Source organism: Abramis brama (genome assembly GCF_963993115.1).
Source record: "Abramis brama genome assembly, chromosome: 1".
Taxonomy (NCBI): Eukaryota; Metazoa; Chordata; class Actinopteri; order Cypriniformes; family Leuciscidae; genus Abramis; species Abramis brama.
In genome coordinates this window covers 40,076,269-40,205,407 of record NC_139963.1, presented here as the reverse complement: position 1 = coordinate 40,205,407, position 129,139 = coordinate 40,076,269, and the positions used below count along the sequence as shown (strand labels likewise).

The window sequence follows — 129,139 nt, the reverse complement described above, 5'->3', positions numbered from 1 at the left end:
CGGAGGGGTCTTGAATCAGCCTGAAGGGGTTGTTATTCGCTATAACAACCGCCTCGCTATACATTATCCCGCTTATTACATGGCTACCTACAAAATAAATAAATAATTTGACACAAAATATTGATTTAAAAAGGAGTTTATTGATTTAAAAGCGATTGTATTGCTTCCGCTAAAGAAAATAGCCCGTTCCGCGTCCATAGCAACGCTCTGTTTTTCATGGCAACGGTGTGTTATGCTTCGCAGCGGTCTGTTATCAAGAAATAACAGACCGCATTCTGCATTGGAATTCAACCAAGCCATGTAATAACGTTTTTTAATAACAAAAAATGGAATAAAATAAAAATATTTTTGGCAAATGTAAAGGCCCTTTGACACTAAAAGTAAAGTGAATAAGCCTCAGGCTGAAGGAAATGCAAATTCACGCCTGTACAGTAGAGGGCACAGCTCAAACCTTTCAGCTGTGCTGCCATTCTGGATCACAGAAGAATAGGACGCAGGAGAAGAAAGTTTAAAACTTTTACTTCAACAATAAAAACACAAAATGAAGCACATAAATGTGATGTAAATCTAAAGTCATTTTTGCTTATTCGTATGGTTGAATCAGATCACCGAAGGACAACAGCAAAGACAGTGGCTCGTAAAAGTGAGATTAAATGCATAAAGTATATTTGTGTTATATAACGTAATTATTGCAGGTTTGCGTAATATTACGAGTTTGCATTTCACTTTTTGTATTTATTATGAGGGATACTGAATCTGTTTTTGTGCCAGTGAGATGAGTAAATGCTCACATTTAGTCTAGAACTGCAATAAGCATCATGTTTGTCATGGTTTTCAGCTACCACCTCCTCACTACATTTCCCATCATCCTCCCTGGCCCTCACCTGCATGCACTTCCCAATCACCATCACCTGTCACCAATCTTCACTGATCATCATCCAGCACTATTTAACTCTTCCCTCTTCAGTTCAACATTGTCTGGTTTCGTTGTTCCCTCAGAGAACTCTCCCTGACTCCTTTCCTTTGAGATACCGTTTACCGCCAGTCATCGGCTTCCTTCATCCATATTCAGTCATCTGCTTTGTTCATCAGTCTTCAACCTTCAGCCTTCAGCCTCGATCTCCATTTCAGAACCTACATCAGATAAGACTCTTTAACTTCCAGATTCATCCAGTACTCTACATTCTTCAGTTACCTGCTTCCATCGCTGTGATATAATACTTCTGCTAATAAAACCTGTTATCCACTTTACCTGTGTGAATCCTTCTGTTACATGACAGAAGACTAGACCCTTAACTGAGTTTCGACCTTGCAGGACAGATCGCGGCGGTGGCTCAAAATAGCTGTGATCTGTTCGAATACACAGAAGGGTTCTGTCATCTCGCAGTCACCTGCCCCTTGATTGATGAAATCATCAAAGCAGTGTACCGGACAAACTTTGTACATCCCAGAGAGCTCCCAGATATCTCAGGACTGGACTGGAGAGAGGCCATCTGCAGATGTCTAGAGAGATTCGTTCCCGTCGAGACCGTCTACGGCCAAGATGGCCACCGCCACGCCTGAGCCCTCCAGTGCTTCTCATTTCTTATTTGTGCATCCTCGTTTCCTTTCCTCGCGTCTCAGCTCCACCCCTGTAGAATGCGAGGGAAGGCTGCAAGGAAAGAAAAGGAGGACGGAGGAATCGAATTAAAGCTTTTTTTTATACATTGGAATACTTGATCACTTGAGCGTCACTTCACTGCATCATCAGCAGCGCTCAAAGGATCTGCCCTTATTAGTCCAGTCATTTTAAGCCAAAATGGGGGTCAACCTTGAACAAATTGCAACAGAAGCAAACTCAACTGATTTTGTATTCTCAATATGTCCTGAGTAAGGAAAAAAAAGCCCTGAAGAATCCCATTAGGGGAAAGTTTCGGAAAAGACCCAAATATAGTCTATTCATGTGCCTATTCATTCTTTTTCTCACGTAAATAGGGTAACACATTTAACCTTTAGATATCACCATGAAAATTACTGAGTTGATTACTTGCATCAAGACAAACAAAAAATGTATTACAAGTTTTTTGAAATTGTTTGTTAACATGGACAAACGGTGCATAATGTAATTACATGTGCTAATTTGCATAAATGCCACAACAGATCTAAACATTGGGTCTAGCCAGGTGAAAATGTATTGTTGACATATAACAGTAAAATTCTTAATGTTAAGGTCTGAATGGAACCCATTTAGGCTACCCATGAGCATTAATACATAGAGGCAGGAAGAAGTACTTTAGAAACCAGCCTTTATTAATTTTTATTGCAGAGATGGGGTTTGGGGCTGGGTCCGTGGGACTGTTTCTCGGCCACCGTATAGTAGTCATTCATTTAAGCAATTAGTCGACTAATCGCACGTTTATATTAATTTCTGCTTATTCCACGCTCAAGCGCATGCATAAATCTTGCCGCAAAGCACCGGCAAAAGTAGGCTAATAATAATAAATGTGTCTGAACAAATAACGAGCCATTTTAATTGTTTATTAATAAACTAATGTTTTCTAAATCAGTGTCGGCTGCAAACATATCTCCATCTCTGCTGTAAAGCGGATGCACATTTAGAGAGAAATGCACCTTATACGGATTACATAATCAGACGGTATGACATTTGCTTTCGATTCGAATTTTAGTTTAAAAGTGGACATTTCAAGCTTTATTGAGGTATATTTCTCATGTCTGTGAGGCTAATAGGCCTACGCTGTTGAGTAGCTGATGTATTGCTTTGTTCCTTTTTTGTAAGTCGTTTTGGATAAAAGCGTCTTCTAAATATGTAGCCTAAATTGTTTTGTTTTTTTTTCATTTTGAAAAATAAAGTTTAAACACAATGCAATACACGTGGGCAAAAAATTGCAAAAACTGAAGGCTGACCGAGGGAAAAGTTTAAAAATTCGTGAGTGCGGTTTATAAACTGAGGGGACAGATTGCAAAACCGTCACTACGGATTGTGTTGTTTTTTTTCCCCACAGGTGACTTCCTGGGCTCCGTAGTAATGCGTTACCCCCAACACTGCGTTTTTAATTGCACTGTAACGACGGCACATTAAAACAAAGCGTGACCAATTATTTTACCTACCATCTCGTTTCTTGCCTAGAGTGAAAAGTGTCACAGTTTACCCCACTCTACCTTGCCTTTTTTTTTGCATCTTGATTGTGTAACGCCTTTAAGCAGAGCCGATCCTCCCTGGGGCCGTAAGCAAAATTCTGTTAAGGGGCCCTCATAACTGACCCATGAGCCATGTAATCACACCTGACACCCCTCCCACTACAATCCTCCCTTCTTTAACTAGTAAAAATGTAATTCCTGATATCAGAAATAGACAAGTGTTACAAAAAGCTTAGGCTATTCGTAATACCAAGTATTCACATTTTAAATAGTACAAATTGAATTCTTGAAATCAAAAATGCATAACCTGTGAATGAATAAAAGCTAAACTGGCTTGCCATAGCATGTCACTGTGTTTTAAATGATAACAGCATACTTGATGGTTAATATTTACTGAGGGATGTGCATCCATATTGACCAGTACGTCCAGCCATTCAACATCTTAAATTCAATAGCCTATAAAGCAATAGTCAATGTCAATACATTGTTTTCCATCTTGCATTATTGCAGAGTTGTAACTTAACCTTGACTTAGAGACTAGATAGCCTAATCATTGTCTTGTTTTAAAAGTATGTGCGCCTATAATGAGGAGTGCCATCACGCCCATATATAGTACTGGTCCCCACAGATGTTTCTGCTGGAAAGTGCCCGTTTCATTTCGTGCACGCGCATAGGAACGCATGTTAACGCATGTTAACTTTTTCCGAGCTACAGTTTATAAACAAACACTGTTGCCCTTTGTCGTTTATCAAACGTAATAAATTGTTGTACATCACTCTCACTTTTTTTGTCAGGCACAAAGTTACAAAACACAGACCTGGAAGTGGCTGGCATTAGCAAGACAGACAGACTAGGGATAGATGCACATCAACTTAACTATACTGTTCTTTGGTGACATCAAACTTGGAGAAGAGTCTAGAAGTCTACCTGATAGCTGTTCCCTCAATTCACTCTCATAGAATTTTTTTCTCTCTTTTCGTGACCAGAAGTATAGTTCCGCTTAATTTTCTCATCGATGTTGTAAACATATTGATATTGTCTTTGAACTTCCGGTTTAGCGGTCGCTCTGTATATTTCTATGGCATCGTTGTCGAAGAGTAATTAGCTGGTGAAATGGATTTAATGAAAGTTATCACGAGCATAGTAATGTTTAAAGCAGATGTCTTAACAAATGAAGATTTTAAAATGGGCAGTTCATTGATAAATACGTAAGATCACTGTGGAAATACAAACCGGAAGACAAAAGACAACAAGCACAGTGCTGAAAAGTGGCGCGGTTACATAAGGTATAGATGGGGCTCTGCCCTTAAGTGTGGCATTACTCCCCGAGTCTGCAGAACAGCTGAAAGTGAGAGCGGAGGAATTCCTCCATCAGAGAGCAGCAGGGGAAGTGCATCATAATGACTGTTTAATTACTCTCCCTTCATCTCTGGGGTGTAAAAGAGGGAAATTCGGCTTCTTTCCGGGCTGACGCTGTGTGTTTCGGGGGCAGGTTTGCGGATTGTGCCGACGGGTTTGAAGAGATTGTTCCGTAGCAGGGCTGTAATTAAACCATCAGTGACAGTTTGGAGTATTTAACTTCATAATGAGCCCAAGTGCGTGGAGTTCAGTGCTCTGCGGCTAAGCTCCTGTAATCGCTACTATCTGCTTAATTATGTAAAACTATTCTTTTATCCCCCAGCCCCTTTCTCTCTGTCTGCTCATACACACAGACTCGGTGGGAACAGCCATTGGAAAGCATACCCGATTCCGAGTAACCTCTGAGGACTCGGCTTCACTTCCGGGCAAAGCTGAATGAAAAAAATGAAAAAACAAGGACATTTAGTCTCTCTTTGTTTACCCCGTCTGCCTGAATCAGTTCTTGCGACCCCTTGGCTTACAAATGCCGTTGCCATGCCAACCCTAATAACCCTTTATGGAATCAGTTGTCATATTTGCATGAACAATTCCCTTAAAGAAGAAAGAAAAGCATGTAATTTCACAGCAGAATGGCCTTTATGACCATACGTCTTCAGATGGCTATTACTGCTACCCTGCGTTTGAGAAACGAGGGGCGCAATCACCGCCATTGTAACTTTGACATGGGGGGGCCGACTGTCAAAAGACCTCCAGTCTGATTTTGGCATCAGCGTGCATTAAAACGACATTCTCCGGGTTGTTGAAAACACAGGAAGCCCATTTTGAAATTAAAATTCATGGAAGAAGAAAAACATGAAATGTTTTCTGTTTCAATGGAGCAGAAAAAAACGACAGAGAGAATTGCCGACAGCAAATAACTGCAGGTTTCGGTTGGCAGCGAAAACAGGGAGTTATATGCATTTCCTCGTATACAATTCTTCTTCTTTCTGCACCCAATTAGACACAAATACAGGCTATCGAACAAACCCCAACAAGACTAAATATAAGCCTGTGGTGTCTAGATGGAAGCTCTGTGATTTTACTGATGGATGTGATTAAAACAATCTTGTGGAGTCCTTTCTTCAAACAATCAATCAGCGAGCAGCAGTGAACCCACAACAAGCCTTATCTAAGTGCAGATACGTGTTGTTTACTCATAGTTCATGGACATATACAAACAACTCATCGGTGCGTTGCATCTCAATACTTCTGAACTTTGTTCGCCCTTGCCCCAGTTGCCTTGGTTACGAGCCGGTACTAAATGTGCAACCGCCCATGGGAGGGTGTGAAACTGGTTTGATTCTGTCTGTCTTGGCCGACGAGCAATCTGCCTCTCACACCTTCTCCTGCTACTGGGACTGTAATGGACATTGCTATGGCAACAAACCACTCCTTATACACTTCTTGCCCCATAGGAGGGCAGTGGCTGAACACGTGACCTGCTTTTTATGGCCCAAAAAAAGTATCGCTGTGGCTTGCAGATGGGACTGAGCAATGACCAGTCGTCTCAATATCAGTGACGTTGAGAGGGAAATAACTGTGAGCTGTTCTGGACTGATGCGGTGTTCCGCTCAGAGTCGGATGTTTGATAATCCTGCTGGATATCTCCGGCTTCTGACCTCACAGCCTTCTGTTTTCTGATGCTGGGAAGATGATGAATAATAAAAGAAATGGTATGATTTCTTTTGTAAGTGTACCGCTCTCAACAGAGACGCCATGTTTTACAACACTTTTTTTAAGCAAATGTTTGCCAAAAAAGTTTTATTATAATATTTTGTTGGAATATTTAATCATTAATGATTTTTTTATTAACACTTTTTATTATTCAAATAAAGTAATTACATTTTACTATATTTTATAAAGTTATAAATTAATATTATTTTAATTTTTTGTTCATATTAATATATAATAGTTAATGTCTTGTCTTTTCTTTTTTTTTTCTATAAAATTCTCATCAAGTTTCCGTGACATAAAACTAAATAAATATATACGTTAAATAAGACTAAACTTAAATCCCAAACTATTAAAAACACATTTGTTAAATAAAATAAAATATTTTGGGGAAAAAAATTATGAAAAGCTTAAACTTATTTTTTTAATGTTGCATTTGCAACTTAAAAGGTTTAAGTTGAAGCAATTAAAATTACTAACTGGAAATAAATGAAACTAAAACTGGACTAAAATTAAAACTTGAAATGGAATAAAAATACAAAAAAATGACAAAACCACAATAATACTAAAATAACCCTGGCTCTACATCACAAATTATTCACAAATGTTCTCAAAAGTCTTTTAATTGTACGAATGAAAATGGCTCTGGTTCTATTCTAATACTTTTAATGTCATAATTTCGAGTTTTTATGTAACAGATAGACTTTTATCTCATAATTATGACTTAGCATCTCATCATTTATTATTTATTTAATAATTATGATTTACAAAAGCAAGATTCTTTCTTTCTCATGTGGCAGAAGTGGCCTTCTATAAATGTGCTATGTCCATAGTATGCTGAAATATTGCTGGGCTTCACTGACAGTGCTTGACATTTGCTTGAGAAAGTGGAAGTGACCAGAAGAATGCTGATGGTTCTGAGACTCGCACACAAGGGGTACACAGCAGCTCAGACATCTTTCAGACTCCAATGCATCTTTCCCAACAGATCAGGATGGGCCCAAAATCAATGCACAGTCTTTGAAATGAACAGGTATCGATCTGTTTCTGTTTCCACTGTTCAGTCCTCCTTAAAACCACTACATATCCCTCTGAAGGCAGCCTGATGTTGGATAACTAGTTCTCACCATTTTCCACTTCATGTACACCATTTGTGACCCTGGATTCACAGTCACATGTCGCACGGGTATATCTGTGGCAATAGCCAACATTGTATGGGTCAAAATTATCGATTTTTCTTTTATGCCAAAAATCATTAGGATATTAAGTAAAGATCATGTTCCATGAAGATATTTAGTAAATTTCCTACCGTAAATATATAAAACATTTCTTTTTGTGAGTGAATGCAGCACAATCACAAACATAAATGAACAACTTTAAAGGCGATTTTTTGCACCCTCAGATTCCATATTTTCAAATAGTTGTATCTCGACCAATTATTGTCCTATCCTAACAAACCATAACATCAATGGAAAGCTTATTTATTCAGCATTCAGGTGATGCAAACATCTTCATTTAAAAAAAATTGACCCATGTGGCTGGTTTTGGGCTCCAGGGTCACATTTAGAAAATAATTAAGCTTTTGCCTTTCAATGGTTAATTTGCTGTTAGCTTATACAGACATGAAGCTTCCTACTGAATATGTGCAAAGACACACACACACACACACACACACAAAACTCTAGACACTGTGCCCTAAAGCCTTTAATATACAAAGAGACTATCTGCCACCGTGAAGGAGACAGAGATAGATAGTGGGGGAAATATAGACACTTTAACTTCATGTCCTCTTCATAGTGTGCAGCCAAGTGTGCAAAAACAGAGAGAGAGAGAGAGAGGGGAAAAGAATGAACTCTTGATTTGGCTCTATGCCTCAGAAAACAGAACTTTTTCTGACTTTTTCTGCCCACTTCTTTTGTGTGTGTGTGTGTGTAAAATAAAATTGCTTTTGTCATGCATATTTAAGAATGCAGATGGATATAGCAAACTCATTTGTGTTATCTGATATGCATCAATGAAAAGTGGCACTGAAAAACAAGAAAAAAAGAGCAACATTTTCTGCAGCTTCTTAAATATGCGCTAATATTACTACAATAAAGATAAATAAAGAGACTCCAATCTTTTACAGTGCAGTTTTGCCATACTGGCATTTCCTGTTACAACAGTAAATAAATGTACATAGATCCACCGTAATTGCCTGCGACCTTCACATGAGCAATCAACAAGTAGTCCCATGGCCATTAAGTTTATCATATTTCTTCATAATTCCTAAATAATGCACTAGGAGTGGCAGGCATTTGCACTTGAGTTTTATTCAGGAGTGTGAGCTCAGGCATCTTTGTTTATTAATGCATGTTCATATTGCTTGCAGGCAAAAAAAACATAATCCACCCCGTTAAAACCCAGGACAATCAGAGCCCTACCACAAACTCCACCAACAACCAGAGGTTCTGCTTTCCCTCCTGCTTGCCGTCTGTCTCTCAACATTTTTCATTGTCATTTATTTATTTTCCACAAAAGGGATGCATGAAACTGTAACAACACTGCAGTTTGTAACATTGGTGCAACTGAAGTGAAGGTATACAATAAGCTGCTGCAACAAATTCTGCACCACCAAACATAATTTTTACCAAAAAAAAAAAATCGTTATATTTGGCATATTTCAGGCACATATGTAAGAGAAAAAAAATGGTAACAGTTTACAGTACGGGTGCACTAATATGCATTAATTCATGCTTAACTAATGCATGAGTTGTATGATACATTACTTAATCTATTAATCAGATAGACTCTTCATTGCTGATGTGGTAATAATGAATGAATGGTTTGTTTCTTCATGTGTCATACATTAACTCATTGTTAACTGTACATTAATTTGGCATGAATTAATACATATTAGTGAACCCATATTGTAAAGTATTACCGGGGGAAAACATCACAATTTTGACTTTTTATCTCATAATTATGACTATTTACTAATTATGATTTACAAAAGCATGATTTTTGTCTTCTCAAGTGGCAGAAGTGGCCTTCCATAAATGTGCTATGTCCTTAGTATAATTTGAACAAAAATCACTATATTTGGTACGATTTTTAAACGTTTTTGAAAGAAGTTTCTTGTGCTCACCAATACTTGTATTCTATAGTCTTCAGTGTCACATGATCCTTCAAAAAATAATGTGCTGATGCTGATGCTTAAGAAACATTTCTTGGTATTAACAATGTTGACAACAGTTGTGCTGCTTCATATTTTTGTGGAAACTAGTGTTGTTGTCAAGACCAAGTCCAGTGTGTGTTGAGACCAAGACCAACACTCCTTAAATTATTCTAAAAGATTCTCATTTACTGCCTGAGAAATGTCTTATATTTAATCAGTGAATACAATTAGAATAAGGCACTATATAAATTGGATTAAAAATAAAAGCCAACTATTTCTGAAATATGCCACTGCCTGTTGGCAACACTGTACTTTATAACTGAACGCTCATCCAGAAAACCTAAGCTACATTTCCTAAATATTTTATCAGTGTCTCCATGGCCTCTACAACAAAACAAAACAATATTCACCTCAAATAAAAATTTGATGTCAATTTATTTATTTAGTTGTTAAGTAGCCTTGTAATAACTGGGATAATGTGCAGTAAGCTGGTCATTATCACAAAATGAACTCCTTCAGGGTGATGCGAGACTCTATGCGGGTTTATTTTGCAATAATGACCGTCTGACTACGTGCATTATCCCTTACTTAGAGACGCAACTCTCTTTCACATGCAAAGAGCCACTAATACGCTGCTCAAAGTCTAATCCAATCATCAAAACGCCCGTATCATAATGTCACACCTCTCCTGGGGACATGCATGTCATTTATCCCCATCTCAAAAATCCATTGTTTGTGCAACAGACTGAGCTGTCAAGGCAAAGCGTCCTCTTTCACCCTCCTCTCCCTCTCTCTTTCTCTCTCTCACTCACACACACACACACACACACACACACTGAGCTTCATCTTGAGCAGGGCATTTCTTTTGAATCTGTTCCCAGAGCATCAAAGTGTGCTGCTCCTAGTGTCGGAGCATCGCAAGCACATTAGTCACCTTCCAACCTCTGCAACTGGAGCTCGGTCAGTCGATCCCACTTCAAAAAAGCCTGCCGAGAGGGGAACTGCTATTATACTTAATTTCCCGAGCCCGTTTACAACTCTGACCTCTTGGTGGCGGTCACAAGCGAAAGACAGGGTACTAATCATAAAACACAAGGCGGCTCGTTGTGCCGTGCACAGTGGGGGTAATCTGCCTCCGTGAGCGGAATAAACCCCAGCGCGTGCCTCCTGTGATGTGGATGGATCGTCGCGCGCGCTCGACAGAACGCTGACAGAATCCTGCGCGGACCGCGAGGAAAGCAGGCGAGCTCTGAAAAACGAAAGTGTCCAAGTGCTGGTGGTGGTCGGAACGCTGTCATTTCGAGAGGAATGCATCTCTTCAGTGCCATGTTCCTGCTGCTAATGTTATCCACTATACCCTGCGAGGTAAGATGCCTTCGTAGCATGCGAAACACTGCTCGTATTCGTCATCACAGCCTGTGTTGTGTGTAAATACGCATTGTTGCGAGATGCACAGTGGCTTCTTTTGATTGTCAGTTTTTAGACAAGCTCTAATTAGCTCATTGGAGGTTAATGGTTGAATCACTGTTGAATTGTTTGGATTAATCTCAAGTGAGCGTCTCGGCACGCAGGGAACATTTTCTAAGAATCTGGGAACTCGATTAAGAGGAGGACAGCTCGAGGACTGAAAAGTTGCGCAATGAATCACAAGCAGACTTGTGTTTGTTGAAGCGCAGTTCGTATTGTTACAGGAGCACTTGTAAGAGCTGTTTGTCGTTTGTTCTCCTCGAGTGTAAGATTTCCTCGAGCTGGATGACGAGAACTGATGTGACAGATGTGAACTGAAGTGAAGGACAGCACATTATCTGACCCGGAAATATTCTTGCCAAATCAGACATGTGAAAAATTTTCATAGACTCGCCAAAACTACTCTTCTTTTAGTCGCTGTCATTTACATGTCAGCTATCAACTATCAATCGCCCATTTTTAAAAAATACTTATTATTGTGTAAAAGACGCGATTTCACGCGATTGGAAACTATGGCCCGATTGGTCAGGACCATGGACAGCGATCAGCCAATCACCCGATTGCGTTTGTGATTGGCTGAAGTAGCCTTTCTACTGCACTTTTACAGTTTTTCGGTGAATTATTACTCGTGCCACAACATGAGGCAACTTTATAAAAGCTACCAGTGGAATTTGTCAATATTTTAATATTAGGTTTTATTCTGCAATAAAGCGCAATAATTGGGGAGTGCTGGAAACATGATTAGTTAACACCATTCATTTAACTGGAAATGAGATCAATAAAATACATGACCACCACTCTTTAGTGCATGGTGGCCAGAGATGCTGTAGGCTACAATTTTAGTTTTGATGTGAGAAAGTACGATTTTGTGTTATAATTTGCTTTGAAATCATGCAAATGACAGAACTGGTGTCGTCTGACTGAACAGAAAGGGCAGTTGTACAGTAAACATTTCCAGTTTACTTCTGCTGCATTTGATACAATTGTAAGAGTGACTAAAACGCACGCACGCACACACACACAAAGTCTGTTATGTTGCTAGCCTATCTTTTTATTTGGTTTTATTTGCTACTTTGTATATGGCCTTACATGTTTCCTGTATGTTTGCCATTGTGAATTAAGTTGTTTCAAATGAAATGAAGGTGGTGAAATGGATTGGTTAGGTAATAATTGTTCGGAACAAGTAAATCTTGATTACCACAATACATTCATGCACCAAATTTAAAATGTCCATGTTTTCTGTTGATACAACCCGCCCAGTTACTGAGCTAGGATGTAATATCGGCACTCTTTATACTTGACACCAATTTACACATATTATTATGGATTTGATTTTAGAAGATAAGCTGTAGAAGAAGGAATATGAAAATAATTCCAAAATAAGGCAAAAAAAAAAAAATGCCTCTGTCATGTTTTTATTTTATTTTATTTTATATTTAATTTAATTTTATCTTTATTTTGTTGTATTTTATTTTATTTTATTAAAAAATATATTAAAATAATTTAAGAACTATTTTCATTATTGCACGCTATTTTAATAACATGTTATTAAAAATTAAGTAAAAAATTATTTGAATAAAACCCGAGAGCATGTGACATCCTGCTATGTGGCATGATTAGAGACTGGAGATGATGCATTAGATTAGATGTAACCTGTGCGCTCTATAAAACAGTATGTTAAGCAGTCTGCGAATGATTTTAATATTAGAGGAAAGGAAATGATACGGTACAAGATGTGTGCACGGTTTGCAAATTTGCCAGTAGTTCTGTTCCAGACATACATTAGGATATGTAAATGAGAACGCATCAGCAAAAGATATGAGAGTCCTGTAGGCTTGCGTAGGAATGTATATTTCCGTTTCTTCACCATAAACTCCTCATAATTGGCCCTAGGGGACAATTTGTTGTAAGTGTTTGCATTAAATATTAAATGGATAAGAGAAAAAATGGCAACACCCATCTCCCTGATGTAGCAATGTAGACATAAAAAATTGATGAATTCTTTTGGTGTGTCTCTATCCTGCTAGGAATACTTCACACGGGATGCAAAGAAACATCCTCATACATGGACTCACAAAAAAATTTAACCATACACACATTAAAACCACCAAACACACATATGAACACTCTCATGAAATATGCAACATGTTTTAATGAGACAGATGCACTTGTTCGCTCACGAAGTGTGTTTGTTGAGTACCCATAATGCCCTGGGGTCATGACAACCAGTGATACATATGGACGCCTACTTGACCTTGGCAATTTCCTTTTTATGATGGGGTTGCATCGCTTGCATTCACTTAGCACACTTCACACGCTTTCACACTGTGTGTATGTCTATGCATCTGTGTGAGTGTCTATGTGTCTGTGCATTGAGTTCTTAAATAAGCACAGAGGATGAAATTCTATTAAGGCCATAAAACTGGATGAAACCGGGTTTAATTAGGCTCAGGGAAAATGTAGTTTAAAGCAGAATGCAAATTAGCAACAATAACAGTTTAACGAATTAAAAGCTCGTTTTGTGCACAGCTCTCTGCGATGATTCACTCAATAATCATTTTCTCGAATCTGTGCACACACCTTTGTTACACTGGATGCACATGTAAATGACATTTTTGCTTTTTTTCCCCAAGCACGTACCGCATTGTATAATTTATGGTCTCTGTGTGTTAAACCATTTCAGTCTGTATCAACTGATGTACGTTTATTGGGGTCTCATCTTCTTAATTAGTTTGGAGTGACTGCTCACAGTTGGAATTGGATCTATTGACTGCTATCATTAGCGCAGTTCAAAGCTAGGCGGCGGCGCTAACACACAGAAGAAATCGTGCATCTTAAAGAAACTTTAATTAGTTTATTTTAAAACGTTATTAAATCTATGCGTTTAAGTGTAAAGCACATACTTTATACGATACCGCAGCCACGCAATGACAGACAAATGATTAGCCACAAATCTGCTCGCAATCAACATCTTCATCAAATGTAATTAGCCAGTGCTTTAGAGGCAAACACGCTAGCTCAGATATACAGCTCAAGGGGCCCAATGGATGTGTCTGATCATTCCTTGCTTTAATGGCATCACAGAGCTGTCAGGAGAGCATCGGATATCTCCTTTCAGCTGGAAGGCAGTGCTTCCATTTGAAGCCATCCATGAATGAAATTATCATTTTTGTTTTTTCAAAAAACTATATGGGAGGTATGGGTGTGAATCACTGGTCTCACAATTCAATTCGATTCTGATTATCATGTCAACTTTTGGATTCGATTCGATATCACGATGCATTGCATCCTTACTTTTTAATATTACTGATGGTGATCAGTTGACTTAACTTAAAAATTTGAGGAAACCAGTTGCCTTAAAATTATTAAGTAAATAAATTCACATAACTTACATTTTTCAATTAAGCATTAAGTTTATTTACTTAATAATTTTAAGGCAACGGGTTTCCTAATTTTTAAAAAAAAGTTAAGTCAACTGATCACTTTTTGTATTCACTGACGAATAGGCATGTGCAGTAATATTAAAAAGTGAGGATGCAATGCATCGTGATATCATCGTGAACTGAACACTTTAGCTAAACCTTGACCTCCATTGGCTGGCCCCAACTTCCTACCATTGGTTGATCCAGAAGTTGACCGCTATGCTTGATTTATTTTTTGAACACACCACAAAGCCAATGCCATCACACTCAACAACAATTGGGTTTGCTGTATTTATGCTAAACAGCCGAACTCACTAGAGTGCACATTTGGGAATCTGTGTTGCAGATTTGGCACATTTGTCATAAGGAAATCTTTAGAGTCTAGAAACTCATTGCAGCTAAATACACAAGTCTCACTATGTATTTCAAATCTGAGAAGGATGAATTTTTTTTAGATGAGACATTATTTTTGAACTGAAACATAGTTTGTTTCTGCTAACAGGTGCTGCAAGGGCAGCATTTCCAAACACAACTTTTGCCTACAACACAAATAACAATGAGTAATTTTCAAATAAAATGATTTAATTTGTTAAATATTTGAGTACTACTTCAGTAATTTATTTTTGTTGAATCCTCTATTGACCTATTATGATTACATGCACAATACAATGAACTGTATTTGAGTTCAGATATACTGTATGAACTCCCTTTTAATTTGATCTGCTCCAAGAAAGCACTTCCTGAATGTAGCAAACATCAAACACAACTTAAGTCTGAGCACAGCAGGCGACAGGAGCATTTAGAACAAACAATAGTAAATACTAAAAGCACATGAAAGCGTCACGTGTACTTAAGTTACAAACGCTCACATACACTCGCACACTCGCACTCGATTTGCGCATGAACAAAACACAATGATTACCAGCACTCTAGTTGTCTGTATTGGTTATAACCATCACTCTTCTTCTTGACCAGTCTGTCTGACTGCTTGTTGTCTGCTTCGTTTCTTTTATTAATATTCTTAATGTTTTCATGTCTCTCCCTTTTGTCTGTCTCTTCCTCTTGTTGATCATCCATAAACAGAGCCGTAGGCAGGGTTTAGCCCCAACCGCCTTTTTCAATACACGTAACAGCTTAAAAAAAAAATCACCAGTGGGGTAATACTGGTGTATTTTATGTTGTAGAATAAAACGTAAAAGTGTCTTGAGCTTGTGTTCACCACAGACCTTATTTCAGCCATTTTACCAAAAACCCCATTAAAAAAACGTTGTGGAACCGGAAGTGCTAAAATGCTAATTCACTTCCGTGATTTGGCCTACAAAGTGATGTCATACCTGCACCACTCTATTGGAATTAACGCTCAGCAGCTTCTGTGAACACAAAGCCCTCCTACTTTGATTTGATTGGTCATCTCAATAAGTCGGTGACAGACCGCTGAGGCTCAGGTGAGAAGAGCACTAAAGTAAAGTTACTAGTTAATACTATATTATGCAATTATTTGACAACTTTATATATACACCTCGGAAAAGATCGTGACCTCATAACTGGCCACGGCCATATCTATAATGTGCGTGTATTTACATAATTATGATGCACATTTTATTGATTTCAGACAGTTATTTTATTTCGCCAAAACTACACACATTGTATACTGTGTAAATAATTATTACGCTTAGTTAGTAGCTAGAACTTCTCAGTTTCGCAGAACAGTTGTATTACTATTACCCCAACAGCTCTTCTAATAATGAATGACGTCAGTTCAGTGGCGTTTTTTTTTTAAGCTTGCCGTCTGACAACAGTCCCACCTGCCGGTCGAAACAGGTACTATTTAACAGCTGACTATTTAAATACCAGACACATACCCGGTAATTCACCACAGCTAGCAGCGCAGACAGCTTTTTATCACGGACAGACGGATTTAAAGTACTTGGATAACAAAATAAATGTTATACAACCTATTTTATTTGTGAAGTGAAACATACTAGGCTATATTCCAAAAGATCAGGGGCTTTTGACAATACATCGAGGGCTTAAGCCCCCAAAGCCCTCCCACTCGCAACGCCACACACACTCGCACGCACATGCTCGCACTCGCGCACACTCGAGCTCACACGCTGTCAATTTTTAAATAGTGGGTGCATTTTTTATTACTCGCTTTTGTGTTTCGCCTCCCTCCGGCATTTTACGGTAGCGCGAGAAGTGTGAATGTGACGAATGACGTCAGAGAAATGTCAGTAGGCTATAATCGATTATGGTCTATTACTGCATCGCTATAGAATCGTCCGCATCGCGATGCAACGATTATTTTCAACACCCCTAATGGGACGCTTGGTGCTCAGACTTTTTTAGCCCCCAGAGACGCTACGATGCGGAGCCGTCACTTTTAGCATGTAGAATGAGGGTGTTGTCTGTTTACTCACTATTTAGCCCTATTATATCAAACCCTCTGCTGGGGAGAGGTGCTAATTGGTTGCGACTGTGAGACAAAACCCTTATAAGTTGATTAAAATCTTTTTGCAGCCCATTTTTTTTTCACCCTTCGTTTCGTAAATACACCAGAGATGCGCATCAGAAGCAAATGGCTGCAATTGTTTAATAAGAATGTTTGAATGCGCAGGCCTTTGAGAAATAGAGAAGCGCCCACTGTGGAAAGCCGCCCAGCTGGAGTGAAGTGAAATGATCTGCTTTGGACCTGCTGTTCGCTAGAAACTCGTTTGAATGCAGTCATTTAATAATAAGCTCAGTAGAAACTGACTGCCGCAGTCCTGAGATTTTATTAAGAGGGAAATATGAGATAAAATGAGTAATGTGAGTTAAGCTGCTGCCAGATGGAATTTCTGCACTTCTTGTAAGAGTTATTAGTCACTCGGGGGTCAAGCGAAGCTTTCCATGAACCGTATGCATAGGTGTCTTTTAATTCACAGCTGGTCAAAACATGATTTTTTTCATCTTTGCCTATATTGTGGGCTTGTGAAATAGTGTCCAAGCAGGATCTATTCTAATAAGCAACTGGTGGCACCATGATCCAGCCAGATTTGGTCAGGATGGAGAGCTTGCGTGGCACTGGACCAATGCGACCAGGATACGGGCAGCTGCCTGGAGACTATCACTACTTTCGGTGCACATCCAGGCTAAAGAAAGCTTTGCAGTGAAAGCCCATTCTTTGAATTATGAATGGATGGTGCAGTCCAAGTCAGTTCGTCTTGCCCACCAGCTAAAAGGCCTATTATACACCCATTTGATCAGATGTGAGATAATGTGCGTGAACCTATTAGGCCTCCTTTCTAAAGTTAGCTTGGCAATGAAAATGGCCTCATAGTGGATTTTGGCTGTTGAGGGCCTAATAAATATCAGGAGCGGTGACGGTGCTCTTGGACGGCGGTCAAAAGGGGGCAGTGACGTGTTACAAAGCTTCAGTCGCCTTTGAGATCAAGGACACGCAGGAAGGTCGGACAGGATGTGCTCTGCCAGCCATCGGTCCGACTTCCAATTGGGGAATTAGATAAATGAAAAGGCCCAGGACCAGCGGCATAAATCTCTCCACCAGAACTCATAGCACGAACAAGAGCTGCCAGCAGACCAACAGCTGCTCTCTATTTCACTAACACCACAGGCTGTCACCCTCCAGCTCCTGCATGGTTTCCCACTGAAGCTAAGAACGGTTGAGTCTGAGGTCTTCTTGGATGGGAGAGCTCTTGGGGAAAGCTAAGATTGCTGGTGGAAGAGGTGCTATTGAGGGTATGCGCGTGACGTCACCGCCGGCCGGAGTGACTGGGGTTACGCCCACTGAGTGGCAAAAAGACTGAGCGGCAGCATTGGTTTTCAGCGTGAATGCCACGAAAAACACACAAAACACATCTAAAATGGGAAAGAGATTTGCGATTGACTGTATAATTAGATTTGACAAGAAATCTGAGGTATATTTTTTTTTTACAGACTGCCGAAAGCTACAGAACAGAGAAGCAAATGGATCGCTGCAATTCATAGAAACAACTGGACTCCAAGCAGCGTCAAATCATACCCTATATATTGTATTGATATATATTGTATTAACTCATCAATTAAATATTTTCCATCGTATATTCTGCATAATTGGATTTTTAAATAAACACTGATGAAAAACCATAAAAGTTTTAGGGCTGGATGAAATTATGATATTCTGTATATAACATTGAAGTGATCACACGGATTTAGACTTACCTGCTTACGATTTTCCTGGCATCGAAATCAGGCACATATAAATGTCAGGAAACACGATTCCTAGCTGCATGTCAATGCCAATCCATGGATCACTGGATCTTTGGTTAGTTGTAAGGAACACTATATAGAGATTCCCCTATTAAATCCAGTCATGCAGCAGCTCTTTTGCCACTCAGTCTGACTGAGGAGTGTGTGTTCTGGTGGGAAAGTGACGTCAATGCATACCCTCTATTGAGGCCAGCAGAGGGTGTTGACTTGGTGGTCTGTGTTAGTCCTAAAGTATACTTCCCTTATCTGTGTTCCACTCCAGCTTGCGGATTGTCTGCGTGACGTAATTCCTAATGTCTGCGCACACTATTCACATGCAGCCAGACACGCGCAGACGACATCGCATTTGCGAGTGATTTAAGCACTTGAAAAGAAAGGGCCAACGAGATAGCATGCGCACGGCGAACGTGCCTATCCTGGCTCACGGTCAAAGGAGAATACTTTGAAAGGCTTGCACGCTCAATTGTGCGAGATGAAGCAGAACGTGGAAAATGAAGTATACTGTACCTGAGCCTTAATGCCCCAAAATAATGATGGGGACATTATATTATAAAAGGCACTGTTCTTTATGAGATGTTAACCTGTCATGACTCTCTGTGGTCATTGTTTCTCAGAAAGGTTAAGGATGTAATCCTGGCTAAATTTTCCCATTATCTTCTATCATAGGTTGACCAGATGTTCCCTTTTTCTGGGTACAGTTCCCTTTTTTTTTTTGGTAAGCGGTCCCTGGAAATGTCTCTGTTTTTTTACCGCGAGTGCAAAACGGCCCACAGACTGAAACAACACCGAATATGCTAGATGTTGCACAAGCTTGTTTTTTAAACACATACAGTGTGTAATTTTTCAGTTTTAGAAAAAAAGAATGAAAAACAGAAGACATTTAAAAACTATTAATGAGGCCTGTCAAGATGCTATACTAACAGGGGCACAGCGAGGACATAAGATAATATATCAATTGTTAAAAATACCTCATAATTATTACTTACCAGTGTTAGCTTCTCTGTAGTTAACTGTGTAATAAATCATTTGAAGATTAATTAATTAATTTGTTATTCTAATTATTTAGAATGTAGGCCTATAGGATAGTTGGCCATTAACTCTTATATACATCTACGTTGATGAATTTCATTTAGAGAAGTATAGCAAAATATGATATACCATAGCTAATTCATTTACCATGGTCAAAATACACACAACTAAAATGACCCCCTTGTAATTCATAATCAGATGTTAGTAATGTCAAGGGTTTTTATTTCTGAAAATGGTCACCTTATGCAACTTAACTATATAAATATAAAAAACTACTAACTAATGCAACATGACCTTTCCTTTGTCTCATGAGTGTGTGCGTTTTTGCATATGTATGTGGTTCACACCTGAGCCACGCAACAATCACAATGGCAGGTGGACCGAGAAATTAATGTTAATATTTTCATATGCGAAACATGCGGGGGCGTCTGGTTATAATGATACTATAGTTGACATCATAATAATGTCACAGGCAGCGTATGAGCGGCACTAACAAGCAATGAGAAATGAATAAGCCTCCTCCCTTCGCCCACCTTCAAGTGTTCCCATTAACATTCAATTGTAGTGCATTACAATCAGGGAGCGCGTGCGGATGCAGGGCTAGAGGAGGCGATTGAATAGCCCAGCCTACACTGTGAGAGGTTGCTGATTAGGACCCACTGATGAGACTGTATTGTGTGTGGCACAGCGGAGGGGTCGAATGTGGCCAGAATGCATGCATGCATGGCATGCGCACTAGTCCATAAATTTGTCCGGTGTGAGCAGAGATGCTACTGCTGTGTGACCGTTGTGGTGTTTGTGTGTTGTCTGCTGGAAAGAGGAACAAGAGAAGTGTGAGATTAGATTCTTGCTTTTGCCCCTCGCATGACAGTCGTGCGAATACCTGCTGCTATCAATATTTATTTATTTATCCACATAAGAGGATGCTCACAATATGTGTTGACACTGCTGTGGGTCCTCACAAACACACTGACTATCGACACAGAGCTGTTTAGTTTGTTGCTCTAAAACTACATTATGTTAGCGTTTTTTTAGCATAGTGCTTTTGGATTTATGAATAAAAAAAAGGTCTTTTATTCATAGTATCTACTTTAAAGTATTGTTTTTCGACATAAATTACACCAGTCATACATCAAATGTGAATTTTGAAACCATTGCGCGCTTTAAAAATTTAAGTTATATGTAAGTTGCTACTTAATTACAGACCACAAGCATTTTTATTAATTTATTCATAAATAAAAAACACTATTTTAAAAGCCCATTAAAAAAAAATGGCAGACCATTGGAAATTAGGTGTTTAGGTTGGCCTACAAATTCACTTTTCAGCTTATTCCAAGTATGTATATGGATGCTTCTCAAACTGAAGGCTGTATCCTCGTGAGGCTTTGTCCTTCCTAGTCCAGTCCTTCGGAGGCTTGTAGGCTAGAGTCCTCCTGAGCATTAAACGCTAGAATAAGACGGTCTAGTAAGTGCGCATGGCTATGTCACACATTTTTCTGTCCCCACAGTCATAGGACGAAAATACTATTAAAGGTTAAGTTCACCCAAAAATTAAAATTCTGCCACTAATTACTCACCCTCATGTCGTTACAAACCCGCAAGACTTTCGTTCATCTTCAGATCAAAAATGAAGATCTTTTTAATGAAATCTGAGAGCTTTCTGTCCCTCCATTGACAGTCTATGCAACTACCACTTTGATGCTTAAAAAGTTCATAAAGAGATTGTAAAACTAATCCATATGAATCAAGCAATTTAGTCAAAATTTTCTGAAGAGACTCGATCACTTTATATGATGAACGGATTGAATTTAGGCTTTTATTCACATTTAAAAATTGATCAGCGAAAAATAAACAGAAGCTCAACTGAACCTGCTTGGTGCATGAGAACAAACCTCATTGGTTCTTGCAGAAGCTCAAATGTGCTGCGTAACACGAGAATGAACCTCATTGGTTCTTACAGAAGCTCAAATGTGCTGCGTAACACGAGAATGAACCTCATTGGTTCTTACAGAAGCTCAAATGTGCTGCGTAACACGAGAATGAACCTTTTTTTCAAACATTATAGTGTGACTTTGTGCCATTGAGATGACTAGGGAAAAAAACCTGAATTCAACCTATAGCGTGCTCTGTATAAACAATTAATCAATCTGTTTGTATTTTCAGTTGTATATATTTGATCTATTATTGTTGCATCCCTACTTGCTACAAAGTACCTCCCAATATATACCTTACAAGATCTGGCAAATTTAGAGTTTCGTTTTTCATTGGAACTGACTACATAGTTTTGCTTGCTGGTGGACAAATAAAAACATTCGGGGAAAAAAACTACAACAAAAAAACAAAGCCAGCTAATCAGATTGAAACTTCTCATTCTGTGTACAATATTGTCAGATGCGACCATTTAACTAATGGATTCAGTATTTTTCCTTTACTAATTATTGTTAATTACAGAGTTTTTTCCCTGTGATGTTTATGTTTCCATTTGTGGGGTAAGAAGCGGCAAACCTAAAAAGTAGGAGGCACTCAGAAGCTGTTAGTGATGTTTATGAACATTCGAACATCTGCTTGATGTATCCTTTACAGGTGTAGCGGCATTGCAGCAGTGTGTTTGGCTAAATTTGCAAAAAGTAACCCTTTGGCCGCTGGATCAGACCAGACCAAAAGAAATAAACAGTAAAAATGTTCCTAATGTTTCTACCTGAAAGCATGCTTGTCCTGGTGTGACACCACACTTCAGCGTGGCTCGGGGGAACAGTGGCCTAAGCTGACCACACCAGGTGCCTTGGCTGAGCTTTTATAGGCCTCTAGGTGCGTGAAGTTGTGAATTTCAAAAAGTGCAGATGTGCGTATTGGACTGTCTTGCGGCCTAATGGATCACCAGACCCCACGTCCTTAGATGACAGTTTAGAGAAGGGTCTGTTTGCATGTCGTTCCCCAGGCGAGATCCCGAGGCTCGTCTTTGCAGAAGAAGGCTGTAACATCGAAGCGTCACAACTCAATCCGCTCCCAAATATCTGTCACTTCCCTTTAACGGGCAAAATAAAAAAAGCCACGGGACCGTGCGAAATTTCACCCCGGCGTGCTCAGGTTGACATTATTAAATTACGTTTAGTACAGCTGGTACATGAAATTCTTCTTTTAGTTCTGCTGAATCTGTTCCGTCACCCAAGCGGCAGATTAACAGAGCATCCTGTTCAAGCAGCGTGTCATGCTTTTCTGCCTCTCTTTGTGTCGGGCTACTACGGCTCTTTCTGCTTGGTGGCGTGAATATCAGGCATGCGGTATCAGGTCTGCCGGGCTCCCTCGGCTCTGCGTCCTTGACTCTAAGCGAATGTGACATTTTTCTGACAGCCGCGAGAGCAGCCCGTAAGAGGGCCCGTCTTGCTCTGCCCTACTAATACTGTACGCAGCCGCACACACTACCTCGTGACCTAATAAAACGTGTACACAAACACACCCCAACGAGACAACACTTATCGGCCGGGGGTCGGGTCAGCTACGGCCAGTCAAAAAGTATCCGGGCAAGAGGTTATCGTAATAATGGGACGGTAGGGCTGCTTGCCGGTGTGATCGCACGGTCGCTTTGCCTTTGTCTGATGTTGCCGTGTTGTCGTAACTACCTTCTGACCGGTTTCCTGTGCGACCTTGCTTTCCACCACCGAATGAATCTTTTATGAGCTCTGCGATGTGGGTTTTCAGTGTAGAAGATTGGAATATAAATATGGCTGTTGCACACAGACCCTCAAGCCTCTGCGTGTGATATTAAACTCTTTATGCTGGGAATGGGCTCGGTGTGCGTCACCTGACTACATGGTTCACATTTATGTGTGGTGCGATGCATATGCATAATCATTTTTTTTTATGTAAAAGGGTGGAAAGAATTCACAATCTCACGATCAATCGCAGTGGTATCTATGCAACAGTTTCGTCTTAAAATAAAGCAGTCATCTTATCAATTTGGTAACAGAACAATGCACACTATAATTTGCTCTCAAAACTCTTAGCAACAAGGCATGACAGTACTAAATAGATTGACACAGTGTTTTAAATCTGCAGTCTCTTTGGTGTCAGTCTGCATTATGTTCCTTTCTACAAATAAATGTGGCCATCTGTTCACAATAAATTAAAATGTTATATTTAGAGCACATCGACTGCAAAAGTGACACTATTCAAGAGAGAACTCTGAATGCAGAAGTTAAACATTTACACTGTCAACCAGTTTTGTTTTATTTGTGTAAAGAGCAAAAACACATACGAGATCTGATTATTTTCACATAGGATTTGGGCTACTTTGGGATACTTTAGATCTTGTCTAAAAATAACTTTTTTCAGTTAAGGTTAGGGAATGGATGGTACTGTAATTCCTGTGTGTAAAACAAAATGTTTTGGGTTGGTAAGATTTTGAATTGTTTTTGAATGAAGTCTCTTGTGCCACATTTATTTGATCAATAATACAGTAAAAACTGTAATATTGTGAAATTTTATTAAAATTAAAAAAATTACTCTTAAATAAACAGTAACACTTTACTTAAAGCTTTTATATATAATGCATTACAAAAGTATTTGTAACATTAATTTTGCCTGGTAATGCACCTTATAAAATGGATTGTATAGTCTCATGAATAATTGTGCCCTGTTATACATTATAATACTTATCTATTCACTGTTACACACCTTGTCACGGTTAGTTCAGATGAAGATGAAGAAAAAGGTTTAAACAGGTTTCTACAAACAAAAGGTTCTTTAATAAATCAAACTCAGATAATCCAAAGGCGAGAAAGCAACGCAACAGTGTGTCTACACAAAAACAATACCAGACAACAACTGAATAAAAAGGAGGAACTTAAATACATGGTGGTGATGAGACAATGACAAACAGCTGTGATGATTAATGAGTGTCCATGACAACTAACCATTGGCCGGAAACTAGGAACAATGGTGACTGATGAATGCAAACTAAAAGTCCATGAAAACAAAACTAAACACACAGATCGTGACTCACCTTTAGAAAGTATAATGCATTAAATCACAAATTCCAGACGTAACAAGGAATCTCCAAATATTATAATGCATTTTAACTTTGGTTACAATTATTTATGAAAAGATATAACGCATTACAACATACATTATGAATATCTTTATAATGCATCATACATAAAAGCTCTAAGTAAAGAGTTACGACTTTAAAATGTAATTTATTCTTGTGATGCAGAGCTGAATTTTCAGCCACCATTACTCTTCAGTGTCACACAATCCTTCAGAAATCATTCTAATGTGCTGCTCAAGAAACATTTGCAGCAGGATTATTTGATAAATAGAAAGTTCAAAATAACCACATTCATTTGAAAAAGAAACCTTTTGTAGCATTATAAATCCTGTCACTTTTGATCAATTTAATGTGTCCGTGTGATGATTATTAATATTGGGAAGTGAAAGTGACATCTGAAGGCCAAGTATATGGTAACCAAACAAAAAGACGCTTTCAGGATAGATTGGCAGAACACAAATATGCCATCCGTATGAGTAATATTAACTATCCTATGGCCAAGCATTTCCTGCAGCATAACAGTAACCCATCAACTTTACAAGCCTATGGAATTGATCATATCCCCATTTCGATAAGAAAGGGTGATAGACAGCGCCAACTCAATCAAAGGGAGGCTTTCTGGATTTTTAAATTACAGGCCACCAAATATCCGGGTTTGAATGATGAGCTAGATTTCACGGTTTTTCTGTAAAGTCTTTTGTAGATTTGACATTAATTACTTCCACCAATGTTCATGTGAATTTTTTTTCTTTTTTTTTTTTTTTCTAAATGCTATTATGGTGATATGTTGTATCAGACACCCATGTTTGTAGTTTTTTGTAGTTTTGTTTCTAGTGGGAGGAGTTGATCATTGGGGTTTTTCCACTATAAAGACACCTGTAATCCTTCACAGCTGTTTGATTCCCTGACGAAGGCCAGTGTGCTGAAACGCGTTGGAGTTATTTTAAAAGTCTTTTTTGACTATGCCATAAAATAAAGGCATTTTTAACATTCCAGGAGAGTGCCTTGGAGTTTTTCTTTGGTTTAAAATCTACTCTACCCTTTCCAAAGAGCACCTCTACTAGGATAAGTGAATCCGGGAAGCGCTCCTGCTCTACATGTTTTAAGTAACCCATACTCGGAATTTGTCCTCAGCATTTAACCCAGCCAAGTTGGTGCACACACATTAGGAGCAGTGAGTCGTGAACACACACACACACCCGGAGAAGTTGGCAGCCATTCGCTGCGGCGCCCAGGGAGCGATTGGGGGCCTTGCTCAAGGGCACTTCAGTCATTTCCTGCCAGTATTGAGAATTTAACCTGAAACCTTGGGGTTACCAGTCTGACTCGCTAACCAACAGGTCACGACTGCCCGTATAGTATTATTTTCTCAAAACGTAAACAGAAAATTATACTGACCCCAAACTTTTCTGATCCATCAATTCATTTTAGGCAGTGCTTTGCATTGCTGGAGGAAGGAAGGGTATTAATGTAAACACAGTTGGTATATTTCAATTTATGCATTTGGCATACGCTTTTATCCAGCATACATTGCATTGAGGGTATACACTTGATCAGTTTATTCATTCCCTGAGAATCAAACCCATGACTTTTGCATTGTAAACGCTATTCTCTACTCTTTGAGCTACTATTATATGTTAAGTGAATTTAAACAGACAGGACAAAATACTGGATAGGCTGTATCAATATATCAGATATGTGCATTAGTTCTTGCAGTGAAAATGCAGCCTAAATTTGTCCTCAAAAGAAAATGTTATTGCTCATAAGTTCGCAGTCTGGAGTTCTACGTTATATTTCATGCAATATCAACCATGTATTGGATGTTTCTTCTAGAATTCCATTGGAGAAATGAAAATAGAAACAGAGGCAGTTATTGACGTATATTAAGAGTATAAAGCTATAAAATGAATGCAGATAATAAGGATTCTGAAGACAGTCTGAAGTTGTATGGAGCACTTTTATGGTAATTTTGTGACCCGTCGCCATTCATCATAATTGCAAGGGGAAAAAAACAGTACATTACTCAAAATGTCTTCTTTTGTGGAAGAATTGCTTTATAGTGGATGTCATATTTTAGATCATTTGATGTGGGAAGAATTTCATAAGAAATGCCAGCTCCATACCAGAGCACAGTTCGAAGACATTTTTGAGATCTTCTGAAACTTTAGAGGAGACAGTGCCTTTATTGTAGGAAAAAAGATCTCCATTTAATCTCAATGGGATTATTCATGAAACACAAGCAGAATAATTTGTATGTAAATCATACGCGAAACCATTCATACGTAAAAGTGTCAGTTCAGTGGGAACATTTACGTGAGAAAGGATTTATAAACGATTTACACAGAAATTCATTCCGCTTGTGCTTCATGAAAAAGGGCCTTTGGTCTGTGAGAGAAACAATTGAGATATTAAACAGATTTTATTTTCTTTATACTAGCAACCCATTCCATGTCTTTTCTTTCTCTTTTTAGTCTCCCCCTGTCCCTGTTTGTTATTTTTTTCAGGGCATATTTTCCCTCTCGTCACCCTCAGGTGTGACAATGCAGCATCTCCTGCAGAAAGATAACCTGTCAAAGAGAGAAAGAGAGAGATTTGAAAGCAGTAAATGCAAATGCCAGAGAGGCAGAGGTAGAGAGAGGAGACTCTTTTTTTTATCTACATGCTTGTTCTTCTGTAAGACAGACAGCCAAAGAGATACGCTGGCCACTCCGGGTGCCGGAGCTCTGGCAAACTCTTCGACGGGGGATTGATGAGGAAATGTTCCTCCCTTTCCACGTCTCTCTGTGGCGGTACTTGAAAGCGGACACAGAAGTGGAATAAGCTACACAACAGTGACTACCTGGGCCAGGCCCTGTACTGGGGGAATGGTTTTTCTAGAACCAATAAAGAGAAGCACTGTCAGTCCTCATTTGATATTCTCAAAGATAACAAGCCTCTCCTGTTTCCACACAGCAGCACAACCTGCTCGCTCTGATACTTTCCCTCGGGACTGACGTAGAGCACATGACATGCACAGACGTTATACTGTATGTTTGAGAATCAAGTCTGCTGATGCCAGCACAAGTGAGCAGAAGCAGGAAAAAAGCTTGACATGTCTACACTGTAAATAAAATTCTACCCAATTCAGCTTAAAAACGTAAGTTGCTGCCTTAATTTTTTAAGTATGATCAAACCGACTGTACAAGTCATTTCAACTAATTTTTTAAACATTGTCTATTTACACAAAGTGCAAAAAGCCTGCCTTGTTGGCAGAGGCTATTTACACTAGCTCCACCCATGATAATCTGATTGAGCCAGACTAAAGTATAGAAGAAATTCAGCTGATAACAGGATTGGTGTTGTGGAGTGCTTTTTACGGGACCGACCAAAGCTCAAGTACGCCTTTTTCTGAATTCATCCATTTTCCCATCGCATATCAGCTTGGAGAAGCGTTTATTTCAAATAAAAATGAACATTTTCTGTTAATTTTCTGTCGTTTATGACACAACGCTTCCCCGCTATTGACGGAAATTTCTGGCAAACCATGATCTGGCAATGTTGGCAATCCACTGTTATATGGTAGGGGGCGCTATTACGCATCTTCTGAAAGAGTACTGAATCTCCTGATCAAAACACGGGAAAACGAAGCAGGAACAAATGATAAAAGCATTGCTCATGCACGTGTAAAATAACGTGATCATCTAACAAACAGAATATAAATCAAAACTGCCTAACGTTACCGTATGTAATGTCGACCCAGGACAAGCTTTAGGACTGTGAGTCTTTGGGGGTTTTGATGGACTCGATCGACTCGTCTATGTTTTGATCATCGTTTTGAATCTCTTAACTAACCTGCAAAGAAGCAGCAAGTAACACATTGAATTAAGTTTTGAAATAAAAAGACTGAAATAGTATGTTCTCGCAAAATTTTTTGAAATGATTCAAAATAGTGATGAGTCAAAATAGATTAATTTTGATTCATTTGTCTTTTGATTTAATAAAGTTAAAATATCTGATGGTGGCATGAGAGGAACAGAGCTTTTAGTCTTTTTTCTGCTCTGTCTTTTGATTTATTATGATATTTTTATTGATTTGTTTATTGTCTTTAAGATATTGTGATTTGGGTAGCACTTTATTTTACAGTCCTTTCCCCCATATCTACTTATTATAGTTATTACTTACAATAACTGGGTAATAACTATGTGCCAACCCTGAATCTTCCCCTAAATCTAACCTTAACCCATGTAGTTATCTTATATTAACCATCACTTTCTCCGGTAAGCACACTGTAAGTACATGTAAGTGCATATACTGTAAAATAAAGTGCAACCGTGATTTGGTTAAAATAAAAATATTCTCGATAGCCCCATGTTCTGTTCTGTCTTTCTAATAGTGTCAAGAAATGTTAGTCCTTGAGTCTGGAAGGAATATTTATCTAAGAGATTATTCTTCCCTTAAATTAACTGAACGTTCACTAAAATTTATAGAAAGTTGAGGTTGCAGAATTTCTTTTCAGTTGCATATCCTTTTCTTTATGCTATCTCTTTACGAGAATAAATGAAGGAAAAACACCCATCCATCCACCTCCGAATATTTCAGCACCTCCGACCCTAAACATCTTCCTGCATTGCTGTCAGATATAAATTTTAAATAGAATTACACTATCATAAGTAACTTTAAATCAAAATGAAATCATATGAAATCAAAATTGGAGAGGCCATCTAAATGCTAATGTGCTGCTTATTGAACCATCCAATACATTAATTATTAAAGCAAAATGGAAAAATATATTACATTTTTCATCAAAACTTTTTAAACATTTTATTATTTGTGTTTATTTATTTGAATATTATTACATTTGTCCATTATAGTGGACACCTTGAATTTAGGGTGGTAATATAAGTTTGGACAATAACACATTAATGAATAAGCATGATCCCTAGATTTTAATCTACTGGAAAATACATATATTTTTCATCTGTTTGGATCTTCTCGAATAAAGATTGATATGGAGGTATTTGGTGGTTCACCATTTTTGTCAGCCATACAAAACTTATGTTGTCCTACATAATAAACACAATGACATATAGAGAGGAAATACATCAACAGAGGAAAGAAAACTGCGGTTCCATCTGTTCCATCTTTAGTACCTGTGATTACTTGGTGAGCTTTTAGTGAACTGTTGCCACAGGGTCATCGCTGTATTAAATGGGTGAAGTCAGTTTTATAAGTCACTCTGGGAAATATGTGTTACTTTAGTTATGTCCTTAGCAGACACTTTTCATGCAAAAGCACTTTACAAAGCACCATATGTAGAAACATTTAGATGAGAGTAAACAACCCAAGGAAAACACACAAAAATAGCACATTAAACTCAATAATAATAATTTCAAATGCATACTTTCCAGATCAAGTCAATGCTAAACTTAGAGATAGCAGCTAATAGATAACGGCCCAAAGTATTTAGACCAGAACATCCAGATTTAAGAACAGTGTCTTCCTGCAAGCAGTCAGACTTCTGACCAGCCGTGTCTAATGGCAATATAATTCATCGATATAGAAATCTGTAACAGAAATCATATTAGTTACTTTTATTATAGTATCACAGTGAGTGAATATTTGGGTGAATTTTAATGTGCCCCTATATTGCTTTTCGGATGTTACCTTTCATGCAGTGTGTAATATAGCTGTTTGAGAATGTAAAAGGTCTGCAAAGTTTTAAAGGTACCATTCTTCGTGATCCCATGTTTCAAACTTTAGTTAGTGTGTAATGTTGTTGTTAGAGTATAAATAATATCTGTAAAATTATAAAGCTCAAAGTTCAATGCCAAGCGAGATATTTTATTTAACAGAAGTCGCCTACATCGAACGGCCCGTTTGGACTACATCCCTCTACTTCCTTCTTTAATGACGTCACTAGAACAGTTTTTTGACTAACCTCCGCTCACAGGAATGCTCCCTCAACTCTACCGAAATTCGTTTATGTACTTGCGCACTTCTTATAACTTACTGTGTTTACTCAGCTCTTACGGTGATTTTCTGAAGTAAAACTGACGCTTCATCTTTTGTGTGATGTACAATAAACTTTATTAAACTCATCAGTATATGTTTGATCATCATTCGGACCTGATCCGAAACAGCAGACTTGTAGGCTATTAATAAATAATGGATACATACAAGCAGTTATAATAACCGTAATTAAACTACTAAACTATACCTGTTTCATCTCTATACAGCACTTGGACTCTGTAGGCATTATTGTCCGACTCGAAATGAACACATTACTGAGAGTTTCTGATATTATCATCATTCCGTGAGATGAAATTGTCCTGAGAGACTGACCGCGAGCTCATGAAGCTCCGCCCCCTGGGTCGTCCAGCAGCAGCTTATTTGCATTTAAAGGGCACACACTAAAACAGTGCGTTTTTCTTAGCCCCAAAAAATGACAATTTAAACATGCTGTAAAAAATGATCTGTTGGGTATTTTGAGCTGAAACTTCACATACACACTCTGGGGACATCAGAGACTTATTTTACATCTTGTGAAAAGGGGCATAATACGGGACCTTTAAAGATCAAAGTGCATGATAAATAAAGTTATGAAACGAGAAACAGGTCGTCAGCAATTACAGTCTCACCTCCAGTTACAAACCTATGTAACAAATTTGCATAATGCTGCCTGTGGTCCTCATTGGCTGCCTGCGAACAGCGTCTACTTTGACCCACCCTCAACACTGTAGTTGTAGCTGAGGCCTGGAAGAGTTTGGTTCATGTTGACGACATGTCGAGAAGACGCTGTTTTCAGTGCCACTAATCCACTTTGCATTAAATTCCAAAGGATGAGGACTTGCGCTAGAATTGATACGGAAAAACCAATGCCATCGTTACTGTTCATATCAATGTGTATCAAGTCCTGAGGGAGCTTCCGGAGCTGAAATTTAGATATGGTAATGTGCGTTTCGTCTCCTACGTGCGCTGTAAGCGGTCGACCAATCACAACAGGCTGGGCCATCTGACCAATCAGAGCAGAGGAAGCTCTCGGAAAGGAGGGGTTTAAAGAGACTGAATCTAACTCTATAACTGTTTTCAGACTCTTTGAGAAATTAGGTGATGTGCAGTGTATATTATGAGACAATTAAAGTATTTTTTTTTTTACCTTGGATGCATGTAAACCTATTGTAGGAAACCTCCAAAACAAAATACATTTAAAATAGCATAATTCACCACTTTGGTTTGAACTGATGCTATTTTGAGCTGCTGCAATTAACATCTAAACTTCTAAATTTGTATAACAGACAATTTAGTAATAGGTTTTTCCAATATCACTTTTTATGCTGTTCGTCTATTGAATATCCCTTTAAATATCAAGACAGGTCCTTTACGATATCTTAGTCTTACGAAGACAATCTTAGTAAGGGTAACACTTTACAATAAGGTTTCATTTGTAAACGTTTGTTAATGTATTAACTAACATAAACTTACCATGAGCAATACATTTGTTACTGTATTTGTTAATCTTTGTTAACATTAGTTAATAGAAATGCAGCTTTTCATTGTTTGTTCATGTTATTACACAGTGCATTAACTATGTTAACAATTACAACTTTTGATTTTAATAATGTATTAGTAAATGTTCAAATTAACAATGATTTATAAATGCTGTAGAAGTGCAGTTCATTATTAGTTTATGTGAACTTATGTATAACTAATGTTAACTAATGAAACCTTATTGTAAAGTGTTCCCTCAGTATTAACAATGGATTTGGTGAATTCTGTGGTATTGAGTTTGTCCCACTTCCATGATGAAATTATAGAAATCAGCATGATAATATCAAAATTTAATTAACAAATTTTAATTTGACACCTTTACTAACCAAGTCTCAATCACACACTGAGCAATGTCTAACTTTAGCTCTTGATATCCCATAGACTTTCCTGCCATAGTGTAAATAATCCAATTAAAAGAATAAAGTTCAAGTGCCTGAACTTGACATATTTTAGAAGTGTGTTAAACCAATTTATAGCAAAACCTCCTTAAATTACAACACAAGCTCTCATTTCTGCTGCTGCTTCTCTTCGGCACATACAGTATTATTTTGTTCTGTTTCACACACAATGTTGGAATGCAAGACAAATCAGTTCATTTCAGTGCTGAGCAGTGGAAGAGTGTGTAGACGTGCTGAATCCATAATCCCGCTGAAGGAATAATAAATAAATAAAAATGTGAGTGAAAAGAAAGAGAGAAAGAGGAAAAAATAATGGAGGAAGTTGTAAAGAAAGTGCCTCTGGGGTTATTATCTTAAACATCCTTATAAAGAACAGAGCAATAATTAGACCCCTATCACTCTGTCACTTTGATTTTCTCCTGCTGAACACGACTGGTACTCCTTACAGATTGAGTTTAATTAGAATTATATCATTAAATCAATATATGCACCACATTGGCTGAACAATAGCAAGAGAATGTGTCTACTTACTGTAGGAAACACTGTACTAGAGGAAACCAAAGACAGTGGTGTGTGTGATGGAATTATTTCCAGGTATATGCATATGTTTACTTTACACAATGTGTAGTTAGTTTCAAACAGTATCTTTTTCAGTAACAAAATTATCTGTATTTGGTGGGGTTTGAACCAGATGTATATCCATTAATAGATTCCATATAGAACATTGGCCTTGTATAATTCATATTTTAATTGCTTTTCATATGCAACCTTTATCCTAAATGAAAGCTCTTTTTTAAGTTTTGAATACGTTCACCAAAAAGATTCATTCAGAGTAGGTGGCAACTAGTTATTTATGGCGTGAGAGAGTCATTTGAATCATTCACTCAACTGATTAGTAACAGTTGTTTTAGACCAAAACTTTTTTATATCATTTATTAAAGTGTGCATGTGCACAAATCTATAAAGACACTCCAGAAAGTGTGTTTAAACATCCTGCAAATGACAACAAAGCAGATTTTAAGTCATAATTTCTACACTTTAAGGATTGTTCTAAAACACTGATTCGTTCACAAGTGAAACATATACTGCATTGCAGTCTGGCTCTGCTTGAGACACAGAAACTTTATTGTATATCTCACTCGGAAGGTTTAAAATATAAACATAGACATATCAAAAAGTTAAGTAAAAAGTATGATATAGCATCTAAGTTTAATGTGATTCTTGACAGATTTCTGAGACATGCACAGCATGGTTGCCAAGTTTCCTGTTTTCCCTTTGGGCTATTGGGCTATTTTTAAACTGTTGCCGCAGGTAGGGCTGCACGATTAATCGTATTTTAATCGCGGTAACGATATCTGCCTCTCTCGATTAATAACAAAAAAACGTAGCAATATTTTCCCACTCGTTTTTTTATCCTGAAAACGCTTTTTTATTAGACATTTGCATTATCTTGCATTGTAAACAAGTCCCCACTAGCATCAATGTTTGTGGTTGCCAGATTTGAATAGCTTAAATCTCCCAAATTACCCAAACAGAGCTTTTCTCTTACATTTTATTCCCCGCCTTTTACTTAGTCGGTGCAATCTGGCAACCCTGCGCACGCGCTCTACACTGGAAAAAGCACTGATCTCCACAGCGATATTCTGTTTGCATGAAATTGTTATACAGCCAGTCTGTTTCTTCACAAGCCACTTGTGCTGTTTGTGTGACTAAATCTGTTTCTAAATGAGTTTCACTGTTCTATTTTTTGAAGTTTAAGTTTTTACCAGTTTTCATGATGTGTCGTGAATCAGTTGAAAACGACAGCCACTGCCCGTTTTCAGTGTGTATCAACAAATAGACTATTTTTCTTTGCAGTACGAATTTGCTGAGTGATCTGGATCTTTACTTCGTCTCATTTTCAACCGAAATGTGTCGCTTAGAAGATCTAATGTGAAGACGCATCACAAAGCGCTCATCTAACGTTAAATCATGCCATTTGTATTGGCTTGCTGTCTGAGGAAGTTGTAGTTGGTTAAATGAAGTCTGATGGTTTGAAATTAACACCCGCCAACCCGCCAAATGCGGCCAAAAATGAACTTTGGTGGGTATCGCTGTCAAATCACTGGCCAATTTGGCATGTTATTATGTTTACTCACTTTGCTGGGGAAATTCGTGTGAACCAAATCTGCTCTGATTTTGCGCAAATACTCGTGCAAAACCGTTAACTGTCTCTTCTCTTTCTTTGTAGTTTCTCAAATGAGAATAATCGTGATTAATTATCGCGATTATAATTTTGAGCAAAATAATCGTGATTATCATTTTAGCCATTATCGTGCAGCCCTAGCCGCAGGTAACAAAAGATTTGGCATATTGCATAAACTGTCTTTGATGGAAATGCCTGTATTGAAATATTGTACATTACCAGTGATAAAACTGTGCTTGATGAGTTTTGTAAGGAAAGGGCCTTTGAGCTCCTTTATGAACACAGCATGTTAATGATTATTACTAGTGATTTTCAAGTTGAAATTGTGTATAATGTATAACAGTGTCTGAAAAATATGTATTTTAGGTATGTGTTAAGTTTTGATATTTTAATTGGGTCATTGGACTTGTTTTGGGCATTTTTTGATTGGCCTTTAGGCTGGTTTTGCTACGAAGATCTGGCAACCCTGGCGCACAATTAAAGGAGAATCAGATTTGAATTGCAGATCACATGTGGAAATTTTCATTCGTGAAGTTTAGTCAAATTGGTTACACAGACCATTACTATGTAATTTAGATTCAAATATTGTTTTTTTCTTTGTGCTTACCTAAACAAATCAGTCTAACAAATATTTTTCCTATTCAGTAGATTCCATTATTTGTTTTTTTAAGTCACTATTCATGCTTTTCCGAATAAGATATTCAGGCACATCTCTATTTTAAACTAGCAACAATTAACCAATTCTAAAATATAGGATAGTTTTAATTAAAAATAAATAAATAAATTTTTGTCTTGGTATATTAATAAACAACCTATTTAAATTCTAAATTATGGTACAATAACAACAATATTTCAGGTATCTTTTTTTAACTTACCGTTGATTAGCTTTTAATGAACCTTAATTTCAGTTAATTAGTCAACAAATCCTCTATAAACATGCAGGTTTCATAAAGGTCGCACGCAGCTTTAATTTAAGCAAGCTAAGTGCCACAAACGCCCACCTCACAAATCAAGACATTTCAAGTTCATTCCTGTTTAAAGAAAAGTGAAATAGGGTGAGTTGTTTACTTTGTAACTAATCTATACATTTCCACCAGTTGTATCTATTCAAGTTCATTTCTGGGCCAGCTGTTAACATTATAAGAGGGGTTATCCTATATTTACGAGGTGAACAGCCAATCATTGTGATGTGGAGGTTCCCTTTCACCCATATTGGTGTCAATGTTGGCCTGTATTGCTTTTCAATAATCTAGATTGGCAATGTTTTTAGATGAATTCGGTCTGTTGTTTTTCCCAATTTTTTGGAGGAGACATCCTTCACTTCCCAAAGAAAACTCCCATGGGGGAGGGATAGAGAGCGAAATCGAGTATGATAAGGATCCTCTGATTTGATGAATGAGGCGACTATGATGCATGTGACATTTCTCTGAGATCGAGCTTCGGAACTTTGTCTCCAGCTGATTGCCACATTCTTTGAGCGATATGGCTTCACGACCATCCAGAGGTGCAAGAAGAGCAGTGGAGGAGAGACAATGCTGACACAGAGAGACAAAAGGAGAGATTGGATTTAAAGAATGACAGCATCCAAGCCATTACACTGTGTGATGGACGAGAAAAACACAGATGAATTCTTGCAAAAATTGCACAAGATACTGGAAACCGCTAGCAGCATTCTTGATCTGGGATACTGCCCTCTGCCTCACATGCTGCCATCTTAATTCTGAGCTTGTAGCAAGCAAGGACAGATATGTCAGCACTCTGCCAGACTGGGGGGTGGGGGGTGGGGGGTGGGTTGTGGGGGGGGAGGCGAATATGTCTGCCGCAGGAGGAGCCCCCCCGGCCACTCAGACACCCTCAGAATTCTCCTCTCGCTCTCCACACACCTCGCTCCTGCAATCTGCCTCGTGCAGCCGTGGGAGAGGAGAAAGGAGAAGCAGAGTTTGACAGGAAAAGAGACGAGAGGTCCTCACAGCCTGACATACATATTTTCTTGTTAGGATCGCCAGGGAATTAATGGTTACAGTTGGGCTGATACCTTTGCCGGTGCTCGAGCTCTCTAGAAAGCGTTAATAAAAATGATTGGCAGAACGGATCCTCTGCCTGTCTTCATTTCTTTAGGTTGTCTTACATCCACGGCGTTAGGAGGACGTACAAGTTTAAATTGTCGTTTTCCTCTTGAAATGCTAAGTTCACGTGCAGGGACTATAAATGTCTGGTTTTTAGTTAAAGCTAAAGCAGTGGTTCTCAAACTTTTTTGTTCGCACCCCCCTTAAACCTTTATAAAAAATATGCGTTATGTTGGTATTAACTGAAAATCTTCCCCTCCTCAAGCCCCGTTCACACCACCAGCGACACGCAGTGACAAAGAAACATGATCCAATCCATTTTCAATGCAGGGCTGGCGACTTCCAGTGACACGAGCGACAGAAAACGTTGGCGACACAATGTAGGCGTCAAGTGACATTACTGTCGGATCCAATATAGTCGGCACTGCATCTTTTATTTTCAGTCTCTCTGAAAAGCCTGCGTCGAACTGTGACTTGTTTAAAAATGAATCCGCAGTAAAACGAAGCGAACAAACGAACAGTGTCTTACTGACGCGATCTGACTGGAATCTCGTTAAAAATAAATCATCCATGCTTTTCACAACTTCAAAACGTCTTGTAATCCTCAGAGGCATCTCTATGGTTTTGTTGCTGGAGTAATCGTGTGTTTGCGTCTGTCTTGTATTTACTATCACATGACATGATGTGGGCGGGGCTAAAGAGGCAATGATGTAGAAGTAGGAGTTGATCTTCTGCAGAGGCAGTCTTTGGTCACACTATGACATAATCTGACAAAATCTTGTTTTTGGACTAACGAGGAAGTTCTACACTAAATTTTAGTTTACTCCTGCAATATGTGTTCTTTCAAGCTGCTATAAAGAAAACATTGAAAATATACATTAAGATGTTTATTCCAATGCGACACGCAGAGCTCCGTCTGTTTACTGAAGTCTGTCATGACTGGTATCGCTGTAAAGCTCTGAGTCTCCTGCACAACGCTATGTAACCCAAATATGGGCATTTCCTTTCTATCAGTAACCAATCGTGAATGTCCAATGGGGGATTTAAAGCTAAGGATGAAATCTAATTTAGAGCTATTTAAATCTTTAACTGACGTTTTCTCAAAATGAGTTTTTTTGTCATTCTCCAGTACAAACATCTCAGCCTATGTAGCACCTATGTACACCAAACTTTCCAGTTATATACTTAGCAGTATTCTGAAGATATTTTCAGAGGGATTTGTTAATAAATCATTCCTGGCCTGATTTATGTGACATTTTAATCAAAGAAATATGGCGAAAATCGATTTTTTAAGGCTATGGACAGCATATTTTGATTTCCTAGGTAATAAAAGCATATATCCTGAAATCCCTCTTGAGTTTTTTTTTTTCATCTTGTGTGTAAACAAAATGAAAAAAGAAATTTGCACCTGGCTTTATCATATGTTCAGATCTATCTACTGAAAATATATGCAAAATTGTGCATATTTAATGAGATAATGCCTAATTTGCATAATTAAACATACACATTTCTAAAACTTGTAATACATTTTTTTATATATACTTGAGTAAGTAATCAACTGAGGAAGTTTCATTGTGATATCTATTATTTTAAAATTTTACCCTATTCACCTGTAGTGTCTCGCCTTAATGAAAAGAATAACAAATTTAAACACATGAGGGGAGTAAATAATAACTAGTAAAAAAAATAATTGTAGTTCTCTTTAATTGTGCATTACAGAAACAGTTTGTTTTCCGGTAATTCCTAAAGGCTTTTTGAGAAATATATTCAGTAAATCCACATAATTTTCAGCTTTATTTCACATGAAGCAGAATAAACAGAACAGATACGGCATTTAGTAATCCTCTCACCGATTTACAGAAGCGAACCCCATGCAGGTTTCACTGAGGTTGGTCATTAGACTAACATAGTTAACGAATGTACCATGCCAGTGTTTCCAGTTTACTTGACGCTTCAAATTACCATATGACTCTGAGAGGGTTTGCAAATAGGCATTTTTTAATGAGGAAAAATGGAATGAAGTGTAACATATTAATAATGAGAAATTTGTCTTTGGAGAGGACTCATTTCACATTCCCAACGTTATTCTGAATGGATTAGCAATGTGATAGCATGCTATGGAAGCAAAGCCAGGATCTCATTGTTATGGGCAATGGCTCTTCACCTAAGTGCACTGCTAATACACTGAATAGAATGAAAAGCTACAGGAGTATTTGCCTGGCATTTGAGAAATCTGAAATTGCTGCTTACAAAAGTCCAGTGCGGAAAAGTCCAGTTAAACTAGCATGAGTTCCGATGCCAGATCGGACTGGTTTATGCTACAGCACACAGTTATAAAACTTTACTGTTTAATGTTTTTTCTGGGGGACTTTTTGCAGGCTAAGTTAGTTAAGAAACTTGGTGGGGATCCTAACATTCAATACGCAATATAAGCTGGTGACCAACTATGCTAGTAGTCTTTTCAGCCATAGCTTTAGAATAAACATGAATTCTGTATAAAAATTCATTTTGATTTTTTTTTTTTTTTTTCAGTGAATGTCTTCAGATAAATATCAGATAAATTTACTTTTTATAACAAGGTTAATTCAGGTTGGTTCAGGTGATGTAATGGTGTGATTCCTCAATCACTTAACAGACAAATTAATAATTTATCATTTTATTTTAAATATATTTTTTTACCTTAAATATATCTAAAAACTTTATTATTTTTAATAATGATTATAATGTGCACAGATGGCACAGCATCACATATAATTTAAACAGTTTTTCCTTTTTAGTACACATCAAGGAGGAAAAAAGTAAATAAAAGAATAAAAAAAATTAAAAAAACACAACCACTAACAACAACCGTTACATGCATTTGTCACATGAGTCAGCAACAATGTGAAGTAGAAATTGTGCAGTATTATTTGCCCTTTGTCCTACTGTAACCAAAGGGAGAGAGTAATTTGTTCCATAGAACATATCTGACTGACAATGCATGAAAAAATATCCACATCAGGAGGGTTTCTCTTGAGCCAACATTTAGTGAAAGCTTTTTTGCAGGCGACCAGAAAAATCTTAAAGAGGTAAATATCACTTTTACCCAAACCCTCCGAAGTAACCCCGAGGAACGTAGTGGGAGATGACACATCTATGTCAAAGCCTAATATTCTGGACATTAATTGCCCCACCCTTACCCAAAAAGGCTGAATATGTGGACACAACATAGCATTTTTAATGTTTTTGATTTTTTCTTAAAAATGTTATAAATGTTTTTCAGACATCTAACATAAACACAAAGAGTACATGTCTAACTACATGTATTTTAAAAGAAAAACATGATCATGAACAAAGTCACAGAGCAAGAAACGGCAAACAAAGTCCCTGCATGTCACGTTTTGATGACGAACTGTGCGAACTATCCTCTTCATTACATTAAAAATCTGCCCTCTTGTTTGCCTGCTTATTTTTTCCTGTACTTTCCCCAAATTCCTTTTGTTTGCGCAATCATGAAACGGATCAATGGGCTGTACGCACAATTACTGAATGCCACCGGTGGGACACGGACCAAAAGAGTCCTACAGTAGCCATGAGATTAGTAGGACAAATGAAGTGAATGGAGACAGTTTAGTAACCTCCCTGTGTGCCTGTAGAAAATCATCTTATCAAAATTATCACTTTATCACCTTTTTTTTTTACGCCCACAACTGAAAAACTGGCATGCTAATGTATTTCACTCATGTTCTCATTAGTCACCATAATTTTCTGTCCGGCAGAACATGCTAGTCTAAAGGTAGACGGAATTATTTCTCAGAAAGGAAGCCTTATGTAGCAGTAAACACTTCTGTAAATGCCAAACTAAATACACAAATATGTGTAGAAACTGAAGCCTCTTGACACATTATTCATTTTGAAAGGATAGAAGTTTACTCTACACTGCATTAAATGTGCTATCCTTTTTTTTTTTTTTTTTCAAGAACATTTCCCATTAAGGCGCTGGTCTTGGGATGTGTTGTGATTTATACGTCCGTTGCTGTTCGAGTAATTACAGCAGCCTCCTCATTAAATTACAGTCTACATTCACATTCATAACCTGCAGAGAAACAATCTCTGGAAGAAAGTTCGCTCATGTGTTGCACACCAGAGACATCTCTAAATCTGCATTGACCCTCACTTCCAAACACCTTTCGGTCTCTTAATGCCCATTTGCACTCTCACAGTAGCATAATATAAACAACGACGGTTTAATTAGTGGGATTCATCTATTTATTTTGCCTTGCTTTAATGAGCACTCAAAGAATTTGCTTTTGTCTGCTAAGGTTCAGTACTGTCTTTCTGTGCCAGCTGCTCGCCTCCTTTTAGCTTTAAAACAGTACTCATCTAATTAGTAATTAGTGTAATACAAGCACTTTTATTATCTTTTACCACAGAAAACGGTGGCAGTTTATGGCTAATTCCTGAAATGTCACTAGTCTTTCACACTTGGGGCACTTGAGAGTGAATACATGTACTGTAGCCCCTGCACGGTCTGAGGGAAAAACTGTCCCCAGGAGACAGGGATTGGCACACAATCTTTATGGCCCATTGATGTCCTCATGTTTGATGTCCTGGAGTGAATATTTTTTCCATCTATAGAATGCTAGAGGCCACTGACCCATTTTTCTAAATCACACACACTTATCCAGACATGGTTTACAAAACCAGAATAAATAGATGCATGTTTTCCCCCCACTGTTATAAAGGCTTAAAAACTGTTTACCTCTAACCAAAATGTGTCAGTCCTAGCAGATATATTATCATTATGGTATATTTGGGTGTTTATTGTTAAAATGTGTCTGTCTGTTTTGCATTTAATTACGTTTTCTAGGTATAATTTACATTGCTTCAAAACAGTGGTATTATGAGAATACGTCATGATGTTATACTTCATAGTGTTCAAGTCCACTGGGCTAGACGGTATTCCAGCGAGACTTTTAAGAGATGCTGTAGATATTATAGCTCCAATTATTACATTTATTGTGAATCTTTCTTTAGAAAAGGGTATAGTTCCATCTGATATGAAAATAGCCAAAATCATTCCATTGTACAAGAAAGGTAATAGATATGATCCTGAAAAATTACCTGTCCGTTCTTCATTCTTAGTGTGGCTTCAAAAATTTTACAAACAGATGTATCAATTTGTATGCAAGAATGGTTTAATTTATGAATTTCAATCAGGTTTTAGAAGATCTTAGTTGACTGATACTTCTTTACTTTATTTAACAGATTTTATTAGAAAGCAGATTGATGGAGGTAAAATGTGTGGAATGGTACTCATGGATCTTCAAAAAGCTTTTGACACAGTGAATCATTCAATATTGCTGGACAAATTAAGTGTCATGGGTTTTTCGAGTATGGTCATAGCCTGGTTGAACTCTTATTTAACTGGGAGAATTCAAAGGGTAGAAATTGATGGGATACTCTCTGAGGCTCTGAGGAGACAATCATTAATAATGGAGTTCCTCAGGGAAGTGTCCTAGGCCCCCTTTTATTTCTCTTATACATAAATGACATGCAAGCTGTTTGTGACTGTAATTTGTTTGTATATGCTGATGACTCTGCTCTGCTGGTTTCAGACAAGGATGTTTTCAAAATACAAGTGATATTAGGTAAGGATGCACTTTTATTGCATCTAGGTAAAACTGAATCCATATTATTTGGGACAAGAAGTAAACTGAACAAAGCTCCTAACTTGTCTATCAAGGGTAGGGGATTGTGTAATATCAAATAGAACCACTGTTAATTATCTTGGATGTGTTTTGGACAATGATTTAAAGGGTAACTCTCGCCAAAATGCAATCTAGGTTATTTTTGTTAATCTACCCGAGGCAAACTTTCGTTTAAAAGCATAATTAGAATGGAAACGCCACTTTTAAGTTTGACCATATTTTCGTTTTCGGTCAAATTGCCTTTTGAATGGGAGTGCTTGGGGCATTACTATGATAGCATCAAAAATCGCTATTTTTAAAACACTAAGAAGGCTCGACACAACATGAAACTTTGCTTGAAGTATCACCAGGGGCTCTACACATGAACTCGAGCATTGCATTGATAACATTGTTTGTGTACACAGAGTTTACTTAAAAGAAAGTTTTTGAACAACTCACTGTAGCTGTGTCTGTCGGCATTTTGACAGTCAAAAATTGTCGATCTCCGAATGTGAATGAACTGACTATGAATTTTAGTATTGCTTCTTATTGTCAGGGTTTCATCAGGCCTGCACACTCCGCCCACTCGTTCACTCTTCCCTGATTACTGATTCACCTCACCTGCACCTCATCATCATCAGTATCCTATATAACACCACTTCACCTTCAGTTCACTGTCTGGTCTCGTCTATACCAAGACATGCAAGACTCACTCCCAAGACTTACCTGTTCTACTCATCTTTGATACTCATATATATTGGGGAGATAATATTGGGGAGATAATATTGGGGATATAATATTGGGGATATTTTGGGGATATTTAATTTTATTTTATCAATCAATAAATTCCACTAGAAACAAACCTTGTTGTATTATTTTATTTTAATTTAATACTGTGAAGCTGCTTTGATACAATCTGTATTGTGAAAAGCGCTATACAAATATACTTGATTTGATTTGATTTGACTCATCTTCGATACTCATCTTCGATACTCGTCTTCAGTCTGTGTTCCTGTTTACCATCTGCCATCACTGCTGATCTCCTTCATCCTCCGTTCACCAGCCTATTCTACCTCCATCTAAGACATTCTGTTATTTCTCCAGCTAAGTTCATTTATCAACTCATTACAACATCTGATGGTTCCGTGCTTCTGTTCCAAATAAAACTACTGTTTATTTTACTTACCTGTCTGACTCATCTCTAAACCTGACACTTATATGAAGATCCTTTTTCAAATACAAGGTCAATATTGATTTTCACTAACAGCAAAACAACAAATTATCCGTGAATTTATACGGAACTAAGCTTTAGGAGCTTTCCATCTTTACTCTCCTCCTTGTTAGGTTGCATTCGGAGATCGACTATTTTTGACTGTCAAAATGCTTATACTTCTTTTCGCTTTTAAACGAAAGTTTGCCTCGGGTAGATTGACAAAAAGACCCTAGACTGCATTTTGGCGAGAGATAGCCTTTAAGTGGTACAAGTATGACAATGAAAATTCTAGGGAAGGTTAATGCTAGGACAACATTTCTTGCCAGATGTGTTAGTTTTTTGGATAAGCAAAATTTAAAAATACTTGCATCATGTTTAGTGCTATGTAATCTGGAGAACGCATGCATTTCTTGGATGTCCGATTTGTCTCGTTTATGGCTGGTTAAGTTACAGAGATCTCAAAATAAATTGATAAGGTTGGTTTTAGGTTTTAATAGCTTTACACATGTTGATGCTTCCCATTTTAGACATCTTAAGTGGTTACCTATAGAAAGCAGAGTTGTGCACTTTAAATTAAAGATGGTACAAAAGATAATTAATAAAAGAGCTCCTTCATATTTTAACATGTATTTTTCTAGGGTAAGTGAGAAACACTGTTATAATACTAGGCAGAGTCTAATGGATATTACATTATGTCGTTTCAAAACAATGTATGGTCGAAGGTCTTTTGAATACTCAGGGGCCCATGAATGGAATAAGTTGCCTCTAGATGTGAAGAGTAGGCTGTCAAATATGGTTGGTTTTAGTACACAAGTTAAAAGCTGGCTATTATATACAGTGAGGAAAATAAGTATTTGAACACCCTGCTATTTTGCTAGTTCTCCCACTTGGAAATCATGGAGGGGTCTGAAATTGTCATCGTAGGTGCATGTCCACTGTGAGAGACATAATCTAAAAAAAAAAAATCCAGAAATCACAATATATGATTTTTTAACTATTTATTTGCATGATACAGCTGCAAATAAGTATTTGAACACCTGTCTATCAGCTAGAATTCTGACCCTCAAAGACCTGTTAGTCTGCCTTTAAAATGTCCACCTCCACTCCATTTATTATCCTAAATTAGATGCACCTGTTTGAGGTCGTTAGCTGCATAAAGACACCTGTCCACCCCATACAATCAGTAAGAATCCAACTACTAACATGGCCAAGACCAAAGAGCTGTCCAAAGACACTAGAGACAAAATTGTACACCTCCACAAGGCTGGAAAGGGCTACGGGGAAATTGCCAAGCAGCTTGGTGAAAAAAGGTCCACTGTTGGAGCAATCATTAGAAAATGGAAGAAGCTAAACATGATTGTCAATCTCCCTCGGACTGGGGCTCCATGCAAGATCTCACCTCGTGGGGTCTCAATGATCCTAAGAAAGGTGAGAAATCAGCCCAGAACTACACGGGAGGAGCTGGTCAATGACCTGAAAAGAGCTGGGACCACCGTTTCTAAGGTTACTGTTGGTAATACACTAAGAGGTCATGGTTTGAAATCATGCATGGCACGGAAGGTTCCCCTGCTTAAACCAGCACATGTCAAGGCCCGTCTTAAGTTTGCCAATGACCATTTGGATGATCCAGAGGAGTCATGGGAGAAAGTCATGTGGTCAGATGAGACCAAAATATAACTTTTTGGTCATAATTCCACTAAACGTGTTTGGAGGAAGAAGAATGATGAGTACCATCCCAAGAACACCATCCCTACTGTGAAGCATGGGGGTGGTAGCATCATGCTTTGGGGGTGTTTTTCTGCACATGGGACAGGGCGACTGCACTGTATTAAGGAGAGGATGACCGGGGCCATGTATTGCGAGATTTTGGGGAACAACCTCCTTCCCTCAGTTAGAGCATTGAAGATGGGTCGAGGCTGGATCTTCCAACATGACAATGACCCGAAGCACACAGCCAGGATAACCAAGGAGTGGCTCTGTAAGAAGCATATCAAGGTTCTGGCGTGGCCTAGCTAGTCTCCAGACCTAAACCCAATAGAGAATCTTTGGAGGGAGCTCAAACTCCGTGTTTCTCAGCGACAGCCCAGAAACCTGACTGATCTAGAGAAGATCTGTGTGGAGGAGTGGGCCAAAATCCCTCCTGCAGTGTGTGCAAACCTGGTGAAAAACTACAGGAAACGTTTGACCTCTGTAATTGCAAACAAAGGCTACTGTACCAAATATTAACATTGATTTTCTCAGGTGTTCAAATACTTATTTGCAGCTGTATCATACAAATAAATAGTTAAAAAAAATCATACATTGTGATTTCTGGATTTTTTTTTTTAGATTATGTCTCCCACAGTGGACATGCACCTACGATGACAATTTCAGACCCCTCCATGATTTCTAAGTGGGAGAACTTGCAAAATAGCAGGGTGTTCAAATACTTATTTTCCTCACTGTAAGTTGTTTTAGTGATTCATTTGTATTAATGTTTTTGGGTGGATGTTTAAGTGTGATGTATATTTTGGTAATGTGTGTTCTTATTGTAGTGTTGAAATTAAACCAGAAGTGTAGCCTACATATTAGTACCTAAATTGTACATATTAGAATCTTTATATATTTAGAATCTTTATGGGTATTGTCCCAGTGACAGCTTTTGTACCATTTTTCTGAGAGTGTATTAGCAAAGGCTATATATACCAAGATGATGCAGTCGTATTGCTATGAATGGGATACATTGAAACGTGCAATATGGTGGCTCCAGGGCAGCTCTATAGTAATGCAAGTCCCACCTTCTAAATAAAAGAGACAATCGTTAATTGGAAAAGTCATCGCGCCAGTTAGAAGCTCCAGTTCCCATAGAACCCAGAGATTTGCTTTTAAGACTGTACATGAGCATTGGCGGGACCAACCTGAAATATATGCATTTAGACATTTCATGTCAGATTTATTTCTGATTTGAAATATGTGAGTATGGCCAGTATAGTTTTTGAGATTTCAGTGCTTCCCCATTCAGATGGATAGGAGTTGGAGTTGGAAATGCCTGCAGGCTTTGCAAAAACATGTATAGCTGGCGAGTGGAATGACTTTCCTTGACAGGGACTTACAGGGTTTTATTGTTATTATTATTTTTTGATGCAGACAGCACTGTACAGGGGACTAACTCTTCACAGCACTGTAACCAATAATGCTGTAGGTATTTGTGTCTGCCTCTCGCTTATATGTGAGGTGGCTTTGGAAGTTGCACACCAGGGATTCTGGTGTATTTCCAGGCTATAGTATTGTTTGGATGCAGTTCTTGGCAGAAATGGATAGGATGAAAAACAAAGGGAAACAAACTATGGCAAGTTGTGAGGACGATCTTTGTTTATTTAATTGAGTGATTGACAGAATATAAGCCTTTACCTCTTCTAGAACCTATTTAGAAAGGTATAGAGCTAGGTAGTCAGTAGGATTGTGAGGCCTGTTCTTGTTTGAGAGTGATACAGGAGGTTTTCTACAGCAGTCTGGCCCTTTGGTCCAGTGAGGACTGGCACAGCAAGTGTAAGTAAGTTGAGCAGTTCAGCACAAGGATTTCTGCTGCGTACACCATCTGATCCTGGGGCTTTGTGGATTCCAGCTGCTTTGTGGATAACACATCTGAAGTTTTGAACAGAGCATACAAGCTTTGTGTAATTTCAGTTACCTGTCACGCTAATTGCTATTAACTGTACTGGTTCGTTTAACTGAATGCCGCTTCGGTAAGAAAGCATCTGCTAAAACATAAATGCAAACGTAAATTGGGGGGTGGTTGCCAGTTTAATGTGATTTAACCAGGTAGGACGTGTCAACATGTTTAGGATCAACATTCCTATTAAAAACCAATCATTTCATGGTTAGGCTTAGAACTGCAGTTAGGAGCTTGAATATTCATTATTCATTAGTCTGAATGTTTCCGTTTCAGAACATGGGTCATGGCCAACATAGCAAGCAAAGAATTGAGTTCACCGGTCAGAAAGATATCCTCTTCAGTCTCTTGAGTGTTACATGCCATCTTTTTCTTCACTGCAAAAATCACAACAGCCATTTTAATATTTGAGTCTCTGTTTTTATCTCATTTTTGGTCTTGTGTGAACAATAACCCAGGCTTTAGTTTTGGGGCAACATAATCAAATATCACTCACAGAAATATCACAAAGATGTGTTTCAGGTAAAAAAAACTAAAAACCTTTACTCTCCTTGGTGTGTAAATTATGATCTGCTGAATTCACAACATGCTTTTGTTACATAAGTTTAACCCCATGTTTTTAGTTGTCTTGTCAAAAAGTGTGCTTATTTCAGTAGATCCACTGCATGATGAAGCTATGTTTTAATAAATGTGCACATTTTTACAGAATATAATCACATATTGGTGACAGTTCTGTAATATCTAGCTGATTTTACATTGGCACCTAGTAATGCTTTACAGTAAGTACTATATACAAATACAATTAGTAAATGCATTAGTTTACATGAACTTACTATGAGCGAAATATATTTTTACAGCATTTATTAACCTTTGCTAATATTAGTTAATACAAATACAGTTCATTTTTGTTCATGTTAGTTCACAGAGCATTAAATAAATAGTTCAGTCATGAAACTCAGGATAGCGCTGATTGGTGGGTTCTTAATGAAATCTGCAAACAATGACATCATCTATCATGGCTTGAGCTGATACTCTTCTGATTCTGCAGCCAATGAGCTTGCTGCTTTACTTTTAAATAGTTAGGCTCTGTGTTTGCGGTAAGCAGTCTTGCACCAAGGTATAAGAAACCCTCCATGTTAACTAATGTATCACATCGATTGATGTTTACGAATTATATACTATTTAAATGAACATCAAGTTATCTGATTTATGTGTGTTATGTCGAATACATGCATTCTCTCGACATGGATGTGTAAGCTGTCGCCATAACTGTGATTCAACATTATGGATGAAACAATGGTAGGACAACCACTGGTAAACTTTGCACGTCATGATGTGGATGTTGGCTTTAAGCAGTGTTGCCAGATGTATGATAATTATCGTATTTGTACGATAATTTTGACCTCTGTACGATGTACGATCAATAATGAAAAAAATCCTATAATGTACGATAATTTCAGAACTGTGTGACACTTCAAATGATGGTCGTTGTAATCATAGGGCTTCTGTGGTTACATTCTGTGGATGTGGTTACTGAGAGTTTTATTTTTTATTCAGACTGGGCTAATAATCTGATTATAAGGGTCCATGTAAACGCAGCTCCTGAAAATAACCTTTTAAGCCCAATTAGCAAAAAATCCCTGGCTAATGCTGCACAAGTGCTTAGTTTGACCGATTAACTGAAAAAAGTACAGGTGTCACAGGTTGCATATTGGTAAAAGCTTGCCAGTGCTTTGTCCTTGTTATTGGTCCAATGGTTCATAGTAACACGGTTTGAATACAGAGGAATTACGACATATGGTTTCTGACAAGCATTCGGTAAGATCTCAGTTCCCTTATCACAAAGGCGTACAGTATGTCAGTGCAAAAATTGTTAATTATGTGACATGAATGTGTACAAGTTTGTTAGCTCCCTAACAAATGTCATCCCTAAAAATATAAATCCTATAAATGTATGAATCCTATAAATATAAAATCTTCCAGGTCTACATACATTTGTTATGACATCCGCTTCCAACATTACAATGCTTGTGATAAAGTAAATTCACTTCACCAACTAATTACTCTAATTACTGCCATAGAAATAAGCGCTTGTTTCTCTGGTGCATTAGATCTATATAAGGGGATCCACTTAATATGTGGCAGATCTGGCTTATTCAGGCACAAATGAACCCCAAAGAACAGTTAGAAAAGCTTGCAGGCAGGTGGGAATATTACACCAATTGCTAATTTTAAAGACACTAACCCTCAGTGGTTTTCCCCCTGGTTTTGGGTTGGACTACCAAAAGTACCAATATGCTGACAGTATACAATCCCACCATGTTTCAGTGAGCTATACCTAGCAAGCCTCAACATACAGTGAAATCAACTCTCAACCATTTACGGGTTAAGGGTATACCTCCATTTTAAAACATAGCTCAATTTATTTAAAGAGAATAAGACCAGCTCAAATGGGGAGTAGCTTTCATTTAGCTTCAAATTGAAAAGCCAATTATTCTCAAAGACAGCGTCAAGGCCAAAGCCAGAAGCGTGGCAGACAGGCATTTAGACGACACACATAACCGTGTGGGGTAACCTCAATTAACAGGCCTTAAGACACCCAATTTTCTGTCAGTAATAAGTCAAATTACAAGAGCGGAGGGGATTTTTTTCATTTCCCACCACAGAACGAATGTTTGATTAGTTCAGAGCAGCGGGAAGGGTCAGCGTGTCGAGTCAGTATTCACGGGGAATGTTATTCACAGAATTAATCTCCGTGGCTGTGGGTGTAATTGGGTCATCGAGGCGCAGAAAATGCGAACGGTGATCATTGTAATCGGTTGTGAGATGAATGTGTATGGCATCATTAACTCAATAGGGAGGCAAAGCAGTCTTATTCTCATCTAGAGATAAAGTTAAGCATTCGGCTACCATGCCTTTGCTCCGATGTACAGAACTCTTTCTCTTTGTGTCCATTGTCTCATCGTTGCATAAAGAGGGAACGGTCATAAATAGAACAGGCTAGGATACTATTGCTATGGCTTTGTGTCCCTTCACAACTGCAGTGTTGAGCCGTATTGGCAAAGGATGTGAGGAGAGACTGCTAGACTCTATTTACAGTCGTGTTCTGCCCAAACCGCTGTGTGCATGTGTGAGCTGGTGCCTGCATGTATTGTATGTGACGTTGGAAAAAACATCTTAGACGAATAATAGTGCTGTTTTTATACTCCTTAAATGTTAAATCATTTATCTGCCTCTCGTGGCACCAAGGGAAATTGAAAAAATAACGACTGGCTATATTCGGAACAGCATGCTACCATATTATTTTGCCGTATATACAGTATGTATAATGTGCAAATTATGCAAATGTTTTGTATGCATAGTATACTTAGATGACCTACTGCATTTGCAGTCTCCCACAGAGCACACTGCGGGGAATGTTGTGTCCCACAATGCTGTGCACTCAACTTGACCATGCGTTTCCAGTAGACAAATGAACCAGAATTAAAGCAGCACCAGGTAACTTTTCAACCTTCATAATATATTTCCAAGACTCTTGTGATGGTACATCGACTTACAATAGGTTGAATGACACGTCTGCCATAGCCTGACGGGGTCTGTATCGTTTTTAATCGTACTTTTAAACTTCGGGGTTCGGGTAGTAACCCGAGCACAAAAATAACTACAAAATTCGACTGCTTTACGGCATAGGCTACCTCACTTCCCCCAACACGTCCTCACATGCTGTTGGACTTGCAAGTATATTGCTTATATTGTATATCACTCGGACAAGCTTTCACTCGTTGGTGTGAGCTAAAAAGCACCTGGCGTTCTTGTTGATGGATTAGTAACTTAGACATCTTCGGAGGCTAGCTGTGCTTGTTCGATGTCCGACGATTGTAACGCGTTGTGTTTATTCCCCAATCGAACTCGTGTAACTGTCTGTCACACGTTCTACCGTCCACAGCATTACTTGATAGACAAAAATAGGACAAGAATGAGCATCAAACAGAAACAACCCGCTTACGGGGTGTTCGAGGCGCACATACAATACAGACTGCCGACAGTTAAACAGGGCGCACGCAGCTCTTAAAGGGGACACACCTTATTTCCACTCGTTACAGCTTCCATCCGACTGAACAGGGACCGGTATACAGGGGGTAGGGGATCAGGCCGTGAGTGAAGAGACTGCTCTGCGTGAGTGGTATTTACGACAGTAACGTTAAATACAAGTAGTCCACAGCGACTCTAGAGGTCGTTGTTTGACCAAAACGGAATTCCTACCTAGTGGGGCTTTAAAGGAGTAGTTCACTTTAAAATGAAAATTACCCCATGATTGACTCACCCTCAAGCCATCCTAGGTGTATATGACTTTCTTCTTTCAGACGAATACAATCGGAGTTATATTAAGTAGAGGTCGACCGATTCATCGGTTCTGTAATTAATTTGTTGACTAAATGCTGCATTAGCAGAGAAAGAACAGCAGTATGTTTGTATGCAGCAGTATGTCCCTGAGAGGACTCTAACATTAGTAGTGGCTACCTCAAAAACACACGCAAACCTCACCCAAATGTTTTATGTCACAATTGTTACCATCTATTTGCATTAGTTTATATCCAGCTGGTCACTTGTATGCATTCATTAGCCGGCGAAGTTGCATATTTAAAGCTAGTGACGTGATTTCTCAACATTGTAGACGACAGAAACATAAATCAGAAACGCATTCAATTTCAGTTCTTTTTTTATCACTACAATACATATTGTTATTTTGACTAGATAGTCATCAAGTTTTCTAAAATAGAAGCAAATAAAGTGAGAGACTACACATGTAATATAGGTCTACATTTATGTCATTTTAATGCGCTGGCCTTTGCAGCTATTTAAATATGGCTATCTTTAAGCATGACTCTTTGGATTTATATGAAATGGTACCACTTTACAATAAGATTCCATTTTTAGCATTAAGTTAACTAAGGTTAATAAATGTTGTAGAAGTATTATTCATTGTTAGTTCATTAATTTCAAAATTTAGTAACATTTTAAATTGAGTTTTGATTTTTATTGTATCTGTTATTACCTTAGTTAATTTACTATGAACTACTGTAACGTAAATGATCAAGGTACAATTGTATTGCTCAAATATTAATACATGCATTAAAAACATATATTGTATATTGCATAATGCATATAGTTCATGAAAGCTAGCTAATACATCCTTGTTAACAAATGGGACTTGCAAAGTGTTACCTATGAAATTTACATATGTTTCTAGGTTATAGCAAAAGAAACACATATTTGACCTGTAATATTTTAATGTTTAAATTATTTTCTGTAGTTCGTTCTGTAGAACTTCTAATTTTAATATATTCATATTTATATATTTATTTCATTTAGCACATTTCAGTTCAGCACTGTTTTACTTGGAGTGTTATGTTTGTTTTTAATCCAGTATCCATTTTAAAAAATATCAGTTGAATAATTGGTTATCGGTATGTACGGTCAAACCTAAATATAGGTATCGGTAAAATCCACTATCGGTCGACCTCTAATATTAATAAACACCCTCACGCTTCCGAGTTTTATAATGGCAATGGATTGGATTGCAAGCATCAGTTTGAAGCTCAAAAAAGTGCATCCATCCATCCATCATAAAAGTGCTTCACACGGCTCTGCGGGGTTATTAAAGGCCTTCTGAAGCAAAGCGATTTTGTGTAAGAAAAATATTAATATTTAACACATTAAATTCTAAGTAAATTCAAGTAAAATTCTACCTTCCGGCCAAACGGCCATACGCAGTCTACTTGTGACTAAAGTGTAATACATTTGTAATACAAGATACAAAAATTGATGTGCCTCTTTGGAATTGGAATTGATGGAAATATCATCACAACATTTATTACCATCAAGAGGTGCATAAAACTTCGGTCAAGATCATGTATTGTCAGTGCAGAGTCCAGCACTCTGTAAAGTCTCCTCCAGAACATCCCAAAGACTTTAAGTGAATTTAAGGTCTGAACACAGATGTGCCAATTCATGTGTGAAAATGATTCTTCATGCTCCTCCCAACCATTCTTTCACAATTTGAGCCTGATGAACCATTGTCATCCTGGAATATGGCCATGATGCGTCTTCCTACATGGTTGTTTAAGAAATGAAAAGCTACTCACTCTATCAATTAGGGTTAGTAGAACTGATGCCAAACATATAACATGATAGAAACATAATAATCACTGCAATAATGATCCAATCATAGACTCTCAAGCATTTGCCTATTTAAATCCAAACAGTAACTTTTTTTTTGGCCGATGTATAACAAATACAGTTAAAGTATTAAAAAAAAAACAAGCTGAAACTGAAATACTTATAATTGACACTGTACATTAACCTGCAATAGGAGATATTATATTAACTTCAACATTAAGCTTATACTCTCGCCCATCACTCATGAAAGGAAATTACACACTTGCATTCCTACAGCATGAACTCTCAAAACCTCTTCTGTAACCAAAGTGCTCCATCTCACAGAACATCCTGTTCCCTGCTGAGCACCAGCTCAATAATACTACCATTTTAGACATTTATCAAGGGAAAGGTAACGTTGGCATAACATAGGGAGACAAGTTTAACCAGCCAGTGGCCTCAGTCATCCCTCATTCAGCACTGTCACTGTCTGTTTGTAGCACATGGATAAATGTGTAACAGGCCTACATCACAGCACTAATATTTCTCAGAACACGTAATGGGAGTTGATGTGTTCAGGGTGCTGTGACGCTGCAGGATCCAGTGCTGGCGGTTGGCGGGCTGCATTATTTAGCGGGATTTGGGCAGGAGTTAAGTGCTGGCAGAAGGGAAAGTGAGATGGACGCTGCATGTCGAGCGTCCACAGTGTAGGGGGATCTGCCGTAAAATCCCACATGAACCAAAGCTGTATGGAACAGCTGCGGTACAAACCTGAGCTGCATATAGATGCATTACAATTGTGTGAAGTGAAATCCACTGTGATTAGGGTTCAATTCACCAAAAAATAAAAATTCTGTCACCCTAATGTAGTTCCAAACCTGTATGACGTCCTTTCTTCCACGAAACAGATAGGATCCATTTTTAAAGAGTAATTTTGTACATAATGGAAGTGAATGTGGACTATGTCAAGCAAGCACCATAAAACAACTTCTTCTGAAAACATCAAATAACCTAGAAGAAAGAATGTTATACAGGTATTAATGATATGAGTGCGAGTAAATGATGACATAATATGAATTTTTAGGTGAACTATTCCTTTAAAACGAGTTCAGGGCTGGCTTGTTGATGTAGAAAACAATGCCTTGTGTAGTTTGTTGCCTGCAAACTGAGAGTAGTGAATATTTGATGTGTTGTGGGTTGAATTCTGTGTGCATGTGCAGGTGTAGGAAAACGCTTAAAAGACAACGACACGGACACGCCGAGCAGACACATTTATTATGGCACAGGTTCTTGAATAGTAAATCCGTGTCCTTGGAGAGCTTCTGAGGCCGTTTGGGAAACTCTAGATCTTTACTGCCACCTGCAGGCCGCCAGAAGCGCTGCACTCTGCAGCTGAAGTTCATTTAAATTGTGTGAACTGATTAAAAATGCCCTTTAAACCAGAAGCCCTGAAGGCAAGCACCACGGTCAGATTTTAAATGGATGTTTAGCATTGAGTGCTCGATAAACACGCCTTCCTGCGTTTGAACGGATTTGTGTGTATATGTGTGCTGTGTGTGACTGCTTGTGTTGTTATGCAAATGCATTCTGAAGACGCGTGTGTGTGTGTGTGTGTGTGTGTGTGTGTGTGTGTGTGTGTGTGTGTGTGTGAATATGAGTAAGATCATTAATGAGGATGTGAGCGCCGTGGACAGAAATAGCAGACTGAGAGGCCTGCGGGGCAAGAAGGGAAGAAACTCAACAGCAGCTCATGACTGCAGCACAAAATACACAACCGTGCGGATCACAGTCAGATTTTGGGATTGACAACTGTATTGTTAAATTAACCCTCAAATTGTTCTGTGCATACAACCGCAAACAGGAGCGGATTGAAGAATATTTGTATATAAATCAATTGGTCGGTGTTTGACTGGTTAGCATAGCCCTGCTAGTACATTTCCTAACTAAAACACCTAACCTCAGTTTCACAGGCAAGGCTTAAACTAGCAGACTAGGTCTTGTCCACACTAATGTTTTTCGTTTGAAAATGCATATTTTTCTCTCCGTTTTGCCCTTCCGTCCACACTGAGATGGCATTTTTATGAATGAAAACAAAGTTTTTCGAAAACTCTCTCCAAAGTGGATAAATTTGAAAACCCTGTTTTCGCATTGTAGTGTGGACTGTGAAAACAGATATAGGTAGTTGAAAACGATGATGCATGTTTAGTCATGTGACGCATATTGTACCAATAGATATTTATGTTTATGGTTTATTGGTATTGTACCTGTTATGTACTATTCACTTTCACACAGTTGATAAAATATGTTACTTTGCACACTCTTCATATCACAGTCATGCAAAGATGACAGAAAATTCACTCACATTTGCTGTCCTGCGGCAAAACATGAGAGCAGCTGCGTTAAGGCCATAGCCTACATATAATGGTGAGTGAGTGCGACCTGGACGCATCAGTAAATGGTGAGATATTTTGCTAAATAAAATTTTCTAGCCAGAAGAATTGCACGATAACTTTATTATATATTTTCCTGTCTGTATCATCTCAGTGAGCTTTTGTGAGGGTTTACGCATGCGCATCAAGGTGAATTTAGCGTTTTCTGACGTTTTAGTGTGAATGAGAAACTTTTGGAAAACGCATGAAAATGCTAGTGTGGACGGAGAGCGTTTTTAAACGAAAACGCCATTTTCCAATGTATCCGGATTTATGTAGACGTAGCCTAAAATGCATGTTTGAGCTGATTTAACTGAAAGCAACTTGCACTGACATATCTTAAAATTTGTCCATGTCATTTTTTTGTTTTGTCTCAAGATGAACACCAGTAATGTTTTTTTTCTAAGGCACATTTATAAAAGCTACTTTAATGTATATATAGCTAGAATTTCATTACAATATAGTAGATGTATTGACTGATTCTGTTTTAGAAGAATTATTAAGACTTTGTATTGTCTTTAAGGTTTTATTACTTATTTTAAATTACAGGCCATTTCGGGACACTCGATGCTTTTGTCCTCACAAATCTGTCAAAAACATTCTGATTAAATTTTTGGACAGTTCAGGGCTTTTTTATTATTGCTGTTGTTTGTTTTATTCCCTCTTCCACCACATAAACATTTACCAGTTATGACTAGTTGTCATCAGCACATATCTAACTCTATCTAGCACTCCAAAAAGAACTGAAAACCATTTCGTGACCGTAGCCCTTGTTGAGTCTCCCTTTGATCTCATTTAGGCAAAGCCATGATCCTGATTGCTCTGAACAAAAGCATTTGTCTCCTTGCCATGGGGCATCTCTACCAGAGATGGGGCCTTACCTGTTGAAGTGGCAATCTGTTGAACAACAGCATCCTCTAGTGGACCTCAGCAGAGAAACAAACTACTTTATAAATGTAAAGCCTCATTATCACAAATGGTCTCATAAAATGTATTTGTTACTGAGAAGGACCATTTTGTGTTTACTTTAATGATTAGAGGAATCAGAAGATCATTTGTCCTCTTTCCAAAAATCAATTCTCACTCTGATACATTTTTATGAGGCCCAGAGTAATATACTGTGGTAATGGAGAATACAGCAAGTGCTAAGTACATCTGACAGTATTTGGATAGCTACTCAATTTATTTCCATATCTAAATAGCCTCAGATGAACTGTCAGCATCTCGGTGTTTTCACTCGTACAGAAGGCTAATGTAGCTGTGGTGAAAACCTTCAGTTTGTGAGGTTAGCGTATTCAAGTGGGTGAAAATGATCCGTCCTACTTAAAAAACCTACACAGAGAAACATTGTTTTTGGGGTCATTTAAATGAAACAGTGTTGCTTGCTCTCTCTTTGCGTGATTGAAAAGCTTTTGAAAGCTGTGGGTGAGGTGTTAGATTTATGTCATAACAGTTGCAGATCAATTTTACAGATTTTTACATTGATGCATTTGGCAGATGCTTTTATGCAAAGAAACATGCTGTTCTTTCTGGCTGTATATTTTATCAGTCTGGTTTTCCTGTGACAATCATACCCATTGACCTTGGGCATTGCTAACATGCTCTTCCAGCTCCCACTTTATATACTAGGTCCTACTTTATGTTAAGTGTCTTTGCCTTCCCCATTAACCCACTCTTAAACCTAACCAAACCTGTCCCTAACCTCACCCATGTCCCACCTCAGAAGATAGAAAGTCATAGGTATGGAAAAACACTGCAAGTAAATGATGACATAATTTTCATCTATACTTTTTTTTATGTATAAAGTGGCTTGTTGCTAAGGCAAAACATAACTGTAACTTAAAACTGAATCATCTCAGTCTCTCTAAATGGTGGTTTGCCATTGAAAATCCATTTTAGTGTGGTTTATTTCACTGAGAAATCAGGTCATGCTGTTCAGTGTAACCTTTGGATTTCTATTGATGTGACACAAAAGCAAACAAAACAGATTGCTCTGGAAGCCTAGCATCCAGCAGACTGTGACTAGTTATAATTGTATATTCCACAGATACGTAAGATAAGATACGTACATTTGTATCTAAGTTATGCTGCATTACACCTGTCAGGCAAACCTTAAAGTGTCTGTGTGTAATTAGTCAGGTTCGCCAAATACTTCCATCTGCAAGGTAGTCCCACTCCAAACTCATGGCACAGAGGTGCTCAAAAAAGTATTTTAACACTGAAAACACACATACAGTAGCCTGTCTTTAATGGGCTATTTCACTGTAGATGCAGTACTCAGATACAAACACATGATGGCAGTGTTGAGCTAGTTCAACTCAGGAAAATGGACAGATGCATCAGGTGAGTTGAGACCACACACAGTCTCAAGCAGCTGTCACTTTTCATTGATTGTTGTTATACTTCTGCAATTCAGAAGTCACTCTCAACACGTCTGAGAGAAAACACCTGAGGAAAACTAGTGAAGATAAAACAAGCCATTTGTTTGTTTTTTGAAAGTAACACACGAGGCACTGTGCATACTTAGTAGGCATACTACTTAAGGCTTGAATGACAGTTCTCCAACAGGCCATCGCTCAAGGTTAAACAGCCGCCACGCGGCTCATCTGTTTAATTATGTGACTTATGTGGCTTTAGGCTCCAGACTGGGGATGATGGAAGCGAGAGAGAGTGAGAGTGGCCTGCATGGCTGGGCTGCTGATGGACTGCAGTCAGCTCTGGTTAGTGCCGAGCACCAGTGCCATACCCGTCCGCATTCAGATTTCCCATTACTCTTTGATTAAGGGAGTGTCAGCTGCACACGAGATTGATGAGCTGTCAGGGGAAAGCCGCCAACTGGAACGCCTCATCCTCTTCCTCATTAAACACTCCGGGAGTAAAACTCCTCTTCTTCACACACATATAAACAATGCACTCATGGCGAGAGATCCTAATTTAGCTCGAGCTGTGAGCCGCCTCTGTGCAGTTGTGAGGGAAGACAAACCCTTCAAACGGTGACTGCTTCAAACAGCTGATTGTTGCAAAGATCTGGTGCACAACTCCCCTGCCTCTGATTTTTTTGCGCTCACAAAAGAGAGGGATCAAGAGGGACATAGGAGCCAGAGAGGAGGAAGACAGAGGGATGGATGTGGAACAAGGCTGGAGAGAGGCAGGGGAGGGGAGGGAAGAGAAAGAGAGAGATAGATGCAGCCAATGCGCAGCACGGCATCTTGAATGAGCGCAAGGAGAGAGAGAGAGAGAGAGAGAGAGAGAGAGAGAGAGAGAGAGAGAGAAGAAGGCAGGGAGGGAGAGGGAGTGGAAGAGTGTGAATCAGGCACTGACAGTCGCTCTCCAGCTGAAGAATAACGCGCGTCGTGCATCGCTGTGATGCTGTCGGATCTGAGCAGCTGGTGCGTGTGAGCTGGATTTGAGACTTGTGTACACGTCGCTTGGCTGGAGGAAGAGGGAGGAGGACGCATCAGGTTCGTGTCTGTTCTCGCGCTGCATCTGGACTCCGGCTCCAGGGAGCGTGGGGGGCACTAGGGCCAGGCGGCCGGCCGGGGGGACGACATGAGCGTTCCGCTCCTGAAGATTGGCGCGGTGCTCAGCACCATGGCCATGGTCACCAATTGGATGTCCCAGACACTGCCCTCGCTGGTGGGGCTTAACGGAACCACCATCTCCCGCGCAGGCACCTCGGAAAGGATCGTCAGTGTGCGTAACCTTCCGCTTTTCTACTCTTGTCCTGTCTGTTTATCTCTCTTATGTGTCTGTTTGCTCATCTGAATAAGCCAAAGAGTCAGGACCTTCGTGTTAAAGAGCAGTTACACTCCTCTGTGGTTACGATCCTCAAGAGATTTGCCAGACAGGCTTTTAGAGGGATTTTCAGGGTGAGAGGCAGGTAAATTGAATGCGTGTCTGGCTTTGGGGGTTGGTTACAGAGGAATTGATGACTTCTGTGGATGAGTGATTCTCAGTGGGAGATGATAGACGAGGAAGTTATACCTGGCGAGATTCATGACTCCTGCGAGGATATCCTCACTTGGCAGGGAGAGAAGAGTTTAGTGCCTCATGACTGATGTTCAGGTCAAATTAGGAAAGGGAGGCAGGATTGTTTCTGTGGGGCAGCGGCTCGTCTGCTGGAGCTGATGGTTCTGAGACATGAGGCTAGACTTTTGTAGCTTCTGAGCCAATTCTTTTCTTCTGAAGAGGCACAATTCTCTTTTTCCCACCCCCTCGCTCCCTGTTTTTTAATCAAATCCACTGTACTTCTTTGTGAGAACTGTGCACTTTGTCTCTGTCCATAACTGAATTAAGTGCCTTGTGTGAGAGAGGACAGGCCTTTGGCAGCATCAAGGCTGCCACATTTAAAGTAAAAACACAGAAAGACAAGATTCAAATCTAAGAAAGACTCTTGAGCTAAGCACCTTGTTATATCCTAAGGTTGTTAAGTAAGCTCTGGCTGAAATTAAACCTTCACAATTCTGTCAGTGTGTGAGTAATTATCTTGCATCTGTGAGTTGTGTATGCTTATGTGTTTTCCAAATGTTGGCTATTGAAAAATGGGACCAGGTGTAAGTAGGTGGAGTGAGAGTGAGATGTGATCCCTGTAATGTTTTCTGGATCATTAAGGTTGAGAGACTGCCTGGGGTATCTGTGTAGTATCTAAGCATCTGCCCCTCAATAAAAGCTCTACTCGGCACAGCTTATGGCCAGGGATGACACTCCATCTGGATGAGAGAGGAGACGCTGTAGGGGTCGTTTGGGTCGGTCAGAATGCCTACGCTGATTTCCATGGAGTCTGCAGAAACTGTCTATCACGGCTTTGTCTAACACATTCACACTCGCTTTGGAAGACTGTTACTACTAATCACAAGCTAAAAGCTGCTTTCCTACAGAGAGAGATGTTTACCATGTACAGAGCTCTACAGTCAACACCAACTCTGCTTTATATCAAGTCTGATTACTCATCCAGTCATGTGCTCATGTCTGCCCAATGGTCTTGCTATAAGACAGGCCATAGATATAGTCACCAGGGGTTAAGCTCGGTATGTGGGTAAATGAGAGCCTATCAGGATTAGGTGAAGTTCAGAATTGAAGAACTGGCTCCCTTTCAATTCATGAGTATAAATTTATGGATACATTTACATGACAACGATGTGCTAAAAACAAAAAACAAAATTCCTTTGAGCTTTTCGCATACAGACGACAACATTGTCAAAACGATCCGCGAAAACAAATGCCCAAGCCGGAGTTGGCAATGTCCATTACAAGCCTATAGATTGAACACGTAATACGCATGCACATGACGTCACCATTTGCACAAATTAGAATTTTTGTAGTTTACACAAAGACGATAACGGTATAGTTTTCAAAAACTTCTACTTTGAAACCCTTTTTAAAAAACACAAAACGCTGTTGTCTGAAGTGTTCTCTGGTAAATGAATCTATTGTTCTACCTTCAAACTTATTTTTTTGTTTGACTTTTTTCAAAACTTTCCAACTCAGCTCAATTTAAAAGTCAATGTTTGCTGGGTATGAATTTCTTGGAATTTCGTTTCCTTTTTCCTTTCTTATATTAAAATTTGAATTGCAAGTGTTTGCTACTTAAATTTGAATCGAATTTGAATCAAAGAACTGAATTGGGATTTAAAAGGCGTTCTCTATTCAATCCTGAAAATCTGAAGCTCAGGTTGGGTGCAAGCTCCAGAAATTTGATAACACCTACTGTATATCAAGTAACACTGGAAACTATTGGAAAATGAGCCAAAATTATTCAGAACATTTATTTATTTAGCTAAAGTGGCACCTATTGATGCTCCGCTATCGGTAGTCATCATTACCCAAAACACATTAGCATTCGTTAACTGCTACGTATCTCATTTCAAGCAATCACTTTAAAACATTGCCTCACTTCACCTCAAGGAAAAAAACCAAGGGGAAATTAGCATACGTAAAAACATTCTTCCCCAAAGCAAAGGCCTTCGTTTTTAGATTTGAGGCATTAGACAGATGTTACTCTCATGCCGGGGACTAATTTATTCTCTGTGATAAGTGTGAACCCATCCAAAGCAATCTGGCTTTGCAAAGACTCAAAATCTAATCTCAAAATCAGCTTGCTCTCAGTCAGGAAGAGAGATGCATCCCTCTGTTCCTGAGATGAGGTGATGATCATGCGAAATGAGCTGCAGAATGGAAGTGTGGTCTGTGAAGCAGAGTGACTGATGGACTGATGGACTCCTTCTGCCATGATCATCTGGACCTGCATGTCTGTCCAGTCCACCATTATGTCACAGTTACATGTTAAGTATGCCATACTCCATCAGCTCTGAGCAACAATCACACTCCGCTTCACTTTCTCTTTTGCCCTTCTCAGCTCAACTGCTTATTCATGTGAACTCATCACATGTAAAGATCAACACTACACTTAAAGGTGGAGTGTGTAATTTCTGCACTACTAGTAATACCACACATATTTTTTAAAACGCTTTTTTCCAAACATCCGAACTGCTTCTTTTACCTGATTCTATCCCATTATTCAAACAGGTAGACTCACATCAAACTCACTCCATATGCAGCTGATATGATATGATCCTGGGCTGGCGGTTGTCTTAATTAAGTTGGATCCCAGTGCCGCATTCGACACTGTTGATCATTCGATTCTCTGAGAACGTCTGGAGTATGAGGTAGGCATTTGTGGGACAGCTCTAAAATGGTTTTGTTCATATCTAGGATAGAACATTCTCTGTTGATTTTGCAAACACTTCATTCCCTTAAAATATGGTATTCCTCAAGGATCTATTCTGGGTCCTATGCTGTTTTTATTGTATATGTGCCCTCTGAGATCCATCTGCCGCCGCTATGTCTTATCATATGTATGCAGATGGCACACAGTTATATTTACCTCTTAAAGCTGGAAATGATCTGTCTTTTGAAGTACATGTTGGTCTGTTTGAATGAGGTCAAAGTCTGGCTGTCTAATAATTTTCTTCAGGTTAATGAAAGAAAATCTGAAATAGTAATATTCAAAAAATTACACTTCGCCTTTTTAAATGTGCTACTGTATATAAATAAATACAAATAAAAAATTTGAAAGTTAAGGAGAAAAAGTATTTCTGATAGTGACAATAGATGTCAGGAAGTTTATTGTTATGTACTCTAGGTAAGGAAACAACCTTTACATACACAGTAAAGTGCAAAGCTGCATAAGAGCAATTATACAGCAATGTCTCAGTACCGCAATGAATGATGGGTAACAATTTTGTTGCATGTGCGTGTGTGGTGAATACTGCTGGTTCAAGGGTGAGTCTAACACTGTCTCCTCGATTATGAAAAATAAATGAGATGCGAGTGAGAAGCCGTAGGACAATCTGCGACAAACGTGTAATGAACACAAACACTTAACAAAGCCACATGCCCACGTGACTGATCTCAGCCGCCGTTTCTTGTTTTCATGGGACCAAAATAATAAAAGAACGTCACGGAGACCGACATGCATAAATGAGCAACAGATACAACATTCTACTAAACTCTACTGACTCTGTGGGAATTGGAAACATGGAGCATTGGAATTATTTTTTTGGAGCGGCTGTCTGTTATGAAAGCACCAAAACACAGCTCTGCTCAGCTGCTGCTGCCCACCAGGGATCTCTAAATGAGAAAGTGAGGCTGAGCCACATTGGCTACACACACCCACAGATGACAATGTTGAGATTTACAGCCTTAGAAAAGACATCCAATCAGACTCACCTTAGTCTTCAGCTGTGTTTACTCTGTCTGGGCTGTTACAAAGCGTTCACATGTTGCTGATTGCCCTCTTTAGCCCCTGCTGGTAGAGTCTGTTACTACGCCATCTGACTGTGAGAAGCATGTTTCTCCATCTGCGGTCATTCAAAATTAACCATGCATTTTTACTACATTATTTTTACATAATTTTTTTTTTTTTTTTTACAAGTATATATGCATATAGTCAATGTTTTGCCAGTCGACAGTTTGGATTTTGAACGCTCTTTAAAGCATAAAATGGAGCTTAAACTGTTTTTTTTTTCTTCTTTTTTTCAAGTTTATATTTTTCCAGGCTGCTGCCTTTGAGTCACAGCTCAGGATAGCTGCTAGTGAATGTTTTGGGGCTATGTGTGTTGTGGTGGTGCATTAGCCAATCAGTGCAGTCATGACATAATTTTACTGGAGCCCAAGAGTGATTATTTATGTGTTTTTTACAGTTCAGTTGATTGGCTTATATAGATCTGTGATCCCATAAGCTAAGATGGCAGCTCAGCAACTACCATTCAGATGAATGGGAATGCTAGCTCTCTCCATGTAATATAAACCTCATAGTTCCACCCCAGAAACGTGCTGTTCAACACTCTTGATGTCTTTGACGACAAGCTGAAAGACTGTGAGAAACCTTCACATGAATATTAATATTAAGAAACTGGTGAAGCAAGATCTCGTCAGTCCCTTGACTGGCACCTTTGCAGATCTGAAGAGGTAGGAGAGGAAGCACTTCAAACTTCTCTGTCAGATTATCAATGCCATGCTCAAAATTGAATCCTGAATCCTTTATTTTCCGAGTCAAAAGCAGGGCAATCTTTAAGAATGCCTGTAGGAAATTGAGCATCTAAATGCTCTCAGAGGACAAACAGAGTAATATCTCGTTCACCAGTTTTATACTGCTCTAGTTGTGTATCTTAGAGCTTAGTGAGGGAACATTGGTAACTGTGTGCATGCATGACATGTTCATTTTGCATCAGAATCTGTGCTTTACAAGGATGCTTGATCTTTAAAGTTGTCCATGAGTGTCATGGACATATGTTTTGATAGAAGCAGCACTCAGAGCCATGGCACAGCTCACATCCATGTTTAGAGTAGAGACTTTGGGTCAAATTTTGTCAATTTTGGGCTTCAGGGTGATATAATCACAAAGCTGAGTGCAAAGCCTTTTGTTGATGAAAAAGAGAGAGCGAGAATGGGAAAAAATAAGGGTCGGGAGAACGAAAACACACCAAAGGACATCTGAGGAGAAAAATAAGGCAATTTTCTCTCTCCTTGTTACTGTGGAAACTCAGGTTCACATAGCGCCAATAAAGGTCTTTCTGTTGAAAACAACTGGTCATACCACACGCTGCTTATAAAAGCTGTAATGGACTTCCTGTCACTTTCATGAAATAGACCTTACAGATTTACATTTCATTTATGTCCAGACTTTACAGTGCCAAACTCAGAGGTCAGTCTAATGAAAACCGCCCTAAGTTCAATCCCACAGACACCATGGGGGCCAAGCGTGCCACTGTAATTAGTTAATCCTTTCCGTAGTATGTTAATGGTGGCCTCAAAGTAAAGGCTAGCTGGTGAGCACAAGCAGAAGTAGCGACAGCGAGTGAGAGGAAACCCAGAGATGGGAGTTGACCCTAACTTCCTGCTCTCAGTGCCTATTGATCACCTTCCGTTTTCTCAATAGGACGTCGATACCTGGGTAGCTGGGATGTGTGTGATGGTTTCCAACCAAGCCAGGGCTTAAGATCAGACTGCGGGATCGAGGCTTGTAAAGGTCGAGCGGTGCGGGAAAGCTTGTGGGGCTCACGGTGAGGGCTGGGCATGTAATGGAGCTGGTGTCAGGCTTTGGCAGCGGTTGGGCTGAGTAAGAAACTGCCACTCTGAGTCTGAAATTAGACCTCGGCATCTTCCCCCTCAGCAGCTCTCTGCTTTCTCTCGCTGCTGTCACTCTTTTTCTCTCATTCTCTGTTTTTTTTCCTGTGTTTCTTTCCCTTCCGCTCACACAAACAGTAGCTGCGGTAGTTCGTTATCTATTGCACTCACATCAGGTTCTGTCCTCCTTTGGTCTGTTGCTCAGGATCTCTTGGTGAAGCGATCACTTTGCTCTTTTCTATGCCTTGACATTTCTATGCCTTGACACAGAGTGTTGGAGGACAAAGGAGGTGTGTGTGTGTGTGTGTGTGTAATAACAAATGATCGTTGCGACAGGAAGCGAATCAATCAAAACTAACCTTAGCTGGAAAATAACTTTATTAAAGAACTGCTATTAAGCCAAAACAATCTACAGTATGTTACCTTAAATTATACGTTTATCTCTGTAAAGCTGCTTTGAAACAATCTACATTGTTAAAAGCGCTATATAAATGAAGATGACTTTAAGGGTAGGGTAAGTGTCTGTGTGTGTGTGTGTGTGTGTGTGTGTGTGTGTGTGTGTTGTTAAGCAAACCTATAGTGCCAAATACACTATTCAGCAATGACGTCATCGCTATTGACTGAAATGTGCCAAACTGATTTCTGATCTCCCATCAGGTGAGAAAGTAACCAAAACTACGTAAGATAAGATACGTGATGATCATTTTTTATGTTGTGCTTATGTTTATGTTGATTTATATTGATTTATTATGTGAAAGAAATTGTTTTCATTACTGATGCCATTGTAGCAATGCTCTAATGCTGCCTTCAAGGGCACCTGGGAAACTCGTACCTCAGAGTCAGGGATTCATTATTACGACATCACACATTCAAGTCGGGAAAAAACATGGAATTATCCTAAACAAAACAATAAACCCAACTTCCTGAATTAAAAATTATGAAAATTACTAATTTCTTTCACTTATTTATACAAGGTAAATAAATATAAATAATAGGTATATAAATAAATATATGAATTATGAATATTATAGATCAGTGTCTCTGCAATGTTTCAAACCGATACGTCCCTTTGAACCTCACAACTCAGCGACTCGTGCATCATTTAGAATTCTGAGTTTCTCCACTTGTAAATACGACTTTGCTCGATCATTCATGTGCACAAAGATTTACATTTATGAAATTTCAGACTCCATTTCAAGAGCATACAGTCAGCCAGGATTAATTGGAAAGCATCCAATAATAGGGGTAGAAGTAGGTGCGTCATTATCAGCTCCTTAGTTCAGTATTCAGGGCACTGATCAGGGAGTCAGACATTTTAAGGGCTGTCTCAATCGCAAAATCCTTCCAGTGCACTGAAACGTTCATTCCCTAAAATGTCCCACAATGCTTTGTGAAAACCAGGCAGCATCGATGCTCACTATGGGTACGTTCAGACAGCAGGTAAATGTGCCCAAATTCGATTATATTTTTTTTATTATTTTTTTTTTTTCTCAAATCTGTTTTTCTCATGACAGTGTGAACAGCACAAACCACATGGAATCTGATCTTTTCAATTCGGATTTGTGTCACTTCCATATTTGCAATGCGACCTCAGTTTGAACAGTCATATCGGAATTCCTGCGACTTTGACGTCACTCTAGTCTAGAGCAACATTCATCACAATTCTGCACTCATGCTACTCATGCTGTCCTCTGTGTTTACTTATGTGTGACAGCGTGCTGCGTGACGTCTTTTAATCGTTATTTTGCTCATGAGGGTCAGTCCAGGACCATAATCTATTCGCACTGGAATCTGATATTGGCAACATTTAAAACAACAAAGTGAACAGCTACACAAAAAAATCGTATCTGAACAATGAATCGGAATTGAGCACTAAGGCTTACAGTGTGAACTATGTTCCCTTAACGGAAATTCTGAAGCATAGAACATAAATCACACAAACCAACTCAATACATATCATGACACGTAGAAAAAAAAATTCAGCATAAACATGCACTGATAGACAGGTAGTGAACATACATTTAGAATTTATTTACAGCTGATATGTTGAAGGGTTATGTTACAATAAAGTATAATGAACTTAAAATAGCGTAGCAAAAAAGTTACAATCAGTTTTGCTGTTGTTCATAAATACCAGTAGTGGTGTTGTACAAAGAGGACGTTGCCATGTCACCAGAAATAGTCATCAGTAGCTATGTTTTCATCCACCTATTTTTATGCGCCTATTTCGGGATATTGCATAAAAAAAAAAAAAAAAAACACTGGATGGAAATGCTGAGCTGCTCTATCTATACAATCCCACACAAAATCTGAGGTCCGGTGAGAAGAGACTTCTCTCTGTCCCCAGATCGCGATTAAAGCATAGAGGAGATAGAGCCTTTGCCATTGCCTGTGGAACAGCCTTCCGGCGTATATCAGATCGGCACAGTCCTTAACTGTTTTTAAATCGCCTCTTAAAACCTTTTTTTTTTCTTTCTTGTCTTTCAATTCACTGAGTTTCTGTCATTAATGTGTGGTTTGCCCTGTGTTTCTTTGTTTTTTGTGTTGTTCAGCACTTTGGTCAGCTGTGTTTGCTTTTTTTAAATGTGCTATATAATATAAAAAAAAAAAAATTGAAACTTGAAATGCCAAGATGCGCATAAATTCTAAAAATGCGCATAAAAAAGTGTATGCACTCAATTCATTCGGATAAATTTTTTAACCGAAAAGAAAGCATGCGTAGGCTAACGAATAAATTCCTCGATGCGCATCAAAAAAAGTCATGTGACGCAATGGGACGGCATAACTGGACCAACCAGCGGACCAATCTTGTTGCAAAGCATCTGAAATGCTGTTTTGGGTCGTTCTGAAAAGCCTAAACAAAGTCTGTCATCAAAGTGGTTTGGTATAATTACCTCCCAGAACTGTCTTACATGACTGTGTTCACGAACAGCAGGCATCCGCCTCCGATAAGATAACATGACCGTGTTTATTGTATTTCGGTGCAAGTAATATATATAATACAAAAATGAATATACAGTGGCTTCTCCTACTGCAACAACTTCCATTTTTCTTATTGATATTTAGTGCCAATTTATCAGGAAGTGACGATTTTGTACTCTTCGGTTGGATGGAAACGGTGCTTTATTGGCAAATGTTTAATACGAAATTCCCATTTAGCGCACAAGTTAAATTCGCAACTTTGGATAGAAACATAGCTAGTGTCCCAATGTGTAGTGAGCCAGGGTCCTTACCAGTGCCTGAATTCATGTACACAATATACTTATTCACTACCTTGGAAGCTAGGGAGCTGATTGAGAATGCACCCAGTGAGTCATGCGATTCAAAATGGCCGCCCCCTTGAGGCAACCCGCTCAACGTCGAATAAAATGGCTTTTATCAGGCTTCAGATATGACTCGCATCTTCATCTCTTATAAGAGTACATGCTTTTAAACATTCTTTTCAAAACTATTATTAATATCTTTGTGTAAAACTAAAAATTAATAAATGACTGAGTGCATCTTTAATTATTTTTTTTTAAAGTTGCCAGCCACCCCCCAGCGATTTTGTTGTATGGATATCTGAACATGCAATATATCAAAAGAAAGAATAGACAAAAAATAATAGTTTTAATAAAAAAAGAAATATATTAAAAAAGCAACATTTTGAGCAAAACGCTGAGAAAATCACGTTTTTGTCATAGACTACATCTAGATCGGATTCAGAACGATGACCAAAATATAGATGGAGTAAATCGAGTCCATCAAACACCCCGAAAGCTTCACAGTCCTATAGCTCGTCCTGGGCCGACATCTCATTTGTTAACAGCTGTTTTGATTTATATGCTGTTCAATGTTGGTGATCGCTTGTTTCTACATCTTCTTCATATGTGTTTTGATCAGGAGATTAAGTACTCTTTCAGAAGATGTGCCATAGCGCCCCCTACCGTATACCACCTAAAACACGGATTCCCGGAAAATTCCGTGTTTGGCGGGGAAGCATTTTCTTGTAAATAACAGAAAATTCTGTGTTTTGCGGGGAAAGAGTTAATCTACAGTTATGTGTATATGGATTTTGGACCACTATGATTTCACTGCAGACAGGGTTATTACCCTGCTCAATGCGACATAAATTGAAATTAAGCAGCTGACAAAATGTCCTGCTCATCACCTACCATGACCACAGCAGGTTAGAACAACAACTGAAATGAACATAGAAGACGTACCATTCATTGCTCTCTGCTTCATCGTGTCGCACCTGGTTAAGATACAGTATTAAAAAACGAATGATCAGCAACTTCACTGATCATTAATTCACTCGCTTTGTCGTCTTAAATGCCGGCAAATAGACTGCGCACTACTGACAAATCACTGAGTAATTTGATCGTTTGCCGAGTGTTAAATGCAAATGAGAGGTAAAAAAACAGATGCATGCAGATACACTCATCCTGACGTTTACGGATGGCAGCTCAACCGTTACTAATTAAACCGTTGCTCATTACATCTGACCTCTTTGTTCATAAATAACTGGCCTATTCCGTAACATGCACCCACATACAGATGCTGGATGGGATGGGATCATCAAAATAAGGGCGAGATGCTTCACACATATGTAAGTGATATGGTGTGTGTGTGTGTGTGTGTGTGAGAGAGAGAGTGTGCCCCCCGTACTCTACTCTGCCATTAGCAGTAGATGAGAGGAAATTACAGCAGAATGAATTGGTGGGTGGTAATGAGTCCAGGGGTGATTCTAATCAGTTCTTAAATTAAAACTCAACATTTATGCAACATTAATGAACAGAAAGCATATTTATGCGGCTTTTGTCTTCCACCCGTCGGATGGGCACACGTGCCACGCTGATGTTTAACATGTGAGGTGCATGTACCGCACTGATGATGGATGCTTTATCCTCTTGAGGGACTGCGGGTGGCAGATTGGCGTATAGATTGAGTCGGAGCTCGATGCTAACCGTATCTGACGTGCTCAGACACTAAAGCCGCAGGTCGGTCGGGATGGGAATGAGAATGATGATGAAATGTTAGGGTGGTAATACACTGGGCTGGGAATCGAAGACCCAAGCAATAGCTCATTCTTTCAGGCCAGGGCGAGATATGCTTGGGCTGGTCTCATGTCGGCTATGAGTGGTCAGCAGAGCGTAGTGTCAGCGCACGCCGTCTCGGAGCAAGACCTGTCCGTGCTGATCTCGCAGAGACGGTTGGATTTCTGCATCAGCTCACCTGGGAAAATTCCAGCCTGGATGGCAGAGCAGTTTCAGCAAGTGTTTGATGACAGTGACACGACGCACAGAAAATCACTGCTAACGGAAAGCGCGGACCCTGCTAGATTTGACAGCTGCTGAAAGCCAGACTGGACAGAAAAATAGCACAATGCCCAGAGAGACATTTATAACAGTTTATAACAATTTATAATAAATGTGGCATTGTTGATGCAAATCAACAAGCAAGAGGTTAGATGAACAGAAGGAATGAGGCAAATGACTGAGCTAAGACCAACCGTATCGAATCTGAACCACCAGGAACTGACTGTGTGTGTGTGTGTGTGTGTGTGTGTCTGTCTGTCTCTCATACCTTCAGGCTTTGCAGGCACCTTCGCTGGAATGAGATGGGAGATTTCATATGTGTCCTAATCTGCTGGGTAAAAAAAAAAAACAGTTTGGTGTATTTTTAGACCTACAATTTTTAATGTCATTTCATCGTGTTGGTGTGTTTTGGTTGTTTCTTTTGTTTTTTGTTTTTCTTTTGAGAGAGAGAGAAAAAGAGAGGTTGTAACTGAAAATAGGGAGCCCATGCTACCTAAACGAAAATGTGCTCAAGGGGAGAGACAGAGATGGAGGATAAATTGGGGAAACAGATGCACAGAGAGAAATTTTCTCAAGCCAGAATTAATCAAAACAACAATCAATTTTTCGCCCGCATCTCCAGACTCAACAAACTGATAAAATTGAAAAGACAAGCATCATTAGACGGTTCAAATGATTTGCAACTCCACAACGAATCAACACAGATCTTCAAAGGGATCAAAAATGTGCATGTTACTTGTGACTAGCAGAGAAGTCAAAGAAATTGTCGAATGAGAAAAAGACTGTCAAAACACAGAAATTGAGATGGCTTGATTTAATCAGAGTTGTTTGTCAAAGGAGCTGAGCACAAGGATAGCATACGTTTTTACTTTAGGAGAACATTTCAGACTTTTTCAGACTTTTCACCTGCGACAACTAATCGTATTTTCATTAAAGCTTTTTGAGAATTGCTTACTCTCACTTAGAACAAAGCCAACCAGCATTTAAATCTCTTAATTGCCTTTGAGCGCTCATACGTTTGCTCAAGTAACTTAGGCACTGATATAGACAACACTATAAATAAAAATAGAACAAGATCTAAACCTGAAGGATCACTCATATTATCGCAATATAAATCCTCATATCGCCTAGCCCTAAAACTTGCTCTATGTTAAAGCACTAAGGCATTATTGAGACATAACAGTATGACCATCTGTAAAGCTGTTTTGAAACAGTATGTATTGGGAAAGGAGATACACATACATTTGACTTGAATGAATTACACTCATTGTGATTATTTACGTGTGGAACCTGTATTTTTTATTACCTTCACACCTAAATTTACAAATCAATTCCTTTTGATTTTGTGATATTACATTTGCCTGGCAGCCTAATAAAGCATTATTGAGTTGAACTGCTCTAATTTGAATTAAATTGAGTAAGCGAGCAAGAGAGATTGCTCAGGGACAAACAGAGCCGAAGACACAGGAAGAAGGGACAGATGGGAAGGTGAGGAGAGGACAGAGTGTGGAAGAAAAGGATGTGGAGGGAGTGAAAATGTGAAGGAGACAGAAAGAGACAAGAGTGGCAGGGATTGGCAGGATGTGACGGGAAGTGACAGTGAGCTCATTGGGGCGGCTGCTGCTTTACTCTCCAATCACATAGTCTCTCTGTCCTCTCGGTCATTTAATCTGATCGGGGAAGTGTGGGGAGAGAGAGAGAGAGAGAGAGAGATTGAAAAACACCGTAGAGGGTAAGAAAGAATGAAAATGGGAAGGTTAGAGCAGGAGGAGACATTTTATTGCCACTCCTTTTTCTTGTGAATGCTATCCCTTTTTATTGACAATCAATTGTTCTTTTCCAATCTAGTTTTATTCTTCTTTTAGTCTTTAGGGATAGTAAAACCTGAAAACCACCTTCATTAACATACCAAATATTGTCTTATAGGAATATTCCTGGTTTAGTCAAGTTAAGCTCAATTAAAAGCATTTGTGCCAAAATGTTGATTACTACAACAATTAATTTATACTTGAATTAATGTAAGTGCCGTTTTAAAATTATAAGCTTCACACTTCTGCTTTTAAATCCGCCCAAAATTGACCCATTTAGTGGCATTGTAAATACTTCAATATAACCTTGATGTCTGTTTGCGGGGGTTTTTTTATAATTATTTTTTTAGAAAGGGAACTATGGACGTTTGAACATTTTCTATTTAATTAATGAAAAAGCAGAAAGGTTTGTGAATTTTGATTTAGAAAAAATCAATAATCAAAATAAATGAAGAAAAAAAAAATGCATGTGTCATTTGTATGTGTTCTTGTTTAACCTATATTAAGAGGACCAAATGTCCTCATAAAGGTAAAGCTAGTAAAATGTTTGACATTGTGGGGCCATTTGGTCGGGCCCAGTGAGGAAAACAGCTTATATATCATACTAAGGGATGTTTTTGAAAGGTTTAGGGGTAGGGTTAGTGTAGGGGGAGAGAATATGCAGTTTCTACAGTATAAAATCCATTACGCCTATGGAAAGTCTACATAAAGTGTGTGTGTGTATTCCCAACATTGGGAAAAAAAATGTCCCCACAAAGATGCCAATTATAGATGCACAGGTCGACCGGTTGATCTCTATTCTGGACTTGCTCACAAACTGCATTGCAATCATTTCCCAAAATGTCACTTGTGTGGAAATATTATGAAGTAATACGTTAACACAACTAAAGATGGGACAGGACGTTAACACGACTAAAGATGGGACATGCCGAATGACGGACACAAAGAGGAGAACAGAGAAAATACAGTACCAGGCACAACAAGCTCACTCTTTGCGATGCATGAAATATAGGAAGAAAAATATAAACATTGAATTGGTGTTGGGGTTTATATGAATGTATCTCTGAAGGGAACTAACTGTCTTCAGAAAAGGTTTGATGGCATTTACTTTCTTACCTCCGTATAAAGTAGTTTATAAGCGCAGCGTTGCTTTGTGCACAGCGCAAACCAAGAAAACGAAATTGCTGCTGTTACATAAGCGACCACCTACTGGCAGAGAGTGAATTTTCATTCGGTTTTTGTTTTGTGCAAGCGTGTCTTATGTAGCATAATCTGTCAACGCTAAAGTCAGACCTAGGGATGGGACGGTATGGAAATTTAATATCACGATTATAGTGACCAAAATTATCACGATTATCAATAATATCACGGTTTTGTTAAAACGAGATGAAAGTGTTTAAAAAGAGTTGATGCTCACACTTAAGACATTTTTACATGTTTTATATTTGAAAATCAACAAACAACAACTAAAACAAGCAGCTCTATACACTTTTTAAGGCATTTCCTTCCTTATAATGACGGTTGTCAATAGCAACGCATTATAACACAGCGCACATCCATTGTAACGGCCACCTAGTGTTAAGTAGTGTTCATGACATGAATTTGGATGTGCCTTTAAGATAACTTCTTCTATGGCGTACGTTATTGCATGCATGCTGTTTTTATGTGAGCGCGCACGCACATTGAGAGTGAGAATGCTCGCGCAAAGAGGAAGATGACCGCTCTACTGCTGACCGTTGTTTTATTATAATGTGTTTACTTCCCCTTTGATTTGTCGCGTGTTTTAGAGTGTTTTCTTTTCACTTTTAACATTCGCTCTTCAACATGTATGAAGAGTGTGCTTAACTGAGAGAAAACATCTATAAAAGTCTCGTTGAACTACCAGTTCATTTGCACTGTCATGTATTCTTCATCTGGGCAGACTTCAAACTCTCTGACAGACGTTACAACATGTATCACAACGGACGCGCTTTCTCGTTTCATTCAAATAGGCTACAACTTGCCGTCTTGCGTCTCCGTTTTTAATTGTATTGAAAATTAAATCAGAGTTGATTTATTGTTTACAGAGTTTGATAATATTGTTGTGATCATTTTGTCTGAACGATTGTTTTGTACGCTGTAATAATGGATTTATAAACAGATAAGATTTAAAACATTTATCTCAATTCAATGTCCCCGTAATTATGTGGTAAAACGTGTATAATGAATAAATTATTATCCCTTTAATGTCACTCTTAATAGTCTTGTTTGAACTTGTTTATTATTTGTCTTTGGCTAAGCCTGCTGCGAACTTTTCTTTGCGGAAGCTTCACGTTTAGGCTATTTCAAGTGATTGATATAAAATAATTCAACTTAAAACAACATTTTATGCCCAATTATTGCCCAGACGTAGTTTTGGTATTAAGGTCAAAGTTAACTTGCCTTGCATTCGCTATACAACAGTCGGTGATGGTCACACAAGACGACTCGGCAGATCTGAAGTTTCCCCCTATTGCAGCGACTTCTTGTGCATGTTCTGCTGACATGGTGACCATCCTCGATTAAGTTTCCCTCAGGACTTTTGTTAAAGCCAAAATATGACCACACCTCAGAATTGATTATTTTAAAAGGCTGAAAAATCTCCCGAGCACGGTCACTGCCTTCCGCAATTCCTTCTTGAATAAAAAATAACATTGCGCGCTGCCGCTGCGCCTGCGTCAGACTGTTGCTGGCTGAACAGGATATAAAATCACGATAATCAAACACGGTTTTAATGATAATTAAATTTTAAACGATATTACTAACCGTCAGTACATTTTATCGTGGTTTATCGTGAAACCGGTAATCGTCCCATCCCTAGTCAGACCATTCTTACACAATCCTGTTTAAATCAAAAACGATTGCTCATGCTACATGTGTGTAGCATCCTTGTTTGGATTGCAATTTTCCATTGGAAGTGGTTGCCTCTAATTTGAAATGACTACAAAAAATTTTTTGTTAAAAGGCCATTTTGGCTTGTAATAGAGCAAATAAACAAAAAGTAAATTTATTAAAGAAAAAAAAAAACGGCAACCAGTAACGGAATGGGCCACTTTGCTAGTAAAAATTTGGAATCGGCCATGAGAAAACATGATCGGTGCATCCCTGAAGGCAATATCCGAAATCCTTGTGGGGACATTTTTTTGGTCCCAACAGCTTATATTAAGCGATGTTTTAGGGTTAGGGGTGTGTGTGTCTGTGTGTGTACGTTTGAGCATGTATACTGTTTCAAGACATCCATCTCCTGACTCCACCTCCAGTGAAAAAGCAGCTTTATCGATCCAAAGCGGCTCTATTTCCTCCAAGTGTCTAAGCTGATCAAAACCTCCTCCTCTCACAGATGCCACATTCTATTTTGCTCATGCAATTTACTCTGTCTCTCCATGCATCCTTCTCTATCTCTTTTTTTCATCTCTTCATCTCTTTCTCTATGCAGGCCCTGTATCCGAGCCCAGAGGAGGGCTGGCAGATCTACAGCTCGGCACAGGACGCAGATGGGAAATGTATCTGCACCGTTGTGGCTCCAGCACAGAACATGTGTAATCGAGACCCACGTAGCAGACAGCTCCGTCAACTAATGGAGAAGGTGACATTTGCCTGTTACATGCACAGTAACCTAAATGACACGCACTTGTCAAGAGCAAATCCTTGCAGAGTAATGTTTTGTACATATTTGCACAGTCATGGATCCCAAACATTATATAATACTGTTGCCCATTAGAGAAAGTTTCTGAAAGTACATGATGCAAAACAACCGCCTAAAAGAGGACACGTCCTAAATACTGCTGTGAAATTGGATTCATTCTTCTGAGCTATTAGGAGGTTTTTATTTTTTTCCTAATCATACTCATTAGACGGGGACGAGGCAAAGAACAGCTGAAAAAAATAAAGTACCTCTTAAATCAGGAAATGGAGCACTCAATGCACAGGCTTTGTTAAAAGTAAAAGCTTTGGTAAAAAAAATTCACACACAGAGACCCTCTGTAAAGAGAACAAAAATGAAAATTTAGTCATCGTTGGGGAGTAAATGAAGACAGAATGTATTTCGAAGTCGGTATCATATATTTATTTTATCTGTTGAACACAAAACACCATATTAAGCCCTATCTAAGTTTTACGTGTGTTCTAGATATCAAGTGGGCCTTTTTTACTTTCGCTTGGCTCCACACCACGAGCCTCCGCTGACTGCGTGCGCTCCTCCACAAACGGACGAGGCATTTATACTTGACACGCTCATCATTGTACTATTCTTTGAAACGACAGGGGGCGACTCAGAGAAATTGTCCTCTAAACCATCAGGATTCAGTGGTGAAAAGAAGTAAGGTACACACGTAACATTGGCTGCATTGTACTTATTTTGAATAAGTAATTACTTAACGACTTCTAAAATAGGAAGTTTTATATAGTATGAATGTGTGTAGTATGAATGTAATACGGACGTACTACATTCAACATGATGTCATTATCACGTGACCTACCAGCGTCAATTACGTTGCTTCACTGCCATTCATAACTCGTGGCCTCATGGGATATTAAAGTGTCCATCGTATGCACACTTCAGAATCCAGTGTTGGGAGTAATGCGTTACAAAAGTAATGTATTACAGTAACTTATTACTTTTTGTTGTAACGCAGTAGTGTAAGGCATTACTAATCAATTTTCAGTAATATTTTACTCGGTACATGTTCAGTAACGCTTGCGTTACAACACACTTTTAGCCCAAAATTTAATTATAAAAAAAACAAACAAAAAACGGGGGAAAAAACAGCCAGACCGCGAGACATTAACGAATGAAAAATGCCTAAGTTATTACATGTTCGTGGTCAGTCAATAGCCGCGTGTGGTGTCCAAGTTTGTAAATAACGACTAAATGACAGCTTCTGATATATTTGTATGGCGATTTATTTCATTCATCTCCCTCTTGCTGGTGTACCTTTGTATTGTGTGACATAGTCCAGTAAAAGCGTGTGTAGGACAGGTTTAGCAGGAGTGCCGCAAGGCATGATTTCGGTCTCTGTGATCGCGCTGGCCAGTGGAAAAGCGGCTAATAATGAGAATATGGTAGAAGAAGACTGTACATTCGCGGGATGGACGTATGCGCATTACTCTGTTTGTTCTGTGTTTTCTTTCTAACCAGAGAGCAGTATGTTTTCTTTCGTTTTGAATTGTTCTGTTTAAAAGTAGACATGTCTGACTGTGAGGCAAGCAGACTCTGAGTTTCGGTTCATTTATGAGACGCGCTTCAATTCATGCGCGGGCGCCTCCGTGCCCTGATTATCTCGTCTACTATATTTATAAATAACGACTAAAAGACAGCTTCTGATATATTTGTATGGCGATTTATTTCATTCATCTCCCTCTTGCTGGTGTACCTTTGTATTGTGTGACATAGTCCAGTAAAAGCGTGTGTAGGACAGGTTTAGCAGGAGTGCCGCAAGGCATGATTTCGGTCTCTGTGATCGCGCTGGCCAGTGGAAAAGCGGCTAATAATGAGAATATGGTAGAAGAAGACTGTACATTCGCGGGATGGACGTATGCGCATTACTCTGTTTGTTCTGTGTTTTCTTTCTAACCAGAGAGCAGTATGTTTTCTTTCGTTTTGAATTGTTCTGTTTAAAAGTAGACATGTCTGACTGTGAGGCAAGCAGACTCTGAGTTTCGGTTCATTTATGAGACGCGCTTCAATTCATGCACGGGCGCCTCCGTGCCCTGATTATCTCGTCTACTATATTTACTTATTTATTAAATCCAAGCAATTGGTTGATGAAACATTGATTAAAATTAAGATACAATTAATACAAAACGAAATTCACTTTAAAGAAAGGCTTTGTGCTTTCTGTTTGAGGTCTCTGTGAAAGTTTTAAAGCAGTCTTTTAGTGCCGCTTTCAGAGCGCTCACGTCCGTAACTGAGAACTGACACAACCATTGTTTTTTCCTCATAAATGCGAACACGAAAAATAAAATAAAATAAAAGGTCCCACTTTATATTAAGTGGCTTTAAGTACTATGTAGTTACATGTACTTACATTGAAATTAATAATTTGATACAATGTACTTATTGTGTAACTACATGTTTTTACATTGTACTTACATTTTAAAAATTCCTGCATGTAATTACAGCTGTAATTAATTTATGTAATTACATTTGTAATTACACAGTTGACCAATCCCTTACAACTTAACCCTACCCAATCCACCTCACCTGTCCCTAACCTTACCTGTATCACACCTCAATAGCAGCAAAAGTGTTTTACAATACAACATGAACACAATAAGTACATTGTACTTATTTTTTGATGTAAGTACATAGTACTTAACGCCACTTAATATAAAGTGGGACCAAATAAAATAAAATAAAATGAAAAAATTATGTTCTGTGGAGAGCCAACCCTTCTTCATCCGGTGGGTAGTATTAATTTTGGTTTGCTTAGCGTAATTCACAGAATTACTAAAAAATATTTTGCTACCTAAAAGTTAAAAGATTTTTTTGTGTCACGCATGCACACATGTCTATTTCCCTCATATTAAATATAAAATGCATGTGTGTAGATTGATATTTTTCTAATATCTGATCTCCTTTATTAAGGGAGTAGCCTATGGATATATAAACAGTCGTTTCAATATATTGGTATTAAATGCATTTTCTGAGAATTTATATTTCACGTTTTTACAGCAAATGTCAGGTCCACGCTGGAATTGCTCAATTTTAAAGAATTTATTCTCAACTAGTTTTGTGGTGTAGGTCCGTATTTTATAATGTTAATTTCAAATAATACTAATAGTAATTTAAAGATGTGGTAGCTTTGGATCTGGACGGGAAGGATAACTCTGGGAATTGGAAGGGGAAGTTCTGCCTTCTCACACCGCGCACTGTGACACAGGTTTGTGGATCTGAGTGTCGCGGTTTCATATCACATATCTTTACAGCCCTAGTCATTTTAGAATGTTAAGTTCTACTTCTGTAGTTATTTTGGTGAAAGTAACTCAAAAGTAATACAGGAGTAATGTAACGCATTACAATTCTGAGACAGTAATATTGTAAGGTAAGGAATTACTTTTAAATAACAGTAACAAGTAATGTATAATGTATTACAGTTTGGAAGTATAACTTGCACAACACTGTCAAAATCTCACCAGAAGTAGTAGGTCATCCGTACGGTGTTCGAGAGAGCTCAACGTGCTGCAAATGAAGAAAACACATGCAAATAGAAAAACACCCGCAAATTAAGAAAACATCTTCATCAGTTTCACAACACATGTGTGCACCAAATACTCACAACACGAGCAAATACAGAAATGCGCTGCAAAAGTTCACAACACCACCAAATACAGAAACGCGCTGCAAATAGCACAGACCGCAACAGAAATGTTTCCAGGGGACCCCAATAAGTGACAAAGTGACTGTGTAAAGCCGATGTACGATCAACTCTTCAAGTGAACTGTATTAGTGGACTAACGTAGGGATTAATGAATGAGGGTTTAGGGGCCGATTTTGGATTCAGCCAACATAATCTAAATAACCCTGGCCACCTGTCGACTCAGCTAATTCTTGAAGTTTTAAAATGTCGGTCTCCAAGGTGTTCATGCTCAAAGTTGTCTCTCTAGTGGCGTTTCTGCAAACAGAATTGCTTTATTTGGATTTTCCCAAAATCCCACCACTGTCATAGACACTTAAAAGATCCCTTTATGGTCCTGAACTCATCCCAAAAAAGTTTAAACATATTTTTAAAATACCTGTCACGTAACAAAGTAGTGTTTAGCTGCCAGTATGCACTCCTTGGCTTAATGGAGTTTAACACAGAACACTGCACCACACTGTGATCAGAAAAACTCAGTGGGGTAATTAAACATTTTCTTACAATGTTACAGTGATGCTTAAAAACAGATCCAATCTTGCCAGCGAAATCACACTGTCACGAACATGAGTCCAAGTATATTGCTTTTGTGTCTCATAAAACTCCAAACATCACATAGCTCATGCGTTTTGACAAGCTGGATTAACCGATTACGAGAGGGCAAGTGAGGTTCAATATGATTTCTATCCAAATTCGATAATGTACAGTTAAAGTCACCACCCAAGAATAAATATTCTTCTACACAGCATTTTTGTAAAACAGAACACAAAGTATTTAAAAACAACATTCTTTCTACTGGTGCAGTTGGAATGTACACAAAAATAACATTTCCAAACGTATCTCTTACTTTTAAGAGCCTACCTTTAATTAACTACTTCATCAACCTGATAAGAAGTCAGACTGAAACTCTTAGAAAAAAGAATAGCAACCCCTCCGAGTGAGGTGTTGTGGCTCAACACAGAGACCCCATCCCAATCCTCAGCCCAATCAGCAGCATTCCTTAAGTCACTATGTGTTTCTTGCAACATAACATCTATTCTTTTTTGTTTAACCACCTCAAAAATTCCTGCCCTTTTTCTCATTTCCCTTGCTCCATTTACATTCAAAGTCGCAATATTCACTTCACTCATGTTTGGAGAAATGAAAGAGACTAAGAAACATAGCACTCCACACACATTACTAGCCAGGCTATTATACTTTCTCACTACCTTTAAAAACCACTACATTAAAAAAAGTTTAATCTCATCCACTTCACAACCGCGGCTAGAGAAGTCACTCTGAGAGAGACTGACGCTAGAATCAGAAGACTCACTGTCACTTTCACCATAAAAATCTTCCACGTCAGCTTTCTTAGCTCTAACCATTTGAAACACGTCAGATTTTTTCCTTTTTGATGAAACTCTCCATTTCAATGCCATCACAAAACAAATCGGGCAGCAAAAAATTAGGTGCACTATCACTTTTTTGCATATTCGATCTGCGAGAATGAATATTCGATGTTTCAGCATCACCCGGTCTATTTTCCTCAACCACATTTTTGGGATAATTGTCCTGGATCGCCGCACTCTCGGCCGCGGGCGGATTCTCCACAGCTCTATCCTCCACTGCACCTGTCTCTGTCACAGGCCGAGCTGCGTTTGACAGACCAGCCTCGACCGGCTCACTAACATTATTAACAATGTCATCAGCCGCTGAGCCGTTTTCCTCATTCTTACCAGGACATGCACGGATTAAGTGGCCCACTTCACCACATTTGAAACATTTCATCTTGTCCGTAGTAGCATAAATAACATAGTCGAACTCGTCAACTTTGAGATGCAGTGAAAGATCTAGATCCTCATCATCTTTTAGGATCATGTAAACGAATCGCCTAAACGAAACCACGTTTTAAAAGAGGAGATCCACTTCCAATTGGTATCATTTTAATAGGTGACACCAATTTCCCTTACGAAAAAGAAGTTTATTCAAGTAGTGTTCTATTAGTAGGCTATACTTCTTTTAAACTAAAAATAAGAAAGTATACTTTCAGTCTGCATTTTATATACTTCTCAAAAATATACTTTATGTACTTCTCAGAAATGTAGGCCTACTTAAAATTACACTTAAGTGTACTTGACTTATACTGAGAGAAATGTCCAAGTATATTTGGCCTGTAGTTGTACTCAATCTTTTGATCGAGATATACTTAAAAGTATAATTAAGTATTCAAAGTATACTTGGCTTGTAGTTGTGTTAACTCTTTTGATCGAGTAGCCTATTAAATATACTTTTTTTTACATAGTTTTTCATATACAGTCTTATGAAACTTGCATTGTTTGAAAATATTGATTAGAATATTGATATAAAACAGATATGTTTCTAACTCAAATGTAAAATAACGTGATCATCAAACATTAAATAGAGTGTAAATCAAAACCGCCTAATATTACCAAATGAAATGAAGCGTAACCTATGAAGAGAAAACGAGTGTGAAGCTTTGGGGGTGTTGGACTCGATCTACTCCATCTGTGTTTTGATCATCGTTCTGAATCTGATCAAGGTGTAGTCTTTGACAAAAATGTGATTTGCTCTACTTTTTTGTTTAAAGTGTTGCCTTTCTTTATGAAACTTACCGACATTCAAGTGTTGATTAAAAAAGGATGCATGAAGCTAATAAAATGTTTTTAAAATTAAAGTACAGTCAAAGGTATTTTTCAATTAGGCCTATGAAAAATATCTACATTTGAACATAGTAGTATACTCCAAGTGCAAAAATAATATATAAATAGTAAACTATAAGTATAATGTTATGTTCACTTAAAGAAAACTTACAAGTATACTTGCAGTATAAACTGCTAAACTAGTAGTTTATTGAGAGTGCACTTCAGTGTGTACTTTCATAAACTAAAAAATGTACTACTTGTATTAAAATAGTAAACTAAGTAGTTTACTACTCTTACACTTATAGTACACTTAAACGTATACTTTTATATACTAAAAGTGGGCCAATTTAGTCCCAAGCAGTATTGAAATAGTACACTTACAAGTTTACTACAAGTGCACATTGATATTAGTATACTTACTACATAAAGTATACTTAAAAATATACTTGAACATTACTTAAGTATACTTCATAAAATGAACTTGAAGTATACTTCTTTTTCGTAAGGGTTACCATATCGGGACAAAATTCTCACTAAAGTTTCATCACTTATGAAAGGCGGAATATTAGACAACAGCACTTTTTTGGATGGCATGGAAAGTGGGAGAACATGAGTAAAAAGATTCACAATAACTATTCCAGTCTCAACTCGTTTGCCTTTTCAACAGAGCTAAGAAAGATGATGGTGGTTCATTCTAGAGGCCGACATGATATTTTCATGCCCAACAACTTCTCCTGCAGCCAGGCATCAGTCTTCCACACTCACCGCGGAGTTTACTCAAACCTTGCATACGTGGGGCCCGAACAAACAAATAAACCACCACTTTTTAACAATAACCCAAACAAGAAAGAAAAGCAAGAAAAAAAGATTCACTTGCAAGCTCCGATTCACTCGCAATCGCTCCGCTCACACTCAACAGTCACATGTCACACAGAGAGACTGAGAGATTTTGATTTTTGAAAAAAAACTTTATTCACAAGTAGCCAAAAAACACATCAGTTCACATTTTCACAAAGCAAATATTATACATTTCTTTCATTCTTTCTTTTTTTTTACTTCAGAATCAAAAACAAAAAGTTAAATCATCTTCAGTTATTGTACACAACACATCATGACTGCACCATCTCATTTTAAAAGTGAAAAGATCATTCATGGCATTATAAAAAACTGAAATCAATCAGCATTCTTGCTTTGAGTAAGGACCTAAATACCACAATCACATCATCATTACACCCTTGCTCTAGTTTACTTTTTCTACTAATATAAATCGCCAATTTAGCTTGTCCAAAAATAAAATTCAGTAATTGAAACTTGATACGTTTTTTCTGCACATACTTGAAACCAAAAATAAAAGTTTCAGGATAAAAATTCTCATTGAACTTGTCACACATTTCTTGAACCAACACAAATAAAGGTTTAAGCCTAAAACAGTACATAAAAACATGAAAGACAGTCTCTTTTTGAAGACAAAAAGGACAACCAGAGTTGTTATTAGAATCCAAAACAGAAATAAAAGAATTGACCGCAATGGCTCCATGAAGAATTCTCCATTGCATGAATTCTCCTGTCTTTTTTAATTATGGTAGTTTAAATAACACTCTCCATTCAGGTTTTACATCGTTGCATAATTTAAAAACTGAATGCCATGGGGTATAAATTCTTTTGTCAAGCATTTTTTTGTTAAGGATAAGAACACATTTTATACAGGTCTTTTCCTTTACAGGAAAAAAAAATCAACTGAAAGGAATTTTTCTTGTTTTAATAAAATACCTGAACACTCTTCAAAATTCGGCTGAATTAACAAACAGGGAAATGGGTCTTCACTATCAGGGATACTGATCTCTGAAAAAAAATCCTCCAAAATCAATTTTTCTTCAATTGAAAAGGTTTCCATTAGCTTGTTTACAAAACGAGTGATCAAGCGAATAGATCTTTTGGATGTGATCCCAAACTTTAAAAAGGTTCTGATAAAAAGGAGACAACTGTGAGAGGTTCAGACTTTTGGGGTCCACCAAAAAAGGGATTTATCCAGGGCAAAACCTCCAACGGTTCATAGTAAAGCGCAACTAATAAATTAAAAGAAGACTTTGCCTTTTTAAACTCTTTCCAAAAGATTCTATGAAAAACTTATCATTTAGAAGGTTTGTATTAAAGTACCAGTATGCACTTTTTAATTTCACTGTATTTAAAATAAATGTACAACTCACCAGATGATGATCAGAAAACGATAATGGTGTGATATAGCATTTGTTAAACATATTCAAGTGATGCTTAAAAACATACAATCTGTCTAGTCTAGCTAAAGCTAAATAATTATCACGTGTATGAGCCCATGTATCCTGTCTTTCATTTCCATTCAGAGCTCTCCAAACATCACACAAATCATATTTTTCAATTAAGTGAATTAGATGTTTACGTGAGGCCATGTGAGGTTCAACATGATTTCTGTCTCTATCAAGTTCAGTGCAATTAAAATCACCACCTACGAACAGTAACTCTTCCGTACAGCAATTTTGTAAGGTTGAACAAAGGGTGTCTAAGAACAATAATCTTTCCACAGGTGCAGTTGGGACATAGATACAAATCAAAACAAAAACAAAACTTTCGTAAGTAGCTCTAACCTTCAACAATTTCATCTACATCATATGAAATTGGTTTAAAATTCCTACTAAATAAAATAAAATAAAAAAAGTAACTCCGTAAAGTAGAGCTGTGACTTAAAACAGGTATTCCATTGAATTCTTTCATCCAATCAATAACATTATCTGAGCTACAATGTGTCTCTTGTAAAAAAGCTATATCTATATTTTTCTGTTGAATTTCTTCAAAAATATTTGCTCTTTTCTAAAAATTCCTTGCACCATTAACATTCAAAGAAGTGAGATGCACTTCAAAAAAAGAAAGAAAAAAAATGCGAACTACAAGGCCAAAAAGAAGAGCTATCTTTATTCTTTATATCAAACAGCATCATTATTTAGGGCATTGTTGGTGTTCCTCACAATTGTTTTTTTTAGTCTATAAACGTTGTTGGTAAAGCAATCTCCATCCATCAAACTTTTTGCTTTATCAGCAAACTGTTTCAGATCAGGGAAGTAATCTTGTACCCTCACTCCTCTCTTGTTTTTCGTTGATCTGAGAAACTATTTTATGTTCTCAAGTTCATAACTACGATCTACGGATTCACTTTGCGAAAAACTCACTCTATTCTGAGGAATCACTATCACTCTCTGTGTCTTGCATATCTTTTAAGTCATCGATTTTACTTATTATTGCATCTAGAAACTTGTTTATCATTTTTCTTTTTTGAGGTATCTTAAAAAGGAGCTGCTCTTTGTAATGATAAATATGACGGAAGCAATAGCAAGTGCAATAAAGTTTATTGAACAGTTGTTCACTCAAAACACCTCAGAATATGTAGAAGAATCACGAAGAATACAGAGCAGTAGAAGATCATCTAAGCCACGGGTCAGATCCGGAACACAGACAGCAGGAGAGCGTGACGCAGGGACTGAGACGGGCGATCCTGAAGTGAGTGAGGTGATGAAGGTGAACCAATGGTGAAGACAGGAGTTAAGCGAAGCGATCCGTATCCAGTGAACAGGAAACACGAGGAAGACGGGAACAGGCACGAACACGGGAAGCTTCAACAACGATCTGACAAATATGAGACGAAAGAAAGGGCATTAAATAGGCTGGTGAGATGACATACAGATCTGATCACTGATAATCAGCGGTAACGGCCACATAAAACAATCAGCGTAACGAGACAATTAACACACACACAAACACACAAGACTAGAATGAGACAGTGGATCTACCAACCGTGACACTCTTGCTCCGATGTTAACTGTACCTCACAAGTTTCGCTTACAGATGTTTGATTCTGTTCATTGGTTATAGGCTACTTTCTTTTTTGTTATCGGAGAAAGAAACCAAAACCGTTGACTCATTAGAAACCGTAGCCGAGATGGGGTTAACTCAGCCTCAAACTCCCCTGGAGGGTTTTCTAACCTCTCTGTCACAACCGAGCCTCCACCTGGCACAGTCACACCAGTTTCCACTTCACCGTTACCTTCATCACCCTGCTCAACATTTCTATTCTCGTTTCCTTTCTCCCCTGCAATATTTCTGTTCGGGCAATTTCAAATTAAGTGTCCCATTTTTCCACATCCGAAACACTTAGTCTTTCCAGTAGTGACAAAAATAGTAAACTAAAATCCTCAATCCGAAAATTGAGCGTTAGATCTAGATCAGCGTCATCTGGAATGATCATGTAGACGAATCGCCTAAAATAAACTATATGCTTCAATAAAGGTGATTCACTACTAATCGGTATCTTTTTAATCTTTTTAAACTTACCATAACAATGCTTGCGTTAGAATCTCGTCACTCACAAAAGGTGGCACGTTAGATAGTTACTCTTTTGGCAGGCAAGGAAAGAGGAAGAACTGAAACAAATTCTCCACTAATTACAATTCCCTGCTCTACCAACTCATTTGCTTTTTCTACGCTATCCAAAAAACACTAACGCATTATTCATCCTAGAAGCGGATAAAACACCTGAGTGACCAACCACCTCCCCAACAGCCAAGCAACAGTCCTCTATGCTCACCGCGGACGCCACCTTTACTGTGTGGCGTCTCGTGAGTGAGCACAAACCCTGCACCCGCTGGGCCGACATGCTTCCTAAAATGGATAGCACATGGCCCTAGATGTGTACAACAATAAGAAAACAAACAAGACCAAAACAAACAAGAAAAAAAGCAGCTTAGAGAAATTGATAGAAAAAAAAAATTACTCACAGCAGTCAGCACCACTCCGTTCACACTCAAGCCCAACACTCGCACCGGAAGTGAGAGAGAGAGAGAGATGTTTTGCTACAGAGAAACGATTGGATATTGAGTCTGTTGATATGCGCGGTTCAATTGATTGGCAGTTAAATGCAAAGTGTCGGCATAAATAGAGTGTTGGACTCTCAGACAGTTGACCGGCCCTCATTTCCTCCTTCCTCACCAACCCCTTAGTGGTTTCCAGCCTCATCTGTGAACAGAAGAAGAATCACACGTCCCCATCAACATTACACTCACTGAATCGGAGAGAGCTTTGGAATCACACTACAATAGGAAGCAGCTGTTTGACTAGTTAATGAGCACAGCTGATGGAGGCAGAGATGGAGAGAGAGGCAGATAGAGATTAATAGAGGATGAAAATGAAACCGTTTGGAGAGGGATTCCTGAGAAGGCAAATTTGCGACTCCAGACAATGTGAGTCAATGATGCACATGACTCACACCCATGCCAATCTACCTCAATATAACTCTACCTTAAAGGAATGGTTCACCTAAAAATGAAAATTCTGTCATTATTTATTCACCGTCATGTCATTCCAAACTCTTTCTTTCTTTGTTTGATTTTTTTTTTTTGACAAATGTTTCAGGGGATGTTTCTATATTAGGAGAGTCATTGGGGTCCAACATTTTTAAGTTTCAAAAAGGAAATAAAGGTAGCTTGAAATGAATTCATACGACTAGTGTAGTGTACAACAGGGCTCGGCGTATACGACAGTGTGTTCCAGGTCCTGCCAATATCCAGCATCTTCGCACAGCCATAAGAGGAGTGGACCAACATTCCACAGGCCACAATCAACAACATTTTTTTTTTTCAATCAACCCCCCCAGGTCCCCCCCAATACAGTAAAACTGCACGTTTTAGAGTGGCCTTTTATTGTGGCCAATAATCATGCTGTCTAATCAGCATCTTGATATGCCACACCTGTGAGGTGGATGGATTATCTCGGCAAAGGAGAAGTGCTCACTAACACAGATTTAGACAGATTTGTGAACAATATTTTAGTGAAATAGGCCTTTTGTGTATATAGAAAAAGTCTTAGATCTTTGAGTTCAGCTCATGAAAAATGGGGGTAAAAACAAGTGTTGCGTTTATAATTTTGTTCAGTGTATGTCATGTCAACAAATGGAAAAGTCAGCCAGTTATTTATTATCATTTTAATAATTATTGTGCCTTTCGCCCCAACAGCAGATGCGCCTTTTACCCCAAATACCATACTTTAACATATTCTTCCGTTATTGAAAAACTGTTGCTTTAATTACCTTGAACAAAACTGAAAACCATTAACAAGAACTTTGTCTCAAAATATAGTCAAAAATTGTATTGATTCTCATTTGCTACATAAATCTACATTATTTAAAAAAAAAAAAAACATTAAATAGTAGATCAAATTAGCTCATATCAACTTTGCGTTGCTGTTCGTGATCCCGTGTAGGATCAGCCAAATTTCCACGTGTATCATCAAAATCGGTTGTTAAGAAAAGTGCTGAGCTGATTTTTTGTGCCATCCAGTGGTTTAAAAGAAAAAAAGTCAAAGGCGCCTTTTACCCTGGTGCACCTTTAGCCTCGTTGTACCCTATATTGTCTTCTAATGTGATACAATCTCTTTGCATGATGAACAGATCAACATATAAGCCTTTATTCACTATCAAATCACAACATTGATTAACACAAATGATTAACACAAACGTACAAAAACTACATCAAATATAAACCTCAATGTCATCTAACATCAAGACTCATTGGTTCTTAATCATCATGATATTTGATGTAGTCTGTGTACATGCAAGTTGATGAATGTTTTGATTTTGTTTTGTTTTAAGGATCGATCTGTTCATCAAAGTAATCATGATCTCTTCATTGACCTTCATAAAACTGTATGGACAGAAATATCTTCAAAATATCTTCTTTTGCATTCTGCAGAAGAAAGGAAGTCATAAAACGTTGGAACGACATGAGAGATTTTTCATTTTTGGGTGAACTATCCCTTTAAATCTTGCCACAAACTCTACCTTAAATCCTGCCTTGCCCCACTGTCAGGGTCTAAACACCTTATCTATAGCCGTACTTCAACATAACTCAACCACTCAGACAATAAAATGTGTGTGTGGCTATGCCAGCAGCTGTGAGGCACTAATGCTCCTGCTTAATAAAACGCAGACTAATGAGGACACCTGGGTCAGTCCCTCTCTGAAAGAGATGCGTTCAGAATTAAACTACCACCACCCAGCCTCTTGTGTGTGTGAGAGAGAGCGTGAGTATGCTCAGCCCTCCTAAGTATTCGGCGACATGCATGACAAACAATAAGTGAATGCACAGTGAATATGTGATCCCACCTAACCCTTGCTCAAGTCCAAACATCCACAATCCTCAGCTCTAAGTGTGACCATTGGGTCTGACAGCTATGCAGATCAGCTCATTAGACAAGGCCCCTCATGCACATCAGTGAAGACATGAGGAGAATACCAGCATACAATCCATATCCTGTCTGATTCTCTTAAGTGCAGCCAGGAGGAGGTTGTGTGAATCTTTCTGTGTGTGTGTGTGTGTGTGTGTGTGTGGCCTCTGGGAGTATGTAGGAGTTTATAGGAGCTAGTTGGGTGTGTGTGCTGCTGATCAACAGTCACGCTCCCATCGCCCAGTCTGTTGATGTGGGCAAGATGCTCGGCAGGAGGTCTGAATATGTAGGAAGGCTGATTTGAACTACAACAAATTTAAGGCGTCACGCTGTTGTGCCCTCAAAAAACATTCCCTGATGCGTCACACTGTTTTGACTTTGTGTTTTGTTGTATTTAACAGGTTCAGAATATCACTCAATCCATGGAGGTGCTAGATCTGAGGACGTACAGAGATCTGCAGTACGTGAGAGACACAGAGAACCTCATGAAAACAGTGGACGGAAAACTGAAGACTGCCTCTGAAAATCCACGCAGCCTCAACCCCAAGAGTTTTCAGGTGTGTTTCTTCTCACAACGCCTACACTCACACCCCCTCCATGTTTAGCTCAGATCCACGTCAGTGATATTAAAATATGATGCAGATTGAGTCAAAAAAAGAAAAAACTACAGTGATTTCTGGAGAGTAAGCTTAGATTTATGTAGAATACATTTATTTCATACTAAGTATAGTACAAATCTATTAACATATTTACTGACATATTGCTTGAGACTTATATACAGTATATACAGTATATATATATCAGTACTCCATATACTCTATATATACATATATATATATATATATATAAATAATTAAACTTTATTTGGAGTACTTCTTTATTGCACAATGCACATTTCTTAATATTAAGCCTAAAATGTGTTTTATATCACTATAGTATGATTACTGTATAATATCAGTTAATATCAGTCTTTAAATGCAAGATATTTAAAGTGTACATAAAGTATTCTTGCAATAGTTCCATTTTAGCACAATCTGTTTAGTTGAACCTCAGCACTTTTTCTGAACAACTAAAGTGCATTAAGTACAAAAGTAGTCGTTCCAATATAGCAGACAAATTATATATATTTATTATACTAAAAGTACAATTGCAGGGTATTTATATTATGGTAATTACATAAATATGTAAATGTATTTGTAGTATTCTTAGCATAAAATAATATATGGTATATTTATTTTTTACTAGAAAAGGTCAATCAGTCAATCAGAAAAGGTCGAGACATTAATTGTGTAGATGACATTTGAAATAATTCTATTCAAATTTGATACTTGATACACACACTGAGTATATTAATTAATTAATTTTTTTTTTTTTTTTTTTTAAATCTGACATGTCAAAACTATGTGAAATATCTAAAACACCAAGCAAATCCCAGCTAACAATTTTTGGTTCCCAAAATGTTCTGGGAACAATACATTTGTTCCCATAATGTTCTCAGAACATTCCCCCCGCAAAAATGCGTTTTTAAGGTTTGTTTTGGGTTAGCCAGGAAAGATTTATTTTTGGAAATAACATTCTTTTTAGGTTTGCAGAATGTTTTATAAAGATAAAACCATTAGATTACGTTCTGTATAAACTCTCTTTAGGTTATTGCAAAAAAAAATAAAAATAAGCATGCAACGTTCTATGGTTATTTGAAACCTACAAATAAATAACCATTAGAGAATGTTCTGTATACATTATCTTTAGGTTATTACAAAGAAAAGAAAAAACCTGCAACATTCTGGGAAGGTTTATTTTTGGTTACACAAAAAGAACCTACAAAGAACATTCCCAGAATGTTCCTAATTGGTTCCCACAAAAATTTACAAATTGGAACCATAGGATTATTAGGGGGATGTCCTGTGTGTACTGTGATCAACCAAGGCTAAGTTTAGCATTAATATTCATTTGGTAACATGACTGGAGATTGAGCAACATTAGTGCACACTAATTAGTATTGACAGCCTCATTATTTTTATATTGACATCACAACCCACCTACCTTCAGCCACTCTTCTCTAAATCTCATTCTGGCGCCTCTGCCCCTACGTGTCATAGACACTGGCACTAATCTTCAGTACAACTTGATTGTTGTGTTTAACTGAGACATACCAAAGGTCCTCTGAGAGAATTCAAATTCACCTCAAATGAACATGGAGCTTCAGTAATAAGTGTGTGTATGTGCATACAAAAGGTTATGTTTTTCTGTTCTTTTTAGCTAGCAGCTGCTCTCCTAAAGGCTAAGATTCCCCACCCCCAAATATTTTCTCATTGGATTTGCACAAATCACGTAGGTGACCCATTTTGGTTTTAAAACGGCGAATTTCGCCGGAAGGTGAGGAGTTTTCATGCCTGTGAGTAACATGAAGCCGTCTGCTAAAAAGAGTGGGATGGAAGCCACAGACACTTTTCCCAGGGGTATCACTATCATTCAGAATGCACTACCACCACTTACCCATGCACCCCGCTCTGCTGCGGTCTGAGTCATCTCACCAAACGCTGCTTAGAAAATTATTCCAAAATTTTCAAGAAATCATTCCTCATCTATCAATACATGTTCAAAGCGCCATAATCCTTTTTTCCTCCCTTCTTCTCTGCTGGAGCTGTGAAAAATTTGCGATATGTGCCAGTGTTAAAAGCACTATTTCAAAGAGTGGGTGTCTCAAAGCCCGGCTTTATTTCGGCGAGGCTGCTGATGAATGTTGAGAGCTCAAAGTCGCCTATGGCAGGGTGGGAGATTAACGAGACTAAATTTTTGTGTCTCGGAACAGGAAAATTAGATTTATGATGTGGCGCTGCAGGGCTGAGAGCAGCTCCATCACCAGATTTACGATAAACTTTAACAAGAAGGAAACAGCCCCTCCTGTGGTTAGCATGCTTTATTGATACACCTGCTGTTCAGACCCCCTTTATTGATACACCTCAGCCTATAAGCCTATGCCAGACCGGCCAGTTTGCCTGGGTGCCGTAACTGACGGCCCTCACTGAGCTGAGATCAGCCCACAAGTTTTAGTACTTTCATAGCCGCTTGGTCCCACCGAGGTAGAGAGCTGACGGTTCTCTGATGAGTGGGCCTGTGTCGCTGCGTCAGACAAGTGGTAGATTGTCAGAGATTGCAGATGCACACAATCAATACTCGGTTCTCATGTGAGGATGCATTCGGATCCAGGGGCTGGAGACCGGTCATGCGAGATGAAAGGTTGGAGATGAACATGCTGAATAGTTAATGAGAGCCGACTGCAAATTCCCAGACCTCTGTGAGAGTGAGATTAACCGTTTCTCATCTTTCGTTTTCACTCCTAACCACCATTGCACTCCTTCCTTCTCCCTCAGGAGTTAAAGGACAAGGTTACTCAGCTGCTTCCCCTACTGCCAGTGCTAGAGCAATACAAGGCGGATGCAAGAATGATCCTGCGGCTGAGGGAGGAGGTGAGGAATCTGTCCCTGGTACTCATGGCCATTCAAGAGGAGATGGGAGCCTACGACTACGAGGAGCTCAGGCAGCGAGTGCTTCTGCTGGAGACTCGCCTGCACTCCTGCATGCAGAAACTTGGTAAGACGTCTAGTAGAAGTGGGTTTGAGCTGATTTTAATAATCAGGAATAGGCAGCTATTGACTGTGGACTGGCAGTATGTGACCTGCGACAAGAAGAAAATAGAATGAATTTTGACTTATTGGATTCTCAGTGCAGGACTCGTTATTTGCAGGGTTATTTTAGAGCAGCTGCAGTAATTTGCTTTTAAATTGAAAAAGCAAAAGTAAACTAGACATGTCTGATGGTCGGGGAGACCCAATTAAGTCAAAATGTGCTTGCTGTCCAATTAGAGAAGCAATTTAACGTTAGAACGTTAAAAACAGCCAGCTAGCAAGCCTTGCAACGAAACGTCCAAAGTTCATTTGGCTGAAAGAGTAATTAGCTTTCAGATGCATGATGAGACAAGCTCATGTTCTATTCAGGGTGAAACTGATGACTTCACAAGAAAATCTGAAACGATGATCTAACGGATATTCGTTCTGCTCCATAAAAGTTGCTTTTGGCAATTTAATGCTGACTGGTGCATCCGAGTTTCGTTGAAGCCGTCATTTATGGTGTCCCCTGTGTTCTATCGCCAGGTTGCGGGAAGCTAACTGGCGTTAGTAACCCCATCACAGTTCGCGCCTCAGGGTCAAGGTTCGGCTCCTGGATGACTGACACAATGATCCCCAGCTCCGATAATAGGGTAAGAGCGACCATACCGCAACACTCTATCACTCCATCACTGCCACTGCTATGAGCCGCCTCTCCCCATAGACACACAATCACTCACACACACACACACACACACACACACACACACACACACACACACACACACACACACACACACACTGTGACTGAGTCAGTGTTTTGGTACAGTGAAGCTGCTCCTCAGCAGTGAGAACTGAGTCACTGATGGATGGTTCTTCCACCATTTTCTCCCTCCCTCTCTCTTTCCTTCTCTATTATTCTCATACTCTCACTCCATTCTTCCCTCAATCCTCACATCTCCTGTCAGAGCCACAGTCCCCATATTAATTACTCCAACAGGGGGTTGGATATTAACAACTTGTTTAGGCAAATGCCAATCACTGCCAGGAATTACTAGCAGCCAGAGTTGTCCTGGGCCCAGTAATGAGCGTGCCCAACAAGGTCCATTAAGGCAGTGTTTCCCAACCCTGTTCCTGGAGGCACACCAACACTACAGATTTTCAAATTCTCCCTAATCAACCACACATGATTCAACTGATCAGCTTGTTAGTTGATGCTTCAATAACAAAAATGGATGGGTCAGATAAAGGAGAAATCAATAAATGTAAACTGTTGGTGTGCCTGCAGGAACAGGGTTGGAGAACAAGCCTTTAAGGCAGAGGTCTTCAACCCTCCTCCTGGAAACTGTCCAGCAAAGTTAATATCCAACCTGAATTTCACACTAATGTGATTTTCAAGCGATCCTAAAGAGCTTGATTAGCTTGTTCAGGTGTGTTTGATTAGGGTTGGAGCTAAAATCTCCAGGGCCAAATTTTTCAAACGTAATTTTTCAGATTTCGGATATCGGATTGGATCAAATCTTGAAAATGGGTTGTTCAAAAGAAAAAAGTATTCTGAAATCAGATTAGATCACAAAATCCAAAACGTTCTAGTAAGATTGGGATACCTTTGATCCAAAAAATCTGGATTATACTGATCCCACAAAATTTTTATAAAACTTTAAAACTTGACAACTCACAACACAAATATATGTTTTTATTTTGCTCTTGATTAGTTTAACTGTTAAAGGGTAACACTTTACAATAAGGTTCATTAGTTAACATTAGTTAACTACCTTAGTTACACATGAACTAAGAATGAACAATACTTCAACATTTATTAATCTTAGTTAATATTAATTTAAACATTTACAACGCTATTAAAATCAAAGGTTGTATTTGTTAACATTAATGGACTGTGAACTAACGTGAACACACAATGAACAGCTGGATTTTTATTAACTAACATTAACAAAGATTAATAAATACTGTAACAAATGTCTTGCTCATTGTTAGTTCATGTTAGTTAATACATTAACTGATGTTAACTAATGATCCTTATTGTAAAGTGTTACCTGTTAAAGTAATAAATCAGAAGTAGACATTAGGCTACCAAGCCTTTCAGTAGCCTACAGTTTGGTGCCATAAAATAATCCCCAAACAGCTGTAAATATCATACAAAAATATTATATTTAATTTAAAATGTTTTTTTAATCACTGTTTGTAAACTACATTGGCATAATCATAAGATATGAACCAGTCAAAAGTTATTTTCTCGGGTGAACGCTACGCAAAACTTTTTAGAGGGAACGCAAAAGCATTGAAATATTAAAAACTGGCACAAAAGTAAGAAGGATTACCTGATCCTGGATAGCAAAACATGGTATTTCCAAATCCAGATAATTCTGATCCAGATTAAACTTTTTTGAACAACTGGGCCCAGGACAGTGGGTCCCCAAGAGCAGGGCCGAAGAGCTCTAAAGTGTGATCTACTCATTGGTCCAGATGTGAGGGGGCCAAATCATATAAACCTATATTGTCCACTGGCTATGCTAGTTTTGGTGACGACCCTGACAATGTTGGTGGAGAATAGGATTGAAGAATTAAACAAATTGGCTCTTTTTTTTATTTGAATTTGAATATGGATGACAAGAATTCAAAACATTCAATAGTAAATTCTGGGAAATTAAGTGTTCTTACCTAATTTATTTCTATCTATCGTTCTATCATTCTAGCTATTGTTTTCTCTGTCCGTGAAGTCTTCAGTCTTTTTAAATTTCCACTATAAAACGACTGACATGTAGAGAGGACAACAGGCAATGATCATCAATTATTCTCTTCCATGGGGGCATCTAAATTTATACTGCAGGCTGAAAGTTCATCTCCAATGATACAGTCCTTTGTCTGTGACTTTAGTGATCGCATCACTCGCCAATATCAATCAACAATCATGTAAAGTGACAAATACATCACAGCAATGGAACTAATGGTCATACAGTATCAATCAAGCAGGCATCCTCTGAGCATTCACCAATCCTTAGATTCACCAAGTCACACACGGCGTTGCTGGTTAAGCTTAAAGATGCAGATGCCAGCATCCAAAGCACAACATATGGCATTTTATATAGAAGAGAACACGGGGGCGGAGACGGCCCAACCACAGTATGACCACAGCTCCACTCGCTGATCCACAGGGACTCGTTGAGCCCACAAAGGAAATGCTATACTTAATGTTTCAATTATCCTGCCTGTCCATAAGTCACCTGCTCTCCTCCTCTCCAGTCACCACACAGCCCCACAGTAGCCTAAAAATAAAAATGCACAGCATCTCTCTGTGGAATTAGAAATGGGGGAAGAGGCAGGGAGGGAGAATGCAGGAGGGAGGGAGGAAGGAGGAGAGGAGGCAAAAGATAGCAGGGGAGCGTTAAATCCTCAGAGGGGCTTCATTATGCAGGAGAAAGAACATAATAACCCTCCTAAATAAGCTGACTGTCTGAAGTTTCATTACGATGTGTTAATAAAGAGTGCACAGAGCATGGCTTGGTGAAGATGGGGGCACAGCATGGCTATTGTGTGCCTGATAGATACTTCAGCCTCATACTGTACAGTGATGGCGAGTAAGGAGAAGAGAGATGGGGAACTGCTAACAGGATTGATTTCCTGTGAATGTGGAGTGGAAAAGGGCAGGGAACAACTGCTGCAGCCAAGTGCAGAGCACATACAGCATCTCCACTCCCACACAGAGAGCAGATCAATAGATTTGACAACACACACGCACACTGACTGTGCACAGTGACAGACACTGCTGGTTACACAGGAAGAAAGGCTCTGCTTTCACTCTCTCAAAAGTAAGTCAGGAGATGGCGTCTCTTTTGATGTACTGTACTTTCATCCAGGTATATGCTTTCTCTACCCCATTCTCTGCACACAAACCCCAGCTTTCATTTCTAACCTGGTTCATTCTTATACACACCATAAGTCTGGGACCGTGAAAATGCTTCTATTTTGCATTCTTTTCTTTTTTGGATTATTTGTGATTATTAACATGTCTAAATATCTCATACATCCCCATTTAGCTTTAATGAATGCCACAGGTTTGTGTAAAACCTGATTATCCTCCAGCATAATTTGCAAATAATCCAAAGAGCATCTTGTGCTTTAATGGAAACAAGAACATCAGTGCTTTTGTACAAAGAAGTTCACTTCGTCATGGAATATGGTTTGACCTGGAAATTCCTTAAAATTAAGAGTTTGTGTAAAAGGTTTTTCGTAGTTTTATGTAGTTGCATTATTATATTATATAACATTTTTAAATTAGTTTTCAACTTTTCAATTTACATTTATTTGTATAGCGCTTTTCACAATACATATTGGCTCATGGAAGTAATGAATACATGTTTGTTGCAGACTTCTCCATTTTATTTTATTTGGGTTTTTAATTTCTGTTTTAGTATTTTAGGGCTGCCAAAGTTAATGTGCTAAGCAGTGCTAAGGTAGTGTTTAACAGCATTAAAAAAAATGAGTACAGTTTTGTGTTATTGTTATTTACTGGCACTTTCATGTTTAATTCAAGCAGGTTGTAAAGGTTTCAAGTCTTATAGTATACCATGTATCAAAACATTTATTTTACAGTAGTTTTGGAGTCAGGAAAATGTACTTTAGTTACAAAAATACAAAAATATCTGCATTTTTTTTTAACACTGCGTATAATAACAAGTATATAAATTTTAACCTTCATGCATTTTACATTTGTATATTTTATTCTGTCTCAGGTGTGGTCGATGGACGGTTACTTTAAGGGACGTCGTGTGCTGGAGTACCGCACAATGAATGACTTCATGAAGGGCCAGAATTTCGTGCAGCATCTCCTGCCCCACCCTTGGGCCGGTACGGGCCACGTGGTCTACAACGGCTCCCTCTACTACAACAAATACCAGAGTAACATCCTCATCAAGTACCACTTCCGATCTCGAAGCGTCCTGGTGCAGCGCAGCCTTAGCGGCGCAGGCTATAACAACACCTTCCCCTACTCCTGGGGCGGATCATCCGACATCGACCTCATGGCTGACGAGAACGGGCTGTGGGCCGTCTACACCACCATTCCCAACGCTGGAAACATCGTCATTAGCCGTCTGGAGCCTCAAAGCCTGGAAGTGCTTCAGACGTGGGACACAGGCTTCCCCAAACGGAGTGCCGGCGAGTCGTTCATGATCTGTGGCACGCTCTACGTCACCAACTCCCATCTGGCTGGTGCCAAGATCTACTTCGCATATTACACCAACACCTCAACCTATGAGTACACAGACATCCCCTTCCATAACCAATACTCCCACATCTCCATGATGGACTACAACCCCCGAGAAAGAGTGCTCTACACTTGGAACAACGGACATCAAGTCCTCTACAACGTCACATTGTTCCAGGTCATTAAAACAGCTGAGGACTAGGTCATGTAGACCTTACAAACACATTTGCTCATACACAAATGTACACACACTGATATGCCCACACAAATCTCACACTTATACAAAACATTAATGTGGAGGAGGACATGACTAAAGCTTAGACTTTTTTACAGCATTCCAAACTTCATAGAGTGCTATTATTCATCTAATGTTCTGAAGGAGAGCGAGGTTGGTACTGGTAAATGGACTTGGACTGAGCCTTTATTTTCTTTCCTGTGATGATTCAGCATGAGTACTTTCTTTTTATTTGTGGAAAAAAAAAAGAGTAAATAAACATCAAACTTTACCATTTTCAAGTTTCATCTTTTTCTTCCCTTTGCTTCCATTGGTTGCTAATGGCTGCATTCTGTAGTGAAAAGTTTGTGTAAACGCCTGTTCGCTCGGTATTCTTTCTCTAAACTCCATCTGTAATGTAATTGGAGATATGCCTCAGCAGGATGAGCCGAGCTCCCCTTGACTGCCTCGGGATGAGAATCTAGCTCCTGTTTGGTGTCAGCCGTCCTGAGGAGAGACGTCAGTCAGGAAGAGTTCAGTGACATGAAGGGCTGAAAGGTGAGGTGGCAGAAGAGAAGAAATGGGAGACAGCGGAAGGATGAATAAAAAGCAACAGCATTGAGTTGGACAGATGAGGCCCCAGGCTACAGATGCTGCTGCGGTTGTTGTTGTTGTTTGCGCCTGCCAAGTTGCAATCTGTTTCCATTTTTCTTACAAGGCACGCCTCCTCAGCAGGCTGTGTTAAAATATTAAATTAGAAACCGTGGGCTTGTCCAACTACCATTTAGATGTTTTCTTTATTTAATTTGAGTTATGCCCAAAGTATACCTTCCGCATTCCGCTTCGGCTCACGGACAGTCTGCATGAAGTCATTTTTATCATCTGCATAGTCCGCCGATGTCAGTGCAAAATATCCGCTCATTTTTCATGTCCACATGGACATCAGTGCAAGTGCAAGTATTTAAGCACTTGAAAAGGAAGACTCACTGTGAATGTGGTTCGAATCCATCAAATCTCACTTATGGTAAAGACTAAAGAGAGCATTCATACTGTGATTTTATTAACTCAAAACTTCATCGTAATGGCCAATATACTCCAAAAACAATCAACTCTATTTATTCATTTATTTCTACCAGAAAGACTCGGGAGGCAAACTAACGTAACAAGTATGTATTTATTAACAGCCCAGCAAGCATTATGATATAACGTTCTTTGGCGTAGGCCCCATCCGTAGCTCGTAATCCGAGGATACGGAATCTGCATTTCCTGCCTGAAGACGAAGGCAGGGGTGCAGCCGACCCCCTGGGAGGTATGGGAAGGGACCATCCTGGTGGTGGTGGTGGGGAGGATAGAGGAGAATGTAGGCGTCAGCATCTGCGAACTCAGACATGTGTAAATACCGATCTTTTATACAAGTATTAGAAGACGATTGGATAGATGAGAAGGTAATAAGTGACGTAACAATTGAGTCTTCCCGGCAGAACTTACGCTAAAGCTATCATTTCTGATGTCAGAAACCCATTAAAAGACAACCGTCCACAATTCCACATCAACTTTGATGTCTGGAAACTTGGCCCACCCAGTCACATTTGTAGGAAAGATACTGTTATTCTTAAAAAACAGAATTGACAAGTACAATTTTGAAAAGTTGCAAAATGCTGTGCCGTTCCTTGCTATGTGTAGCACCTACAGCTCTGCGTATTCTTCTGAAGGTTCCCAAGATTGGAAACAAGCAGCTGAAATTTGCTTTTTACTTTTACTTTTTTACATTACTGATCTTAACAAATTGTGTGGCACATTTCAGAGCAGATTGTTCTGTGAATCTGTCATAGCTGAGAGCTGTTTAAATAGAAGTCTTAAAGGCACAGAAGCAATTCATTCAGAGGCAGAACAACAAAACTGTCAAACTAAATGATAAACCTAATGGTTTTACTTTACCCCCTTTAGCAGTAATAAAGGTAGAGGTAGTAATTGTATAAGAGTGGGAGTCAGAAGAAGTGAGGTAGAAAATTATGCAAATTCAGCAAACTGGAAAGATTTTCAGATGCCACTGTCTCCTCTTCAGTTCTCCTGTGAGTTCAGCACACTATGCAAAGAGCAGCTGTGCATGAATCCCACATGAATCACTGCATGCCTAACCAGCACGTAAATGATGCAGTAGCCCAATTGCAACAACAGGCACGCGTGATGATTTTACACTAAGAGTGTTTCAGCTACATAACACCTGTGTCCCTTTAATAAATGATGAATTGGCTATCGAGAGTATCAAGAGCCAGAGAATGTCATTCTTGACTATAGTGAAAGTGAATTTGCATCCAAATAGTGATTAATCAACGTGGAATTAAACCAAAACTTGATATGTGGTCTATTGTGTTTCCCATTTTTATGAATATTCCCATAGTAAAGCACAATAGGGAGTAAAATTGAAGAAAGTGAGAGAAAAAAGTGGAGTGTGGATAGACAAGTGTAATAATTAATGTGGCATTGATCATTAAATCAGGTGAGCAGCTCACAAAAGAACTTTCTGTTATCTCTTTTTGCAATACAGAATAAAATAAGAAAAAGAAAAAGACAAATACCAACAACACAGCGCTTTAAAGTTTCAGTGCTTGAAAGTGACTCATGTGATGCTTTATTTGCAGCGCTACCTCACATAATATGAAGTTGAATATGCATAACGAAAACTCATTTGCATTTATATCTTCATTAAGTGTGATTAAAATTTGCCTCAAACCCTTTCCAAATGTAATTTCTGGTGCATTTACTGTATACTGGGCTTTTAATTCTAAGTGCCATTCGATCATGATCTGATCACCAAAAATGCATGTTAAGAGGGCCTTTCTTCTTAACATAAATTGGTCTTTTTCAAACCATAATTAGTTCACTGTGTTATTTTGATTAAATTGAACCTTCTTACAACTACCAATAAGAATAGAGTTCCCTCAACACCCACTGTGTTATTACTTCATAAAATCCTATGTTGCTTAGAATCGTGCTGAAAAAAATATGGTTCACAGTGCATTTTCAACATATTTTCTTCTGAGATCACCGTGCTACACATGGCACAAATGAACTCCACTAAGAGTGCTGCTTAATCTTGCAGTGCGAATGCTGCAACCTGTTAATATGGCAGATGAAGTCGATTTTTGCACGGTGTAAAACAGACTTTCTACAATTTACAACAAGGTAAATAACAGGAAAATAATCTGATGCGTGTCACACTGCGGCATCTAAGACTGGTGAAGACTTCTGAATAATTGTTTCATTTGTATACGTACAGGGAATTAAAGCTTTGATGCAGTGAGGCCGCTAAAAATAGAAATCATGCTGAGAATGCGGCAATGCTTTGAAGCCGAGCGAAAGAAATCCAAAGAAAGCTTGTACACGCTCCCTTTCTTCTCCTTTCTCTTTCAGGCACAAACATGCACCTAGGCCTCATGAATCTTGATTGTGGGTGGAACAACATTAGCACAGCCACATCTCTTATTTGAGTGCCTCAAATCAGCAAGGATCCCTCCTGAATAAAAGATGAGCATTTAACAGCCTCCACTGCATCTATACTGCGTCCTTTCTCTTAAGACTAGTGCATTGGGACTACAGTAAACCTTCAATGACACAAGCAAAGCTGTCTGTTAGCATCCTGCTTCATGTCTGTTTAAGTGACGGAGGTGATGTGATGGAGAGAGACGCACTCACCCTTGTGATCGCACGCGTCTTCGCGTGTGTTTGTGTGAGTGAGACATCAGTGTGTTTCACAGAACACCTTCCGTTTCTCAGTGAGGCTGCAGCCGGCCCAGCATGCACTGCTGTTTAATTAAGACTTACAGCCCAAATGGCGGGCATGACAGCTGTTTCATACGCAGCCAATTAAAAGAGCTGCAGGCCCTTCCCTTCCACTGCAGTGTACACTATCTCTTATTGTAAAATGGCACACCCTTTCTTCTTCACATAAAGCACATCCTAGGACAACTGAACATGCAGCGTCCAACATTAACACTCACTTGACAATTTGAGTAAAAAATATATATAATACAAGGGCTTTGTCCAAAACCTTGAGAGCTTGACTACATAGAAATCTGTCTTCTATGGTAACCCAGACAGCAGCATAGTGTCGGCCGAGCTATGGATTCCACACGGCCCAGATGTGGGCCGGATCTGGGCCGACACTATGTTGCTGTCTAGAAAGTGACCAATTAGGAAAGCTCCAAACAGACAAATAGCACTCCTCACTTGAAGCACGCAGAAAATTGGTGTCACAACTGATTTCACTAGAGGTTTGCATTAGCATGTTGCTAAGCTAACATAATACACAGAAAACAAATACACTGTAAAATCCAACAGTGATTCTAATTAAGACTTTTTTAGTTAACTTTACTTAATGTCTTAACTTAATTGTAAAACTCTAGTAATCTGTACTATTCACATACTATGCTTTGTTTACTCAGAAAACATCACATAAGCTGACTTCATAAAATTGATGTTGATTTTCCTAAAATGTTTTATTATGTCATTATTATGGCGATTAGTGTTCCCTTTGGTTGGGCACTTGGAACTTCATTTATACTATTGTAATTCTCTTCCCATTGATGCATTGATGCAACAAGAAATCAGTTATTTGGTTTCAAAGAAAGAGAAGTAATCAGACGTCATACTGTGCTTGCGGCACACATTCTTAAATCGCGCGTTCAAATCAAATAAAATTTTATTAAAAAAAATAAAAAAATAAAATAAATTAAAATCAACCAAAGAGCTGTACAAGAAAATAAAAGGTAAAAATAAAAAAATGAAACAAATGTGGCGGTGTGTGCTGTGTATCACTTCATCATATATAAAGAGCAAATGAAATTAAGAGAATGCAACATCATAGTTATATTTATCAATAAGTGAGTCATGAAACTGCCAAAAAGTACCAATGAATTATGCAACTGGTAAGTTGTGTGTTAGTTGGGAAGGATTTGCATGCAGGTATGATGTTCATACTATTCATCAGGATCAGTGTCTATATGTTTTATTAACAGTTCATGCTAATATTGTGTATTTACCATTTCCATAACCTTAACCCAAAACAATACTTTATTTTACTATGCTATTTTCTAGGGCTATTTTTGATGACTGTGGTGGCTCATACCAACTTACAAACTTTATTGCATTATGAAAAACTATAGTATGAATGGGATACAAATTGGATATAAATTTTAACTTGTGTTAGTAATATTCTTAAGTAAAGTGGGACGGTTGGCCTACTAGCGTGTGGCAACCATTTTTGAGAAATATATTAGCTTGGTTCAAATTCCTAAAAATTTGGATGGCGGCTTAAAGACCATGGGAAAATGTGGGTCCCATGTCAAAATCAGTTGAGAACCACTGATACACAGTATCGCTACACCACTGGATAATGTTTGGGGATGCAGGTTGGCAAGAGGCACCACTGTTTATAATGAATTTGCCCTTCAATCTTTTTGTGTACTGTCAACAGCACAAGAGGCACTTCAGGTTGAAATTAATTCTGGTGCTCTCAAAAGTTTGGGCAGCTGTTTCACCCCCTTGAGAAAGAGGTGTAAAGAGGACAGACAAGAGGAAAGCAGGTTGTAATAGGTTTTCATTCTCCTCCTTATCTCCCACGAGACACCACTTCGTAATTGCCCTCGTAATTGCATTTTTTTTATACACACATTGATTGGTACTCCTAGCTCTAATTTCATTACATGCTGATTTGTGAAAGACAATAAAGCAGAAATATTTTGCAGCGCAACCACAGGTCATTTGTCTTTATAACCCTTCTGCTCAAACATGCCACACTCCACTAAGGCAATAAAACCATTACGGCTGGTTTAATAATATAAAGGTTGCCGTGAAATCGGGTTTGACGTCATCGAGGAGATGCTGCAGGTGTCTAGGTCAGAGAGGTGGTTATGTGACTGTGTGATCTCGGAATGGTTTCAATAGAAAGAGGACAAGATGAAGATAAGTTCATAGAGAGATCAGGTGGAATAAAGATGCCCTGAGCCCTGCAGCGAGAAAAAAATAATCCTTGCCGGTACGGCTGCTGATAGCTATCGGGTAAGAATAGGGTAGCAGGCCAAGCAGCCGTAATAGGAATCCAGCTGCTCAGCCAAGCCGTGCAGTAAGTATGATTAAAGAAGTAGCAGGACCGGAGCTTCACAAATAGAACATTCATAATCCGCCAGTGTCCGTCTCAGACAGTATTACCTCTACTTCGTTCCCTTACAAACTCAAATTCTGGTCAGACCAACAGCTGCATTGAATTTGTGAGCAGACTCCATACTGTCAACTATCGAATTTCCCATACCCTCCTCTCTAATACACCTCTCTCTGTGGGAAATCTGTTTTCTGGACTGCCTGTTTTCTCCCAGAACCCCTTGAGTGTGCCATCTGTGCTCGTGTTGTTGTGGGAGTGTGCGTAGGTGTGCGGGGGCTGGATAGACGGGCACAAGCTAACCTACACCAACAACAGGGCAGAGCACGTTTTCAAATCATTAACCAACAGTTTCGCAAGGGAAAACAGTATCTCTGAGCCAGGACCAGACAGAATCTGAAGACTTGTTTTTAAGCTGATTTTGTCAACATGAAATCAAAATCAACCCAATTTACATCCACACATAGCCTGAGGTCGTCATACTCAGATTCTAGTCAGGATATGAGTCTGATACTGCTCCATTGGGCTGTGATTATGGGGCATGTTTCAACTGAACCAGGAAAGAAAATGCCTCTGCACTCAGTTGGATAGACCTACAACCAATCAGAGCAACGCACGCTGGAAGAAGTAGAAGAAGAAGATGAGTGTAAACCATAGACATAATAGAGAGTAGACGCCCTATTGGCCACTGGGCGCGAGAAATGCGGCCACCATCTTGGACCGGTCATACTCCTAGTTGCATAGCAGCAGAAGAAACAAGATGCCAGAGCACTGTGCAGCATATTCCTGCTCAAATCAGCGGACCATCGCAAACAGGGTTCGGGGGATTACTTTTCACAAGTAAGATTTAACATTACCGTACTATTGGTTGTATTTTGTGAATAGAATATTACCAGAGAGTTGAGAAGGAGCAAGGATCTTTGATATTACTGTACTGAAATCGTAGCCAGCTAGCTAGGCTATGTTTACTGAACCAGCCGGTGTTCAACCGGCTATGAACTGAAACTTGATAAGTCATATTCCATAACACTGATTTAGATTACAACTGAACCAAGAATGCTATTGTAGAAATAAAACAAATATTACTGGTATAACATTGGCCAGCGAATTTTACACAAGTGGCACAGACTGTATTATCAGTAGGCGTGTTTCCATTACAGATTTGTGCAAAACTTTTGCGTTTTTTCTAAATATCGATAAAAAACTATTGCGAAATGACGGCGTTTCCATTAACCGATGTTATGCGACTAAAACGTCATTTTTTTCCTCTCGCGATAAGTCATTCCAAAAATCATGGCAATGGACGTTGGTAAGTTTATATATATCACAGCCACGTACCGCACTAGACATTATTATTATTAATGGAAGGAAACGTATAGGCGTGTTATCCAAGCATTAATGGCAAGGAAAGACCCTTATGAGCGGCACATATGAGGTGTTTCAAGGGGTTTTCTCACTCATTTCTGCTCCGAGGTCTTGATTGTGGCATTTCTTTGAGGTTTAGAATCCAGTATTTCTGTCATTCTTTTGTCTTTTATGAATTTAATAAATAACTGTCTCGTATTCTGTCCAAACACACCGCGCCAGTCAGGTGACTGTAAATGCACAAAAACCATTTCCATTGCAGTTTTGCGAAATATTCCTTTTTCGAATTGCCTGAAAAACCACCTCATGCAAGCATAAAAACTTTTTTGCGATAAATGGGAGTTTTTGCGAAATTGACGCGTTTCCATTGAGCGTATTTTCAATTCGCAATTTCAATTTGCACAATTTGAAGGGCAATGGAAACGCGGCTAGTGTTGGGCAGTCGCTACTTGTAGCTTAGCTAGTAATTTAGTATTTTGGTGGTAGCTTCACTATTTCCTGAATCAAGTAACTTTTCAGTAGCTTAACTCCTTTATTTGTCAAGTAGCTTGGCCACACAAGCTACACTTTTCTTGTCATGTGAAATTAGCGCAACTTAAAGTAGCTTCCTATGTAGTGAACTAGCCTACTGCTGTGTTTGTGTTACTTAGCTTCAGTTCGGTATTCAGTTCGGTATGATTAATTAAATGCGCTGACAGCTCATTGCACCTGCCAAACAGATTACACTGAGTGGAGCGGGTGACCGGTCCAATATGGCGGCCCCACGGCTCGTCAGCGCCAGTAGGCAGTAGCGGTCGATGCAACGTCTACTCTCTTTTATGTCTATGGTGTAAATGATCTTTGCCGGTGTTGTAAAAAGAATTTAAGGATACACAGAGTACTTACCAACAAGATCATAATTTTTGAGAGAAATAGTAAAGGTGAATGCATATACAAAAAAGTTCTCCGTTTAGGATTAGAACTCGACAATACAGCAAACAAATCTTATCGCAACTCAAGCGCTCTTTGGTGACGTGGATGATTACGTTACTGTTGATCATCTGTCCATCATCGTATAAAGCCCGCCCTGACAATTTGATTGGTCCGAACAGCTCTGGTTCGAGCATAATTGCTCCACAACGGATCAAGTCCAGACCGAACTTCCCGATCGCAAATGTTGTGGGCGGGGCTAAGTTCAGATAGCATCCAGGCTAATCCACACAAGTTATCTGAAAGAAATTTATATTTGTCATCGTAATATTTCATAGTAAAAGGGAATTGTCATAATTTACCCTCATGCCGTTCCAAACACCTACGCGACTATTTTTGTTCATCTTCGAAACACAAATTAAGATATTTTAAATGAAATCTGAGAGATTTCTGTCCCTCCATTGACAGTCGAAGCAACTACCATTTTGATGCTTCAAAAAATTCATAAAGAGATTTTATAACTAATCCATATAAATTGAGCGGTTTAGTCCAAATTTTCTGAAGAGACACGATCGCTTTATATGATGAACAGATTTAATTTAGGCTTTTACTCACACACAAATTTGCTCTGCCTGCTTGATCTGACATCACCATATAATCATGTTTCACGCAGAAATGTGTACAATACATGAGTAAAATGACATCACACCGATGTCTCACTCATTTCATGTTCGTACAATTTGTTTAAGGGAGTTGAGGGTACTTCATTCTTATTGATAGTTGTACGCAGGTTCAATTTATTTAAAAATACGTAAAACAAACACAATATAGGTAGGGATTATTTTTTTTTTTTAAATTCTCTAAAAATGTAGATTTCTGTTACTGCAGATTCCATGTGGACCTGCATATTGCTGCCAGTTTCTACGAATACACTACACTTGTGTGTGCCATGACTTGACTTTTAAAAGCATGCCTTTTTAAAGCCTTAAAGGCAAAAATCCTGTTGTTTTTTTCTTTGAGAACCATTATGCTAGATTAACTAATATGGGTGTAACATTCCTGTTTCGCATGAACATACAATGTCCTTCTTGTAAAAATGATACTAACTGGGTAATAACTAGGTACTAACCCTGAACCTAGCCCTAAACCTAACCCATGTACAGGTAGTTGCCTTCCATTACTCAGTACTTTCATGGGTTGAACACCTCCTTTTATTAACCATTTTTGTTTTTTGGGGGGGGGGGGGTTATTTTTAAAAAAAGTTTGAGTGTCAGTACCCTGTTCATGTTAAATTCTGGTTAATATACTGCTTGATGTGTTGAAAATGAGAAAGCATAAAGTTTCTCTTACTTTGAGACATGTAACATTACTTAAAATGATGTTGTATCCCATCCGTTTAAGTATCTGCAGGAAAAGTCTGGAGCTCTGAAACAAATGACCGGCCTTTGTGAGAGCTCTCAGTGTTTCAGTGTGATTGAGTTGTTCTCTCTGCCTGAGGATTTGAAGCAGTCACAGTTCAGCAGAAAGAGAGTCTTTCCTCTCACACAAGCCCTGAGATAAATGAGAGACCTGTTGGAGAGCAAATTAGAAAAAGAGAAAAAAGACTGTCTGGACTATAGTGCAGCCACAGGCAGAGATAAGGAGAGAAGAATTCGAAGAGACAGAGAATAAGATAATGTCTAAAAACAACACAACAACTAATTTGCCTTTGCAGAGAAATACAAATTCATAGAGGCCAATCTCTAGGGCATCTCATCAGACGAGCACAAACACTGAATTCATACCGTATTCCTTTTGCATTTCTGCTGTATAATGCAGGCGTAACGAATACAGCTGTCCCCCAAGCTGTCACATAAATCTTTATTATGTATATGGACTTCAAGCGTCAATTCACCACACATCCCATACATAATACATCAAAATATACATTAAAAGACAAGTGCCTGCAAGTTTATAAGCTCTGCTGGAATTCGTAAGTATATAACGTCTCTATTACCAAGACGCTACAAGATTATGCTTACATGGCAAATATCAGACACTTGAATCCCAGAGTGAAGAGTGTGTTTCCCACCATTATTCCTCCAATGTGTCATTTTTCCAAGCTGAACAAACAAAACACAGCTGAAGGGGGAGGAAATGTAATAGGTGATGACTCCTCGCCCAGAAATGCCTCATGCGCACAAATTCATTAATATGGAAATTGGGGCAAGGCCACGATCACGACGCCTTACTGATCTTGTTATTAAATTAATTTCCTCCAAACAAGCTGCCGCCGCTGCTGAACTAGTCAATGGAGATTCCTCTTGTCTGTGAATTTCAATGAGCCCTATCAATTTTGCATTCATCACAGATAGCCAGTGTCAACGGGAGAACCGGGAGAACGGCACTGCGTCTCCAGCCTGTCACCATATCCCAACACACACAAACACTGCAGTCATCACTCCAGCGCTCACATGTCCTTCGTCATCGCGGCTTGCCGACGACGGGCCACGCAAGACCCCCCGCGGGCCCTGTTCCCGATCTCTCCGAGTCAGCTAAAGATTCCACTCACGTATAATCAGTCTCACACACTCTCAGGCAGTTAGTTATTTTCCTGACTTCACCGAGGAGGGATGCTGCAGTTCTGTCTCTGAGAGCCCATTTCCAAAGCTCTTTACCACCAATAAGGTGATAAAAGGGTGTCAGAAGTGTGTTGATGAAGATCAAATACCATTTGGAGCAGTGGTTCTCAAACTTTTTTGGGCCACCCCTATCCATTATCCAGGTCCCCATTAACCTGCTGTGTGCTTGCGGCATTCTGAAAAGTTTTGATGTTTTCAACCGACCGCGTCGCTTCTATTATGAGCGCGCTAGCCGAGCGCCTACATTTAAAATAACGAATTTGCACACCCACAAAACGTGATATGTGAACGGCCCGACTGGTTTGAGTCAGCACTCGGCACCGCTGCAGAGTAGCACAGTACCTGCACAGTCAATACGCCTGCAATTTTGTTTATTTACCGCTAGAGCACCAAAAGTCACGGACTGCAGCTTTCATATATAATTAATATAAATATAATTATATATATGTATATATGTATATATATATATATATATATATATATATGTATATGTATATATGTATACATGTACAGTATATATATATATATATATATATATAGGCTAATTTCTACTTCAGATGACTTTTTTGCTCTCTGGGAAACTATGATAATAATATTCCCACTGTTCAGTCAAATCAAATCTGTTATTTGGCTTTATATATATATATATATATATATATATATATATATATATATATATATATATATATATATATATATATATATATGAAGTATATATATAGTATATATATATATATATATATATATGAAGACTTCAGATGCAAAAGCCTCTAAGTGCCATCTGAAATTTTCTTCTAAAATGAGTATTTTTATCAAGCTCGTATATTTAAGTTCAGTAATTTCACTTTAATGACAATTAATATGTAATTTTCATTGCCATTTCAATTTCAGATGGCACTTAGAGGCTTTTGCATCTGGCGTCTTCATATATATACAGTGAGGAAAATAAGTATTTGAACACCCTGCTATTTTGCAAGTTCTCCCACTTAGAAATCATGGAGGGGTCTGAAATTGTCATCGTAGGTGCATGTCCACTGTGAGAGACATAATCTAAAAAAAAAAATCCAGAAATCACAATATATGATTTTTTAACTATTTATTTGTATGATACAGAAAAATAGGCCCACAACATTAAAGATCCAGTGGTATATTTAACCGTAGGCATGGGGTACTTTTTATCCCTGTTTGCTCCAAACCCATCTAGTGTGTTAGCTGCCAAAAAGCTCTTTTTTTCGTTTCATCTGACCACAGAATCCAGTCCCTTTTGAAGATCCAGTCGTGTCTGACCACTTAATATGCTGGAGTTTATTCGTGTAGGAGCGAGGAGCATTTTTCTTGAAACCCTCCCAAACTGTTTGATTTTTTTTTAATAGGCTTTCTGACCCCAAACTAATCTCTGCAATTCTCCATCTGTGATTATTGAAGTCTTTGGCCACTCAAACTTTCCTCCTCACCATCCATTAAGACAATATAGACACACGTCCCCTCCCTGGCAGATTCGTAACATTTTTACTTGATTATAACTTCTTAATTATTGCCCTGATGGTCAAAATGGGGATTTTCAATTCTTTAGCTATTTTCTTACAGCCACTTTCTATTTTGTGAAGCTCAACAATCTTTTGCTGCACATCAGAACTATATTCTTTGGTTTTACTCATTGTGATGGATGATTAAGGGAATTTGGCCTTTGTGTTTCCTCATATTTAAACTCCTGTGAAACAAGAAGTCATAGCTGGACAATTTCATGTTTCTAGTCACCCTGGTGTGCTAAAAAAGGTAAATATTAATGGGAATATACTTCAGAGATATTTTACACATAAAAAATTCTAGGGGTGCCAATAATTGTGGCCAACCTGTTTTGGAGAAAAACATTTATTTCATAATGTGATTTCCCCCCCACTTTCAATTCTTTTACTTCAATGAAAGGTTAGATTTTTGCCAATTTTTTGAATGAAAGATCAAAAGGATAAACGATGCAGATTTATTTTTTACAGCCATTTTTGATCATATTTACCAGGGGTATGATTAATTCTGAGCACGACTGTACATACATAAATATATATATACATATATATATATATATATATATATATATATATATATATATATATATATATATATATATATACATATATATATACATACACACATGTATGTATTTTGTATTATACGGTGTACACAGTATATCAAATACAATATAATAAAAACATACATATACATAAATATATGCACACATATCTATGTATTTGTGTGTATATAATGTATGTGTATATATATTGTACTATATTTTGCAAGTTCTCCCACTTGGAAATCATGGAGGGGTCTGAAATTGTCATCGTAGGTGCATGTCCACTGTGAGAGACATAATCTAAAAAAGAAAATCCAGAAATCACAATATATGATTTTTTAACTATTTATTTGTATGATACAGCTGCAAATAAGTATTTGAACACCTGAGAAAATCAATGTTAATATTTGGTACAGTAGCCTTGGTTTGCAATTACAGAGGTCAAATGTTTCCTGTAGTTTTTCACCAGGTTTGCACACACTGCAGGAGGGATTTTGGCCCACTCCTCCACACAGATCTTAGATCAGTCAGGTTTCTGGGCTGTCGCTGAGAAACACAGAGTTTGAGCTCCCTCCAAAGATTCTCTATTGGGTTTAGGTCTGGAGACTGGCTAGGCCACGCCAGAACCTTGATATGCTTCTTACAGAGCCACTCCTTGGTTATCCTGGCTGTGTGCTTCGGGTCATTGTCATGTTGGAAGACCCAGCCTCGACCCATCTTCAATGCTTTAACTGAGGGAAGGAGGTTGTTCCCCAAAATCTCGCAATACATGGCCTCCTCTCCTTAATACAGTGCAGTCGCCCTGTCCCATGTGCAGAAAAACACCCCCAAAGCATGATGCTACCACCCCCATGCTTCACAGTAGGGATGGTGTTCTTGGGATGGTACTCATCATTCTTCTTCCTCCAAACACGTTTAGTGGAATTATGACCAAAAAGTTCTATTTTGGTCTCATCTGACCACATGACTTTCTCCCATGACTCCTCTGGATCATCCAAATGGTCATTGGCAAACTTAAGACGGGCCTTGACATGTGCTGGTTTAAGCAGGGGAACCTTCCGTGCCATGCATGATTTTGAAACCATGACGTCTTTGTCACAGTTCTGTCACCCTTGTTCTGGGTTTTCTCTTGGTTTGTGACAGAGCTGTGACACTCCCGGTTTGTCATGTGTTTGTGTTGTTTGGTCTGTTGTGAGCACATGGCTGTCATGTTATTTCCTTGTGCCATGTGCTCTCCTGTCTATTGTCTAGCCCCTCCCATCTTGTTATCCGATTATTGGTTAATTTGTTCCACATGCCCTTCTCGTTACCCTTCTTTGTTTGTTCCCCTATTTAGCCTCCCTGTGTTTGTAGTCCTGTGCTGGTTTGTTTGTCCTAGTTGCTTGTTCCTGGTGTTTCCTTCCCGTTTTGCAATCTGAGTTTTTGAGTTTGTACCTTGTCTGCAGGTTAATAAATTTCCTCTGCATTTGAATCCTCGTCTCACATTCATCCATTTCGTGACAGTCTTAGTGTATTACCAACAGTAACCTTGGAAACGGTGGTCCCAGCTCTTTTCAGGTCATTGACCAGCTCCTCCCGTGTAGTTCTGGGATTTCTCACCTTTCTTAGGATCATTGAGACCCCACGAGGTGAGATCTTACATGGAGCCCCAGTCCGAGGGAGATTGACAGTCATGTTTAGCTTCTTCCATTTTCTAATGATTGCTCCAACAGTGGACCTTTTTTCACCAAGCTGCTTGGCAATTTCCCCGTAGCCCTTTCCAGCCTTGTGGAGGTGTACAATTTTGTCTCTAGTGTCTTTGGACAGCTCTTTGGTCTTGGCCATGTTAGTAGTTGGATTCTTACTGATTGTATGGGGTGGACAGGTGTCTTTATGCAGCTAACGACCTCAAACAGGTGCATCTAATTTAGGATAATAAATGGAGTGGAGGTGGACATTTTAAAGGCAGACTAACAGGTCTTTGAGGGTCAGAATTCTAGCTGATAGACAGGTGTTCAAATACTTATTTGCAGCTGTATCATACAAATAAATAGTTAAAAAATCATATATTGTGATTTCTGGATTTTTTTTTTTGATTATGTCTCTCACAGTGGACATGCACCTACGATGACAATTTCAGACCCCTCCATGATTTCCAAGTGGGAGAACTTGCAAAATAGCAGGGTGTTCAAATACTTATTTTCCTCACTGTATATATATATATATATACATATATATATATATATATATATATATATATATATATATATATATTACATGGCTTGGTTGAATTCTAATGTTGAATGCGGTCTGTTATTTCTTGATAACAGACCGCTGCTAAGTATAACACACCGTTGCTATGAAAAACAGAGCATTGCTATGGACGCAGGATTCTAACCGTAGAGACAGAACGGACTATTTTCTTTAGCAGAAGCAATACAATCATTTTTAAATCAATACATTTCTTTTTAAATCAATATTTTGTGTCAAATTATTGATTTATTTAGTAGGTAGCCATGTAATGGCTTCACGTCGGGGTCCTGATCAGCCTGTCGGGGTTGTATTCGCTATAACAACCGCCTCGCTCTACATTATCCCTTACATACATATCAGTGTTAACGAAATGCAACGGTTAATTTGACATTCAAAATTGAATTATGTGGCTTATCGCAAATAGCAGCCAATCAACGAGGAGCAGCCAAAAAATGCAATGGTTACAAATTTGACATTCAAAATTTAATTAACAGCAGCTGTACCACGAACAGCCAGTCAGCAAACAAGAATTATTCTTATCAATTATTTTCAACGGAGAACATTAACAAAGAAAAAGCAGAATTATTTATTTGAACTTTCGAATTCGCATCTTTCGCATCTTTCACAAATTAATCTGTGCTTGATGTTTTTCTGCTTATTTCTTTACTGCAGGTTGCAGAGACGTTAGTTTCAGCCGTAGTGCGACTGAGGCATGCAAGTCCAAGCGATTGCGGTACTTAGACTGCATGTGGATGTGACAAGAATAAACATATATGAACAATAACATTTTTATTGTATTATTTTTAACTATCTTGAAACTATCTAAGCAGCGTTTCCCGCTCAGATGTGACAGCGGAATTAATACATTACCAAAATGTGATTACAGAATATATTTAAATTATCCATCAAATTGTCATTTTCTTCTTACAGTCTTGCGAGCCTATAATGCCAATAATGTCTGACCAGTAAATTACTTGGTGAACAAAGAAAATATTTTGCCATTATTCATTGGCATTAGTTAATGCCTAAAAATTTAAGTTTTACCTTATAAATAAAATTTAGTTTAATTAATTTTAAAATTCGTTGCCGGAGCCAATGGGAACATGATTTATTGTAAATATTTGAAAATATATAAGTGGTTCTTAAGTCAATACTTGTTTAATGGCTTGTCAACTTTCCATTCCTCCGCTGCGTGTAGATTAAAAAGTTTGTCGAGAGAAAGTTAAGTTGTCTTGAGAAAGCTGGACCAGATAGTTTTGAAGAAGTGATTCTAGTCAGCGCTGGATTCTAGCCACCACCGGATTGTTGTCAGCGCGAAACACATTTTTGAGCATGCGAATGCTGATTCTTGTCAGCGCTGGATTCTAGTCAGTGCTTGAGCGCTGGTCTAAGACTGGAAAAATAATAGAATCCTTGCGAAAGAAACGATACATAGCTTACATGTTGCATTACACTGGCAGATTTTAGAATGTAGTAGGCAGTTATTTTGCAAGTAATTACATGTTTAATCTTGTCTCGCCTGGATCTTTGGTGTAAACTCGTGAACACCTGAACACCCTCCTTTCAAAAATCTTGCTTCCAACGCCCCCGCTGGACTCAGGCGTACTTTGTAATTAATTTCCCTGCTGAAAATTCCTGCAGGGCTGGTTAGCAGCATATGTTGGGTTATGAAAGCCTGATGTCTCAGATGGCACACCCACAGATCGCCCAGTCTGTCACTGGCTGCCTGATGCATATTGCACAAAAAAAATAAAAAAATAAAAAATTGCGAGAACTTTCTTGATCTGGCAGGCTTCAATATGATTGGCTTATATGCCATTTTCAGGAGTTGGAGAACACAGGCTTTCCACCTGGAAACTAATGTAACAGGTTGCTACAGTGAGGAAGGCTGCTGAGAAAGAACTAATCATGCCAAGGTTTGCCAGGTTATTGGTGTCAAATCTTTTGATAAACCTAGATAAACACATTCCCTTAAAAAGTAGATTTACATTTTTAGTTATGTCTGTAAAAAAAAATATGCATTTGAATGTACAAAGATCAAAGCCTAGTTTAGCTTGCAGAATCCTTCAGGACAGTAAACATTTATATTTATGAATTGTTATTATTAATATTAATTGACAATGTGTACTTATAGGAAAGGGATAGGATTGGGGTTAGGTTTAGGGTTAGTTGCATGTAATTAATTATGCATTATTTCCTGTAATTACTTTAGTAAGTACATGTAGCATGTGTAACGAAGGCTACAATTAAATTGCAGGTAAATGTGGCCCAAATCCAATTTACTTGCTCATATGTGACTCAGATCTGTTTTTCTCATGACAGTGTGGACAACAGCACAAACCACATAGAATCTGATCTTTTCAATTCCGATTTGTTCCACTTCCACATGTGGTCCAAAATCCAATACATGTCAGATGTTTTGCAATGCGACCTCAGTCTGAACAGTCATATTGTATTTGATGCAACTTTTACGTCATTCTAGAGCAACATTCGTCACAATTCTGCACTCTTGGGAGTCACTTCAAAGATTTTACATACAAGACAGTTGTGAAAGGTAGTCAGTGGTAGGACACTGATGTGTCAGAAGAACTTAAGTATTACAGTGACAGCTCTATATACAAGCAAAACATGAGGGCTCGTATCATAAATGTTTACATGGGGGGGGGGGGACTGAGATCTATGTGGGGGGGGGGGTAAAAAAAAATATTGCATCACAATAAGTGTATTGTGATTGTCAAAACATTTTAGTAACTAAACTGAATTTTATTAGGTTTAGTGACAACATGTTACAATGTTTACATGGTTCAATTTCTGGTAAGCTATGCTTTTTTATTATTTCAATTAAATTCAATTATTGTGATTTGATTTAATATTGACTCAATTGGATAAATATTAGGCAGGCTACACAAGATTGGCATTAATTTTTCTCAAGAAAAAAACAACTCACCTAATGCTGTAAACATACAGAGAGCCCTATCAGCTGGTAGTATTATTTAAGGTTAAAAATAACACAAATTAAATATAATGTGTTTTTTTATTATAATAACAACTTTATTTAATGATATAAGTAAAAATATATTAAATATGCAATATAGTAGGCCTACACATATTTAGCAAAATACTCTATAGCTCTTTTTTTCTAGCCAGCTAACGTGCTATAGCCTATAATATGGTCATTAAATGGCAATTTCCTGAGGTTCACGTGCCGCTGGGGATCTGTCGCGTCACATTTACAAGCGCCAAAACGGTATTTATTGTCTGAATTTCGTAATAAAAGTGGCAGAATCTGAGAGCTGAGATTTTTTTTTTATATCATAAGTAACCTGCTCTGTCTAGTCTGTCGGTCTCCGTGTCCTCTTTGCTTCGCGTTTTTTATCTGTGCGTGAGAAAATGGATGTGTGGCGTGAGAGCGTGTGAAAAGTGTCAGTTGCGTGTGTCTCACGGTGAATGCGTGAGAGTTGGCAGCTATGTGTTTAAAAACTGTGCTCTCTTTGTTTTATATTGCCTGTGCATAATTTTGCCGGCCTCTGCGGCAGATCACACTATAAATAAACCTGTAATTGCCAACTAATGTCCTCTGTGTTTACTTCCGTATGACAGCGTGCTGCGTGACGTCTTTTTAGCGTTATTTTGCACATGCGTGTCAGTCCAGGACCATGATCTGTTCGCACTGGAATCTGATATTGGCCACATTTAAAACAATAATGTGAACAGCTATGGGAAATTTCGGATATTATCAGAAATATAAAAAAAAAATGTGTCTGAGCAATAATTCGAAATTGAGCACTAAGGCTCACAGTGTGAATGTATCCAAAGACACTAAAATAGAGTGTAACAAACACCTTGGTTAGAGTATTCTGGAAAGAAAGCAAACTTTCAACAAATTTTCTCAAAATAATGGTTGTCAAGGGAACTGTCACGGTCACCTGTTAGTCACCATCTTCACTACATGTCCCATAATCCTCTCCGGCTCACACCTGCACTCACTCCACCATTACCCGCACCTGCCAGCGATCATCATCACTCTCACCATGTTCAGCTGTTGTCATATGGAGGCAAAATAGTCTAAAATATAATTTATGCAAAAAACATGATTCATACATGCATGAAACCTAATTCACATACACAAAAAATAATTCATGTGCATGAAAAAAATATATATATTCACAAAAAGCAATTCACATGCGCAAAATAAAATTATATATTCGTTAAATAAATTTCACAAATGCAAAACACAATTTGTAGATATACAACTGTGCACAAAAACCTTTCAATGTTTAAAATGTACGAGTTTATCCTTGAATGTGAATGTGCAAATTGTCATTCACGTGTGAATCGCCTTGGATGTGTGCTTCTTTCAAACAGCCAAAAGCGTGACAGGAGCAGGCTGTCAAGGTGACCCGTAGCTGTAGAGTTCAGTGTTTATTATGTATTAAGCCACTTCTCTGGTTTAAAGTATTGAGCTGGATAGCAGTCATCAGCATTAGGCGAGTTGCTTAAAAAAAAAGAAAAAAAAGAAGCTTATTATGCCGGGTTAGGCTTAAGCACAGGCTTAATGTTTAAAAAATAAGATTTAAGTTAGGTATAAATGAGTGGATAGTTTATTTTCAAGTAACAGTGTTCATTAAAAAGCACTGAGTGAAATGGGAAACGTGTTATTATAGCTTTGTTGACTAATAGGAGTGATCGAGTTTTTTGTTTTTTTTAGTCTGAGTTGGCATCAAAATTCATCTGTTTTTGTTCATAAAATAACAATCAATAGGGTCTAAGGGTCCTGGCAGCATCCTGTAGGGGTAAATAAGATATAGAGGTGTATCTTTTTAAAGGATAACACCTTTTCTTGTGAGAGTATACTGACTTTCAGTGCATGGACAAAAAAAGAGACCTTTTCCACAATATATTCTCTGGTGTTCTGGGGTGAGAAAATGGGTAAGAAAATGATGATTCATTTCTTTGGAAAGACCATATTGTAAGTGTGAATTGCTTCTTTTGATTATTTAACTGTTTTTGAGGTCAACTGTAAATGGCCACTAAAACAAAGACCCAGCAGAAGTGTCTGTTAATATTCCATAATATATATTAATATATTACTATTCTAATAATATATTTGTTAATAGAATAGTACATTTTATACTTATTAATCTAAGCTACTAATGTTTGTTATGTTTCCAACCCTGACTAAATTACCCCTGGCTATAGACCAGCACTAATCAGCATAATTCAGCTTGGATTTAAACTGGACTGTTCAGCATTGTTCTTCACTGGTTCTTCAAATGTTAACATGCCTGCCTTCGATTACTGTATGGACACTGCAAGTGGCCAATGAATTTTGACACCGCAGTTGCATTATGAGATTTTTGTGTTGGGTATGTGTGACATGCCTGTTACTCTTCTTCCTTCTTTCGACCTTGGACAGTAGCTGCTGGTCTGGGACATCTGAAGCACAGTTTGCAATCGTTAGTGCAATTACTACAAAAACAGAAGGCAACAGGGAGCAATTACACACTCAGTGTTTACTCTCTTGTGCTAGAGGTCAACTTAGAGAAAGAATGGAGGAGAGGAGATGAAATCCAGCAAAAGGGCATAAGGTGATAAGACACAGGAAGAGAATAGTACGGAAGAGGATTAGGGCCAAGCAATAATAAAATAAAATAAAACTATCTTGAGATTAAAGTCATTATAATGCGAGATTAAACTTGTTAAATTTCAAGAAAAAAAGTCGAAATACAATCTTGAGAATAAACTCATTAAATTTCGAGAATAAAGTCGTTGTGTTGCAAGAAAAAAACGTGTTAAATTTCGAGAATAAAGTCGTTGTGTTTCGAGAAAAAAAGTTGAAATATAATGTAGAGAATAACGCATTCGATCAGTGTTCATTGCATAGCCTACTGATATCAACCTCATCGAGGTTTCCCAGGATACCAAAAGACGCATTATTAATTGTTGTTGGTTGTGTACGCCTCCATCCACAGAATGTAATGACTGTAACCATCTATACAGCCATTAATGGCAATGCCATACGGTTTTAATTTATCATAGCTGTCCATATGCCAGAGTGCATTTGGGCCAGCGCAAGGGTACTGGCGTCTTCTCAAGCGTCTCCTTCGTCGAAATTCCACACCTTGAGGATCAACAAGTTCAATAATGCGTCTTATGGTATCCTGGGAAACCACGAAACCTCGATGAATTTCATGTTGGACAAAAGCAAGTACATCGCGCAAATTGGACTGATTTTTTCTTCTAAAAAGACCTAGCCGACCTAGACCTAAGAATGTTCTATTCTTTGTTACTGAAAGAAAGTCTAAAATATAGCTTGACTAAGTGATCCAACTCTGCCATGTCCTCTATCAGTAGGCTATGCAATGAACACTGATCGAATGCGTTATTCTCTACATTCCATTTCGACTTTTTTTCTCAAAACACAGACTTTATTCTCGAAATTTAATGAGTTTATTCTCACGATTATTTCGACTTTATCGAAATTTAACAAGTTTATTTCTCGAAACATAATGACTTTATTCTCGAAATTTAATGAGTTTATTCTCACGATTATTTCGACTTTTTTATCGAAATTTAACAAGTTTATTTCTCGAAACACAATGACTTTATTCTCGAAATTTAACGAGTTTTTTCTCGAAACACAACGACTTTATTCTCGATATTTAATGAGTTTATTCTCAAGATTGTATTTCGACTTTTTTTCTCGAAATTTAACGAGTTTACTCTCGCATTATAATAACTTTAATCTCGAGATGGTTTTATTTTTTTATTATTGCTTGGCCCTAATCCTCTTCCGTAGAATAGAGAGGGCTGGATGAAGTGAATAAAGGGAAATACTTTGCTTGTGGGCAGAACATTTTGGGAAAATCTAGTGGAGTGGATCTGATGCTAGAGGGGAAACAAGGAAATCCAATACTCAATATTCAGTCACACTGAGCAAACGGATTAAAAGCCGGTTTACACGGTACGTGGTAGCCCAGTGATCTCAGTTTATTTCAATGGAAGAAAGAGAGAGAGCAGACGGCACTGAAGGCGACACTGCTTGTTAAGCTCATGGATACACTCCTATCAAATCCTTGGGTTTAATACTTTTATTTAGCAAGGATGCTTTAAATTGATCAAAAGTTACAGTAAAGACATTTATAATGTTGCAAATGATTTCTATTTCCAATACATGCTGTTCTTTTGAACTACTCAAAGAATCCTAAAAAAAATCTTATTTTCCACAAAGAATTAAGCAGCACAACTATTTGATACATATGGTTTATAATTTCAACAAAAAAAAAAAGTTTCTTGAGCAGCTAATCATCATATTAGAATGATTTCTGAAGGATCATGTGACACTGAAGACTGGAGTAATGATGCAGAAAATTCAGCTTTGACATCACAAAATAAAGATGAGATGGGATACTAACACAGCAGTCTAGTTTTTATTAACAGAACTTAAAATACTCAGAACATTAGAAACACAACCACCACTTAAAAACAACGGAGAACGGACAACTAAACAAAGGAAACTTATCCGGACACAAATAGACAACTGTTATTTTAAACAGTAATACTATTTCACAATATTACTGTTTTACTGTATTATTGATTAAATAAATGCAGCCTTGGTGAGCATAAGAGGCTTCTTTCAAAAACATCTTACCCTCCTGCGACTTCCGCCCCTCCTGCCCGGCCCCAGCAGCAGCCTTCACCCGGGCCGCGCCGTGGAGGTAGTCACAGGAAGGCGCCCCAGCCCCGCAGCATGCCAAACGTCACGCGATGCGGCGTTCCCGTTACGGGCAGCTCAGAGATGGGTTGCGGTTCTTTCCAGGAAGTGGTTGCAGGGCCACTCCTTCCTCTGGTGGAGGGCCAGGGGAGAACCTCTTCTTCCAAAGAACTGAGATTCCCATCTCTGAGCCCTCAGAGGCCGCGGATGGCAGTGTGCGACGTTCCGCCTCGCCACTTTCGTCCCCCTCTGTCGCCAGACCCCTGTCAGAGCAGGCCCCCATGGAACGCTCATCCTTCCCTGGCCTCCTCTGTCAGGACACGGCATACCAGGACGCTCTGCCTTCCACGTTCTGGGCCGGTCATTCCGCCTCACTGCCCCATCGTGGGTACGTCTGTGGTTCACATGACCCTGCTGGTTCAGTTTTTGGAGCTTCCCAATCTGTCCCGCTGGCTCGCGAGAACCATCAGGCTCGGCTATGCGATTCAGTTCGCACGGTCTCCTCCCCGCTTCCGGGGAATCTGCTATACCGTGGTGGGTGGCTATACCCCTGTCATGCGTGCGGAGGTCGCCACCCTACTGGCGAAGTGTATGATCGAGTGGTGCTGCTTAGGTGTACGCCCCTCCAGCCGAAATGAAGTCTGGCCTCTACAGCCACCACTTCATTGTACCCATGAAGAGCGGTGGGTTACGGCCAATCATGGACCTGCACATCTTGTACTGTACCAACCCTTCACAGGCTTCCGTTCAAGATGTCACGCATTTTCGAATGTGTTCGTCTGTTGGATTGGTTTGCAGCGATCGACCTGAAGGATGTGTACTTTCAGGTCTCCATTCTTCCTCGACACAGACTGTTTCTTCGGTTTGCTTTCAAGGAGCAGGCATACCAGTACATGGTTCTCCCATTCGGGTAAGCCCTGTCCCCTCGCTTCTTCGCGAAAGTCATCGAGACAGCCCTTGTGCCACTCCGGCAATACAGGGTGCGCATCCTGAACTATCTCGATGACTGGCTGCTCCTACCAGGTTTGCGAACACAGGGATCTGGTGCTCCGGCACCTTGCCCGTTTGGGCCTTCGGGTTAACTGGGAAAAGAGCAAACTCTCCCCCGTGCAGAGGATCTCTTTTCTCGGTATGGTCGACTCGGTCGCCATGTGTGCGCAGCTTACGAGAGAGCGGGCACAGTCACTGCTGACTTGCCTGAGTCAATTCCAGAGCAAGAGTACGGTTCCACTGAAGTTTTTTCAGAGGCTCCTGGGGCATATGACGTCCGCAGCAGCAGCCCCGCTCGGACTGCTTCATATGAGACCGCTTCAGCACTGGCTTCGACGATCGAGTCCCGAGATGGGCATGGCAACAAGGCACGCTCCGAGTAACAGTTATTCGGGCCTGCCATCAGACCTTCACCCTGTGGTCGAACCTCTCCTTTCTATGGGCCCGAGTACCCTTAGAATGAGTTTCCAGGCATGTTGTTGTCTCAACAGATGCCTCCACCACGGGCTGGGGTGCCATGTGCAAGCAACATGCTGCCGCACATTTAGAATGTCAGTTGCCTCAGGTTGCTGGCAGTGCGCTTGGCTCTGCACCGCCTCCGGGCATTGTTCAAGTACCAACACGTACCAACCAATAAGGTGGTCTACGTTCCCGCCGTATGTCGCAACTCGCCCGCCATCTCCTCCTATGGAGTCAGAAGCATCTGAGGTCGCTTCGAGCCATTGACCTCCCGGGAAACCTGAACCGTGCAGCCGACGAGCTCTCACGGTTTCAGCCACTTCCGGGGGAATGGAGACTCCATCCCCAGTCGGTTCAGCTAATTTGGGAACTGTTCGGCGATGTACAGGTAGATCTGTTTGCCTCCCATGACTCTTCCCATTGCCGCCTGTTTTACTCCCTGACCGAGGGTACGCTCGGCACGGATGCACCCCAGAAAATGCCCGATCGGGTCTGTGCTCTCCTTCCTCCAAGAAGGGTTGGAACGAAGGCTGTCTCCTTCCACCCTCAAGTTTTACATGGCCGTTATCTCAGCTCACCACAACCTCCTGGAGTCGAAAACAGTTGGTCAGCACGACCTGGTCATCAGGTTCCTGAGGGGAGCCAGGAGATTAAATCCTCCTCGCGCTCCCCTCGTACCCTCTTGGAACCTTGCAGTGGTCTTATCTGCCCTGCAGAGAGCTCCCTTTGAGCCTTTGCAATCAGTTGAGCTTAAGTTCCTGTCTATGAAGACAGTGCACCTGGTTGCATTGGCCTCCATTAAGAGTGAAGGGGACCTGCAGGCATTTTCGGTTGACGAAGCGTGCCTAGAATTCGGGCCGGCTAATTCTCACGTGATCCTGAGACCCCAGCCTGGATACGTACTCAAGGTTCCCACCACACCCTTACGAGATCAGGTGGTGAACCTGCAAGCGCTTACGTATGTAACCCTCGTTCCCTGAGGAGGGAACGGAGACGTTATGTCTCCCTGCCACTTCCGCTGTACCGCTGGAACCGCCTGAGTTCAGTCTTAGCTCCTCAGCAGGAAAACATAATGCGAGATTGCCAGCGCCCCTCCTTGTATACCCACGCGGTGGGGCGGAGCTGCACTATGCAAATTCCACAGACCCATGGCATTTCCTTGCCATTGGTACGTTTTGTAAGAACTCGAAGGTGATAGGCTTTCTAAGCGAAACCCCATTCGTCAGTCACTGACGTAACGTCTCCATTCCCTCCTCAGGGAACGAGGGTTTCATACGTAACAGAGACATTTTACTTTCACTGCAAGCAAATGTGTATGTAAATTATGGTACCACTGTAGTTCCTTTTATTTCATATTGTGTGAAGCTTCATTCCAGATGGATTTCAGTCAGATAAGCTCCTTGTTTTTATGCTCTCTCTTGTTTGTCAGCATGGATGCTGCCTGGATGGACCAAAGGTTGTTCTCACTAAGGCTTGAAAAGACTGAGATGGAGGAGGTCAGCACACTCACTGGTGACAGAGGGAGATGTACAACCCCTCAATCTCATCTCTGAAAGGGCACAAGATTCTCTGCTGCAATCACAGGTTTTAAATCCATCTCTCCATCCTGACCTTTCCTGTACTGCACTGAAGGAGAACAATGAAGATGGGCGGGGGTGATGGTGGGGATTAGCAATAGTCTGTAAAATCTTCATTTCCAGTTTCAGCGATTGAAACAATTGATTATACCACTGTATCTCCTCAAGAAAGGAATAAAGCAGCATGGATAAAGCAGCGCTCCAGCTGAGCACATAAACTGAGAGAAACAACTAAAAAAAAAGCATTACGATCAACATCGCTGATGCCATTTTCATAATTCATTAGCTTTCATTTGCAACTCAGCTAGAGTTACTGTGGACACCTGCAGCGGGGAAGCTCCTGTCTGACTCCTGATTGGGTGAGTACATGGAGGGATGGGGAAAGAGAGAGTGAGTTGACTGAGGGAAGGAAGTGGACTTAGTGGAAAAAGACTTGTACTGGAGGGCAGAGACCCTTAGTGGCCATACATCAGCTTGGTACAAAATAAAAGATTTAACGTTCTGTCCTACTTACCATCAAACATCCTGGCATTCCCTTGTTATTTTAACAGCTCCCAGTTCAATTTTTAATGCAGGCATATGCTTATGCTAAAACCGCACCCTCCCCCTCAAGTTCCTCTTCGCCCCCACAAAGATAACAAAATTCCAAACTTCATTGGAACTGAACTCCGATAAAAAAGGATTTGGGGACAAAAGAAGGCATGTGTGATGCAGTGTGACATGATTGCTAAAGCTCACCGCTGGTCGTGAAAATCAAAATATCAATGCAACAGCAGCAGAATTATGGATTGTGTTATTTTTGGTTCCTTTAACTCAGCCAGTTGAGGGTGGCACTAGTAAAGCCAAGGTCAAAGGTTTGATTCCCAAGGAATACACAAACTGATCAAATGTTTACCCTGAATGCTCTGTAAGTCCCCCTGGATAACGGTGTTATGTCAAATGGATAATTGGTAAATTTATGAAGGATGAGAATAGGAACCCTCCCAAAAGATGAAATGCTTTAATGTGGTGAAAGCTCTGGCACTCGCATGGATACATACCACACATTTCTGAAGGAAACATTTTGATAGATTTGACAGAGTGGGTAGAATCACCATGAACCCATTTTACCTCCATAATGTGATGTATTTCAGAGTGAAATAGATTTGTAACCATTTATCCCCATTGGTAACTGATTAGATCGTGAAAAATGCATGCTACATACCAGATTTCACTGTCGGTTTGATTTTGGAGGAATGCTGTCCTGAAAATTCTGTCATCGTTTACTGAAGCTCATGATATACAAACCTGTATGACTTTTTTTATTTCTGTGAAACTCAAAAGAAGACAACACTGAACCCATTAACTTTCATTGTATAGACAACAATATCTTCAAAATATCCTCTTCTGTGTTGCGCAGAAGAAAGAAAGTCGTGCAGGAGTGATAAAATTATGATAGAATTAAAATTTTCGGTTAATTTTTTTTAGCATAATTTTATCATTATTTCCACTTTTTGGAGCCATCATTACATATACCTAATGTCAACAATAACCAACATTAAATTAGAATTAGGTAAGATTTTAGAAAGTTAAGTTGCCTACAACAGTGGTTAGTGTTCCTGTAGATCAGAGCTTCCCCAAACTTCAGAGGCGTAAGAAAGTGTATTTCGTTTAGTTGTAATGTCATGATGAGGCTGATGCACTGTCATACTCTGCTCCTTTTTTTACAAGCATCTAATTGTTCGAAATAATTTCAGTGCTGTATTGTGTCAGGCATCCAGGGTAAAACCTGTGGCAAATCAAATGTGTGTGTGAAGCGAACCCTTCAAATGAGCGGGAATAACAATTAATGGGATGGATGGATGGATGGATGGATGGATGGATGGATGGATGGAATTGTTCGAAATAATTAACTGAATACAGTTAAAAATAAGCAAGGTATCTCACCTTGCTATAATAAAAAAAAACTGTTTTGATCAATTTCAAACTGATATTACATGGAAAAAAAATCAGAGCAAAGACAATTTTAATTGTCATTTGATCTCTGCAGCCCACCAAAGGGCCGAGATCTAGGTGATGTCAGCCGAAATCACAAAGATCACTAGCATTGGATTTGTCTCTAATGAATGGCAAACCACTTTACTCTGTAATCTGCTCTGTCATTTTTATAGAAATGTGCTGTTGTGTTAATGCTGATTTCTCATTTTATTGTTGACGAAGATTGAAAACTAAGCTGTTGCAGGAGACTTACTTGACAAGCTTTTTGGCAGAGAGGAGAAAAAAGCCATTTGTGCCAATGAAAACAGAGCAAAATGGAGGCAAATGTGACAATCAAAGTAGCAAGAGAGAGAGAGAGAGAGAGAGAGGAAGACATTCCTCCATTTTGGCGCCAAATGCGGGGCGAGGGATGGCATGGAGGATGAAGAGGAAGTGATGAGGGGCCCAGAGGAGAAGAGCGCCTGATGAAATGATTGCAGGATAGAGAAAATACAAGAAGGAGATGGATGCTAAAAACATGAGTCTGTGGCAGAAGCATGCTCTGTAATCATCATTCCCCTCATTTCCTGCTATTCACCACCTATACTGTCTCCATCACCAAACACACTCGCGCAGTACAGAAACACTCTCGAAGCAAAAATCCGGACCTGATTACCTATTGTGCAGTGTTTATTATTGCAGAAAAAACAAAACGCACACGCTCGCACTTCAAAACCTCAGTCCTAGCCTTTCTGAGCCACATTAGCCTGGCAAAAAAAAACACCAGAAGAGTGTGAGGAAACAGGTGGCCTGCAGTTTCTATGGAGATTTAAAACTTGATCATTCAGCTACCATGGCGGGCTCAGACAGAGCCGTCAAAGGTCATCATTTATTATATCTCACATCAGCCTGGTCTGTGTGCGCGCTCACCGAAGTCATTGACTTTGTGAATGTGTGGCAGGGTGTGATAGAAAATCAGCGAGAATACACAGTTCTGTTGACTGTGTATGAATTGTGTTTACCATGTATGATGTCTTATATAGCTTGTCTGCTTTAAGGAAAAAGACTGAAAATTGTGGATGGAAGGGAGGGGCAATAGATGGCAGACAGAGAATGAGAAAAGAAAGAGAGAGAGAGGAGGACGACGAAGGCATGGAGTGAAAAAACAAGCTTCAATGATGTCAATCAGACACCAGGGATTCATTAGTCAAATAGCAATGCAACTCAAGCCATGAGATAGTGAAACATTTTACACTGGGCTTTTTCATTTCTCCCAACCTCTCCTTCCTTTTTTTCTCCTGCTAGGGTTCTGTTCTTGTCAGTGATCCTGGTGAGGGTCAGAGCTTCAATACTTAACCTCTGTTGTTCAGTCAAACAGACAACCAAACCAGTGGCATAGTTTAATTTGAACATTGAGAGGGCAGGTCCATCTGGACATTTAACATTATGGCTTAAGGAGGAGAGAAGCTTGCCTAGGGGAGTGTGGGGTAATATTAGGACATTTTTACATATGTTGTCTTTTATACAAGAAAAAACTGAGATAAAATGAATAGGTAAAGGTTTCTGTTCATAAAAAATATGACTCAAAGAACTCTTTTTTTTATTTATCATAGGATCATAGGATTTATTTATCATAGGATACACGTTGTGGGTATATACCAGATGTATCTTATCCAAATTCAAACATAAAGTCAGAACATTTTTCTTCTGAATTCTTCAAGAATGTTGCAATCGTGGATCGAGACGCAGTATGTGCTGCATGAACTGAATAAGAGCGCCTACACTCTAGAGAAAGCTCTTTGATCGATATGAGTGCGCAATATTCATTTAGAGAGGTTGGAAAGAGCCAGTCTGTGTCAGTTTAAAATAATTTGAATGGATTTCTGAAAGCTCAACTGGGTTGCCCTGTCATAAAAAGTTAATGGAAATTATTTTTAATGCCGATTAAATACATTTACATACATTTGTTGCTGTGTTTGTTAATCTTTGTTAACGTTATAGTTAATAAAATATACAGCTGTTTCATTGTTAGTTCAAAGTGCATTAAAGGAGAACTCCGGTCAATTTTAACATGTAACCTGTATTTACATCCTGTTTTCGGTCAAAGTCCATAGTAATCGATTGTCGAGTTCACGCGCGTGATCATAGGTAACTAAACCTATGCGCGTGAACTCG

General features: G+C 38.9%; 1 protein-coding gene across 2 annotated transcripts; it reads left to right on the top strand.

The window, feature by feature from the left end:
* Positions 1–10,268: 10,268 nt before the first annotated feature.
* On the top strand, positions 10,269–99,213 carry olfm2a (olfactomedin 2a). Of its 2 annotated transcripts, none has more exons than XM_084113912.1 (6): positions 10,269–10,729; positions 76,065–76,214; positions 90,272–90,427; positions 93,245–93,464; positions 94,025–94,131; positions 98,230–99,213. In XM_084113912.1, exons 1-6 carry the CDS (start codon positions 10,673–10,675, stop codon positions 98,902–98,904), a joined length of 1,365 nt encoding a protein of 454 aa, XP_083970038.1. In that variant the 5' UTR covers positions 10,269–10,672; the 3' UTR covers positions 98,905–99,213. The 2 variants fall into 2 exon arrangements, with proteins under 2 accessions (XP_083970038.1, XP_083970037.1); XM_084113911.1 differs by lacking the exon at positions 10,269–10,729 and adding an exon at positions 59,026–59,568.
* The last annotated feature ends 29,926 nt before the right edge of the window (positions 99,214–129,139 follow it).

Bases quoted from the DNA above. Each gene is read 5' to 3' on its own strand.
- olfm2a (XM_084113911.1), top strand. From the start codon at position 59,425: ATGAGCGTTCCGCTCCTGAAGATTGGCGCGGTGCTCAGCACCATGGCC. The intron at 59,569-76,064 runs GTGCGTAACCTT...TTCTCTATGCAG, and splicing joins CCTCGGAAAGGATCGTCAGT to GCCCTGTATCCGAGCCCAGA. The intron at 90,428-93,244 runs GTGTGTTTCTTC...CTTCTCCCTCAG, and splicing joins TCAACCCCAAGAGTTTTCAG to GAGTTAAAGGACAAGGTTAC.